At 38.6% G+C, this 144,179-nt stretch overlaps 4 protein-coding genes across 7 annotated transcripts; 3 read left to right on the forward strand and 1 right to left on the reverse strand.

Moving 5' to 3' along the window:
- Positions 1 to 2,922: 2,922 nt before the first annotated feature.
- Positions 2,923 to 42,123, forward strand: HSH2D (hematopoietic SH2 domain containing). Of its 4 annotated transcripts, XR_007949581.1 has the most exons (7): positions 2,923 to 3,286; positions 14,184 to 14,310; positions 16,564 to 16,653; positions 20,589 to 20,754; positions 29,709 to 29,831; positions 32,116 to 32,241; positions 33,354 to 33,450. XR_007949581.1 is itself a non-coding variant. In XM_051972070.1 (6 exons), the coding sequence occupies exons 2-6, from the start codon at positions 14,216 to 14,218 to the stop codon at positions 40,865 to 40,867; spliced, it is 504 nt and encodes a 167-aa protein (XP_051828030.1). In that variant the 5' UTR covers positions 2,923 to 3,286; positions 14,184 to 14,215; the 3' UTR covers positions 40,868 to 42,123. The 4 variants fall into 4 exon arrangements, 3 of the variants coding, with proteins under 3 accessions (XP_051828030.1, XP_051828028.1, XP_051828029.1); XM_051972070.1 differs by lacking the exons at positions 32,116 to 32,241; positions 33,354 to 33,450 and adding an exon at positions 40,838 to 42,123; XM_051972068.1 differs by lacking the exon at positions 32,116 to 32,241 and having other exon boundaries at positions 2,926 to 3,286; positions 33,354 to 34,517.
- A 6,382-nt stretch (positions 42,124 to 48,505) lies between these two features.
- On the reverse strand, positions 48,506 to 65,424 carry CIB3 (calcium and integrin binding family member 3). Its single transcript, XM_051975731.1, has 6 exons — positions 65,374 to 65,424; positions 64,400 to 64,434; positions 54,578 to 54,689; positions 51,925 to 52,072; positions 51,142 to 51,337; positions 48,506 to 49,245 (listed from the first exon to the last, which is right to left on the reverse strand). Exons 1-6 carry the CDS (start codon positions 65,422 to 65,424, stop codon positions 49,224 to 49,226), a joined length of 564 nt encoding a protein of 187 aa, XP_051831691.1. The 3' UTR covers positions 48,506 to 49,223.
- Positions 65,425 to 78,998: 13,574 nt separating this feature from the next.
- Positions 78,999 to 83,677, forward strand: FAM32A (family with sequence similarity 32 member A). Its single transcript, XM_051972071.1, has 4 exons — positions 78,999 to 79,146; positions 79,308 to 79,446; positions 82,408 to 82,461; positions 83,124 to 83,677. Exons 1-4 carry the CDS (start codon positions 79,073 to 79,075, stop codon positions 83,190 to 83,192), a joined length of 336 nt encoding a protein of 111 aa, XP_051828031.1. The 5' UTR covers positions 78,999 to 79,072; the 3' UTR covers positions 83,193 to 83,677.
- Positions 83,678 to 89,024: 5,347 nt separating this feature from the next.
- AP1M1 (adaptor related protein complex 1 subunit mu 1) lies at positions 89,025 to 116,351 on the forward strand. The gene is made up of 12 exons (XM_051972072.1): positions 89,025 to 89,510; positions 96,689 to 96,845; positions 98,500 to 98,567; positions 99,668 to 99,798; positions 100,564 to 100,711; positions 103,311 to 103,437; positions 106,250 to 106,392; positions 107,819 to 107,890; positions 109,294 to 109,452; positions 110,973 to 111,098; positions 111,933 to 112,008; positions 114,831 to 116,351. Exons 1-12 carry the CDS (start codon positions 89,469 to 89,471, stop codon positions 114,851 to 114,853), a joined length of 1,272 nt encoding a protein of 423 aa, XP_051828032.1. The 5' UTR covers positions 89,025 to 89,468; the 3' UTR covers positions 114,854 to 116,351.
- Positions 116,352 to 144,179: the final 27,828 nt, after the last annotated feature.

Consider the following 144,179-nt stretch of genomic DNA (forward strand, 5'->3'; position numbering starts at 1 on the left):
AATCAAGGAGGAAGCCATTTCATGCAGGAAAAAAACAAATTCATGCAATACAAAATTGAGGCTAGTTACTGACAGAAAACCCCTGAGGTCTACTGGAAGATCACAACTTTCCTAGTTCAGAGGAAATGCCAGTGAATAAGTAGAGCAACTTGGGAGTTGCAACTTCAAAGAGGTGAGAACCTGATGAAGGGTTAGGACAAATTTTCTGACCCCTTTCAGTTCCTGGCAAATATAGCTGATCCCTTTCCATTTATCCAAGTAGCCAAATAAACATATCTTCCTTGTCTTTTATTTTTAATAATTTATTTACTTAACCATATAAAAAATCTGTTGACGAGCATAAATCTCCCCAACTATATGTGCAAAAAAATTTTAACATTCTTTAAAAAAAGTTTTATTTCCGAATTCTCATCTTTCACTCTCATTGACAAAGCAAACAATTGGATATAGGCTATAATGATATTTTAGTTAATTGTAATGTAACAGGAGGTTGGTGTATGGTGTCTATAGTTGGTGTATAGTGTATAGTGTGCTTAGTTAATCCAATTCCTACATGAAGGCGTTTAGGGAGCCTGCTTCCAGAAAGATATGATAATGTAAATGGAAAGACCTTGTGGCCTGATTTGGAGCCTACACAAGCACTGGATAACTGCTTCTACTTCACTGATCCTGTGGAGAGAAAAAACCTTTCTTATTGGTTGTGAATCCTGAATTGGAATGCATTCAAAAAGCACTAACCAGTCAGAGTAATTCTCTTGGCCACTATTTAGAAAAAAAAGGCAGGGCTAGGAAAAGTAAAGCTTCTGGCCCTCCCCATCTTAAACTGTAATGCAGAGAAACTGAGCAAGATAGAGAATAGGGAACAACTTAATAATTTATTTAATGGAGAGATTTACTGGGACCAAATGGATCCATGGTTTGGTCCCAGGGCTGAATGAGATTATCGTCTCAAAGATTCCAGCCCTGAATTTCAGATACAAGATTCTTTTATAGGATAATAAGAACAATGACATAATGGGGGAGGTACCTGGATGGGGATGACCTAATGGGGGAAGGCACCTAGGATGACATAATGGGAGGTACTGGAGAGGATCCTGATATTCTAATGATGTCTAAAATGGATAAAGACCTTTATCCCACCAAACTTTAAGAGGGAACAAGTATAGCCTAAGGTCTAAGATATAAGACCTTTATCCTATCAAACATTAAGAGGGAATGGTTATAATCTGAAGCAGAGTAACTGAATAGGACAATTAGGGAAATTGGGTCAGTCATTAAAAGGGAACTGTGGCACAACAAAACTAACATGTGATTTGTAAATTCAGCTCTCTTTTCTTTGCTTCTTTGTATTGCTTTTTCTTGCTCTCACATAAAGAAACATGAAAAAACAGCTATAACCTAGTGAGCGTCAAAAAAAAAAAAAATTTCAGAATGGACCAGATGCTAGGAACGACAGTCCATGCTCAGTTTTTCTGTCAGCCCACCCAGAACTGAAACCATGAGAAGCTCAGTAGCAAGACCCTGAAAAATTAACTAAACAATCCAGAAGCAACAACAGCTGAGACAAAGATGTATCCAGTGGCTCTGCCATATTTGACAGAAACTTGATGGGATGTGTGCTACGTAAAAACTACTTTAATTTTTTGAGTCTACACTCGCTAGGGACTAAGGTAGTACAGATGTTAGAGGGAAATATTTGTAATTCTGGAATTGCTTTATCTTCACAATAAATATTCTTTTTAAAAATCTTATTGGCATTAATTGGTTAAATGAAAATTAACTAATTATTTATGGCTAGCATTAAGAGCATATGTTAGAGTGGGAGCTAAAACTGATAGCATTAGAGAAAAGCTACCCTTTTTCTAGGCAAGTCTGATTACATTGTCCCCTCAAGGTACTCTTGGAAGCCTAGGTGAATTATGTAGTCAGACTTGCTCTGAAAGAGGGAGTCCAGAGTCTTGCAACAATTATAACAAATTGCAATAAATAAAAGATAAAGAAGAGAGAAAGGTGGAATCTTTTTTCTAGAGAAAGCATCCCTTGTTTAAGATACAAGGGACCAGAGCTGTTAAGGAAAACTGGGGACTCTGGTAATAAATTTACAAACTTGGTCCAAAAATTTATAACTGATAATTAGTTTTTTAAATATGATTTCTGACAGAAGAAATATAATGAGGCATTCATTTTTTTTAAGTACTCTGTATTTGAAAAGACAGTCACATCTCCTGAAAGAAAAGCCAAAGAAGCTCCACTCATGCACTGAGAGTAGCAACACATTCCTGGAGCATGATCATACAGGCAATTTGGTTTAGGGCATGATTGACAATTCAGCCTACCTTTCTTATCAGTGCCACCTAGTGGCCATGTTTGTATGTTACAACTATTAAACTTTTGAAATATTTTATCAATAACTCTCTGTTGTATTTTTATTATATTTTCATGTGTTGTTAAAATTACAATTTTTTTGCTCTAATTTCTGTTTTTTATTTTGTTCTGATAAAATACTTTTTACATTTTTATTTTATTATTATATTATTTTATTAAAAGTATGAAGTGGGCCCAATCTTTTTTTCTTTTTTCATAAAAAGAAAACATTAGCTATATAAAATTTGAAAACTACTGGGTTAGTGACTTTCAGTTTGACTCTATGAAATAAGATCCATGGCTCAAGTTGTCTGCCCCCACTAGAAACTCTGACCTTCTTTCTATTTCTTCAGTATTTTAATTAAAACGAATCACAAAAGTAAACTGTGTGTAGCTGTTAAATCATAACACTGAAAAGAATAAAACCAGATATATTAAGGCAACTAGAACTGGCATATCCTTGAAAACCAAATAAAGATAAGAAGAAGGTAAATGATAAGGGATTGAACAAGGATAAATTTCTTACCTTCAAGTAAGGGGAGATAATACATATTCTTTCTGATCCCTAACATCATCATAGAGTCCAATTAGAAAAGACTTGGAAAGGGTTCTGTTATGTCCTGATCATCTTAAGAGAAGAATAGAAAAATAGAGCAAGATGAACATACTTTAGTGGGGGATAGGGAGAAAAGAAGAAGAAGGAAAAGAATATTAAAGAGAAATTTATCTCTCATAATTAGTGTACACAAGTAGACATCCATACAAATGAGAGGAAGGAAGGAGTGGTTGATGATTGAACTTTACTCTTTTCTGCACTGGCAAAAGAAGGAAGAAAAAGAGAGACAGAAAGAGACAGAGAAGAAAACACAGAAGTATATTTTACTCTACAAGGGAAAGGAAGAAAAGGGAATAAAAGAAAAGGGTAAGTCATGGGGAAAAAAAAACACTTTTTACTATATATACTACATATAACCTATATATATATAAGTACTTATATACTATATATAAGGAAAAGGAAGGAGTAGGGAAAAGTGAGGAGGGTAGATTAAGGGAGGAATAATTCTAAACAAAACAAATAATAAGGATTTATCCAAAAAAATTTATAGGTCTTTTTGAGATAGCAAAGAATGGGAATCTGAGGGAATACCCATAAATTTGGGAATGGATGAAGAAATTATGATGTATAAACATGATACAATATTATTGAGCTGAAACATTATCAGTGTAATGACCAAGCAAAATTCCAGAAAATTAGCGATGCATCATATTACCTGCCTCCTGACAGAGGTGAAGGATCTAGGATATTTTAAGACATGATCAGTGTGGAAATTTGTTTTGATGGACTATTCATGTTTGTCATAGGTTTTGTTTTCCTTGTGTTCTCAATGGGAGAAAGGGATAGGCATGAGGAAAGTGAGAAGGCAGAGTTTGATTGATTCCAACAGAAACAGACAGACACATACATACATACATCTGTGTGTATATACACATATATATATGAAAGAAAACTTGGTAACTCTAATCAACACAATGACCAATCATAATTCCTGATGACTCATTGCCCACCCCTTGACAGAGAAGAGATGGATGCCAAATTCAGATAAAGACATTTTTTAAGATATGGCCAATGAGAAATTTTATTTTGCTTGTCTATACATGCTTTTAACAGGGGATTTGTTTTCCTTGCTTTTTCATGGTGGGGGTGGGGAGAAGGAAGAGAAATTAAAGGGAGAAAAGGCTGATCTTTTTTACAAATTTTTAAATAATTTAAAAAGAGGATTATTGAAGAGGGATCAATCTACAGAAGATGGAATGGAATAGGATTATTCAAGCATATAAAGAATATGGTTGGCAAGAAGAGTCATCTCACTAAAGAAGGGAAAGGGACCTGTATGTGCCAAAATGTTTGTGGCAGCCCTGTTTGTAGTGGCTAGAAACTGGAAAATGAATGGATGCCCATCAATTGGAGAATGGTTGGGTAAATTGTGGTATATGAATGTTATGGAATATTATTGCTCTGTAAGAAATGACCAGCAGGATGAATAAATACAGAGAAGCTTGGAGAGACTCACATGAACCGATGCTGAGTGAAATGAGCAGAACCAAGAGATCATTACATACTTCAACAATGGTATTGTTTGAAGATGTATTCTGATGGAAGTGGATTTCTTTGACAAAGAGAAGATCTAACTCAGTTTCAATTGATCAATGATGGACAGAAGCAGCTACACCCAAAGAAAGAATACTGGGAAATGAATATAAACTGTTTGCATTTTTGTTTTTCTTCCCGGGTTATTTATACCTTCTGAATCCAATTCTCCCTGTGCAACAAGAAAACTGTTTGGTTCTGCACACATATATTGTATCTAGATATACTGTGACCTATTTAACATGTATAGGACTGCTTGCCATCTGGGGGAAGGGATGGAGGGAGGGAGGGGAAAAATCGGAACAGAAGTGAGTGCAAGGGATAATGTTGTAAAAAATTACCCTGGCATGGGTTCTGTCAATAAAAAGTTATAATTATTTAAAAAGAAGAAGAAGAAGAAGAAGAAGAAGAAGAAGAAGAAGAAGAAGTCATCTCTTCTTGTGAGACAGGAGTGAAAGAGACAGTGAAGGAAGGCACCTGAGTAATGTGATCTGAGAAGGGAATAAGAGGGTGTTACAGCCTTAATATTTTCAATAAAACATGAATCCAGGTATAACATCAATGCGTTGAGAATCAAGGGGTGACCTTCAGGATCCCAGGGCAGCAGTAGCTGAGACAAGATTCATCAATAAAAGATGCTGTTTTGGGAAATGAACTAAATGGAACCAATGCTAAATTATGAGCCTACACTACCCCAGAGACAGAGGTGTTATAGGAGAGAAAATAACCACAAGGCACTGAGGAAATTTGTTTGTCTTTTGTTCTTTTTATATCTTCAAAGTAAACACCCTTTTAGAAAAGCTCATCAATGTCAAATGGTTAAATGGATTGGGATACTAGTGACCCCCCTCTAACAGTGGAAGAAACATGCTTGGAGCTTGAGCCAGTGAAAGAGAAAAGACACCCTTTCTTCAGGATTATTTCCTTGAAATTACTCCAGTGTCTACCAAGAAAACCCCAAAATGAAGGTACAGAGAGTTGAAAAGCTATTTGTCAAAGATTATACAACCTGTCAGTGGCAAAGGTAGAGTCTGCACCCAGGATTCAGAATCTAGACTTTTGTGGCTTAAATCCAGATCTTGTTTCACCATGTTAGCCGCACAAGCTGCAGGCGGGTCAATGGTCCTGGCACTTCAGATAGATGATGTCCGTGGAAGATTTCATCCTCTGTTGCACCCCTGGCTCAGGGCCCAAACCACCTTTTCCTGCAGCTATGGGTAAAAAGTGTGGCCACAGCTACTTCCTGGACCACTGGTCTTAGAGAGAGCAAAAAAAAGGACTTTATTTCCTCCTCCATACACACATACCCATGTATCAATTACCCCCATTCCTACCCAGCCCACACAGACTCACAGGAAGATGATGGGGGAGGAACTGTCAAATGCCCATGGCACCAAATCTGGTGACCCCTCCTTACCTGTCAGAGAGTATCAGGAACAGAAAGACATCCATCCAGCCAAGTCCTAAAGCAAGAACCAAGTCAACCTCTCCTCCCTCCCAGAGTTTTCCACAATTTGGTTCCTAAGAGTGGAGGATTAGCCCAGGAGGAGAATGTATGGGCTACAACTCTCACTTGTGCTATAAGTTTTTAAGACCAAGTTCTACAAGTTGTATCAGAGGTATCTCTCCCCTTATTTTTTATTGTGAATACAATAAAAAGAGTTGACTACAGATGACATATTTCAGCTTGATGGATGTGAAGGTAGGAGCCTGTTGAAGGGAGGCAAATTCTAATAGTTAATACCATTTGAAAGTAGAATATATGATTTGCCTTATGAGGAAGGAGTTTCCCCCACACTAAAGGTTTTAAAGCAAAGACTTGATAATTATTTTTCAGGAATATTTGAGAGATTCATGGAAATACTGTTTGATACTTTGCCACTTAGACCTAGGTTGGAATACTAACCCTGACACTTCTGTAATGTTTGCCCATGAGCAAGTCAGTTTTCTTATCTGCCAAATGAGAATAATAATAATTGTACTACATATGTCATTGGATTTTTGTGGGGGAAGAACTCTGGAAACCTTAAATTGTTTAAGAAATGAAAATGTTATTGTTATTTCTATGACAATAGCCTCTAGAGTTTCTAGTAGTTACAATAATTGAGAATCAGAAAGAATACAGAAAGGCCCTTAGAAATCATCTCTTCTAGCCTTCTCCATTTCAGATGAGGAAACTGAGACCCAGGGAAGTTAAATGAACTCCCTCAGGTCACAAAAGAGCTACTAGGTAGCCTATTCCAACTACCTTAATTCTCAATCAAGGGTCTTTCCTGCCATACCACTGCAGATATAGGCGTAACATTTGGTGCTATTGAGTCGAGATGGGAGGGGAATGTGGAGGGTTCAGGGTTTTCTGTGGGTTTCATAATAGTGATGTTTGTGAAATGAAAGAGAAAGAGAAATGATCAATGGCAATTACTTTTTAATGGCAAAACCAAAAAAGTGGCGGGGTAGAGGAGGAAACTATCTAGGTCCTACAAACAACACACAAATAGTACTACATATCCTTGTATGCAACAGATGCACTTTTGAAATGATTTTGGACAAAGAAAGTTTTTGCAATTGATTCATAATTTAAAAGCACTTTTGGGAACCTTCTGATGAAGCCCCTTCTAAAGTCCAAGAGTCATTTGCAAAGAGAAGAATCACATCATTAATCCCAAAGTATCTAAATTTTAAGCTGTTTCTAGTATTTATTTTGTAGATCCATCTGTATGATGTTTCCTTAAAAATCTGCCTGTCAGGCAGACTTAGTATGTAGTTAAAATTGTGATAAAGCAGAAAAATTACTAGATTAGTCAGGTCCAGCACTCCCTTAATTTCCTGTTTGAATTTTGCCAGAATCAGCATTTATTAGGTGCTTGTTAGGGAGGTTGACACTATGGGATACAAAAACAAAACTAAAACATTCAAAGAGCTCACATTCTGGGGCTGTCTTTATATCATTCTTGATCCCAGTTTCCTCATCTATAAAATTAGAGACTGGGCTCTAACATCTTTTCAGTTCTGCCATTGTGTATTCTAAATTTCCTCCCAGTTCTGGCATCCTGTGATCTGAGGTGCTTTCCAGCTCTGTAATTCTGAATTCTAAAGCCCTTTCCAGCTCACACACTGTTCTAAATTTTATTTCTTCCGTCTTGTGATCCTGGGAAGGGCCATTTGCAGCCATACATTATCCCCATACTTGCTGTTCCACTTACTCTGAATTATAACTGGTCCGTTTAGTAATTTTTAGATTTAACAGTACCATTTTGTCCTCATTCACTTCCTGAACCTCAAAAAACCTTCTCCCAGGCAATCATCATCAATTCTTTCTTGATAACCTTATAGACAAAAATATTTCCCTATCTTTCCAGGCCCTTTTAGAATATGAGAAGAATGATTGTTTTTCATTTTGTTTTTCTATAACCTTCGCATTCCTGTAGTCCAGGGTATTTAATAAATGCTTATTGAATTGGATTGTAGTGAAAGACAGAAAGATTTAAAGTGATCCATAGTACATTTAAGCGGATTCAGAACTGATTAAATAATCAAATCCAAAGAATATCGGCTAATGGATTGGTAGGGGGGTTGGACTAGATTTCCTCTTAGGTCCCTTCCAGTTCTAAATCTATGGTACTATGATTAATCAAAGTAGGAATATCTAATGGAATGTTCCTTGGTTCACGGTGGCATAGGACATAGTACATTGGACTTGGAGTCCTGAACACTTCAGTTCAAATCCAGCATTAGGCACTTAATAGCTATTCAAGCAGACTGTGTCACTGGACTTCTATCAACTTCAGTTTCCTTATCTGCAAAATGAAGATAACAGTACATATCAGAGTTACTGTGAGGAACAAATTAAATGATACACATAAAGCACTTAGCAAATCTTAAAGTGATATAAAAATGCTAGCTAGGACCAAATGAGGTAATATTTGTAAAACGCTTAGCTCAGCATCTGGTACATCGTAGGTTTTTAATACCTGCTTTTTCCCTTTCCCTCACCTTTCCTCTAGGTATCATTATTATATCCACCTTTAGTCCTCTTCTGCTTAACATTAATATCAATGACGTGGATAAAGGCATAGAGTTATATTTACCAAATTTGAAAATTAAAAAGCTTGGAGGGATAGATATGTTAGCTAATAATCCATTCTTGTCAACCCCTAGCAAAAAGGACAAAAAAGGAAAGTAATTGTTGAAGGGACTTTGGAGAAATTGGAACTATATTTCCAAAGTCAGTAAACTGGGAATATCCTTTGATCCAGTGATACCAATACTAGGCCTATAGCCAGAAAAAATCAAAGAAAGCATCATATGTAGGAAAATATTACTATCAAAATTTTTTTATGGCCAAGACTTGTAAATTGAGGAGGTATCCATCAATTATGGCACGGCTGAATAAGTTGTGGTATGAATATAAAGGAATGTCATTTTGTCATAAGAAATGACAAAAATATAGATTCAGAGATAGATATCTGGGATTTCTAGGAACTGATGCTAAGTGAAGTAAGCAGAACCAGGAGAACAATTAAATAAAAATAATAATAATGTAAAGGAAAACCTCGAAAGACTTGAATAAATAAATGAAAAGGCATTTCTTAAATTCTTTACTATATGCAAAGCACTGGGAATACAAATAGAAAAGCAAGACTGTTCCTGCTCTCAAAGAATTTATATTCTATTCTAATAAGGTGAGATAACACATATAGGTTTCAGCCACAAATCAGATAGATTCCTTAATCCTTAGGGCACAGCAGAGCAAAGCAGATGGAAATGCATCTTCTTTAATGTTCTATAGATAAAACCGTTTTTATTTCTGATATTCAACTATTTGACATTGTCAAAGACTTAGTGTTTGAGAATTTTTTTTCTAGGCTTTAATAGCAGCTGCCAGGGGCTGGACCCAGGGTTCTGGGCTGTTTCCTTCCAAATGTGAAAGGAAGAGATGATTTGACCTGCCTGACGCATGTTGCTTCCTGTTTCTCCCACAGCCCTATGGCTTCAACTAAACTGAAGCTAAGCTTGCCCAGTGGGTTGAAATTATTCAGCAATTATAATAGGACTGGTTTTTCCCTTCTCCAAAGGGGTTGCTCCCCTAGAAGGGGCAATCTGGAAATAGGCAGGTGGACCTAGGTGGTCCTATTATTTCTTGGGCTCTTGGGCTTTTTCTCACCATCAATGGCAGTTGGTCAGGTAATCAGTGATTGGTATAGATTGTATTGAAGATAGTAAAGCCATTATTCACAGAGTTTATTCCTCTTATTATTGGTTGGTTGGGGGCCAGGTTGGAAGCAGAGAAGAGGTCTAGAAGTTACAGTTATCCCTGGGACTTTTGGATTCATCTCCATGAATGTGTAAGGGGAGATGGAGGCAGTGACTTACTTGGTACACACTTCTTCCTGTCTTTCTCATATAGTATCTTGCTTCTATTTGCGAGAAATTGCTTTGAGATTTCTGCTATTTACAATAACCAAACAGAACTTCAGAAGACTGATGAGGAAGCATATTTCTTGTCCCTTTGGAGATGACTGATGAACTAGAAATGCAAAAAGAAGCATAGTTTTAGAGATGATATCGTATGAATCTGTTTTGCTTAACTTTGAATATACTTGTCTCTATTGTCCATTATAATCCACACTATATATAGCTGCCAAAATAATTTTCCTTCAGTGTTGATATGAACACATGACTCCCCAATTCAAGTGGCTTCCTATTGCCCACATTTCCCTTCAGCTACACTGCTTTTGAATGTCATCATTTCTTCCTTCCCCAGGAAACTCATCATTGGGAAGTCTTTATTTTCTAATCCATCACCCATACAGTACAAAGAGTAATCTGAATCAACTCACAAGAAAAAAATGCTCTAGTATCACTGTAGAGAAGTGCAAATTAAAACAACTCTGAGGTACCATCTCATACCTCAGATTGACTGATATGAAAGAAAAAGGAAAATGACAAATGTTGGAAGGTGTGTGGAAAAACAGGGACACTAATGTATGGTTGGTGGAATTGTGAACTGACCCAATCATTCTGGAAAGCAACTTATAACTCTGCCCAAAGGGCTATAAAACTGGACATATGCCCATCAAATGGGGCATTGATAAAGAAATTATGCTACATGATTTTGATGGAATACTATCATGCTATTAAAAAAATTGGTTTCCGAAAAAACTGGGAAGATCTTTGTGAATTGCTGTAAAATAAAGTGAGCAGATCAAAAGATCAAACAATATTTTAACAGTGATCAACTGTGAAAGATTTAGCTATTCTGATGAAAACAATGATTCAAGGCAATTCCAAAGGCCCCATGATGGAAAATGTTATCTATCTCCAGAGAAAGAATCGATAAACTAAATCCAGAATGAAACATATTTCTTTTTTTTTCTTTACTTTTCTTTTCTTTTCTTTTTATTTCTTTATTTTATTTTTCTTTCTGGTCTGTCAGTTTTCCTTTGCAACATGGCTAATATGAAAATTTTTATTTGAGTCTTCTTGTATAAAATGTTAATATGGAAATGTTTACATGATTGCACATGTATTGTAGATTGCTTACCATCTCAGGGAGTGAGTGGGAAGAAAGGGAGGAAGGATAGAATTTGGAACTTAAAATTTGAAATAAAAATGTTAAAGAAAAATTTTAATAAATATTTGTGAACTAAAAAGATGAATGTTAATTTTTTTATATGCAATTGGTAAATATTTGATCAAATAAATAAAAATATATTGGGAAAAACATTTTTTTAAAAGAGTGAGCTGAACAGGAAATGAAATAAGAGCATGTCTAGGGAATTAAGATATTCAAATCTTCCACCCTTTTTAGGGTGGGGAATGTCTGGTATTTGAAGGCTTTCAACTTTTAGTCTTTTATCTTTTATCCACTGCAGACCTTCAGTTAACATTTGCATATTTTGCACACATTGGTATGTATTTACTTTATGCTTTCTGCATTTTTATAAATGATTATCATTTCCCCTATTAGAATGTAAATTCCTTGTGAATAGGGATCATTTCACTCTCTATACTGTCTCCCAGTAAGTGCTTTAATTGATTTATTTGTTATAAACAAAGACTTTCATTTTTCTTTTCTTCTTCTTTTTTTTTTTTTTTTTTGATTGAAGGAGAAGAAAAAAAGAGAAACTCATTTTTTTAAAATAACTTTTTATTGATAGAACTCATGCCAGGGTAATTTTTTACAGCATTATCCCTTGCATTCACTTCTGTTCCGATTTTTCCCCTCCCTCCCTCTGTAATGCCGGAGAAACTGAGGCAGGAGAGAGATTAGAGAGTTTTTAATATTTTATTAATGGGAGAGTAAGATTGACTGGACAGGACTCTCGTCTCAGATTATCCAGTCAGACAGAAATAAGTATACTGGGACCAAGGAATCCATATTGGTCCCAGGGCTGGAGGACCCAAAGAATCCAGCGTCCAGCATACAGCTGCCAGCCGCCATTCTCCAGCAATGAATGGAGGAACAACAACTTCTTAAATACCTTTTTGGAGACAAAGAAGAGAAAGGGAGGGAAAGTTTTTTTATCAGGGAGGGGAAGCCATAAAACCTAAAAATTCCAGAGACAAAGAAGTAAAGATATCATGGGTTGGTCTTGGAATATTCTAAAGGAATATTGTAAATCCATAAAAGAATCAGGAGATCTACTCTTTTATCTTGCTAATTCATAACCCGAGAGCGAATAATCCTTAGTTTTACTGGGTCAGAGACAGAACAATTAAGGTAACTGAGACAGGGAAACTGAGTCAGGACAGTTAAAGAAAACTGTGGCATAACACCTCCACCCTCTCCCCCAGATGGCAAGCAATCCTTTACATGTTGAATAGGTTACAGTATATCCTGGATACAATATATGTGTGCAGAACCGAACAGTTTTCTTGTTGCACAGGGAGAATTGGATTCAGAAGGTAAAAATAACCCGGGAAGAAAAACAAAAATGCAAGCAGTTTATATTCATTTCCCAGTGTTCTTTCTTTGGGTGTAGCTGCTTCTGCCCATCTTTGATCAATTGAAACTGAATTAGTTCTAAAAGAGAAACTCATAATAATAATACACAGAAGAGCAAAAAGAAATATAGAAGGGGACACAGACAAGCATACCCGTGTTAAAACTACTATGATAAATTTAATATAAGCTTTATTTTTTTAAATAGACTTTTAAAAATGAGTTGTATAATAGAGATCCACAGTGTCATGTACAGTTCTCTTTTTCTGTTCAGTATATAAGGAAACATTTATCTTTGTTAATGTTTGTCAAGAATAGATGTAGTTGATGGTAGTAGTGATGATGATGATGATGTTTATTCTGATGGTGATGGTGATGATTATTTTGAAAGAGAAAAGTAGGAAGCAAGAGAAAAGGAGAGAACCAGAGCAAAGAAGTGTTGATAAGGAAGAGACTTCACAGAGAGACTTGTCCAAGATTCCTTGGGCTTCTCCAGGGAAACTCCCAGGAAAAGAGGGATCCATATCTCCCCAGTAAAGGCAGAGGTTCATAGCAGTGGGACAGAGAATCCCTGGACTAGCTCAAAGCCTTAGGAACATGAGCTGGCCAGAATGAATTGTCAGTGGTGAAGCATTGGAAGCTGACAGGGGAATTCTGGGACAAGCTACCTGTATGCTAAGGAGGAATTTCTGAATAATACTAAATGCTTGGACCAAGTCACCTGGAAGGAAGAGCAAGAGTCTCTGGACAATGCCCAGTTCTTGCATTCAAAGTCCTGGAGAGAAATAGTTAATAGGCAATGGTAAGTTCTTGGACTAAAGAGAAACATTTGGGTCCAAAAAGGAGCTAAAGTGGAGGAGCTACAATGGACCTTACTCTGTACTTGCTCTGTGACTGCATATTTGAAAGGGTTCGATTCTTTGGCAAGCCCACGACTGAACAGGTCACATTTGACTATCTAGTAATATTTAGTAATTTCCCTTTGTAATGAGCCCTCAGTCTTGAGGTAAATATTATAAGTCTAGAGGACTATATACTTCTCTGCAAAAAGGAAAGGCCCATTAGAGAAGAAAAGAGGTTCATGAAGTTGGGCGTAAATCCTTTGTTTTGTGTTTCTGTTGAATTAAATCAAATCTGTCCTCTATTCAACAACCTTTTTGGGGCCTGCGTGTTTTCATGGGAGTTTTACCTTTTTTGTAGAGGGCTGGACATAAGCTAACTTCTGATATTCCCAAAATCAATCGATCAATAAGCATTTATTTAGCATTCACTTAGTGCCAAGTATTGTCCTTATTGAGAATCCAAGTCAAAGGGTATTTTGTCAGAAGCTGATTTATGGAACCCAGTGCCTTCAGTTCTGGGCCAATGACCTGGCTCTTTACTATTTATCCATTTGCTTTGTCAAACAGGCAAACCCCTTAATAACCCTTAACACCATATACTCTTAACAGAATGTGACCTCCATGACTAAAGGGATCATGACTTGTTTAACTTTATTTCTCCTATAGAGTCCTGAATCTACTGGGCTTTTCATAAAATGTATATTGATTGAATGTATGAGCAAAAACCAGTTTGTAATCTTATATTCCCAGATGCCTGAGATCAATATTTATATATTCACCAGTGACTCCAAAGGATTCCTGGCTGGAAGGAGCATACCCTGAAGCAGAGGAGGATCCTGGAACTGAGCTAATCAGACTTTCATGTTCATTTCCCTTATAATAGGTGGACTCTAGAGAGCTAACACAGAAGACAGAATGCAGATGCCATCACTTGCCTCTGGAGGGATTCAGAACAGGGGGCTGGTACAAGATGGGATCCCCACATGGTACCACGGAGCCATTTCTAGAGAGTGAGTTTACCTCCCCTTGTCTCAGCAGAATGGGGAAAGAGAAGCATCCTCTCCATCTTGGCCAGTCAGAGTGGCAAGTAGCTGGGAATTCAGGGCGCCCATAACCCAGATGTTAGAGAGAAAATCTCATGGCATCTGTGCAGGGACAAAGCAATCCATCTCTCAGCCTCAGCAATGGATGATACTGCAAATGTGGAGGAGTGCAGAAGCAGATGGCCACTTGCTGTGCTACTCCCAGCTCCAGTGATTCTGCTAGCTTCCTATTGAACTTCTCCCTTTCCATGCATAGAGCAAAGCCCCAGGAAGAATTATTAATAATAATGATAATAGCTGGTATTTCTATAGCACTTTTAAGGTTCCCAAAGTACTTAATTTATAAATAAACACAAGGCTTGGAGTCAGTAAGCCCTGAGTTCAAATGCTGCCTCTGATACTAGCTGAGTAGAAAGCAATTTAATCTCTCCGTCTCAGTTTCCCCATATGTAAAATGGGAATAATAATAGCACTTATAAAGTTGTTGGGAGTCCCAAATGAGTTAACATAGAGAAAGTGCTTTCTATGCCCTATAGCGTCATATAAACACTAGCTCTCATTATTATTATCATTATTATTTGATCCTTACAATAATCCTTTGAGGTAGGGTTATTATCTCCATTCTGCCGATGAGATAACTGAAACACAGAAAAGTTAATTGGCTTGTCAACAAGGCTAGCAAGTAACTGAAGCAGAATTTAAACTCAATTTTTTTGACCCTAAGTCTAATGCTCTATCCATTGTGAAATCTCCATAAATTGAACTTGCAGAATGAAGATACGAAATGGTTTTGAAAACAAACATTTCAAAATGCTTACCTTTTATGTCATGTATATCCATTGTACAAAGAAGGGCCCACATCTGTCCTATCTCATTCCAAAACTTGTACTGAAAAATTATATAATCATAACAGATGTTTAGGACCATCAAACCAACAGCTGCTATAGAACATTATATAGGCAGAGCTTCAAAAAGGGAAGAAGATCCCCAGAAGCAGCAGCTGGTCCAGCACCAGCATCCCAGTCAAGTCATTCCCAGCCGAAGGCAATCATGCTTATGATGAGGTCTTCAGTGTTAGGTGTGATTAGCAGAAGAATTGATAAAAATGAGTCCCTAAGGCAGGCTGGGAAAAGGCAGCCTGCCTTAGGGACTTATTTTTATCCACTCATTTCCAGTGGGAAAAGGCACTGGTAGTGATCAGTTTAGTTCTGTGGTCCTACCCTCTCTAGGGGTCTTGAGCAGTCTCACCTTGCAATGTCCTGTCAGAAATCCCAAACATAGCCCTGAAGTTAAATTTTCCCTACAAAATCTACTTATAGGCCATCTCATAGCTGCTGCCTTCCTTGGGGTCAGTCAGCCATTGGCACTCAGCCTTGTGCTGTCTTTCTCCTTCCCCTTCTTCCATGTCTCTCCTTCCTCCTCGTTCCCCTTCTCCCCTAACTCCACTCTGCTTCCCAACCCCACTTCTTCTCCTTACAGCTATCTCTTTTAGGATATTAAGTCCATTTTAGGATTTAGCCTGCCAGCTAAGGGCCTGCCCCAACCTCATGGGGGACTCCCTTTCCACTGGATAATTGTGAGTTCCACTAAGGAACTTGTCTTTCATAAGCTCTCCCACTCTATTTCATACTGACCATTCATGATATCTATTGTATCCCTTTATTTTGTCTGTAATCTCTTCCCTAAATAAATCTATTTTTTGTCAAAGAGAATGGCCACTGTGAATTCTTCACATCATTTAGACTGAAGAACTAACAAACTAATAAACTGCCTCCAAATTAGCTTGCTTCTTTGAGGGTATGCGTTAGGGGAAGTTGACAATTGACAGATGTCTGATCAAAGAACTTCCTAGCAATTAAAACTTGCCAGCAATTCAATAAAGTAGTGAGTCCTCAGTTATTAGAGTTCTTGCAACAGAGGCAGCTTGATCAGATTTTTTTTTTTTTTTGCATGTTGGGAAGGGGATTCCAGCACTGGCAGAGGTTGAACCTTTGAAGTCCTTTCTACCTCTATAATTGAAGTGGGGGCAGGAACGGGGATTTGCAAGTAACCTGAGCTTACAAGATTTTATTTTTTAATGGGGGGTGGAGATGGGGAGATGCTGTCTTTGGTGGGAATTATTTGGGTGAGGGAGTGGGAGGTGGGCTTTAAATGAGTAGATAGAGGTTGATTGAATCCTGGGATCTGGCCTGGTTCATTTCAGGCTTGTATATATTTTAGATCTGCTGAAAGTTTGCTCCAGAAGAAACCTGTAGGATGTTTCCTAGTACGAGTAAGTGAAAGTCACGTGGGCTACACTCTGTCTTACAGGTAAGGAGACAAAACCAAAAGGAACAGATCCCTCCCTTCCAGACCCAATGTAGACTATAACAAGTTCACAGTATCTAGCTAAAATCCTAAAACTTGAAATGAAATCCCAGTTTTTTCCTTTATAATGTGTATGATGTTGGCAAAGCCATTTAATTTCCATGGACCTTCGTCTCCCTGTTTGTAAAATGAAGTTTGACTAAATAATTTCTAAGACTTCCCAGCTTTAAATTTATGATCTCTGATCCTGCAATATTTTCAATCATGTACTTCATGACTACATTTAAGGTTTTCTTGGCAAAGATACAGGAGTGATTCCTATTTCTTTCTCCAAAGCATTTTAAGAGGAGGAAACTGAGGCAGATAGTCTTAAATGACTTGCCCAGGGTCATACAGTACTAAGAGTCTAAGGCTGGATCTGAGTTCATGAAGAGTCTCCCAGATTTCAAACCCAGTTCTCTATCCACTACACCACCAAGCTGCCCTTATTAATTCATAATACTAGAAAGGTCTAAGTTTGACTTATTCTCCCAATTAACAGGTAGAGGGAGAGAATGGGGTGGGGGACAAACTCCTTCTAATTTCTCATATTTGCATATGAGAGCCTAATCTGAATTAGTTATAAAATTAAAACTTTGAATAAGTTGTGTAAATTTTAGGAGCTGTTTAAGTGAAGAAAGGCTCATCAAAGTTCATGTGGCTCACTTTTTAAACAATGCAGAAATTTTGCCTCTTTTTGAATTTCTTGCACTTAAAACAATGGGTGCTTAATAAATGTTTAATAACTGAGTAATTGAAATTAACATTCTTCCCTGAGAGTCCATGTCTATAGAGATTATTCTCACCTCCAAATACATGCTTCCACAATTTAACATAGACATAATATTTTTCATGCGTTTCTACCTGTCTGAGTACTTACAAAAGTCTTCTTAAATACAAAGACAATAAAGCAGAGAAAATAGGGGGGTGAGGGGGAAATCAAGCTTTCCCTCTCAGAGGGAAAATATTTTCCCAAGGTCTCAAACAGCACTAGAGGATTTGAAGTTGCCTGGAGGTTATCCCCTTATTTTAAGAATCAAATTGTTGAGGTTGGGAAAGGGGAATCCCAAAAGTGTGGGGTCCCAGACCAGTCTCGAGAGATGTTTCAAAAGAATTTGCAGGCTTGAACCCATCTCCTTAGCCAAGCTTTATTATAATAGTAACCCACCACTATGCTTCTCTAGAAGGCATATCATATCAAAATAACATTATATAACTAAAATGCTTAATACAGTATATGGTAAGTGTAATGCTGAAGAAACTGAGCAAGACAAGAGATAGTTTATTAAATGGAGAGAAATACTGGGACCAATGGAGGGCTAGATGAGACTATCATCTCAAAGAGTTTAGCCCCGACTATTGGGACAGCAAGCTTTTTATAGAATAACAAGAACAATGACATAGTGGAGGTACTTAGGTGGGGATACCTAATGGAGGGAGGTTACTGATATTCTAATGACATCTAAAATGGATAAATCTTTATCTTGTCAAACATTAAGAAGGAATGTCTATTCAATCTTTATCTCAAACATTAAGAGGGAAAGGTTATAACCTAAGGCAGAATAACTAAATAGGACACCAAGTGGAGAAACTGGGTCACAACATTAAAAGGGAACTATGGCATAACAGTAAGCATTTAATAAATACTTGTTCCCTTCTCCCCTTCAAGTAAGAAACAAAATTGTTCTGAATGAAAATTCTTCTGGGTTTTTGCAGTATAAAGAACATGGGGAATTTTTTCAGAGAATTCTGCAATATACAAGGAATTCTAACTAAATATCTGAATAACATTTTCAATAAATGAACAAAGATTTAAACAATTACTGCATGCCAAGTTCTGTGCTAAGTAATACAAATACAAAAACAATCCCTGCCCTCAAGTGACTTATATTCTTTGTTATTTTTTTTTTTTTGGTGGGGGCTTTTTAACTTAATTTTATTTTTTTCCAACTACTTTCTCTCTTTCCCACTTCCCTCTCCCATTTAAACAAAAACAAAAACAAATTCTTTATAATAAATATGGATAGTCAAACAAACAAATCCATATATTGGCTATGTCCAAAAAATATTTCCTCCCACCCCCTCTCAATTCTGTACCCTAGGTCTATCACCTTTCTTCCAAAAGCAAGGTAAACTTACAGACTAACAATGGAGTGGCAATATCTATAAGAGATTGATAGTGGCAGGGGAAATGGGGAACGGATAGTTTGGTTTATAAAGTTATATGGATAACTAATAGAGTCATTGTTCAATCATATCAATTGTGCCCAACTCCCTGAGATCCCATCTGGAGTTTTCTTGGCAGAGATACTGTAGTGGTTTGCTATTTCCTTCTCCAAGGATCTGCTTTAGTGAATAGATAAGAACACATATTTCAAATCTTATTTATATACAAGTACTTGACAGTCTTGTTTTCCCTGGAGTTTATGCTAACAATTGTTTCAAAAAAACCCTTCTCCACAGGAATGATACCTAGGCCCAGCTTTGGAGGAATTATTATTATTAAATAATAGCTTTTTATTTTTTAAAATAATGCAAAGATAGTTTTCAGTATTTACCCTTGCAAAACTTGGGTTCTAAATGTTTTTCCCTCTCTCCTTCCCTCCCCCTCCCATAGACAGCAAGTAATCCAATATATGTTAAACATATGCAATTCTTCTATTTATATTTCCACAATTATCATGCTGCACAAGAACAATCAGATCAAAAAGGGGAAAAAATGAGAAAGAAAAAAAAATCAAGCAAACAACAATAAAAAAGATGAAAATACTATATTGTAATCCACATTCAGTCCCTATAGTCCTCTCTCTGGATGCAGATGACTCTCTCCATCACAAGTCTATTGGAATTAACCTGAATCACCTCATTATTGAAAAGAGCCACATCTGTCTTGTTGTTGCTGTGTACAATGTCCTTTTGTTTCTACTCACTCTGCTTGTTATGCCACAGTTCTCTTTAACTGTCCTGACTCAGTTTCCCTGTCTCAGTTTCCTTAACTGTTCTGTCTCTGACCCAGTAAAACTAAGGATTATTCGCTCTCAGGTTATAAATTAGCAAGATAAAAGAGTAGATCTCCTGATTCTTTTATGGATTTACAATATTCCTTTAGAATATTCCAAGATTAACCCATGATATCTTTACTTCTTTGTCTCTGGAATTTTTAGGTTTTATGGCTTCCCCTCCCTGATAAAAAACTTCCCCTCCCTTTCTCTTCTTTGTCTCCAAAAAGGTATTTAAGAAGTTGGGGTTCCTCCATTCATGGCTGGAGAATGGCGTCTGGCAGCTGTATGCTGGACGCTGGATTCTTTGGGTCCTCCAGCCCTGGGACCAATATGGATTCCTTGGTCTCAGTATACTTATCTCTGTCTGACTGGATAATCTGAGACGAGAGTCCTGTCCAGTCAATCTTACTCTCCCATTAATAAAATATTAAAAACTCTCTAATCTCTCTCTTGCCTCAGTTTCTCCGGCATTACATGCTTAGTATCAGTTCATATAAGTCTCTCTGGAGGAATTATTAACAAATAGAAATGGGTACTGATTCAGAGAGCTGTCACAGATTGTAATTAATTAACAAAACAGCCTTTTTCATTAGGAAATCTGCTTTCCCAGACCTTTCTTCTTCCTTCCCCACTTTTCCCTTAATCTTTTCCTTCCTTTCTTTATCTTTTCTCTCTACCTCCGCATAAAATGATACCTGGTCCTTGGTCAAGAACTGAGGCATGATAATTTTGACACATTCCCTTGGAGAAAGAGGACCAATCCTCTCTCATCCCTCAGACTGGGATTTTGGAGAATCTAGTTTCCATTCTTATCCCCAACCCTAAACTTTAAGAGTTCTCCTCCCCAACTATCCCCTCCCCCCAAGACAAATTTGATTCGTGGTCTCTTCCCCTCAGAGCCAGGGACTGCTACCGTCACTACATGATCAAGTGTTTGCCTGATGGCAACCTGGTGATCCCTGGAGAAATGGAAGTCCACCCAACATTAGTGGAACTAGTGAGCTTCCACCAGGAAACTCCCCTCCATCCTCACAAAGAACTGCTAACTCTGCCATGTGACCAGGTGAGAGGGAGGGGGCTTTGGGTGGGAGGGTCTTTGCTGGGAGCCTCTGCACCATATGGACAGGAGGCGGCTGGAGTCAACCTTTCCCAGCAACCAGAAGCCTGAGCAATAGCCTACAAATAGAGTTAAATAGCTAGTAGAATTGCTCCTTTTCCTGGCAAGATATCTGAAGATCCCATGAGGAAGAACTCCTTATAGGTCTAGCCATATGTCCCAATTCTGCTGGTCACCTCTAAACATATGTAGAACAACCAGCTAGAGGGATTCCTCTAGCTGACTAATAAAGAGTTCTATTGTAGTAACAGCTAACATTTATAGAGTTCTTTAATGTGGGCAAAACACTCCACATATGTCATGTCATTTGATCTTCACAACAGCCCTGAGAAGTAGGTGCTAGTATTGTTCCTATTTTACAGATGAGAAAAATGAGGTTGGGGGTTAAATGACTTAGTGGGATCACACAACCAGTAATTGGCTAGGAGCTTGGGTGATTGAAGGTTGGCAGGGCTTAAACTCAGACCTTCCTAATGTCAAGTCCAATACACTGCCCATTGCCACACCTTCTTTCTTCTGTAATTCTAAGGTGTTATGATCCTAGAGTGTAATAATTCTTGTTGTTGTGGTGGCAAGTAAGAAAGGTTTAAGGGTTGTCATTTGGGGGTAATTTAATTATTTTACTAATAATACCAGCATTTAATAAAAGCATGGCATTTGGCCATCTCTCTCTTAGACTAAAGATCATTATTGTGGGGAGGGTTCATGATTTATATGTTCTTTTTGGACATTTTGGAAGAAATATGTTCAAAAGGATGACAATCAACTCTGATTGATTGACAAATAATAAGAAAATGAATATTATAATGAGGGAGTAGACCTGAACTCTGATTTGCAATTCTCCCCAGCCTTGAGCAATCTATTCAAAGAATTTATGCTCCACCCAAGTTGGAACAGAACACAATGGCTGCCACACCTGCATGGGGTTTGAAAAAGAGAGCTTCATTCTCATTATCTTCAATATCCTTCAAGAGACTAAACTTTTAAAATCAGGATTTTAGAAAAAGGGAGGGACTCTGGATCTTCCCAAATCATTGGTTATTAAGTCATTTCTCTCATTGTTTTTTGACTATTTGGTTATGTCTAATTCTTCATAACTTCATTTGGGGTTTTATTGAGAGATAGTGTCTGAGGTCACATTAGAATTCAGGTCTTCTTGACTCCAAGCCTGGTTTTTAATCCACTGTACTATCTAATTATCTGAAATAATTCTACGACATTATAATTAATGTTCATATAATTAATCAATATAATGTAATATAATATAACTAATGTAATTATAAATTATTTTAGACATACTATTCTGGAGTTCTACAATTCTAGGATCCTATAATTCTCAGGTTATATGATTACAGATTCTGTCATGTTAGAATTGACAATTGAATCATTCAATTGATTCTAGATTAGTATGGTATTTTTAATTCTGTCAATCTAAACTTCTATAATTCTTATACCTCTGATGCTAATGATATCTGATTTAGATATTCTATATTCACAATATCTATTGTTCTTGTGATGATCACTACACAGGAACTCCTCCTAGGTATTTGCTAAACTCACCACACCTCTCCCATACTCACATATGCTAACGTACCTTCCAACTAAAGAATCTTAATCATAACCACTGAGCATGAGTGTCCCCCAAGGAATAGTCCTGAGCCCTTTTCTTTCTCTCTAAATTACTTGGTGATACCATCAGCTCCCTTGATGCATTTGCATATGATTCTCAGGTATATATATCCTCTCTCCTGAGTTTCTTTCCCATAAATATGATGATTGTTGAGCCATTTCATTTGCATCCTGTAGAGGGCTGGAACTCTGAAAAGGTGTATTGAATCTAAGACAGCATCTAAGACAGTTCTATAAGCATATCTTAGATGATACGGTGATGTGAAAGCTCTCCTCAGGAATGGCACTTGCTGAATGTGTGGTAGAGGGCTGAGGGAGAGAGATCAGAGTCTTCTCTGCCACAGCAGGCTGAAGAGAGAAGATTTTAGGCTCCAAACTCGAGAGTATAGGATTCATCTTTAATGAGCCCAGTGGCAGCTTGCCTGCCTCCTTCACTTCTCCTCCTAAAGACCAAGGACTTTGACTGATCCTGATTCTGACTGATCCTGAGGCCCTCCAAAGAGCTAGCGTGACATTATAGCATTCAACTGTTGGTAACCCCATTTAGGGTTTTCTCAGCAAAGCTACTGGAGCACTTTGCCATTTCTTTCTCCAGCTCATTTTACGGATAAGGAAACTGAGGCAAACAGGCTTACATTGCCCAGGGTCACACAGCTAAGAAGTCTCTGAGGCTAGATTTGCCCTCATGAAGACAAGTCTTCTTGATTCCTAGCCCAGTGTTCTATTCACTTCCAGAGATCCTCAAACTATGGCCCCACGGGCCAGATGTGGCAGCTGAGGATGTTTATCCCCCTCACTCAGGGCTATGAAGTTTCTTTATTTAAAGGCCCACAAAACAAAGTTTTTGTTTTTACTATAGTCCGGCCTCCAACAGTCTGAGGGACAGTGAACTGGCCCCCTATTTAAAAAGTTTGAGGACCCCTGAGACATTCAAATTGGCTATCTCATAAACATCTCAAACTTAACATGTCCAAAACAGAACTCACCATTTTCCTACTAAATCCTCCATTTTTCTGAATTTTTCTAATACTATTGAGGATACCATCTTCCCTTCAATCACTCAGACTCATAGCTTCATTGCCATCTTCAATTCCTCACTTTACTCACTCCAATTCTTCCACTCTATTACCAAATCTTACTGCTTTCTACTTTCATCACATCATAAATATATATCCTTTCCACTCACTCTTTCATGCCTTCATCTTACATTTGGACTTCTACAATAGCTTTGTGGTTGGTTTCTCTGCCTTGTTTTCATCCTCTCCTCAGGGGCCAAAATGATTTCTCCTAAGTGTAGGTCAGCAAACATCAGTAGCTCCTTATTACTTCCAGAATCAAGTATAAGATCCTCAATTTGGCATGTAAAGCCCTCCATAGTCTGGCTTTTTCTACTTTTCCAGTCTTCTTACACTCTTCTTCCTTTTATACATTCCACAATTTAGTTACTCTAGCTTTCTCGCTATTCCTAGAACTCAATACTATATCTCCTATCTCTATATTTGTTGCATAAAGACATGCTATCTTTGTGTGTGAAATGCCCCACTCCCTCATCTCTATCTCCTGGATTCGCTGGCTTTCTTCAAGACTCAGTTCAAATCCCACATTACCTAAATTGTCTATTCCTTCCCCTCTGAGATTACCCTCCATATATACTATACAATTTGTATGTACCTAGTTATTTACATATTTTCTCTTCCATTAGAAAGTGAACTCCTTGAGGGCAGGGAATAGCTTTTGCCTTCCTTTGTATGCTCAGTTTTAGCACAGTGCCTGGCACATAGGAAGTTTTTGGTAAATTATTATTGACTGTGAAGTTGATTTCTCAAATCCAAGTATAAGACTTTATATTTATCCCTAAAAATTACACCTCAATGAAATTCAGCCCAATGCTGTAGCCTGTCAAGAGCTCCTTGACTCTACCATAAAATGCTATAATTCTCCTTCCCAAATTTGAGCTAGCTTCAAATTTGATTAATTTTTATTTTTTGTAAATTATTGAGAAAACTGTTCAACACCAAGTACATATGCCTGAGCCACTCAGCTGGAGTTCTTCCAAGTTGGTAGGAAATCATTAGTTTCTTTTTTTAGTTTCTTTGAGTCTAGCCCTTCAACCAGCTCTGAATCCATCTAATTTTATCATAGTCTAGTCTACTTCTCTCTATTTTATTCACAAGAATAGCTCAAGATACTTCATTAAACATTTTGATAAAATACAAATAAACTTTATCATCTAAATTAAAAGCTCTTCATAGCATTCCCTTGGTGGATCAGATTAGTGTTCCTGTCCAAGAAAGACATAAAGTTAGGTACTATTGATCTGTGGGGGTTTTTTGTTTGTTTATTTGATTGGTTGGCTTTTTCCAGCATAGGGTATTTTATTTTTTTTAGCTTTTTATTTTCAAAATATGTGCATAATATATTTAACATATATTGAATTACTTGCTATATAGAGAAGGAGATGGGAGGGAAAGGAGAAAAAATTTGGAACATAAGATTTTGCAAGAGTGAATGTTGAAAATTATCTATGCATGTGTTTTGAAAATAAAAAGCTTCAATTAATAAAAAAAATATGCATAGTTTTTAACAGTCACCCTTGCAAAACCTTGTATTCTCCTTCTTCTCCCTTCCTTAGATGGCAAGTAATTCAATATATGCTAAACATGTGCAATTCTTCTATACATATTTCCAGTGTTTATTTTTTAAGATGTCCTTTTCCTGTGTTTTGTTTTTAGTTTCATTTTCTCCAATTCATAAAAATCTATATTTCCTCCTGGAGCAGGTAAGTGGCACAGTAGGTAGAGTGCCAAATATAGAGTCAGTAAGACTCATTCTTCTGAGTTCAAAACCATTCTCAAGACACTTTGCTGTTGTTTCTGGACAAGTCACTTCATCTGTTTGCCTCTGATTCATCACCTGTAAAATTAAATGGAGAAGGAAATGGAAAATCAGTCCAGTAGCTTTGCCAAGAAAACTCCAAATGGGATCAAGAAAAATCAAACACAAGTGAAAATGAATGAACAATAAATTTTCTCTCCCTTCTCCCCACACATTGGAAAAACAACAACAACAACAAAAACAATCTTGTAACAAATGTGCGCAGTCAAGCAAAATAGATTCCTTTATTAGATGTGTGTAAAAATTAAGTCATTCTGCACCCTGAATTCATCATCTCTCTGTTTAGCTATGGATTTAACATGCTAGCATCATGGTTAGTCAATGAATTGATTAGTTCTTAAATCATTCAAAATTATTTGTCTTTACATTATTGTTGTTATTGTATAAATTGTACTTGTGGTTCTGTTTATTTCCCTCTTTTTCAATTCATATTAGAATTCCCACATTTCCACCATTTTTGTGGCCCAATAACATTCCATTACATTTGTAATGCCGGAGAAACTGAGGCAGGAGAGAGATTAGAAAGTTTTAATATTTTTATTAATGGGAGAGTAAGATTGACTGGATAGGACTCTCATCTCAGATTATCCAGTCAGACAGAGATAAGTATACTGGGACCAAGGAATCCATATTGGTCCCAGGGCTGGAGGACCCAAAGAATCCAGCGTCCAGCATACAGCTGCCAGACGCCATTCTCCAGCAATGAATGGAAGAACCCCAACTTCTTAAATATCTTTTTGGAGACAAAGAAGAGAAAGGGAGGGAAAGTTTTTATCAGGGAGGGGAAGCCATAAAACCCTAAAAAATCAGGAGACAAAGAAGTAAAGATATTGTGGGTTATCTTGGAATATTCTAAAGGAATATTGTAAATCCATAAAAGAGTCAGGAGATCTACTCTTTTATCTTGCTAATTTATAAGAGATTGAGACAGAACAGTTAAGACAGGGAAACTGTAAAGAGAACTGTGGCGTAACACATTCATATAGCAGAATTTATTCAGGCATTCCTCAATTGATGGGTATCTCCTCCCTGAGTGTCATCATGACCTGTTCTTGATGAAGACATTTTTTTCCTTTAAGATTTAAGATCCTTTAAAATTCTTGTGTTTTAAATATTCATTAGCTATCTCTTGAATAACATCAAAGAATTTTATCAAGATTTGAAGTCAAGGTCACTGACATGTAGTTTGCGGAATATAGTCTCTTTCCATTGAATAGATATTTTGATAGTTTTTTTTTTTTTTCCCTCTCCTGTAGTCTTCTTTCAATAGTCATTTTTCCCTAGATGATTCCATCTCTGGCAGCTCATAGCTAATTGGCTGTTTTCCTCTTTTAAGTCTAATAGGGGATACTTGTAGCTCCTTGCCATCAAGCAGTCCAGAGCTTACTAGGGAGATTTTAATAGCACCAACCTTCTCTGGCCTCATTGTTCCATTGACTATTAATCTTTGGACAATCCATTCACATGCTACTAACTGTGAGGGTTTTTTCCCTTCATACTAAAATGTCTCATCTCTATGGACTCAGTCCTAGCAAACACTTCTCCAATCTTTGCAAATAAATATTCCAAAATTGTGATATCAGAATCCTGTGATTTCAGACTATATTTGAGATTAGATGCAGGTCATTTGAATCTTTCCAATGGTCTCTTGTTTCCATCAACACCATCCGCTGCCTTAATATTTCTAATGTACGCCCTCCAATTCAGAATTCCAACAGTTTCTCTTCAAATTGTTTGGTGCCTCTCTTAAGAAACTTTCTAACTTGCTACTCTGCCCAACCTCCTCTCAAATTCCATGGAAGACTTTCCAGGTTCCTTTTTTTCCCTAAGATCATCCTGCTCATCATTTCCCAGAGAACAATAATATTCCATCAGAGAAACTTACCTCAAAATTTCTTTTACAATTACTGTCGCTAATTGTATTCCCCCCATTTAGTCTCTCTCTTCTTTCACCCTGTCCCTCTTTAAAAATGTTTTGCTATTGACCACTCCATCCCCAATATGCCTTCTCTTTTATCAATCACCCCACTCCTTCCCATATCCCATTCTTCTTCTATTTTCCTACAGGGTAAGATAGATTTCTATACCCCTATTGAGTATGTATGTTATTTTTTTATTTGAGCTAATTCTGATAAGAGTAAAGTTTACTCACTTCCCCTTTTTCCCCCTCTTTCTCTTCATTTAAAAGCTTTTTCTTGCCTCTTTTTTTTAATGGCAGATAATTTGCACCATTCTACATCTCCATTTCCCTTTCTTTCAGTACATTTCTCTTTTACCCCTTAATTTCATCATTAAAAAAGATATTATTTCTTAATATCCAATTCAGACATGTTCCTCTGTCTATATATACTCCTAACTACCATAATAATGAAAACATTCTATTGAGTTACAAGTATCATCCTCCCATGTAGGAATGTGAACAGGTAAACCTTATTAAGTCCCTTATGATATCACTTTCCAATTACCTCTTTATGCTTCTCCAGAGTCCTGTGTTTGAAAATCAGATTTTCTATTTAGTTCTGTTCTTTTCATCATGAATGCTTGAAAACCCTCTGTTTCCTTGAATGACCATCTTTTCCTCTGAAGGATAATACTCACTTTTCCTGGGTAGGTGATTCTTGGTTGCAATCCTAGTTCTATTGTTCTCTGGAATATCATATTCTAAGCCTTTCAGTCCTCTAATGTAGAAATTGCTAGATCTTCACGCCAACATTTTAAAGATTTAATAGCCATTCTCCTTATTTTATCTAAAATCATAATCGTAATTTACACAAAAGGATGATAAATGATACATACTTAAGCCCATAACCTTTCCTTCTAATTGGTCTCTCCATCTCACCTCCCTCCCCACTAATCCATCCTTCAATCCCTACCAAAGAGATTTTCCCAAAGGATAGAACTGACCGTGTCATGCCTAGGAAATAATATAAGGTTGTATCATTTCAATCATGTCTGACTTTTCATGACCCCATCTGGAGTTTTCTTGGCAAAAATATTAGAATGGTTTGCCATTTCTTTTCTCCAGTTCATTTTTTTTTCTACAGGTGAAGAAACTGAGACAAATAAAATTAAGTGAGTTGCCCAGGATTACACAGCTAATAAATGTCTTAGATCAGATTTGAACTCAGGTCTTCTGACTCCAGGTTCAGTGCTCCATCCACTGTACCATCTAGCTACTCTATAATATAAATTGCTCTGGCATTTAAATCCCTCAAAAGCTAGATTTTTTTCCTATCTTTCCAGTCTTCGTATACTCTTCTCCTTCCCATTTACTTTATCATCTAGTGACACTGGCCTTCTTGTTGAGGCTCAAACATAACACTCTTATTTTCCCAACTCAGTATTTTTGTCTAGAATGCACTTCCTCCTCCCCTCGTCATCCTTCAAGATTCAGTTCAAATTCCCCCTTCTTCTAGATCCCTTCCACACCTCCTAGTCTTTCCTCTCTGAGATTACTTTGCACTTATTCTATTTATCTGGGAGTTACTTTTATTTTTATTTCTTCCATTGGAATATGAGATCCTTAAGAACAGAGGCCTTTTTTAGGGGGGAGGAGGGAGCATCCATGGTGCTTATCCCCTGGTATAGAATAAGAACTTAATAAAGGCTTATTAATGAGCTAACTGGGATCTTAAGATTCTATTATCTGGGTTCATCTGACCTTAAGACTCAGAGTAGAACAATTCTATGACTTTGGATTCTAAGATGCTGCAGTTCTATATTCCAGAGTCATTAATTATTCCAGCTTTACTTACCTTACATACAAAACTCCTTTAGATTTGTGCCATGAGTTCTGTACTAGGTTCCTGCCTTCTCTGCTAACTTTCATTATGGACTTCAGGAAGACCTGAATTTGAATTCTATCTCAGACATTCATTGACTGTGAATCACTGAGTAAATCACTTTATCTCTCCTGGCCTCAGTTTCTTCATCTGTAAAAAACAGGTAATAAGTTTATCAATATCATAGAGGATCAAATAAGATGATCTACATAAAGTGTTTTGGAAACCTCAAAGTGCTATATAAATGTTAATAATTATCATTATTTATTTGGTCCCCATTAATATGCTTGCTTGGTAGACACTGCAGGCCAAGAACATGGTTTTTTTTTTTTTTTTGCATTACTATCTCCAGTGCCTTTGGGGTACTCCAGTACAGTGTCTGGGGCATAATAATTCATCAATAGAGATTCAATAATCATTTGGCCTTTATTTAGCACCTGCTGTATACCAAGCACTCTGCTAATCACTGTAAAACAAACACAAAACCAAAACTGTCCCTACTTTCAAGGACCTTACATCTCTCACACAGTAGGCACTTGATAAAGGCTGATTGAATGAATGGAAAGAAATGACTAATTTTTTTTTTCTTTTCAGGAGAATGAAAACAATGAATACTATGAAGAGATCTCCCCTTACTCCAACGTACCAGTGAATAGTAAAATCAGACCAGTGGACAGCTCATCTGCTCATCTGCCCAAGCAGAGCTCATTTTCTCATGTAAGTCATCTTTCCTCATGTGAATGTAATCTAAACGATAAACAGTAGGAAGTCGTAATCAGTGAACCAACATCAACCTGGAGGGAGGTCCGTAATGAATGAAAAAATCACAGGATTTTAGAGCTGAAAGGACTTTTAGAGGCTATCTCATCTGACCTGACAAGCAATCTTCCCTACAAAACCTCCAGCAAGTGGTCATCCAGCCTTTCTTCAAACATCTCTAGGAAAGAAAAACCCATTACTTCAGGAGTTATCCTATTCCACCTTTGGATTATGTTCATTGTTATGAAGCTCTTCCTCCTATCTAAGCTAAATCTGCCTCTGCAATTCTTACCTTCTGTTCTTGGTTCCTACTTCCATCATCTGTCTTTGGCCCTGTTCCAGTCAATGGAACATTGGAAAGAGTAGTAGAGGCAGAAAATATAGATTAAAATAGTTTCTCTGTCACTTACCACTTTGGGGGTAAGTCACTGTAGACTCAGTTTTCTCATCTGCATCATATAAGTGTTGCGGTAGATGTACTCTGAAGTTCCTACAAATTCTCATCTATGATCCTATGAACATTCTTATCAATGATTTGGAAGAAGGTATAGGTGACATATTTGGTCAATTTGCAAAAGATATAAAATTAGAAGAGATCCCTAATACATTGGATGACAGTATCAAAAGCCAAAAAATAATAGCAGTAGCTATTTGAGGTTTTATGAAGTGCCTAAAAACATTTGGGCAGCTAGATAAATGGTGCAATAGATAAAGTGTGGTCTTGGAGTCAGGAACCAGGAAAACTTCAGCCTAAGATACTTCCTAGCTGAGTGAGCCTGGGCAAGTCATTTGATTCTGTCTGCCTTAGTTTCCTCTTCTGTAAAATATGTAGAGAAGGAAATGACAAATCACTCCAATATCTTTGCTGAGAAAACCCCAAATGGTCACAGAGTCAGACATGACTGAAAATGACTGAAAACAAATACAAATGTTATCTCATTTGATCCTCACAACAACCTTGAAAGCTGTTACTATCCTCTTGGTTTCAGTTGAGAAGATTGAGGTAAAGAGAAATTAAAGGACATACCCAAGATCACAAGCCTACTAAGTGTCTGAGGTAGGATTCAAACTCAATTCTTTCAGAAAGGACATACTTGATCCACTATGCCACCTGAAACATTCTGTGGTTATTTCAAGAACACATCACAATATGTATGGACCATTTTGTATTTAGTGCTCAATATCTCAGTTTCTTAGAACTGACTCAGTATCTTAATTCCCTATGATTACTTGATTTATAACAAAATAAAATGAAAGAAAATCACAAAATGGAAAGAACCAAACAAAATGGAATTAGTTTTGGATTTCATATTATATAGACATATTGTTGTTCAATCAGTTCAAATTTTTTTGTGACTCCATTTGGGGTTTTCTTAGCAAAGATACAGGCGTAGTTTGTCATTTCCTTCTCCAGCTCATTTTATAGATGAGGAAACTGAGGTAGACAGTTAGGTGATTTGTCCAAAGTCACGTGCTATCTGAAGCTGCATTTGAATTGACTAACTCCAGACCCAGAAATCTTTCCACTATGACATCTAGCTGCCCCTATATAGATATAGACACAGACATGGACACAGACACAGACATAAACATAGACATACATATCATTAAAGTTTCAAAACAATTCTGTGAGGTGAATGCTAAAGCAATTATTTATCCCCATTTCACAAGTGAGGAAACTGAGACTTCAGGAGTTTCTAAATCATGAATTCTTAACCTTTTATATATCATAAACTCCCTTGGTAGTCTAGTGAAACCTATGGACTCTATCTCAGAATAAATTTTTTTGTATTAGTATTTGATTAACTTATTTACTATTTCCCCCAATTATACTCAAAACAATTTTTTTTATATATTTTTTGAAATTTCTGAGTTTTAGGGTCTCTCTTTTATCCCCATCCACAATTAAGAAACCACATCTAAAGTTAAGAATAATGGTTTAAATGCAGGAAATCAATTCTATTAAAATATAATTATCTGTGGTGTAGGTTTCTTGGGGAGGTTCTGGAGGCAGCCTTTGTTTTGGTTCAAAGTAATAATCATCTCAGATACAGCCAGGAGTTAAAATCCAATCTTTTATTGTCTCTTCCAAAATAACCCAGTTAGCTTTCTTTGGTTCCAAGAGCTCTCGTTGCTAGTCTTTTGCCTCTGCCAGCCTTAGCCTCTAGCTCAACTTCGACTCCTGGCAATCTTCTGAACTGAACTGACTCCACTGACTCAGCTCCTTTTTATGCTCTTTTAGAGATGTAAACACAAAGGTTGACTCCTCCTCCAAGAGTGGGATTATGGGAAGTGTAAACTCGTGAATCTCATACTGAATACTGAAATCTCCCAACTTGTGAACTCCAATGTGTGAACTCTCAAAGGTGTAAGCATTGTTTCTATCCATTCTAGTGACTTAACACCATGTAAGGATTCACTCTAATGTGTGAACCAATAAGCATTGTTTCTATCAATTCCATTGAGTTAACACTAGGATTCTAAGAGTTATCAACAGAAAAGATTTTGGTTTTTGGTTTTTTTTAAGAAACTTATGGTTCCCAGGTGAAGAACCCATTCTAAATGACTTGCCCAAGATCACACAGCTAGTAAAAATCAGGTGTAGGGCAGAAGGTTGAGGAACAAATTTAGGGTCACTCTTCCTGGACTTTTAATAATCTTTTGGTTAAGATCAAGTTCCCTCTCTGCCTTGGCCTTTCTGTATAAGAATACCAGTGTCTATTCTTGCTCTTGCCTTTATAAAAACTCACTTTCTACTTTTATACCCCTCTTGCTAACTCAGTGCTTTGGTTTAAATCTTCAAGTCTTTAAGGTACCCTTATTAAATTGTATTACTTGGCTACTGGATTTCTTTAAAATATCATATTAGAATAGCTAGGTGGTACAATGGCCAAAGTATTGGCCATGGAATCAAGAGGATCTGAGTGCATATCCACCCTTCGATACTAGCTGTGTGACCCTGAGCAAGTCACTTAACTTTGCCTCCAAAAAAATAAAATATCATATCATAGGGCATTCTTTCATCAGACTGAACAATGGAATTTTTATATCTAGAAGAGAACATAGAACATAGACCAGAGAATTCAGAGCTGGAAGAAATCTTAGAATCTAACACTTAGAATGTCAAACCTTTGAGGAAGCATTAGAGAAAATTTAGTCTAAACCCCACTTTTTACAGTTGAAGAAATAGTCCCAGAGAATAGAAAATTACTTCCTAAGATCATAAAGCTAATTAGTGGGGGGAATGGCTCTAGAACTTGGGTTTCCTGATTTCTAGCTCCGTGCATTTTTTAGAAAAGGTCTAGGAAGGATCATTTCAAAGAGCTACCCTAACGAAGAATACTGGGTTTGTCCTTCCCTGTGTCAGGGAGGATGTTTAAAAGGGGAGGGAGGAGTGGAAAGATACAAAGACCAACTTTCCAATATTTCCAAGGTCTAGGTCAGAGTGATATGGCCACTCACACTGAGCTCTGTTTACAGAAACCCCTGAAAATGCTTCGGAAAAAATTGGCAAAGAAGTCCAAAGCTGACAGATCACATGTGTCATCCCAGCCAGGGATCAAACCTGAAAAGCCACTCCCAGCCCCAGGCCAAACCCAGAGGTCTGAGAAGGCCTTGGTGAATGACGCGCCACAAGAAATCTGCAATAATCTTAAGAAATTACCCCAGAATGAGAAGAGAACAGAGCAAGTAGTTTCTGAAGTTAATTTCTTCTTCCCTTCTTCAGCAGTACCTGGGAGCCCTATAGAGAACCAACCCAGAGGGGCCCCAGACTTAGTGGGAGATGAATCTGCCCCCCAGGTGGACTATTCAGCACAGGACCTTCCTAATGATATCAATATATATACCTAAAAATCTATATCTACATGTGTCAATGAGCTTCATTTCCAAAATATACCTCTCCCCACAAGCCTCCAGGACATCAGCTACCCCCATTTCAACTTCTAAGGAAACCATCTTTCCTGGCCTTAGAAGGGGGTAGTAATCTCCCAGAGGAATACTAGCTATTATCAGACATAACCAATTCCCAGACTATTCTGTTTGTATAGAGTGATTGTAAGGAAGATACTCTTTACCTCCAGCCTCTGTGCATCTCTTAATAATCTTTGAGATATTGATTAACATTATGCTTAGACAGGTTTGGGACCTGGTCTGCCAGGTATTTCATTTGGCTCCCCTGAGATCTCTGGCACTTCCCCTCCATCTTGATCCCTCCCCCTGAGTTCCCGCTTTTACTTCCTTGGTTTCCCTGAGATACACTCAAGATTATATTTCCATTATAAAAGATCTGCTTATGATGAAGATCTTTGCTAAGTCCTTTTCAGAACTAAGCCCATCATAAGGTACTATCTCTCTCTCTCTCTCTCTTTTCTTCCTCATCGTGTCTTCCCTTTAATGTCATCTTTCTCTTTACTCTAGCTAAATCTGGTTAGTCTGCTAAACTCTGTGGATCTAACCCGCCAGTCAATGACATACCCAGGTCTTACGGCATATTCCTTTAATGGCTTCTCCCAAATTCCCTTCCTTGGTAATTCTATTTCTCTCCCAATTCTATTTCATATTTGCCACTCCTGGTGCTTATTTTACTTCTTATTTTGTCTGTAACCTCTTCCCCTAAATAAACTTACCTTTTGCCGAAGAGAATGACCATTGTGAATTTATCATATTTATTTCAAAACATGAACTGCTATCCTCCACCCTTTGCCCCGGGATACTGAGGGCCCTGGAGAAAACAGGGGATGACTCACGATAGGTGCTCTGTACTCCAGGTGTTCCATTCTGGGCATCCCATTGTAAGAGACATTAACAAGCTCAAAAGAATCGGAAGGGGAATAATTAGTTGATAATGAAACCAGAAATTCATCCATACAAGTTGAAGGACTAAATGAAGAATTTTATCCTGGAAAAGAAACTTTCCTGGGGATATCAAATTTTTGTCTTTACATGTTGAAAAGACCATTATAGTAAAGAGAGAATAATCATTTGCTTGGCCCAAAGAGCAGAACTTTGACTAGTGGCAGAAAAGAACAGAAAGGCAGGTTTGGGTTCCTTATGAAAAAGACCTAATTTTAAGAAAAAAATTTGACACAGCCTTAGTATATGACCTTGAGCCAGTCAGAATCTCTAAGCACTAAAACCATCAGTGGCAGAAAAGGTGCAAACCTGCATGAGTAGCTGGAATTTCCTCACCAATACCAATGAAATTGCAGGTTCTGTCTCTATCCCCATAAAAGAAGACATTTTTAACTATAGAATAAGCTATTTTGGGTAAGTAGAGATCACAGTCTTCAAAGAGAACTGGATAACCGAGTAGTTGGGAATGTTGGATTTACCTAGCTACGTACATATTATTTTCCCCCAATAGATCAATTGTAAATTCCCTGGGGGCGGGAACTATTTCCTTTCTAGGTGCTGCAGTAGATTGGGTTCTGGACCCAAAGTCAGGAAGAGCTGAGTATTAAGGATAATAATGATACCTACCTCACTGGGTTGTTGTGAGTAGTAAAAAAGATAATATTTGTAAAGTGCTTCACATAGTGGAGGCACATAGTAGGAACTTCATAAATACTTATTTCCTTCCTTTCTCTCTTTGTATCCCCAGCAATGTTTTTATAGGAGAAGTTTTGAAATTGAATTAAAAAGTGAATTAATGCATGAGATAGGAGTTTAAACCACATGATCTCCAAAGTATCTTCAAGCTATTGGAGTTTGTGATTTCATAGTCTTAGGGGTGGGGGAAGTATAAAAAAATAGAATCCTGAGTGTGGTGATTCCCTGCAGCTCCCTACCCCAACATTAAGAAATTTAAGCATATAAGCTAAAGCTACCTAAGAACTGGAAAAAATTCAAATACAAAATTCAAAAAATCAACTTATATTCTGGTATTTTTACTCACTCAGGTAAAGTGATTTTTTTGTTTTGAGGAAAAATTTTTCCCCTTGGAGCTACAAACTAGTCTCTTTATTCTGCTTCAGCAGAATTCATTCATCAGACTCCTCAATCAACTGGAACTGCTTTAACACTCTTTTATTAGGAGAATAGAACATGTAACAGGCCTGGGATATTAGCGAAGACAAGTGACCAATGTTGTCTACCCCACTGAAGCAGAGGAGACTGGGTTCATGGCTGTGCTCTCAACAGGCAGGGCTGTAATTAGTAAGAAAGAGTGACAAATTGGTACTGATGCATCTTGAGTTTAGCTTATGACAAATGAAAAAGGAAGGAAAGGTTGGAAAAGCTGTCTCACATCCCCTAGGCACAATGCTCCTTCCTGATTCAGTAAATTGGGATAGTGGAAAGCAGGATGGATTCAGTCTGAAAAAGGAGATTCAAATCTTTAGTACTCATGTGATATTGGGGGTCATTTTATGTTTTTAGTTCTTAGTTTCCTCATGGCTTTTTATGAATTAATCCATGAATTTTATAATCTTATCATTATGAATTAAGTGGTAATTCCCAAATCAGGGATTGAAGTATCTGTTTAAAGTGGCCCAATCAATTTTTAAAGTAAGTTCTTTGAATATTGTATGGAAGGCAACAGTGACTCCTCAGGGAACGATTAAGTAATGAACTATACTTTTAACATGTTATCTGAGAAGGGTATACAAGGGATCAGGATAGAGAAAGTATACTGTGTGGTTCAGACAACATTTAATAAAAAAAGCTAGAGAGATCTCTAGAAGCAAAGCAAAGTTTATTATATGTTCTTGATAGAATTGCGTGTCCCACCTATCGAGCAGACAATCAAGGGAGGAAGCACCGTAGGGGGCAGGGTCAACATTTTTAATCCCTAAAGCAAATACACCCTCCCACCACTGACCCTCATCCTTATTGGCTGAGGATCTTACATTCTAAACGCAGAAACTACCCAACAAATTAAACTTGACCAATAAGTACATAGTTGCCCATATTTGACCTAAACAGAAAGACACTAATGTCATAGGAGGATAACAAGGGGACTTAAGTATGCCCTTAGAAGGATAGCAGGGAGAGGATTTAAGTATGCCCTTGACTTAATGCTCAAAGTCCTTCAGGCCTACTCAAATTTTGAAATAGATGAAACCTTACTCGATTTTCACAGCTGTCTTAAAAGATCTTACCTCATCTCGTTCAATACCATGCTATGTAAGAACCAATTGATACAATCAAAAATGTTTAGCCTAAAGATTTCCAGCAGGGGGTTTTAACCTGATGAACCTGCTTTTAAAATACACACACACATATTTTGATCATTTTATTCCAGTACTCTTGATTTCCTTTGTAATCTTATGCATTTTATTTATCTATTTAAAAGCATCTTTCTGAGAAAAGTCCATGGATTTCACCAGACTGACACAGTCACAGGGAGCCATGACATGAACACGAACCCCTTATTCTCTCTAGATGCATATGATAACTATCATGAGGCAGAGGAGTTACACAGGTTCTTCTTGGAACCAGTGGGGCAGCACAAGGAACAATGGGCAAGAGATATATAGAGAAAGATTGAAGGTCAATGTGAATGTTGACCCTTTCCCTCCCTGCCTTTTCACCCTGAAACGTTGCCCTGGAGACTTGGTAAGCCTAGAAGATGTCTGCACAATTGGTTACATACATTTTTCTAAAGGTCCTTAAGTTTTGGAGGGCTTTTGACTTTGGGTGAAAATTCCTTCCCTGAGAAACCATAGGACCAAGACATAGAGAAATCAAAGGAAAAGATAGGAGAGATGGCTTATGAGCCTCAGTGGAATGGACCTCCATGTTTCTTCTGATAAGGTGTCAGACAGTGGAGGAATTTGTCACTGTCTCTGTGGGAGAAGGAAAATTTGTAGTGTGACAGAGCACAATAGAAAGCAGGAAGAGAAGCAGTCAATCAGATTGGTTAGTACCAACAAACTAGAACAGAAACCAGACTATGGTTGATGAGACTATGTATGGGATTTCAGTTTAGATCATTCTTCTCCTTTGCTTCCCTGGAACTGGAGAAATCCCAGAGATGTAGGAGTAGTGAGCTGCTTAGAGAATTTCTTCTGTGTTAGTAATCTCTTAAATATTCATAATGCAGACTGCTTTGAATGCAGAGATTTATTAAGGAAAAGAGCCAGTAGCAGTGAGAGGTAGAAGTTAGTATATTTATTTAGATAAATACCCACAAGTCATTGCACTAGGACAAGCCCTCCCTGACTCCATGAGGAGAAAACTTTTCAGCTATTGGAGCTGTCCATAAGAATGGGCTGCTTTGACAAGATTAGAAAGGAAGCAATAAACTGGGAAAACATTTTACATTCAAAGGTTCTGATAAAGGCCTCATTTCTGAAATATATATATATATATGGAGAGAGAGAGAGAGAGAGATTGAGAGGTGGGGTGGAGAGGGGGGAGAATTAACTCAAACTTATAAGAATTCAAGCCATAATCTAATTGATAAATGGTCAAAGGATGTGAACAGACAATTTTCAGATTAAGAAATTGAAATCATTTCTAGTCAAAGGAAAAAATGCTCTAAATCACTATTGATAAGAGAAATGCAAATTAAAACAATTCCAAAGTACCACTACATACCTATCAGATTGGCTAAGATGACAGCAAAAGATAATGATGAATGTTGAAGGAATGTGGGAAAACTGGGACACTAATACATCATTGGTGGAATTATGAACTGATCCAACCATTCTGGAGAGCAATTTGGAATTATGCTCAAAGGGCTATGAAACTGTGCATACCTTTTGATCCAGCAGTGTTTCTACTGAGCTTATATCCTAAAGAGATCACAAATGAGGGAAAAGGACCCACTCATGCAAAAATGTTTGTGGCAGCCCTTTTTGTAGTGGCAAGACACAGGAAACTGAGTGGATGCCCATCAGTTGGAGAATGGCTGAATTAGTTATGGTATATGAATGGTATGTAATATTATTGTTCTGTAAGAAATGACCAGCAGGATGATTTCAGAGAGGCCTGAAGAGATTTACATGAATTGATATTAAACGAAGTGAGTAGAACCAGGAGATCATTGGACATAGCAACAACAAGATTATATGATGATCAATTCTGGTGAATGGATATCTTTTCAAGAATGAGATGATTGAGAGCAGTTCCAATAATCTTGTGATGAAGAGAATCATTTACACCCAGAGAGAGGACTGTGGGAACTGAGTATGGATCACAATATAGCATTTTCACTCTTTTTCGTTGTTGTTTACTTGCGTTTTGTTTTCTTTCTCATTTTTCTCTTTTTTGATCTGATTTTTCTTGTGCAGCACAATAATTGTATAAACATGTATACATATATTGGATTTAATATATATATATATTTAACATGTTTAACATACATTGGATTACTTGCCATCTAGGGGAGGGAGGGAGTGGAAAGGGAAAAATTGATATACAAGGTTTTGCAAGGGTCAATGTTAAAAAATTATCCATGTATATGTTTTGAAAATAAAAAGCTTTAATTAAAATAAATAAATAAGTAAATAAAAGAATGGGCTGCTTCAGAAGGTAGTAGAGTTCCCCTTATTATTAGACTTCAAGTAAAGATCATGGTCTATATGGGTTGTAAAAGAGATTTCTATACAAATATGATTTGAATTAAATGACCTTTGAGTTCTCCTTCCAATTTTGTAAAATTATAAATAAGAATAGCTTTGTTATTCATCCCCTCCCCCCTCCTGTTCAAGCAATACTTATGTTAATGGTAATATTGTTCTGTTATACCCAACCCTTCATGATCCTGTGGACAAAAGCATGTCAGGGCTGTATATAGGATCCTGGAATGGCTTGCCATTTCCATCTCCAGTTAATTAAGATAAACAGCTCAAGATCACAGTGTTAGTAACTATCTGTGGCCAGATTTCACTCAGGTCTTCCAAACTCTGGGCCCAGGGCTCTATCCACTGATCCAACCAGCTGCCTCTTGTTGTTATTTTTTGTTTAAATTCACAACTCTTAGCCCCTACCAACGTACATCTTTATACCAAAACAAATCTGAGAACAGAATAATTAAAAGCAAAAATAGTTAATTATGCAACCTATAGCCCAGGGTTTCCCAAGATTTTGGGCTCACATGAATTGGGTTTAGTCCTAGAGAGTGACCTTAACAGGTCATCCTTTTTATTTTTTCTTTTTGGCCAATAGTATTTTATTTTCCAAACACATGTAAAGATAATTTTCAACATTCATTTTTGTAAGATTTCATGTTTCAAATTTTTCTCCTCTCCCTTAGCTCCCACCTCCTAAAGATAGCAAGCATTCTGATATAAGTTAAACATGCAATCCTTTTAAACATATTTCCATATTTGTCATGTGCAGATCAATATTTTTCATGGGCTCATTGTCCTTATCGGGAAATTTCCCACAAAATCTCCAAATATGCTTCTAGAGGTCATCTCTAAGTTACTTGGATTGTGAATAAAAGGGGTTCTTAGATCTTCTACAAGAACTTAAGGAATCTCAGGTACTGGAAAATCTCTTGTACCCCAGATAAAATTAAAACAAGATATAAAGAATAAGAATCCATAAATGGAAACAAAAGTATATAAAACACTCAAAAACTCAAACCTCTTCAGAGCGAAGCTAAGCAGTGGAGGAGGGGAGGCAAGAATTGTTTTTAGGGAGACCCTTTAATGTTTTGGTGACTTATTCTTTCACAGAGAATCTACTACACAATTTGCTCAAGCACTGTAGCACCATCTTGGGTTTAAATCCTCTCTAGAAGGCAAATGTCCTTTGGGGGCTGTTAAGCAATCTCTCCTTCCCATCAGACCTGACTTGTCCAGTAACTCTAGTTTTTATCTCCAAGGACACTGTGCAGAAATTTGATGATTCTCTTCTTTCTCCAAAGAGATCGGTACATCAGAAAGTCTCTTCTCTTTAGGAAGTCTCATCCTCAAACTCATAAAATGGGGATTACCCATAAAGTAATTCCCAAAGTTGATACTAACTGGGAAATCTCCTTAAGAACTAAAAACCATTTTTCCTCCACACAGGAGCTGGGGATTCACAAACATTGTCCATGAACTCTGCTTTCAAGCACATACTTACCTACCTACCACGCACTTCTACTGCCAGTTACCATCCATCACCCCTGAGTAAAAGGAAATATGGATGAGCACAGGTTCTCTTTCCACATCACTCCCAGTCCTTAAACACAAATCTGCTCTGCTTTATATTGATCTGTCTTCCCAGAGTTCAAGAAAGCAAGAAAGGCAACAAATTGACCTTAAAATGTTCTTTTATACAATCAAGATGAAGAGTCCATCACTCTGATCCAAATATCTTGAAGCCAGCCCCAGTCTCAAAACCCTGAAGATTAAGGTGTCAGTGTTCATGCCTATCTGTCCATTGGAAAGAGCCCTGAAAATGTCTCCAAAATTTCAAACACTAGAATCTCACCTAGACGAGTAACAAACTCTTCAAATTAATGTAATTAACCACTCTTGCAGTTAAGACAGAAAAAGTATATGATAACAGGGGATTGAATTAGGTTTTAAGCACTTTTGGCCACCCAATCCCAAAAGATTACTCCACAGGCGTGTCTCCTGAGAGTGCTAATTGACTCCTGCTTCCCCCATACAGCAGGAGAGGATACATCAATTTATTTGGAGAAAAATGATAAGGCAAGGTGATAAAAAGTAATAAGACAAGATGAGAGGATTGTAGAAATGGTGATTTATTTCTCTTAATGCAACAGCAACAGCAACCTGATGGGTGCTGACCTCTCTCAGGACTTCAACCATTTCTGCTAGCCATGCTAATCCCAGGAAAGAAGAGTCCAGATATAGCTGCCATTTTTTCTTATCTCTCATCTTCATTACTTTAGTCTCCTTGTTTCATAAGATTTCCTAACTTTTTGAACTGTGCACACCAGAAGTGTGTTTACTCAAGCTAAATCTGTGTGAGGTGATATCACCAGGCTATCAAGCCTACACACAAGGTTTTGGATTATGTATTCCAAAGAGAATGTCCTTCAATGAACAAGACTGATTCAGCCCCAAACACTGTGAGAATATGTATCCTGTACATGTATCCACTCCCTTACATCAGGAAAAATTTCAAAATAATTAGAGCTATTCAGAGATAGAACCAGTTTTTTTTAAAGGGTAATGAGTTCCCCATCCTTGATGCTCAGGTGGAAACTGGATGACCACTTATCTTAAGTTGTGAAGAAGACTTTAATTATTTACATTCAGGTAGAGCTAAAAAAACTTGTGAAGTCCCCTCCAATTTTATGTCTATCAGTCTATGCAATTTTGAGAATAAAGATTTGTTTCATTCTTTTGTGATTGTATCCCCAGTGCTTCATGCAGAGCCTGACACATTGTTGTTGCTCAGTTGTTTCCAATTCTTCACGATCCACTGAACCATACTGTCCTTGAGATTTTCTTGACAAAGATACCAGAGTGGTTTGCCATTTCCTTCTCCAGTATATTAAGGCAAGCAGAGGTTATGTGACTTGAGCAGTCACAAGACTAGTAAATGTCTGAGCTCAAATTTGAACTCAGGGTTTCCTGACTTTAAACCTAGCACTCTAACCACTGAGCCACCAAGTTGACACATAGTAAGCACTTAATAAACACTTGTTAAGTGATTGATTGATTGAAATCAATCAGTGGCAACTGTATTGCACTGTATATAGCTGGTACACTGAACTGGGAATCATGAAGATCTAAATTCAAATCCAGCCTCAGATCTTTGCTAATTATATGATCTTAGGCAAATCACTTAAACTGCCTCAGTTTCTTCATCTGTAAAAGGAAGTTGTAAAAACCAACTTAGGCTTGTTATGAGAATCAAATGAAATAATGTTTGTAAAGCCCTTTGCACATAGTAGGTGTTATATAAATATTATCTATTGCTGTGATTATTGAAATCTATATTATAAAGTCAGAATTCCTTGATTTATGGAGGCAAGCCCTGTGTAGAATGAATGATCTTAGAAAGTGTGGCAAAATGAGTTTGGAGCATCAGATCATCAAAGACCCAGCTAATTTCTCATTGGTGTCTGCAATCCCCCAGCCAGGCTAGAAGGACCAAATTAATCCAGTTGAAGGGATGGCACATACATACCATTGAGCAGAGCTGCATAGACTGAGATGATAAACTGTAACTGGTTCCACCCAAGAAAATGGAAGCTTCTTGTTGTCTGTATTATAAAGATTTTGGTTGCAGAAGATGACCAAATGACGAAACTTACCTTGACAAAAGAGATGCTTTTGAGTGCAGCAAGGGATGAGAAAGCAATCCAGTGATGGAGAGGAAAGCCCAGGGGAAAAGAGCAGTTTTCAGGGGACGGAAGCTTGTCCATAATGTTTTCAGAAGACTAAGGTTGATTTTTCTCAAATCTAATCAGATTCCCAAGAGTATACAATTGCATCTCTGTGTACCCCTCTACTCTCTTCCCAATGTGGAGAGTGATAATTAGAAGTCTTGTTTCTCTGGGGCAATAGATATTGTCAACTCAGAGGAATGGAGCAATACTCATTCACTGAGGGAATTTGCCTTTGATTTAAAAGGAGCCCCAACTTCCATTTGAAAGACTTCTGTTTATATATATATTAAATGAATCCTTCCCACCCTTAGGGCAGCTACCAGAGTAGACACCACAGACACCTAATAGAGAGTGTTCTCCAAGTTGGAACTTCCAGGAAGTCACAGCCTCCTACTAGACATATCTCAGGGGACACTAATAAGACATGTTCTCCAGGGAGGGAAGGCAAAACACATATAGACAGAAAAAAAAAAAAAAAAAAACACATGTTCATTCAAATCCCTGAGACATGACAGTCATGCCTTTCTCTCTTTATCTGTGTCTCTCTCACCCTCACACATTCTCAGATCACAGAGTTACGGCTTGCCTGAGGGATCAGAAGCCAGCAAAATCCTTTGATTGTTTTCCATGATTTAAACATACCAGCTGTTTGTAACTTCTGGCAAAACAGAATCCCCAGAGGAAAGAGAGCAAAGAGTTCTGTACTCCTGGTATCCCTCTGTGTACCCCTCTACTCTCTTCCCAATGTGGAGAGTGATAATTAGAAGTCTTGTTTCTGTACTTGGAGTCAGAAGTTGTTGGTTCAAATCCTGATGTTTACTAAAAATATGATTTTACCCAAGTCATTTCCCATCCCTGTGTTAATTTAGTAATACTGTGATCATAGAACTGGGAAGGATTTCAGAAGTCATCAAATCCAACAGTTGGGCCAACTGAGGCCAAGAAGAGAAGGCCCATGTCCATGAGTCACCTTTCTCAGAAAGAGCAGAATCAGGATTCTCCCTTTCCCTTTCCTCTGACTCCAAATTTCACACTTTTTTCACTCTACAATGCTATCCTGGCACACCAATTTTGGGGGGTTATTGTGAGTCAAGTGCTCCATAAAACTCATTACCGTAATCATCATTATTCTTGGCACTCAGGCTGTAGTTACTTTTCCTGATCTGCCTAGCTCAGCTATACTACTTACCCAATTATGCTAAAAGCAAATCTCTAGATGGGTTAAGTAGGGTCAAGAAGATTGGCAAAAATTATCTCTGTCAGGAGGTCAAGGAAGGACAGCAGAGCCAGGTAGGTTGATGAAGTGGATACAGATGCTTATGGCTAATACATGTCAAATGAAGATCAGCTGAAAAAAAGAAGATTCAGAGGAAATAGGGAGAAAAAAGGAGAGGAATATCTGGCATCCTGTTTTTGATGAAGGGTTTAAATTTGTTCTATTTAACCTCAAAGGGAAAAAACAGCAACAGTGGGTGAAAATTGAAAAGAAGTCAATTTCAGATTTAATTCAGGAAAAACAAGTTAACAATGAGAGCAGCCCCAAAATGGAATAGGATGTCGGGAGAGGTGATGGGTTTTCCCTCCTTGGAAATTTTCAAGCAGAAGCAGATGACTATTGATCTGGTATGTCATAGTGGGGATTTCTTCCTATACAGGCTGGACTAGGTCGCAGTGGAGGTCTCTTCCAACTCTCAAATTCCATAATCTCATTTCAAAATTGATGGCCTCTACTAGGTAAGTAAATAAGGTGGCTTCCACCACTTCATGAACAACATAAATTGATGCAGAACCTGGAAGGTACAGAAACCTGTAATGGGTCATAGGGAAGATATAAGGGATAGAGATTACATAATCCCTACCATCATGGAGTTCACATAATAATAGAGGGACAAGACACCACTTATGGAATGAGGAAGCTGGACAAGATGGATTCTGAGGTCCTTCCTATCCCTAAATCTGTGATCTTATGAACTTATAACCAATATGGATAACTAGAATACATAATGATTCTTTGTAAGTACATGAGAGAAGCATAAAGAGCTTTTGGAAGAGGATAGAGAAAGATCTCTGAAGAGATGGAATTTCCAGGAACTGGTGGAGAAAAAAATAGAAGCATTTTATATATGGAAAACACATAAATCAAAGCACTGAGAAACAGAATCTTAAATAAATTTGACTAGGGCAAGGGAAAACAGGAATCTGAGTAATACAAAGTATACTCTGGGATATCCCAGGTTTCTACCTTCCTAAAAGTATAGAAGTGAAAGTGGCTACTGAGGAGAAGGCTGCCAGGGCCCAAGAAGAAGCTGGGCAACTGACAAAAGTACAAGACAAGCAGAGGAACAGAGGCTCCAGAGCAGGAGGGATAGAAAAGGGATGTACCACTGTTCTAGGGAGCAAGTGTAAGGAAGAGAAGAAAGAGATGGAGGAGAAAGAATGCAGGGAGATTAGGATGGGAAAGAAGGAAGAACCTCCAGAAAGATGGTATCAGCCCCTGCCACCTCATTTCCCCTCAAGTATAGCTCTGAATGGCATACCCTCACTATGGTTTCATTGAGAAGAGAAAACAGTGACATAATTCTACAAAAGACTGATAGTCAAAGGTTATGAATCAGCCATTTTCAAAAGAAGAAATTCAACTTATCAACAACCATATGAAAAAATGCTCCAAATCCTTAATAATAAGAGAAAAGAAAATTAAAACAACTCTAAAGTTCTATGTCACATCAATCAGATTAGTAAAGATGATGAAAGATGAAAGTGGCAATTGTTGGTAAGGCAATTTGCAAATTGGAGGATAGGCACATTAATACACTCTTGGTAGAACTGAGCATTGGTTTAAACATTTTGGAAAGCAAGTTGAAATTTTAGCTTAAACTCTCACTAAACTTTGAGGACACTTTGACTCAATGATAATTCAACTAAGCTTATGCACGTAAGGAAATCAAGGACAGAGGAAAAAAAATATTTTTAGCAGTCTGTTGTATTGGAGCAAAGAAACAGAAACAAAGTAGGTACCACTCCATTGGGAAATGAATGAACAAGTGATGATATATAAATGCAACTGAATACTATTGAACTGTAAGAAATTACAAAATCTGAGGGGAAACTATCAACTGATAAGGCTTGAAGTGAGCAGAACTAGGAGAACAATTCACATGCTGATTATAATAATGCAAAGAAGAACAAACAAAGAAGAGTTCTGATTGATATAATGACCAATCATGATTTCAGAAGACTAATGATGAAGGAATAATAATAATAACCACATAACATTTTAAGGTTCATAAAGTGCTTCACAAATATTATCTCATTTGATATTCAAACAACCCTAAAAAGTAGGTGCTATAAATATTCCTATTCTACTGATGAAGAAACTAATAGTAAGAGACTTGCCCAAGTTCACATGATTTGATTTGCAGTATTCTATCCATTGTATCACATAGCTGTTGGAGCATCCCTTGGCAGAAAGTTGGTAAAGACTGAGATGAAGAAGGAAATATATATTTTATAGACAGAACCAATGTGTTCATTGGTTTTGCTTGAAATATTTATTGACTGAAAGAGTCCTTTTTCTGGAGACAGAGAATGAGCATAGGAATAGTTCAAAAAGAACTACTGGAGAAAAAAGAAAAAGAAAAGAAAAGAACATAGTGAAACATTTGAAAACATATAAAAGAAAGCAGAAGAAAATTGAGAAAGGGACACAGATATGTCCAGCAACATTTTGACTTTTATACTATTGCATTATAGACATATTGAAAAATGGATGTACCAGAAATTCCAGATGCCATATAAACTTTTCTTTCATGTCCTTTGTTGTAACATTAAAATGTTTTTGTCTGTTGTGGTTGAAGTTCATAAAATAGAAGACAATAACCCCGCCCCCCAAAAAAGGAAATTGGGGGAAGAGAGCATATATTCAGGGGAAATGAGTTGTCTATTTGCCTAAAGCATAGAGTAAGGGGGAGGAGTAAAGTAAGATAAGGCTTGAGAAGAAGGGTAATGATAGATAGTGAAGGTCCTTGACCTGTTTGGAGTTTATTAAATGATAGTTAATAGGTTTCCTTACTATATTGCTTTACAAAATACTTTCCTCATAGCAACACTGAGAGGCATGCATTCATCTCTATTTTACAGATGAACTAAGGCTCCACAGAGTTAAGGGATTCATCCAATTTTATAAAGCTAACTTCTACCATTCATGATTATTAAAGTGTGATCCAAAGTGAGACTCCAGGCTTCTAGGAGACCCTTTCAAGGGGTCCATGAAATCCAATTCATGATTTTTATTTCAAATTTAAATCACTTAATCATAATATTCCTAATTATACTAAGGCATTTTAATGCCAAATAGGGTAAATATTAATAGATATAATCCACAAAAACAAAATCTCTTTGGGTTCCTCAAAAAATTTTAAGGGGTTCTGAGACCAAAAGAACTACTAACTATATGATGATGTTTCTCAGTAGGCAATAGTGAACCACAAAGGTGCTTTGAACAGGGGAACAACTGTAAAACCAACAGTAACTAAACAGGATGCACTTAACACCCAGACAGGAAAGAACCCTGCTTTTCCTGTATCCAAAGAAGGCTTGAAGGAAACCACTATTTCTAGCTTTAAAGGGTAGAAGTACATGTGGTCCAGCCAGAATAAGTGACACTGGTAGAGTACAGGCCCACAAGAAGGAAGAAATAGTCCAACTGGGGAAGACACCAAAGAATACCCATTTATAACAGAACCAGGGAAATTGAACGAGGGGAACTTCTTTAGATATGGGGGCCAGACTGTACTGCTGAGGAAAATCTTACAAAAAGCTGCTGTTTAAAAAAAAAAAATCTGTATTTTTGTTTTAGAGAAGTTAGAAGGCATTAACTCTCAAAATAAAATGGTATAAATAGTAGTTATGTTTCAAGGACAGACCACAAAAACCACTTGACCCAGGGTATAGCTAAATTCTATTATTAGTCCAACTTCTGAATTCTGGGAGCAGAGGTCAGATTGCATAGAAGGAAGGAGGAAATTCCCTTCAGGGTCAACTATAAGCAAAATTTCAAAGTAGGTCAAGTTTGTCTTTGGCCCTTTCCCACCTCCCTTTTGAGTCCTTCTCTCACCTCCCAAAAGGAGACATTGTCCTGATCCCTCCTCACTTAGTCCCTGAAAAATGTAGTCCTTAATGACTTCTTCTGCACTTACAGGACAGATGAGAGAGGCATTGGGGAAGAAAGAAAAAAGGAATGGAACACTAAAAACATAGTCTGTCAAGGTAGAGCTAAGTATTGACAAGGCACCTTGGAGTCATGGGAAATGAAACTACAGAAACAAAGAGCTGACTCAAAAAAAGTCAACCCAATTCAACAATCATTTATTAATTAAATGCTTACCATGTACTATACACTGTGTTAGGTGCTAAGGATATAAAAGCAAAAATTATAAAAATAGCCCTTGTCCTCTGGGTTTACATTCTAATGAGATAGTGGCTTCATATCTGGGCCAGAAGGATGTCATGGGAAAGAATGGGAAATTAAGGTCATGATTAGACCAAGAAAGAATAGCTGGAGGGATGGATAGGACAATGGGCTAGATCAAGCTGGTCACAGGGAAGAATGGAGATCTAGAGCCATGACCGGGTTAACCAGATCACTGAAATAAATAGGACATTGGGACAAGCTAAATCAGGACAAGTTGGTTAGGGGAAAGCATGGCAAGCTGAGATCACATCTAGGCTGAGCAGGGATAATTATAGGGGATAGATGGGCAGAGTTCTGGCCTCATGGTTAATCTGGAATATTGACTAAATCAGGCAAGGTTAGTTATATCATTATATATATTAAATTATATAAATATAAATATTAAATATATAAATAATTCTAGGGTCAAAGAGTACTAGATCACAAGCAGTCTGACTGAGTAGATATTGGGAATGGATAGGACACTGAAACCATGGCTGAGTCGAGCCTAGCTGGTTATATAGAAGAATGGGGCACCAGGATCATGACTGGGGTGAACAGATCCAGTTGTAGGGACAGAGAGATGGGGGCTGATACTGGAAATACAGTAGACCAGGGAGGGCCAAGCTGGGCCAGGCTTGCCAGCTACACTTCAGATTCGGATGTGAAAGGTACTGTAGGAGAGAACAAAACATTTAAGTGAGACTTTGTGGGATGTCCCCCTCCCCCATCCCATATAAAGCTCATACTATTTCACGATCTTTATTGGGAAGCCCTATATTTCACTCTCTTCTTGCCTTCACCTCCTAGAATGCCTGGTTTCCTCCAAGATGCAGATCAGTGCTTCCCTCTGCAGGAAACTGTTTCTATTTCCCTCCTCATCTTCCAGTTCCTAAAACCTTGTCACATTCTCACATGTCTGAAATGCTCTTCCTCTTCACCTCCATCTCTTGAAATTCTTGGTTTCTTTCAAGATTCAGATACCTTCTGTTCAAGGGCTTCTTTTTCTATGAAGTCTTTCTCAAACCCATTGACTGCTGGTATCCTAACTTTAAAACCTACCCCGATACTCCTTTTCTTTATACAATTTATGTTCTTTTTTTTTTTCTTTTAAATCACTTTTTATTGACAGAACCCATGCCAGGGTAATTTTTTACAGCATTATACCTTGCACTCACTTCTGTTTTGATTTTTCCCCTCCCTCCCGCCACCCCCTTCCCCAGATGGCAAGCAGTCCTATACATGTTACAATTTATGTTCTTATATATCTACATATTTTCTTTCCTTTTAGAGCAGGAGTGGGAAACATCCAGCCCACAGGCCACATAAGGCCCTTGAAATTATTTCTAAAGCAACTGCAGGAGGTGGTGAGATGAAAACTAGCTACAACAACCTCCCACTGCTTGAGTCTTGTAAGTTGATAATTTTGTATGGCCTAAGAATGATGTTATAAATACCCAAATATCCTTTGACAGAAAAAGAGTTCCCACTTCTGTTTTAGACTATAAAATCTTCTGAGAGCAGAAATTGCTGATTTTTTTGTTTTTGTAGTAATACATTTTGAATAGTACTTGGCAGATAGCAAACATTAATAAATGTTGGTTGATTGATAAATGAATGAATGAGTGGAATGAATACAAGAATTAACAAATGAATGAAGAATGAATATATATATATATTGATGGTTAGATGACTAAGGAGGGAAATCAACGGATTAATGAACATGTAAATATGTATATTATGGATGAGTCAGTGGCTTCAGGTAGGTAAATAAATGGATGGATAAAAGAATAAAAGATTGAAAAAAATGAATGGATATATGGATATTTAGGTGAAGGAAAGGAATAAATGAATAAGTGAATAGAAAGATGAATAAATTAATAAGTGGTAGATAGGCAAATAAACAGATAGGCAGACAGATAAATTATTGAGAATATTAATAAGTGAATAGATTAAATGAGCAAGGAGATGAACAGATACTTGAACAAATTTAGAGGCATAGGCAGATGAATTGATAGATAAGCAAATGAATGGATTGAGGAAGATACAAATAAGTGCACAGATAAAGGGATGAATGAGCAAATGAGAGATTAGATGAATGAATAGATAAATGGATATTTGAACATAGTTGAGTAAGTGGATGGATGAGTTGATAAATGAGAAAGTGGGTGGATAAATGGATAGCTGAATGAATGGGTGAGTAGAAAAACAGATAAATAACTATATGAATAAATTAAGGAATTCATGGATATATGAAGAATGCGGGGATAGGCAAATAAACAAATAGATGGAGGAATGAATAAATGGGTGAGTAGAAAATATGGATGGATGGATGGTGGACAAAATGTTAAGCAAGTTTGCACTCAGTGATTCTAGTTTCCTTATTATTCACAAGCTTTTGGTGTCCTTTGAAGCTTTCCCTCTACACTACATCTTTTCTCAGGAAAGGATGAGAAATCATTTACACTAAATTACAAATGATTAATAAGAATTTAAAGCACAGTCTGCCTAAGGATAGAAGTGAAAAATACATTTTAATAGGGAGCAGAGCCCTGATTAAAGGCAATCACCTGAGGAAGTCTGGTGCATGTAGAATCATGTTTTGAAAGTCATCCAGAGAGAGTTTGCCATCGTTGTCCACATCAGCTTCATTAATCACCTTCTCACATACAAGGCCAACTTCCTCAGGAGTCAGCTCACCTCGAGTAAGCTTGTTCACTGTCATCTCCAGGTCCGATGGGCAGATATAGTCATCGTTGTTAAAATCTGGGCCAAATAGTATCACTGACTTTCACCATGGACTTAGTGCAAAGATCAAAATGGAGAAGGGTACTCTGAGGTTGAGGGATTGTGAGAAGCAGGCATTGCTGGGGACGAGGAATTTAGAGACAAGCAATGTCCAGGAATCGAGTGAGGTTCAAGGGAGATGTTCTCAGGAGTAAGGATGATAGAGATAGGCTTTATTTGGATAAAGGAATAAAGTGGGCAGTGCTTGGGGACACCAGTATTAGAGTTGAGGATTGGCCCACAATGGATCTATTAAAGGCAGCCAGTGATGGTTGTGATTTTAAATCTATTAGAACTGGAAAGTCCTTAAAGATATTCTATTCTCACTTTGCCATTCCCAGTTCCATTTATCTGTGAGGAAACTAAGGAATAGATTGGCAAAGTTACTTGCCAAGATAATGAAGTGAGTTAGTGCAAAAGCTGGGACTCGAACCTAGTTCTCAACTGTTTTCTCACTATTTGGAGTTGGCAGAACTGATACCACATTCTAGATTGAAAAAAAAAATACCTGACTTCAGAGTTCCTAACTTCCCCTAGTACCCCATGGCCAGATCCCTTTCACTTACCATAAATTTTAAATGCATAATATGCTTTTAGATCTCTAGGAGCCATTTCACTCATCACAGAAAACATGTCCAGAAAATCATCCAAGGTCATGTTCCCATCCCCATCCTGAGAAAAGACTTGAGCAATCCTCTCACGGAATGGGTTATCCTAAAAAGGAAAGAGTTAAAAGCACCATTAGGTAAATGCAAATCTTTTTCGAAGGTCAAACCCAAACAAAAGGGAGTAATGGATCCAGTAGAATGTAAACTCCTTGAGGAGAGGACCTGTTTTCTGTTTTGTTATTGCATTCCCAGTACCAAGCTGAGAATTTCACCAATGAAGACTTTCCCAATTCTCTCAGCAGTAAGCTGCGTATACCTGGAATACCAGGTATTCATTTTGAATATATCATTTTATTTTCACTTATCTATAAGTTTTCTCTCCTATTAGATTATAAGATCCTTTGAGGGCAGAGACTGTTGAATTTTTGTCTTTAAAGTGATTACTGGATTGAATTAAATGGATTGATTATCTATTTGGAAGAAGATCTCTAAGGTGAAGGGATGTGTCCTTAATCCAGTTCTGTTAGATGTTTTATTTTTATTCATAACTTGGATGAAACTATAGATGATGAACTTGCCAAATTTGCTGATAGCCAGGCACATCCCTGTTACTGGGGAATGCTCAAGCTGGTGAATCATTTGGGTATAGAAGTTCTGAGCTGCAGTAGGGCTAAAACCTATCTAGTGTCTACACTAAGTGTATCACGACTATGTTGAGCCCCAGGAAGAGAGGACTACCAGACTAGCTAAGGATAGGTAAGCTGTCCAAGAAATTTAAAAAAAAAAAAATGGAACAAGTTAATCATAATAATCAGCATTGGAATCAGACCTGTAAGTGGCCACTGTACTTCTAGCCTGGGAAACTGATAAACTAGGATACTGATGAAGATGGAAGATTCTGAAGATCACCTGGCAGGATAAGATGCCAGATACTGAGGTCCTTTTTTTGAATTAAACTGCCAAACATCGCAATTCTGCTGCAAAGAGCACAACTCCACTGGACTGGCCATATTGTTCAAATGCCAAATGTACATTTACCAAAAAAAAATTATTTTATGGAGAACTCACACATGATAACCCTCCAAAGGTGGTCAGAAAAAGTGATATAAGGATACTCTCAAAGTCTCTCTTAAAAACTTTAGAATTGATTATATGACATGGGAGAGACTGACACAGGATTAACTAGCATGACATTTCCCTCATCAGAGAAGTAGAATTGAATTAGTCAGAAAGAAATGTGAGATGTGCAAAATTAGAGAAGCCACCCCAAATGTTCATATGGACTATTTGTGTTCAACCTGTAAAATCATGTTGGTTTGATCAATCACAGTTGGACACACTGTAACTCAACTCTAACGTAGTGATGTCATTTTGATTCTCTTCCAGTATGAAAGACAACAACAAATCAAGGAGAGATAAATAAAATTTTGAGTAACAGAATTAGGGTCCAAAAATATTTCAGTGGATGAGTACAGGCCAAATCTAAGAAGATGAATTTAAATAAAGACAAATGGAAAATGCTATTGTTTGAGCTCAAAAAGTTAACTGAACAAAGGAAGAATAAAGGCAAATTAATATCAATTTGAAAAAATCTGAAGATTTAAATGGATCATAAGATCAATATGAGTCAACACAGCAGGCAAAAAAAAAAAGCCAACAAAATCTTAGATTGTATAAATAGCAATGAGAGAGAATTGGGGTTAGAGTATGAAAATAGTCTTCAAGTATTTGAAGGATTGTCACATATAGGAGGGATTGGATTTGTTTCGTTTAGTTTCAGAGGGCAGAATGGGAAGAAATGGGTAGAAGCTGCAAAAGGGCAAATCAAAGCTTTATGTGAGGGAAAATTTTTCTCATGATTAGAACTATCCAAAAGTAGAATAGGCTGCCTACAAAGATGAGAGATTCCCCTTTCTTAGAGGTTTTCAGGAATAGGCTGGATGGTATTTTATACTTTCTTCACATTTGAATTGGACTAGATGATAGATCAAGGTCTCTTTCAGCTTTTAAATTCCGTGACTCTATGAAAAAGTTAAGGAACATTTCTGATAGGATGAGGTCTGGGATATTGGCAACCGGAGTCCTAAAGGCACTGAAAACTCCTGGGTTTTGAAATTGCTAAGACTAGTCAACTACCTTAAGGCTGCTAAAATGGCATTAGAATTCTCCCAGCACCAAATACAGACTGCACAAAAGTTTGTAAACAATATCGTTATATGGACTGTCCTTATTCCTTTCAAACAATAGCTGATTGCTATTTTTAAGGAGCAAGGAAGAGGAAGGGTCTGTGCAAACTCCTCCTCCCTCTTTATAGGTTAGACTGCAATAAGGGGTACCTCATGGGAATAGATTGAACAGCATTTTGAACTGTCAGATGGACTGGCTGTCACTAAACCTTGGTAAGAAGGAGAGGCTGGGTGAAGGGGCTCCGGGAGCAGGAGGAGAGGAATTCCAAAGTAGTGAAAGAAGGGAAAATGGAAGGCTCCAAGATGCCCCAGGGAAGGAAAATCTTGTAAGTAGAGAGGCTAACTGACTATCAGTATCATCTCATAGTTGTGCCGAGGGCTGCCTCTGCCATGAATTTTCACAGACTCTCCCTCCTAGCTTGTACCTTTAGCTCAGGCATGCTGCTGATGACTTCATATGGCACCTTCACATCAGGATTGGTATTGTAGTCAAGAGGAACCAGCTGAGGAGCAAGATCCTGAAAACGATAAAACAGCCTAGGATACAGAAAAAGAAAAACAACTGTTTAGGACGTTAATCTTGAGGACTCTGTGAGAGAATTGTGGGAATTGTTTGACTCCATATTGCGAATCTGCTGTAGATTTAGTCCGATTTACTTTCTGTTCAATTGTGAGTCTAATCCAATTTTTGTCTTGGGAGAAAATTTGATTCAATTATAAAGAGACTGTGGGGAAAGTTTGTTATATTGTTTAAGGCTAGCCTTACATGGCTAGGAAGCTGGACCACTTCTACCTGTAACTTTGTTGTTCAGTTGTTTAAATCATATCTGACTTGCCTTGACCGTATTGGGAGTTTTCTCAGCAAAGATACTAAAGTATTCTGCCATTTCCTTTTTCAGCTCATTTTACAGATGAGAAAATGGAGGCAAACAAGGTTAAGTGACTACTTGTTGCTTAGAGATCTTTAATTTTAAGGACCTAGGTTTTGATGACCAAAAATCAATCAAATCTGAAGATTGAAAAAAGAAGGTTTTTTTTTAATTATACATCTCAAGCAACCCATATATCATCTGAAAACTGAACCCACTAGAAAGTGCCAAAGGCATCCAGAGAGAGAATAATAGAAACTGAATGTGGATATTTTCACCTATTTTTGTGTTTATAATGGTTGTTTGCTTGCTTGTTTTTTTTCTTTCTCATGTTTTCTTCTCCCTTTTGATCTTACTTTTCTTGCACAGTATGACAGATATAGAAATAAGTTTAGAAGACTATCACATGTTTAATCTCTATCGGATTCCTTGCTGTTTTAGGGAGAGGAGACAGGAAGAAAGAGGGAAAAAAATTTGGAACACCAGGTTTTGCAAAGGTAAATGTTGCATATTTTTCCATGAATTTAGAAAAATAAAATACTATTAAAAATTTAAAAAGAAAACTGAGCCCACACTGTTCAATCAGTTACTGTCTCCTTGTTAAATACTAAATACAGGCACTGAGTGGGAGGGATACCTTTTTTTTTTTTTGGATTTCAAGGAATTGCACTTGTTCACCCTCCCCCTCCTAAATTGGAAGGTCCCTAACGTTTTCCACAATTACAAATCAGATTACCTAATTTTGTATCCTGTTTTATATCCTGTTTATTTTCTTTTAATCCATAAAAATTCATCTACCCCTATATTTGGAGTCTAGTGCCAAGCTGAGGAAGCCCAATTTGTTATACATTTGGCATGCATTGCTTAATAAATCAATATGGTCAGAAGCTCAAACCTTTGTTATTTCAAATTTCACCCATCACATCTGCCATAAATGAATAATTTTAACATATTTCTTTATTTCTTCTCAGTGATCTGCCTCTGGATCTGGTTAACACAGTTTACTGCACTGAGAGATTAAATGACTAGCCCAGGCTGAAACAGCTAATATAGGTCAAAGGGAATGGGGACATAAGTCTTAGCTTCAAAGCAGGCTCTCTAACCTCTCTACACTGCACTGGTTCTCATCTAGCAAATATGATGAATGCTTATTGGTTGATTATGTAATGTTACTAATTGTGTGATCTGGAGCAAGATACTTTAGTTCTCCAGGTCTCAGTTTCCTTATTTGTAAAATGAGAGGACTGGATGAGATGATCTTTAATTCCATTTCATCTCTAGAGTTATATTTCAATGACTTTATGAGCCTTAGTACAAGTTATAGACAATGTGCTCTCTTGCAGAAAGTGATTTTTCCTCTTTGAGACTTAGTTTCTGCTCCTGGGTAATGGGGCTAATAAGACATGCCATTAAAAGGATCAAAAATCTATGTTGCATTAGCCTATGAACTCCTTCAAAATAAGGACCATTTTTTTCTACTTTTCTTTGTACCTCTAACACTTAATAAATAATACTTAATACTCCAACACAGCATGTGGTACATAGTAAGCCCTTAACAAATGTTTATTGACTGACTTGTGACTAAAATATGCTATGATTATAAAGTATTCCATAAATGTAAGATATTATTATTAAAATCGTATCTAGAGGATTCATGTGACATATGACTCTGACTTTCCCTTCTGTATGAGTGTCTCTTTCTGAGATGAAGCCCACAAGCCCCAGTTAAAGCTGTCATCATTGGACATGCCTGGGAACAATAGAGCAGTATTTTGAAAAGGATTTCACATCAATAATAAATGCCTTATTCCTGACACAATTATGGGGTTGGCCTCCAATCAATACATGATCAAACATCAACCCAGGCTTGGGTTTCAGGTATGACAGACTTCCCGACCCGGGCAGTCTGGGCTTCAGGTAAAGAATACAATAGAATGAGGGTCTTGCAAAGGGCAGATGAATTATATAACTAGTGACATGGCCCAGCCCAGGCCTTCTGAAGACTCCATGATTTCTCGAATGTCCTGAGAACAATTTGTGCTGAAAGTATCCTGCAAGAGAGAACCATTTCCCTCCCACCTATCTGGACTAATGTCTAGGGTCACAAAATCACAGGATCTTGGATTTGGAAGAGACCTCAGAGCTATCTAGTCTAAATCTTGCCTAAAAAAAAAAAAAAAAAAAAAAAAAAAATCCCATCTACAACCTTTTTATCTAGCTTCAAAGACACACTTTCAGTATAAGGGAAACCCAGAATTTCCAAAAGCACTCCATTCTACTTTTGAATAGTTCTAATTGTTAAGGTACTGTTGCTGGATTTTCCCTCTGAAAGGCCAAGCAAAGCAACTAATTTTTCTAAGTGACACATAAAGTAAATATATGTCTTTTTTCATAGACACATGAAACAAACATACAAAATAGTTATGTATCTACTTCATATACATAAAACAAATATGAAATGGACACATATCTGCTTCATAGACAAATGACAGAAAACCATTTGAAACAGCCATGTTTCTGCTTCATACATATGAAATAAAGGTGTCTGTTTCATAGACAAATGAAAGAAACAAGTTAAATGGTTGTGTGTCAGCTTCATAGACAGCTATGAAATCATAAGTCTTTTCTTCTCTAGTTTAAATATCTTCTCTGGTTTCAGTATCCCTAATTTAAACATCTTCTCTAGTTCAAACTATTCCTTCAATTGATCCTTTAATGGCATGAACTCAAGAACTACCATTCTGTTGTTTGTCCTTTTAGGTTGCTCTCCAGGTCTTTTCTTAAATCTATCATGCAAAACTGATTACTGCTACTTCAACATATAGATTGACCAGGACAGAGACCAAGAGGACCATCAGCTTCGGATAACTGGAAGCTGTAGCTTTTTAAAAGTCGACTAAGACCACAATAGCTTCTAAGGTTGCATTGAGCTTGAGGTCTACTAAGTACTTGTCACAAACTGCTTGCTGTCTATGCCATTTCTCTTCTTGGACTTGGGAAATAGATTTTTACAATCATGCATAAAACTTTTCCTCAAGCCCTTATTCATTTCATTAAGATGGGTTTTGCTCTATTTGAGAAAAAATAGAATTTAATATTCTAGTCCATTAAAATCTTCTTCAGACTTCTGAATCAGTGAATGAGATATCTACCCCGGATTGGGAGCAATCTAAGTCTCTGTAGCCAAAAAGAAATTATTTCTGATATAGTGGCACCTACATTAGTATTTAAAATATTTTTTTATCTGCAATCATGGAATTATATCATAGAGGGATGGGACTTTAGAGGGTTTCTAGTTCAACAAAAATTCCCTCTACAATTTAGAATCCCTATCAAGTGGTCAAGCAAACTGCTTGGAAACAGTGCCAGGAACTCACTGGCTCTGGAGGCAGTTCATTCCATTTTAGGAAAGAAACAAGCATTTATTAAGTGCCTACTATATATCAGGCACAGCGCTAAGCACTCAAATATTATTTCATTTGATCCTCACAACAACCCTGTGAGGTAGGTGGTATTGTTATCCCCATTCTACACTTGAGGAAACTGAAGCAGTTAGAAGCTAAGTGACTTGCCCAAGATCACATAGCTAGTAAGTATCTGAGGCCAGATTTAAATTCAGGTCTTCCTGACTTCAGGACTAGAACTTTATTTGCCATGCTACTTAATTATCTGCTTTTCTTCCTTCATTTCTCACTTTCCTTCCTTTCTTCTTGTCTTCCTTCCTTCCTTCCTTCCCTCCTTCCATGTAGTTTTCAATGTTGGACTATTTATCTATGATTCTTTCTGAACTTCCTTCTATTCTCTTCACCTTTAGGGGTACAGAGGAAGATATCTCTATCTTCTCTTTCTCACCTCTCCATAATTGAAAAAAAAAAAAAAAAAAAACTCAAGGCTCTTATAACAAATATAAACAGTGCAAACAAATTTACACTTGGCCACACTGGAAAATATATCTCTATACTTTGAGTCCATTACCTCTCTTTCATCATTTTTTGTTGTTTACATTTTATTTTTCCCCGATTACATGTGAAAACAATGTTTATCACTCATTTTTAAAATTTTGAGATCCAAATTCTCTCCCTTCCTCTCTCACCCCCACTCCCCACCCCTTTTGTTAAGAAAGCAAGCAATTTGATTTAGATTAACATTTATAGTCATGCAAAACATATATCCATAATAGTCATGTTGTGAAAGAAAACAGACAAAATACTCAAGAAAAATAAAGTTTTGGGTTTTTTTTAAGTATGCTTCAATCTGTATTCAGACACTATCAGTTCTTTCTCTGGGGACGGATAATATTTTTCATCATAGGTCCTTCAGAGTTGTTTTAGACCCCTGTATTGCTGAGGATAGCTAAACCATTCACAGCTCAAAATCTTACAATATTGCTGTTACTTTGTATAAAGTACATGTCACTTTGAATCAGCTTCTATAAGTCTTTCCAGGTTTTTCTGAATGTATCCTGCTCATCATTTCTTATAGCACAATCATATTTCACCACAGTCACATTACACAATTTCTTCAGCAATTCCCCAGTTAATGGAAATCCCTTCAACTTCCAATTCTTTGACACCAGAAAAGAGCTGCTATAAATCTTTTTGTACATATAAGTCCTTTTCCTTTTTGGTTTTTATCTCTTTATAGATATCTTGTAGTGATATTGCTAGGTAAAAAGGTATGTTTGGGCATAATTCCAAATTGCTCCAGTGAATGCTTAAATCAGGTCCCAACTCCATCAACAGTATGTTAATATCTCATTTTTTTCCACATCCCCTCAAACATTTGTCATTTTCATTTTCTGTCCTATTAGCTTAATCTAATAGGTATGAAGTAATATCTTAGGTTATATTATTTTATATTATATTAATTTGCATTTCTTCAATCAATAGTAATTTAGAGCATTTTTTCATATGACATAGATAGCTTTGATTACTTCACCTGAAAATTGTTCATATCTTTTGATCCCTTATTAACTGGGGAATGTCTCTTATTTTTTATAAACTTCACTCAGTTTTCTATATGTTTGAGAAATGAGGCTTTTATCAGAGATACTTGCTTCAAAATTTTTTCACAGTTACCATTGTTTATTCTATTCTCTCTGTCTTTTCACTCTGTCCTTCCTCAAAAGTATCACCTTCTCTAATCTGCTCTCCCTTCTAGTACCTTGACATCTAATTCCGTTCCTCTCCTAGATTGCTGTAGGGTAAGAAAGATTTCTATACCCATTTGAGAGTGTATGTTATTCCCTCTTGCTTCATCATAAATTTAGAGGAGAGCTACCTAATCTTTTTTTGTATTCTCAGTCCCTTCAGCAGTCAGTTTGGTAACTATGGATCCCTTCTCAGAATCAATTTGTTATACATGCATAAAATAAAATGCATAAGACTACAGTGGACACCAATCATTTAGCAAAAGTTATCCAGATTTTTTTTTTATTTCATAGACCATAGCTGAGCCTTGTACCAATAAAATAAATGGCCCAGTCCCTATTCCTCTCTACTGAACTAAAAGTTGATTCCATGTATTCTTTCCAATTCTGCCCTCTAGAGCCAAGTAGACTAAGTCTTCCACACAATGATCCTTCAATTATTGGAAAAAAACTATCACAGTCCCTTAAATCTTCTCAACTCCAGGACAAACACCCCCAATTTCTTCATCTCATTCTCATATGGCATGGTTTTGGGTTTCTTCATCATCCTAGTTGCCTTCTCATGGAAACAGTACAGTTTTCCACAAATTATGAAGTCCAGAACTAGACACAAACTCTAGATGTATTCAAAACAGGGTAGATACAGTGGGATTCTAGAATGGCAGCATTAAATGGTGGAACAAGGATATAAGTCTCAGACACTTACTGTGACCCTTGGCAAGTCATTTGCCTCAGTTTCTTCAACTGTAAAATAAAGATAATAATGGAACCTATCTTTCAAGGCTATTTTGAGAATCAAATGAGAAAATATTTGAGTGCTGAGGACAGTGCCTGGCAAATGTTTGGCATTCAAGAAATTCTTCACCCTGAATCACCAATGATGATAAAAGGAGATGGGATTTAAGACTCTTCATAATTTGATTCCTACCCATTTCTCCAGGCTGATAAAGTGAATAATGTACTAGATTTGGAAAAGGAGAAAATCTGGATTCAAATCCTGCATTCTAGATGTATAATCCTGGACAAGTAATTTAACCTTTCTCAATTTCAAACTTCTCATCTATAAAATGAGAGTAATCATATATGTGATACCTATCTCAAGGGGTTATCAAATATCAAATGTGATCATGTAGATAAAATGTTTTGTAAATTTTTAAGTTTTAAATGTGTTCCAGGCTAATATGATTATTATTTAGAATGGAGACAATCCAGACTTTAAAGGTCCTTCCAAAAATGTGGTGCTCAGAACTTGGCACAATAGTGTAAATGAGGCATCTGACAAAGGTAAAGAGTATGGGAGCATTCCAGAATGGGTAGCATGAAAGGCAAACCATTGAGACAAATCCTAATATGGAAGCAAGTGAAACACCCCCATTCATGCAGTCCATATTCCTACCTAATTTAAGTAACATCCCCAAACTTAGCATGCCATCTCAACTTCTATGCATTTATACAAATCATGCCCCATGTTCAGAAATCCATCCTTCATTTCTGCCTTTCAGAATCTTTCTTTTTCGGCAAGCTATAGCCCAACTGCTTTTCATGGTTCTCCAAACTGAAAGTGTATCTTCTTTCCCAAATTTTCTTAGAGCTCTTTGTCTTCTCACCTTTGCATCTATCACACATTACTTTGTGTTAAATTAAGCTGTGCTGATATCACATTTCCCTTAATAACAGAGTAGGTCCTAGAAAATACATAATTGTTTTCTTCATAATCTCCACACCAAACCTAACCCAGTGTTATACATATAATAGCCTTCTAATAATTGCTTGTTGTTGAATGAAAAAATTATGAACCTGGAGCTAAAGTCAATGAAAAAGTTGGAAGAATGACCTAAAGATAAGTAATAGCAACAAAAATGTAAAGGATATTGGATGGAATCCAAAGGAAGAAAGGTCATTGAGAGATCATGGTAGCCTACAGAATTGCTGGCATTTAATTTTCTCTTGCAAACTCTAAGTCATATCTCTTTTTCCTCCTCTCCACCTCTCAACTCCACAAAGTCCAAGATCCTAATAAGCCTAAGATTCCAAGTTCAAATCTCTTTCTACTAAACTACTCTGCCTATGCTGAGCACAAACTCCACAAACCCTTCACTCTCTCTCTCTCTCTCTCTTTTTTTTTTAATAACTTTTTATTGATAGAAGCCATACCAGGGTAATTTTTTACAGCATTATCCCTTGCATTCACTTCTGTTCCGATTTTCTCCCTCCCTCAACCCCTCCCCCAGATGGCAAGCAGTCCTTTACATGTTGAATAGGTTACAGTATATCCTAGATACAATATATATGTGCAGAATGGAACAGTTTTCTTGTTGCACAGGGAGAATTGAATTCAGAAGGTATAAATAACCCAAAACCCTTCACTCTCAACCATTAACTAGTTAAGGTCTACACCTCACTGAGCCCCAGTTTCTCCATCATTAAGATGAGAAAGTTGAAGCAGATAGGGGTTCTTGATCTTTTTTTTGTGTGTTATAGATTCCTTCTGCAATCTGGCAAAGCCTATGGGACCCTTTTTGGAATAATAAAAGACAGGATTACAAAAAAAAAAGTCAATTAGAGAGTGTAGCTAGAGTTTTAGTTTTCAATTTTGATAGCTTAAAACTGTGTAATTTTTATCAGTTTTAAGCTATTATTATTTAAAGCTAAGACTTGGAAGGACAGGGGTCACTGTTTTGAAATAGTTACCCAAGGTTTTACAGATACCAAGATAAGAACCTTTGGATTAGATAATTCTTAAGTTCCCTCCTAGCTCTAAATTTTGCTATCTATTCTTTAAACTGCATTCCTTTAACTTAAAACTTTGATCTCGGTTACAATCCACCACTCCTTTTCCCAGTGTCCTGCCAGGGCTCATCCTTAAAGATATCAGTTAAAGAATCACATATTTTGACAGTTAGAAGGGAACTCCCCAGTCACCTAGTTTAACCTAAACATGAAGGAACGCCCACTGTAACCTATCCAAGAAGAAGTTATCCAGTAGCCTCTGCCTGCAGACCTTCAATGAAGAGACCCAGAGCTTCTTAGGCAGCTCACTACTCTTTGGGATAACTCTAATTGTTTTTAAGCTTTTCCTGACGTCCAACCTAAATTTGCCTCTTTATAGTTTCCACTTGCTGTCCCTGGTTCTCTTCCTGGGGCCACACAGAACAAATCTAATCCCAGTCGTGTCGCAGGGGTCCTCAAACTTTTTAAATAGGGGGCCAGTTCACTGTTCCTCAGACTGTTGGAGGCCGGACTATAGTAAAAACAAAAACTTTGTTTTGTGGGCCATTAAATAAAGAAACTTCAAAGCCCTGGGTGAGGGGGATAATAGTCCTCAGCTGCCGCATCTGGCCCGCAGGCCATAGTTTAAGGAATAACTAGTCCTTTATACTTCAGTTTGAGGGAAGGCTTTGAAAGACAGGTTTTGACAGGAGTGAAGAAGAGAGAAGATAACGTACTTCCCACTGTAAGGGATTATCTGTTGAATTAATACACAGGTAAGGGGGGAGGAGAAGGTTAGAATAAAAATTCTTTTGTCACTGGCTGAATGAATTGTCAATCAACAACAAACCAAATTAGCAATAGCATGAAAATCAGTTACAATCCTTACTGACAATTCAGCTCACTAATGACTGATTAGGAATTTGTAGAGAGTATATTCTATTCCTCCTCCATTTCTCCGTTCTATCTCTCTTTTGAGAAAGTATGACAAAATCATTCCAAACCTCCCTGCCCTGAAGACAAACTGTCAGCTTTATAGTTTTGCTATCTGATAGCCTTACCCAGATACATTGTTCTGAGCAATACAAACAGAAGTAAACTGAATTTGAAGTTAAAGTATCTGGATTCAAATCCCAGCCCGGCTATTTGCTGCATGTATGGACATAGGCAAATTACTTAAATATTGACAACAGTCTCCTCATTTGTAAAATGATGAAGTTGGACTAGATTAGGGGTTCTTAATCTTTTGGAGAGATCATGAGCTCCTTTGGCAGCCTGATAAAACCTTGGATCCCTTCTCAGAATAATTTTATTAAAGGCGTAAGATAAAATCCAGATTAAAAAAATTAAATAAAGAAGAATCTTTTCCAGATTCACAGGCACCCAGAAATCCTAGGTTAAGAACTGAAATATTTGATCTCTGAGATCCTTTAAACTTAAAAATCCTATGATTCTATAACCATCTATCCTCAGCTTGAACCTTCCCAGTGATTGTAGGGTGGGTCACAGAAGAGACTTACCTCAGAATTTCTTTTCTTGTAAAGAAGGTACAATCCTGCGAAGTAAGTAGAATAGAGAATGTTAGGTTTTCAAAACTTGCCGCTCCCCATTTTCAGAGAGCAGGGAATTAGCAAAGATCCTCCCATTTGTGCCACAAATATGCCTTTTTATAAGGGTGATAAAATCCCCTTTGGACTTCATGAACATAGCTGTCTATGGTCCTGAAAATGATAATACAAATCAATCATTTTGACTAGTATTTTTCCTCAATCAGCTGAATTTCTGGTGGCATTGTTTCAGGACCATAAAGATATAGTCTAGGTCAGTGAACATAATAACTATAATCCAAGATGCAGCAGTATGAATCACATGGTCAAAGTAAAAGTCACCCATCTCAGATCCCAAGAATTCTCCCTTTTCCACTCTGTCCTTCACATGCTTCCAGAATAATCTTTCCATCCAATTACTCAAAACCTTTCAATGGCTCCCTGCCTGCAAAAGAAAAGCCAAACTCCCTGATTTGGTATTCAAGGCCCTTCATAATACGATTGTAATGGCAATTTACCCCCTTTCACTCCAGCCGAACTACAGAATTCAACATCCTTCAGTTTCATATTTCCCTATCTCGATGTATTTGTACAAGCCATCCTCTATAACTGGAAGAGATGCCCTTTACCCACTTCTACTGATAGAAATGCTTCCCTTTCTTAAAATAAAAAATAAATGTCTTTGAAGCCTTTTCTGAAGTGATTCTAGCTGACTCAAAGTTCTCACCTTTTTTATTTAATCTTGTATATGTCTTTATCACATTTTAATTTATCTTGTAGTTATTCCTGTTTATCCCCCTATTAGACTGTAAGATCCTTGAGGGAAATAGAAGTTTCTCATCTTTTTTTTCTCCAGGATCAAGCATTTAGTTTGTTGGACACTTAGTATGCTGAACTAAACTAGGTAAAAATGACAGACTCTGGTTTCTCCCTCTCAGAGCTCTTACCTGATATGCTTCGAGCTGTTCCGGAGTGAAAACTGTCTGCTTATTGCCCATGTCTTAATTCAGGATCAGTTCTATTGGTTTTCTTCTTAAACCCAGTGTTCACTTGATTTAAAAAGTAGGGGTAAGAGTCTCACATAGAGGAGTCAGCTTCCTGCCAGCTGTGAAGATTTCTAAATCACCCGGGAGAGTATTTAAGCAAAATCCCTGTCTGGCATCAGCAACTTATGCCCTCCCTTTGCTCCCCCACCTTCAATAGGACTCATATTACAGTCTCTCGTGGAGAAGGGCCCAAAGCTGCTCGCTGCCCATCTTGTCCAGTTCCACCCTCTGTATATGGTATATGGTAGGCAAAAGAATGGGTTGGAACCTGGATTGGGAAGTAGATTCTCATCCTGGTTCTACAAATTATGCTCCCTCTCTGGGCCTTAGTTTTCTAATCTGTAAATAGTGGGTGTTAGACTGGATCAATTTTGTATATGTCCTGGATCCTTTTGCTAGTCAGTAAAGCCCAAAGGATTCATCAGAATGAGAATGATGTTTTTAAATGAATAAAATAAAGTATATAGGATTAGAAAATAAACTAATTATATTCAAATGCATTTAGCAAGATATTTTTAAAAAATAAATTCACTGCTGCCAGACTAAGAATCTCTGGATTAGAAGATCTCTAAGGTTACTCACAGCTCTGGCATTCTATGATCTATGATCTAAAGGCCCTCCCAGATTTGGCATTCTATGTTGTTTGGTCTAAGGTCCCCTTCAGCGCTATAACATTTATATGCTGCTTTTATACACTTGTCATGAATTTCTGTTTCTTTTTATCCTTGAGGTCAATAAATCTCTGGATTATCTATGCTTAAGACTAAATAAATTATCATATACAGCAATACACAACATAATTTTTCTCCAAATGGTTCTTCCCAAACCCCCCAGCTCTGGATCCATGCAAACAGACTGGATTCAGTTGTAGGGGAACCTAACTCTTAAAAAGAAGGATAAAGCTCCTTTTCTGATCCATTCTGCCTCTATTCACTGACATCCTACAGCTCTAGGAAAAATTGTTTATAGCTTAAATTTGGTACATGTCAGAGATATGCTCCAAAAAGAGAAATAGAAAAGTATTCTGTACAATGAAGATCAGGTATAGGACAGCTATTTATTTCATCCACTCAAAAGAAATACTTAAAACATAAAACTCATAAACCAGAAGAATTGGCGACATCAAACACAAAGTTTCAATTTATTATTACTATTATGTTCTTCCAGGAGACTGATACTTACAATGTTAAGATAAGGAATATTTGGTGGTTCTGTTGAATAGGCAGTTTACCTTCATTTGACTCTGCACTATACAAACAAATAGCTCCCTCCACATCGATGTTTTCTTGGAAACTCATCCTCATGCTGGAAATTAACTTCGCTGAAAAACAATACAGTAGCTGCTGGGGGAATCCTCCTGAAATGCAACCAACACCAACTAAAGAACCCAAGAACTCCCAAACTCTCAGGCTTGCCACTCCAAAAGTTTCTCAATCATTGGTCACCTATACTCGGGACAGGCGGAAAAAATAAAACAAGAAAAGCAACCAGGAACCCAAAGTCCAAGTCTAAAATACACGAGACCATCACCATGTAAGAGCAGTAGGTTCCACAGTGGGTAGGGGACACCCCACCTTTTACACACAAGTAAATTCCTGAAGGCAAAAATACTTTGGGCTACTGGATATGTAACCACTTTCCCATTAGACCTGAACTGTCTGAATTATTTTAATAGTAGGGAGGCAAAGTTCTAATCTCTTGCTCTCTTTTGTTGAGATTTTAACCCTTATGGCTCTTCCAACTATAGGACTCACTTGGGAAATCCTCTTTTCTTTCTCAAAATCTGTTTGCTTCTCTGGGTGTCTGTGACTCTGTCTCTCTGTGTCTTTGTATCTGTCTCTCTCTCTCTCTCTCTCTCTCTCTCTCTCTCTCTCTCTCTCTCTCTGTGTGTGTGTGTGTGTGTGTGTGTGTGTGCACACGCGTCTCATCCTAAAGCTGAAACTGCCCAAAAAATCTCCTATCTTTTCTGGAAAGCTAGATTCAGATATCATACTCCTTAGGAAATCAAGATTCTTCCTTCTCCTTTGCACTGAACTTGGGTTTAAGAATATAAACCCCTTCCTTCTTGGGTCAAATGGGAAAAAAAAAAAATGTATCTATTTCTGCTCTGTGTGTTGCAGAAACTCTTACTATCCCTTTCCAGCCGGGAGGCTATAATCGCTTGGATTTAAATGATCACTGAGTAATCTTCTGCACTAAGAAAGTCATTCCAGGCTAGAAAAGAGTGCATACATGTACATATATCCCACTGGCTGCCCCTTTCCCCTACTCAGGTCCACTCTGTTGAGTTCAAAACCAGCCTTAGACTCATATAAGTTATGTGAACTTCAGCAAGTCACTTAAAAAAAAATATTTCAATTTCCTCAAGGGCAAAATGAAGACAATTTGACTTATCTCTCAGAGTTGTGAGGATCCAATAAGATTAATATTTGTAAAGCACTTAAAATGTATGTCACATAGAAAGTGCCATATAATGCTTATTCCTTTCTTTTCTGTGAGTGAGCTTAGGTGAGTTGACTTTGTTTTACAGATTTTCACCAAGTATTCACCAGATTTCTTTTGAGTGGATGAAATAAATAGCTGTCCTATACCTGATCTTCATTGTACAGAATACTTTTCTATTTCTCTTTTTTGAGGATATCTCTGACATGCACCAAGGATGATTCTTCTGACAAGACTTTATCCTGAAGTGGAAGACATCTCTCCCAAGTGTCAGGGAGAAAAGGTATTAAGGCATGTAGTCACTGTATCTGCCATCTTATCCAAATTTCTACCTCCACAACTGAAATCATACCTGTATCTCTTGGCATAAAGAGCTAGAGAAGGAGCTCCAGTAGAAAGAAATATCTGCTAATACCTGCTGGCTTTTCTGAAAGAGCTTTGCAGGAAGTTCAGTGCAAACAGTAGCTCCTGACATCACCTGCTGGTAATAACCAGCAACTGTAGGATGGCAGAATGGTGTCTTTCACTATGAGCATTTAAGATTTACAGGGAGATAACATATGAAATCACTTAAATCACTTAAAGCATGGGAATTTCTATAGATTTTCCCCCTAGGGCTGCTCATTGGAAAATCTGTACCTTTTCCAAGGGTTTCCTTTGATCAATAAAACTTACTTTCTTCCTTTGTAAACTCTGAGCACTAATAAGTAAGAAATAAATGTTAGCATACTAGGAGTACTATGTATACATTTCTCTAGTTTTCCTAGATTGAGATTGTTTTCCAAGATAATTTTTTTTTTAAATTCCTCAGTATAACCAAGCCCTTCATTCTAATAAAACTTCTGATACAATAGAATCAGAGTCCATCAGTGTGGTGTTCTCTTCTTTTGTATAATATGATTGTTCTCTCTGGGAGCAGGTTTCTTGGGGAGGTTTTCTGGAGGCAGCCTTAGTATCAGTTCAGATCAATAATCACCCCAAATGCAGCCAGATGTTAAAAGTTCAGATCGTTTATTGCTTCCTCCAAAATAGCCCGGTTAGTTTTCTTGGTGGCCTATCTCTCTGCTTGGTTCCAAGAGCTCTTGCAGCTTGGCCCCTGCCCCTGCCCCCTGCCCCTGCCCCTGCCCCTGCCCCTGCCCCTGCCCCTGCCCCTGCCCCTGCCCCTGCCCCTGCCCCTGCCCGTGGCTTTCAATCTTCCATCCTGACTGAGCATCTGTCAGCTTCTTATATATGATCTCCCAAAGGTTGACTCCTCCTCTGAGAGAGTGGGATTATGGGCTCTGAGAGTGGGATTATGGGTTTCTGACTTGTGAATCTCATACTGAATACTAACTTGTGAATCTCCCAAAAATGTGAACTCCAATGAGTACTTAAATAGATTAGTGAGCTAGAGGATTTGCTAAGTACCATGCTAAATTAGGCAACTGACTTATCACTTTGTAAGGATTCGCTCTAAGGTGTGAACCAATAAGCATTGTATCAGTCAATTCCATTGAGTTAACACTAGGATTCTAACACCTGCCTTGAGTTATCACCTTGTTTCAGGGTTTTTTTTTTTTTTAAATAACTTTTTATTGACAGAACCCATGCCAAGGTAATTTTTTACAACATTATCCCTTGCACTCATTTCTGTTCTGATTTTTCCCCTCCCTCCCTCCATCCCTTCCCCCAGATGGCAAGCAGTCCTATACATGTTAAATAGGTTACAGTATATCCTAGATACAATATATGTGTGCAAAACGGAACAAGGAGAATTGGATTCAGAAGGTAGAAATAACCCGGGAACATCTTGTTTCAAGTTGAGTTAACACTAGGATTCTAACACATCAGAATGTGAAGGGACCTCAGAGAGCTTCCATTCTTACCTGTACCTTACCAATGCTATGCCACAGTTCTCTTTTAATTGTCCTGATTCAATTTCCCTGATTGGTCCTGCCTCAGTTTCTTTAATTGTCTGTCTCAATCCTCTTAATTGCAAACCCCACCTCTGTTCATGAAGACTGATATAATTCAGCTCTATTTGCTCTAAGGTTATAAATTGTCAATGTGTAAATTCAGAAAGAGGAACTCCAGACATTGTGTCTGGAGTTGGACACTTTCTTAACTCCTAGTTTGTTAGAATTTATGGTCCTACCTGTCAGAGCCGAATTGATGGTTCCTGCCTAGAGATTCCAGATCATCAGAGTTTGGACTCCACCCCCCTGCCTTTGTTTAGCTATTGTGTATAAATATGTCATGGAGAACTCGAATTGGCGGCTGGATGCTGGCTGGATGCTGGATTCTTGGAGATGATAGTCTCATTCAGCCCTGGGACCAAACCATGGATCCTAATTTGGTCCCATCATATCTCTCCTATTCAAATAAAATATTAAAAACTCTCTAATCTCTATCTTGCCTCTGGCATTACACCAGAAATCCCTTCTTGCCTTACAGGTGATCATTTGGCTTCTATTTCAACACCTCTAATGGTAGAAAAGTCACTCCTGACATGGGATATTTTACTTCTGAAGAGTTCTAACTGTAAGGATATTTTCCTTATACGAAACTGAAATCTGTCTTTCTGCAGCTTCTCCCATCACTCCTACCTCATTCAGCTTTCTGGGATGAAGTAAAGCAAGTCAAATCAACAAGCATTTATTAAGTGCTTACTATGTAGCAGGCACTATGCCAAGTGCTGAGAATACAACAAAAAGCAAAAACAGTACCTGTTTTCATAGGGCTCACAGTCTAAGGAGAATATAATTTTTGTTCCACATGATGGCTTTTAAATACTTTCTTTTTCAAATACTTTTCAAATAAATACTTTCTTGTTCTTCCTTCCCAACTCACTTCAGTACTTTGAAGTAAAATATAAATTCCCTGAGGTTAAAGACTTTTTTGTTTATATCTTTGTGTCTCTAACTTTTCTCTTTTATCTGGCACTAAATAATTGTTCATTGAATTGAATTAAATCAAATCCTATATTCCATAGATTTAACTTTACACTTACCATTCTGGTTGCCCTCCACCAACCAAGGGCTACTTTGTCAAGCGCCTTCCTAAAGTGTGGTGCCCAGAACTGAACACAATACTCAAGATGAGATCTGCCCAAGAAGCAGTTGATTATGCAGCTCTGCACAAATATTATTTGACCTACATTTATTAAGCATCTACTATCTACAAGGTCATGTTCAATATTAGGCATATTTAGAAAAATAAAACATAGTTTTCCTTAAAGAGTTTACAAACCAACAAAAAAAACTATTTCATAAATACATACACATAAATATGTATATTCAAGAGAGAATGTCTTGACTACCAATGAGATATTTATAATAAGTTTGATGACTCAAGATTACTTCTATCTGAGGGAATTATTGAATGGCTCAAATAGGGAATAAAAAACATTTAAGTGCTTACTATGTGAAGAGAATTGTACTAAGCAGTGGGGAAATAAAACAATCCCAATCAACCAAAATTGATTAAGCACCTAGCAAGTTTCAAGAATGGTAGTGCTAAGCACTGGGGATAAACATGCAAACAAAAAGATGAGTTCTGGCCTTAAAGGCCATCTGTTAGATACATTTCCACTGAATATACCTGGGAGAGGAATAAAGGAGAGCTGGCCTTGGACCTTTTCTCAAAATGGAGATTTTGGAAGGAGCTAAACAATGAGCATATATAATGTCGTGTATAATGATTTCCTGGTTCTGCTCATTTCACTTAGCATCAGTTGTTTGACATTTCCTTCTCCAATTTACAACCTACCTCCAATATATCCCTAACCCCAGTAAATTGCAAGCCCTTTAAGGGCAAGACTAGTGATTTTTCCCCTTATTCCTTATATTTTCTCAAGGTCTAGTCTGCAATAAGCACCTATTGAACTGAATTTGTAAAATATGTATTAGCTGTATGATCCTGGGCAAATCATTTAAATACCTTGAATTTCATCCTTCTCATATATAAAAGAAAACTAAGTTTTATTGCATTTCCTACTTTATAAGGTTGTTGTGAAGAAAGAACTTTGTCTTCCACAAGGGACTAGAGAAATATAAGTTATTATTTCACAATTTATCTTAGAATCCTGAAATTCCATGATCTTCCCAAGGTTCACTTGGGATATAGCATATGGAGTTAAGGAGGAATGTCTGCCATTTCACTTGGGAATCACAGAGCTCCTACTACAGGTATATAGTTTTACCTCTATAGTTGGCCCTTTTCATAGGACATGTAAATCCTAGGAAAAAATGGTGGGAGATGGAAAAACAATCACTTAATTATTTTATTTGTGAAACAAATGATTTTTTTGAGGCCAAATTGGCTTCATGATTCAGCTATATAAGAGACCAAATTGCTTCAGATGCAAACTAGCTGTTAAGGGCTCCTCAAAGTATCTTAACTGATTGGCTAGCTGAGTGAACCAAAAGTGGGTCTGGACAACTCTAAAGCCTTTCAGAATGTAATTCTGAGGAACTAAATTCCTTTAACCTCGTGTGTAGGCTTTGCCTGGAGACTCTTAAGAGGTAAGGAGAAAAGCCATGAAATTTACCTTCAGAAAACCTTGATTTGAGTCTTGATTCTGTCAATTATTGGGTGTGGGGTTTTTGGTTTGTTTGTTTTTGTTTTTTTAGCAAATCAACTCCCCTCTGGGAGCCTCAGTTTTATCTAGAAAATCAAAGGGCTGAGCTAGATGATCTGGTGACAAAATATTAGAGACACCCTGTTTCCAGAGTTAAATTCCAACATGCAAGCTGTACTCTGATTATATAACCACAATCCTTTGCGCTTCATCTCTGGATGGTCTCACCCTCTAGAAAAATCACATATAAATTATATTACTTTGACCATCACCAGATATTTTCTGAGTTCAGACAAGCATCAGAAAAGCTTGGATAAGTTCTAGTCATGAAGCTTTACTATGAATTAAGCTTGTTATATTGTTGTTACTAACCCTTATAATCAAATTGTAGCTCACTGGCTAGCCATTGGTATAGGGTATCAAGGTTTAAACTCACTAATTTGAATCGCCCAAGATGAGTAAGGTCCCAGCACATGTGTCTAGTTTGCCTCCTCACTTGTGAGCTGTTTCTCTCACTTTGAAATTAAACTTGTTTGATTCCTGCTCTGGGCAATCCCTACCATCCACAGATTAGATGCCAGTTCTGTCCAATTGATATTGGAAAGTCCATTCAGCAACTATAATGACTTAGGATAATGGTCCCTATCATGTGCCAGGCACTTATGTGCTGGGCAGCCAGTGGGTAGAATACCAAACCTGGAATCAAAAAGACACAACTTCTTGAGTTCATGTTTCATCTCTGACAATTCTAGCTGTGTGTCTATGGCCAAGTCACTTCATCCTATTTGCCTCATTTTTACATCTATAAAATGAGCTGGAAAAAGAAATGATACCTTTCACTCTGATACCTTTGCCATAAAAATCCCAAATGGGTCACAGAGAGTTGGATACCACCAAAAATAATTAAACAAGAAGATGTGCTAGGCACTGTGCTAAGTGCTGGGGATACAAAAAAGGCAAAGGCAATCCCTTCCTTCAAGGAGCTTACAATATGATAGAGGAGACAATATGCAAATAGACATATGCAAAACAAGCAATGGAATTTGTTTTAGTTTATTTTTAATACACATTGTTTTATGAATTATGTTGGGAGAGAAAAATCAGAACAAATGGGGAAAAACCATGGGAGAGATTAAAAAAAAAAAAAAAAACAGAAAAAGGAAGTAAACATAGCATATGTTGATTTACATTCAGTCTCTTTAGTTCTTTTTCTGGTTGCAGATAGCATTTTCTGTCCAAAGTCTATTGGGATTCCTTTGGATCACTGAACTATTGAGAAGAACCAAGTTTTTCATAGCAGATCATTGTACATTCTTGCTGTTATTGTATATAATGTATTCCTGGTTCTACTTGTTTCGCTAAGCATTAGTTTGTGTAAATCTTTCTAGGCCTTTCTATAATCAGCTTGTTCATTTTTTTATAGAACAATAATATTCCATTATCCTCATGTATCACAATTTGTTCAGTCATTCCCAATTGACGAGCATCCACCCTTTTTCAATTCTTTGCTACCACAAAAAGAGATGATACAAACATTTTTGTACATGTGGGTCTTTTCCCCTCCTTTATGATTTTGCAAAGAAATATTTAACAGAGTAAAGGCACTAAAGTTGAGGGGTTTGAAAAGGCTTCCCTGTAAAACTATCTTATGGGTTTCCTCTGGTTTCTCAGCTGAAGTGTTATTTCAACTCAGAGCTCAGAGAAGAAAGGACTTGGCCATCTCTTTTGTATTTTAGTCCTAGAACCTTTTACTCCATTAAAACTGAGAATAGCTGGAGCCACATAAAGTGGGCCTAGAGACAGGTTTTTAGAGATCAAGTAATGGTTTAATTAATCACTTTCAGAAAGAGAAATGTGATTTGCTAACCAGAAACTCTCCTAGGAAGGAAACCTGGAGCAGTAAAGATAAGAGATTTTTTTTTTCAAAACATATGTGTAGCAATTCTTCAACATTAGCCCTTACAAAACCACCTGTTCCAATTTCCCCCCTTCTTCCTCTACACCCTCCCCTAGATGGCAAGTAGTCTAATATATGTTAAATATGGTAGAAATATATGTTAGATTCAATATATGCATACATATTTATACAATTATCATGCTGCACAAGAAAAAAAAAAAGCAAAATAAAATGTAAGCAAACAACAATAAAAAGAGTGAAAATACTGTGTTTTGACCCACACTCAGTTCCCACAGTCCTCTCTCTGGGTGTAGATAGCTCTTTTCATCACTGAACAATTGGAAGTGGTTTGAATTATCTCATTGTTGAAGAGAGTCACGTCCATCAGAATTGATCATTGTATAATCTTGCTGTTGCTGTGTATAATGATCTCCTGGTCCTGTTCATTTCACTCAGCATCAGTTCATGTAAATCTCTCCAGGCCTCTCTGAAATCATCCTGCTGGTCATTTCTTACAGAACAATAATATTCCATAACATTCATATACCACAATTTACCCAACCATTCTCCAATTGATGGGCATCCATTCATTTTCCAGTTTCTTGCCACTACAAAGAGGGCTGCCACAAACATTTTTGCACATGTGGGTAAAAGATAGAGATTTTACACATAAAACATAAATGGGAAGGAATGGAGGTGGATTACAAATCATTTTCAGTGGTTTCCCATGACAGGACAATATTGGTGTTCTCCTATGGGAACCTATGGGAACAATTCTTAAATGATTGTTTTAAATTTTAGATTTTTGGATCTTTGATTCAGGTCAATTAACATACACAGGAAAACCATGTCAAGAATTGATTGCTCATTTCAAGCTACATTGTGGGATAAGTCAGAATTTCCCAGGGAATGTTAGCACTGAAAAATCTAAATTATTAGTAAATTCATTACACATATCATATTTTTGAAGCACAGGGGTTAATGGGATCCCCAAAATATATTTGAGTTCTAGACCAGTATCGCCAATGTCCCAGAAGAATTTGGAAGCTTACATAATTTCTAAGTCAAGAAGAAAAGTTTCATTATAATTGTAACCAATTGAAATGAGCAAAATTCCAAGACAAAATTATAGCAAAGAGCAGGAGGCAAACAGGTAAATTTATAGAGATCTGGGGAGTACAGAACAAAGAATAGAGCAGGGTAAAGTAAATCATAGGATTGGGGTTCACAGAAAGTTTGGTAATGAATGCTAACAATAACCCCTTCTTCTCTCATGAAATTAAAAATTATTCATTGCCTGAGTCCAGGTTTGAGATAGCAGCCCAGACTTTTGGATGAGAAACCAGACATCCTTGAAGGATAGCTTAGTGGAATAAAGATATCAGGCCCAACTCCCTTTCTTTCACAAACATTCTCCAAGACTGTGCCACATCATTCCCAATTAGCTACATTCCTAAGGTGACTACATCATTCCCAAGGCCAGGGGTTTCTTGAAAAGTATTGGGTCCTCTACCAGTACTAGAGTTTCCACAACATCATTCCTATATTTGGGTAGCATACAATGTTCCTAAGGGCTGCACCACATCAATATCAATTAGTATAAAAATCATAATTTTCTTCACACCATATGTAAAAAGAGAGGGAGTATTCATTCAGTTGCCAGTCTCCACTTTGAGAAGCTAAGAAACCTTACAAACCTATAATACAAAATTTGTAATAAATGCATAACTAATATATCAAGAAAATAATACAAAAGGTCTGAAAGGGCAAGTTATTGTTGATGGAGGAGGTGGTTTTTGAATTAAATTCAACAGACAAACACGGAGGAGGAAATATTCCAGGTATGAGTAATAGCAAAAGGAAAAATCTAATAGTGGAAAAGTACAGGGCACAGTCAACTTGGCTGTAAATTAAGGTATACAAATATTAGTTATGGTACAATTAACAAGCGTTTACTTATTAGGTGTGTTTTATGGGCCACATGCTATACTAGATTTTTTTTAAAAAGTATTCAAAGAGCTTAGATATTCTATCAGGGAAACACAATGGAAAGAGAACTGAGTTTGAATCCCAATTCTGCCACTTACTTGCTATTACATTTTGTTTTGGGTTTTTTTTTTTTTTTTTTGAGGTATTCTAGATTAAGTGACTTTCCTAGAATCACACATCCAGTAAATGTCTGAAGCCAGATTCAAATTTAGGTCCTCCTATTCTATCTACTGTGCCACCTGGCTGACTATTGATTTAATTTAAAGTAAGTCAACTAATTTCAATTTCTTTATCTGTAAAAGGATTATACTGAATCCTCTATGAGGTCGCTTCCAACTCCAGGTCTATGATCTATAGAAGGAAAGCAGCTAAGCTTTCCTTCCTAATCCAAAGGATTTTTCCAGGCCCAAATCTATCCTCCTAGTTGGATCTTAAGGATCCTTAATTGGGTTCAAATGGACTGAATCCAATCCAGAAAGATTGACCCCCCCCCAAAGGGTCAATTATCTTTGACTTGTTGCCCTCACTCAGAGTTTACTCAAGGAATATCAAAATATGCTTATATCTAGGTTTCCACAAATGTAAATAACAAAGTCACCAGCTCCATTATAAGCACTCAAGGTAACAAATACATATCTGGTAGAAGATAGTGTTTATCCAACAGTGAACCTCTCCAACAGGTTTCAGCACAGGCCCTGTCTGACTGTCATTGTTTTGGATTTCCTTCAGAAAGCAAATAAACTGGGGATACTGTGCTTTTCCTTTCCTATCAAACTTGTACTGTTCAAATTGAGTGGACTCATTTCCTGGTGGTCTAGAGATTAATGGCAATAAGATAATTATTAAGAATCCCATTTAAATCGGCTGTAGGTTTTAGGAGTAAATTCACTCATTCCCGAATTATTAGTTGCAAAATGAAAGTTTATTGTTGGATAGAAATCAGCTTTCTCAGTGGACAAAAGGGTCCTGACAGCTGAATGAGCTATCTAGGTCCATCTGCAAGGACTTTCGGTGAAGGAAGCTGTTATATCGGGTCTTACTGGGGGGCTGGGACAGGCTGAGCAGGTCAGAGCTGGTGGGGGGGCTGGGATAGCCCAGATCTCCAGTTGGAATTAAAAATACTTCAAAGGGATGCTTTTGGACCAGGATTTCTAATTGAATCAAAGGCCCTGGCAATCTGGAAAGATAACTTATCTAGGAGGTATGCCTTCCCCAGGAGGAGCTGAGAATCTGAAAGGGATCACAGATCAAAAGGAAACACAGTTTCTTAGAGGGACCACGACCTGCTTCAAAATAATTCATAGTAATAGTGAGTGGCAAGATTCCAACTTCTTATTCTCCCACAAAACAGCTTTAAATCACTTGAAGCTGTTGGAATCACACCGGAAATCCCTGGTTTCTCCAATAGATTCACTACTCACAAATTTCTGCTTCTCTCTAGAAGACAAGATCCCTTCACTTTCAAATTTGGGCTTATTCTGGCAACAACCCCAAAGAAATCTTTTCCTCTTAGCTGGCTCAATTCCAGAATTATGTGGCTTGGAAGATTTAGATTCTCTTATCTACAAGACATCTCTTATAAGACTATAAATTGCAGATCTGCATTTTTCCTCCTTGGGAGCTTCTTACATCGATGAAATTGCAATTAATAAGCATTTATTAAGCAACTATTGAATCCATGGCTTTACCTTAAGAGCTGGGAATACAAAAACAGCAAAAAAATTTTTCAAAAATTGTGAGACAGAGAGAACAGGTTTATGGAGAGACAAAGAAGGACAAAATAGTGAGTTCGACGAGTAGATCAGTGTGGATGGAAGTTCACCACAAGAGAGGGCCTCTATTTTTCTAGTGAATATAAAGTGAGGTCCTTCTGCTTGGAGGAAGGAGGGGTTACAGGAATTAGAACAAGGAAAAGCCTGCATGACCATCCAAGGGGAAAAGTATAAATCGTCCTCGTGTGAACTCCGGAAATCCTAGCTTCAGGCAGCAAGTAGGTTCTGGTATCACACAGTCTAAGTAAGCCTTCCAGGATAGCCGGGTCTCCCTCCCCCAAATGTTAGTGGTCCCTCTTCCCCCCCTCCCCCAAATAGACGTGTCTGGGTGAAAGCCCGATTCCCCAGAAAGCGTTAAGCGTCTGTTTCTGTGTCCTGAGCTCAGTGCCTGTCAAACAAGCGCTTTGGAGCTCCACAATTACTCTCAGTAGATGCTGTTATCTCCATTTCACAGAGGATGTAACCGAGGCAATTTACGCGTCCGAGGACGGGAGGGATCATTTTACTGAGGGGAGACTGGTGATCTGAGGGAGCGTGCTTGACGTCACACAGTCAGTAGTAAGGGACGAACAGCAACCCAAACAGTTGAGGTAGTTTCACAAACGCAGTTACGCCCCCTGCTTAGGACTCAGTTTTTCCGTCTCTCTCCAGAGGGAATAAAAACAAGTCGGTTCTCCCACCCTCTAGCGGTCGGCACTTTACGCAGGCGCACTATCTATTTTAGGTCCGCCGGGGCCACTAAATTCCGTCGACAATGACGCTGCGCAGGCGCACTGCTTAACTTCCGGACGTGCTCCGCCTCTCTGAACAGCCTTTCTTCTTCGTCCAGGCGCCGGTACACATAAAGGACCCCACCCAAAGCGCGGTTCGCGTCTTTCCCGTCGTGCCTCGCGTGACCCTAAACAGGAAGTGAGGTAGGAGCAGTGCCGGGCGGAAGTTGTTATGGCGGAGTACGAGCAGGTACAGAGGAGCGCCCTGAAACTTAAAGGGGTATCGGAACTAGGTGTAACGAAGCGGTAAGTGCGATGGCAGTGACAGCCCTGTCAGGGCCGCTGGAGAGACGGGGAGAGGGGAGGGCGGGAGACGGGGGGCAGGGACAGAGGGGATCAGGGACTGGACGGGCGGCTGAAGAAGGCCTCGTCTCTCCATCTGCCCCCCTGCCTGTCCGTCCTCGCAGGAAGAAGAGGAAGGACAAGGACAAGAGCAAGGTCCTGGAGCAGATCGTGACGAGCAAGAAGAACGAGGAAGAGAAGCGGAGGGGGCTGGACAAGCGGACCCCAGCGCAGATCGCCTACGAGAAGATGCAGGAGAAGAGGGTGAGCGACGGGGGCATTATGTAAACTTCCGAGGAGGGGGCCGCGGGCGTTCCTTTGGAGCCTTTGTTATGTTCTGAGGGCCACCCTTTAAGAAGTTGGTGAGCAGCAGGAGATCGTGGAGAAAAACGGAAGGAAGATTGAGGGGGGGAGGGAGACATGGGAAAGAAGAGGCAAGAAAGAAAGAAGGCAGACCAGCTGGAAGAGAGGTTTTATGTATTCTGCCTCGGAAGGTAGGAATATAAGCAGAGGAGGCTGCGGGAGCGATGACAGAGGCAGAATTAGGCTTCATTTCTAAGAAAATACTTGGTTCAGATTCTGCCTCTGACATGTGTTGTGATTGCAGTTGACAGCCTCAGTTTCCTTATCTGTAAAAAATGGGGGTCATTTGTATGTAATACTTAATAGTTGTGTACATGTCTTATAGAGTTGGGAGAACCAAGTAAGATATTACATGCCAAGGCCCTTGCTTGAAAGCACTATGTATGCTTCAGTTGCTATTAAGCATGGAACGTTGGTCTGCCTTACAATATATAATTCTCCATTAGTAGAGGGATGGATTAATACATGTCCAAGATAATTTTGGGATTTTTCATAAATTGTTTGGTTTTAGAAATAGTTTGGTAATTAAAAAAAAACTTCCTTATTTTGAAATTGAGATTATTTGATGTATATTCTGAGCATTTTCAGATTGTAAACTATTAAGTGAAGGCCTGAGCAGGCACTGTAGAAAACCAGGATTCCCTAGTTTTGTTTTTTTACCTACAACCATGAAAATAATTCCTCAAACATTGAGTAAGAATAATGGAACCATGATTTTACTCTGAAGCTCCACAGTGGTGAAGAACTGAACATGATTTTTCGAGAGCAATGACAGTTGTTGAACCTCTGTCCCTTTCCATATCACAACATCCCAGTTTCTTGATGATGACAATAGCAGCAGCAAAAGAAGGCATCCACATTTTATCATAAGTGAAATAGTTAATTGTTGAGGAAAATGTGGCATAAAGCTATGGTCATTGCAGGGCCAGAATCAAGAAGGGCTAGACTTTCGGGGCATCAGCTTTATTTTAAAGTAAGAGAATTAGACTAGTGAACATCTGAGATCCCATCCACTTCCCAGAATGTGACTCTTGTGTTCTTTCAGTTCTTGTGGAAATCACTGCAGTGCACTTGAGGTTTGGTCCTCATGGTTTTGTATGTACTTTGACTTTTGAAAGATCCTGACAGGAATATGAATCACAAATTAGAACAACAATTCAGTAATTCAGCAAGTATTGATATGTAGTGCCTACTCTAGAAATTATTGTTTTGGGTTCTACAAGAGATAGAAAATTGTTTCATTAGATGTCCATGGAACAATGTGCCCATCACTAGAGGAAGAATGAAGTTTGGATAAACTCCTTATGAGATCATAGGATTTAGTTCTGGAAAGGACCTAGTCTCTTGATTTTACAGATGAGAAAATTAAGGCCAGCACATTATCACACAGAATTAGGCTTGTTGCTTCTGTTGTCAAAACATTCCATTTTTGTACTATACCACACTATCAGGAATTCGTGGAATCTAACACAAAGTGGAAGGTTAGAGCATAGACAAAGGTAATTATAATACAAATTGAATTACTAATTTTGCTCAGTTATAACAGGAGGGCTCAACCAGGTGGTCTCTAAGGATTCGTCTAATTCTGGAATCTTTTTTTCAGTTCACCTACTTGCATTCAAGTCAAGTCATCTAGGTTTTAAAAATACCTCCTCTGTGCAGAACACTGTGCTCACTGATGGGGAAAAGGAGTTTCCATTAGACAGGATTCCATGCTCAGGAGGGTTTGTTTTTATTTTTGTTTTAACCTTGATGTCATAGATGGAAAAGTTATAGAGATTGAGCTTCCTCCATAGGTCATGAAAGCTTTCAGCTTGTAAGATTACAGATACATAAGGTTCTAGGAAAAACATCCAGGCAGGACTGTTCAGAGCAGAGGCACCCTACAAAGAGAGGCAAAATTTTTTTTGGATTACCACAGGAGGTAGTATTGAAACCATGAAAATCTTAAAGCAAAAAGTATCAAGTATTTATGGGGCACATTAATGTTTGCAAATATATTACCTATAGTATCTCATTTGAATCTCACAACAATCCTGAAAGGTACGTCCAGTTGTTAGAAGGGGTTACCCTTCTGATAGGTAAGGAAACTGAGACAAAAAGAAATCCTAATGCTTTACCTTGTAAAAATAACTAGTAAGTATCAAGGGAGCATTTAAAGTCCAAACTTTTCTTTCTCCCGAGTCCACTGCTTTTTCCACTGTGCCACCCAGTGCAGACAAGATCTATGCGTGAGAAAGTTTTATTTATCCATGTTTGAAGGACATATTTAGAAGCCAAAAAGTAGAAAGAGGCGAGCTGTAATCGTGGCAAAGGGTGTGGGGGAAACACCCTCGCAAGTAACTAGTTCCCTGAGCAGCTTTGGACTTAATGTGGCCTTCAGTTAACTCATATGGAAATTAAGGAGTGCAACTAAATGATCTGTGAAGTCTCTTACATATAATGTTCTTTAAGAAAAGAAGAATATGGAGCAGTTTGTTTATGACAGTGGGAGTTTCTCAGAATGTGGAGAGTGGTAGAATGAGGAGATTGAAGTCATGCTTTATGATTTTGTCTATTGTCCAAAAACAGTTTAATATATTATAACTACAATTGTTAAAAATCCTTCAAAACTCTTCTGCCAGTTGTCCATGTATTTTCTCCATCAATTTATAGACTCCAATGAATGCTTTGAATCTGACAGTGGCACATGAAATTGTCTAACCATGGAACTAGCTGCTCTGTTACATTTTAAGAAACCACTCAAAATGTTACTGAGGACAGTTAGCTCCAATTGAAGTACACCTTCTTGCTTTAAAGTGGGCCCAAGTTGTGGTTAATATGTATGAATTTTTAACCTTTCTTTGTTTTCCCCTCTTTTAGCAAATGGAAAGAATCTTAAAGAAAGCATCCAAAACTCATAAGCAGAGGGTGGAGGTAAGAATTACCAAGCAGTAAAAAACTGTGATTAAAACTCTAGGTTTAGCAGACATTTTGGGTTCTATACTTTGCAGCATCTTTAGTGGTTAGTAGGGTCAGGAAGTAGTGATGAAAGGCAGAATTTGAGAAGAGGCATTTATCTTTGATGGCTTATATAGCTTGTTTGGTTGACAATTCTCGTAAACCAACATGTTATAAATGTTATAAATGCCCATCACATATGTAACTCTGGGAGATACTGACTGGTGAAAGGAATTTTCAGCGAAGTATAACTGATAAACTCTTACTTTTATCACATGCTTTGGGGTTTATTTATAAAAGCACTTTAGTCACACAATAGCCAGGTTTGACAGATGTTGGAATTATTTCCCTTTAAGAGAAGAAAAGAGACTCATTCAGGGTGATATAAGACCCAGAATTAGGATTTGAACCCATTTTCTGACTCCAAAGCCTATGTTCTTTCCATTGTGCTACTACCCCTTTGTAGATTTATGTTAGTAAAAAGGAAGATCTTTCAGTCTATGTTGGGATGGATTGGATTGAGGGGGAGTACATTAATTGGAAAGGGGGACACCATGGGAAGTAGGAGCAGAGACAGGGAATTTGTGTGACTTTTCTGGACTTGTGGTGAAACATTTTCTTTTCTTCCTCCCCTCTAGGATTTCAACAGACACTTAGATACTCTCACTGAACATTATGACATCCCCAAAGTCAGCTGGACAAAATAGACTCCTGTCACATTGAGTGGTGTGGCCCTGAAGAAGAGGAATCAGTTGTGTTCTGGATAACTGTGGCATGTTGTATAAATGCTTCCACCCTTCTCTATCCTCCCGCTTCCCCTCCCCCTTTTCTGAATGTTTCTCAATAAGACTATTTTTAAAGGTTCTGTAATCAAGTTAGTAACTTGTCACACTTTATTAAAGTGAGACTTGTGGTAATTTAAATTTCTTTGTGACACAAAATTTCTAATCTTTAGATTTAAAAATATCAGTTATTTATACAAGGTCATTGACACTTATTTACAAATAAGGATGTCCAACTAGGAGAGTGATAATTCAGCCTTTGAGCTTACAATTACTTTTATTCCACTGTCTGTAGGGGGAAAAAAAAAACTTGCTGCACCAGTACCAACAGACTCTAAGGTGCTAATTATTGTCAGTTATCATTTCATTACTTTCCTAGTTGAAAATAATAAAACTGTTTCAATGTTTAAGAGATGATTTCATGAGTACATTTTCATTCTCCACCCAGCCTTGGCTCTGGTGATCACTTGATAGGTGGTCACTTGATGACTAACCTAGTAATGAAGCTACCAGCTTATCAGAGCTGGATATTCATCAGACAACAGGCTCACACTGGGACTTGTTTTCAAAGCCTTCCTGGTTTGGTAGGTTGCCAGAATTTGTGTGCCAGGGCCCTAGAGATTGGAAGCTTTCATAGTGGCTTCCATGTTTTTTGATAAGGGATTAGGAAGGACATGGGAGAAGCAAGGTTGCTTGTAGCCTGCTGTATTTGGCATGTGTGGTCACATATATTATGGTGTCTGTTGCCTCACCCCACCCTCTCTCAAGCTAATTGGACTCAGCCACTATCAGCCATCTGGGAAGCTCTGCAGGTTCAACATGACAACTATAGGTTCCCTTTTGGCCTGGTAATTCTGTTCTGGTTTTTCCTTTGTAGACTTCAAACTGGGCTAAAAGCTGGAATGGAACTAAAATCCTGTTCTAGGGATCAGAAGCTGCAGCTGCTGCTTCTGAAATTGATCCTTGAGACAGCCCAGAACTAGTGACCACTCAACCACTCTCTATCCTGGAAAACCACCTCAAACACAATTTTCCTCATTCTGAATTGGATCTGTGACTTGAAAGTAGAAAGTGGGTGACAAAGCTGCTAGGTACCTCAACCTGCAGCTTTGTACTTGGCACCCACTATATGAATTCACAATTGTTCCTTAGGTGCTAAAATTCTCCCCCTCCCCTTCATTCGACCATACCCTGCCCCATGCCTCATTCAGTCTGCCTCATTACTGCAACTTTTGGTATTCTTCATTAGGATTCAGTCTGGTGCATTCTCCAAATCTCCAAAGAAGTTTGGGACCTCACTATATTGATTTCTGCTACCTTGCCATCGTTGTTCCATCTCCTTTTACACAGCCATTTAACTTCACGATAAACATGCACATGCACACCATGGTCTGTCACCCCACCAGGAATTAAGCCACGTTTTCCGATAAAGTGACTAATTAACAGAACTATTTCTCATTGATTGTTAAACTTTCTTTTTTTTTTTAATTTTATTTTATTTAATAATAACTTTGTATTGACAGAATCCATGCCAGGATAATTTTTTTACAACATTATCCCTTGCACTCGCTTATGTTTCGTTTTTTTTCCCCTCCCTCCCTCCCCCCCCCCCCCCAAGATGGCAAGCAGTCCTATATATGTTAAATATGTTGCAGTATATCCTAGATACAATACATATTTGCAGAACCGAACAGTTCTCCTGTTGCACAGGGAGAATTGGATTCAGAAGGTAAAAATAACTCAGAAAGAAAATCAAAAATGCAAATAGTTCACATTTATTTCCCAGTGTTCCTTCTTTGGGTGTAGCTGTCTCTGTCCATCATTTATCCATTGAAACTCAGTTAGGTCTCTTTGTCATAGAAATCCACTTCCATCAGAATACATCCTCATACAATATCGTTGTCGAAGTGTATAATGATCTCCTGGTTCTGCTCATCTCACTTAGCATCAGTCCATGTAGGTCTCTCCATTCATCTCTGTATTCATCCTGCTGGTCATTCCTTACAGAGCAATAATATTCCATAGATTGTTAAACTTTTTTAACAAAGAATATGGACTTGTGTTTTAACTTCAACTATCCAGAACAATAATGGCCTTAGAAAGCTTCCTCTTTTATCAGGGAGATTACATGTACATGCAGAAGTATAAACACAAAAAACAACAACCAGGTAACTTCTGAGAGGAAGAGACTAACAGCTGCAGGGAGCAGAAAAGGCTTCATGTAAGAAATGGCTCTTGAGTTGAATTTTTAAGGAAGAAAGGGATTGAGAAACTTAAGAAAAGGGTATGCAATCCCAATGTGGAGATAAACTAGTGAAAAAGGAAAGGGAAGGGGGGAAGGAGGACAAACATTTAAGTATCTACCAGGGCCCAGACACTGTACTAAGGGCTTTTATTAAATAGTGGAGTCTCACAACCTTGGGAGATAGATGTGATAATTACCCTTATTTTTTAGTTGAGGAAACTGAGGCAGATTTAGTGTCTTGCCCAAGGTTTAAAGTCACTTCTGCTTCTAGAGATGATGGTGGTGGGTCTGGGCAGGAATCACCTCAGGTCCAAGGATGCAAAACATAGTCATGTATATCCTGCCTTGTGGTCTCAAGGCATGGGTTCCCTCCCCAACTTTCTCTGGTGAGGAATAAGGCAACATTTAAGATAGTGATTATTTGACTGGTGAAGAAAGGAAAAATAGCCTGGAATAAAGAAAAGAACAAAAGTGCCTGCTTATTTGAGTTGACATATAGATAAATGAGCTTTGCTGGAAGTTTGCCCTGGTATGGAGCAGGAGTCCAGGATTCTCTGACAGCCTGGTGAAATCTGCGTACCCCTTCTCAGAATCATAATTTTATCAAAGTGCAGTTTCATGGGCCATTCCTCCCTGGTTCTGGGACGGCTAAGGCTGGTAGATTGCTTTAGCTCAGGAATTCTGAGCTTGCAATAGGGCTAAAGTTGATCAGGATATCTGCATCACATTGATTACCAAGATGAGAGCCAAGTTGTGGAGGAGAATGAGGAAAGACCCCACACCACCTAAGGAGGGGTACTTGGCCCTCCGCAGAAATAGAGCAAGGCGAAGCCTCCCACAGGTCAGCAGTGGCCATTGCCTGGACAAGACAGGAGACCTAATCCCAATAATAAAATAAAAATGTTCTCAAATGCATACAATAAGACATGTAAGATTACAAAAGAAATGAAATAAAAAATGTGATTTTTTTTTCTTATCATGGACCCTGTATTAAGGATCCCTGTTGCAAAAGAGAAGAAGAGGTTAAATGACTTGCCCTGTTTCATACTAGAATTTGAGACCATTTGAATTCAGGTCCTCCTGACTCCAAGCTTGGGCTCTCCCTACTTCCCCCATTCCTATTGCACTATCTGCCTCAAATGATGGTGGTCTCAGATATAGAGCTAGTTTGTGGATATGTCACATTCTAGTTCTAAAATTCTATGTTCTTTAAACAAATATTGTGTAAAGTCATAATGCACAGACTACTAGGCCTGGAGTCAGGAAAACCAGAGCTCAAATTCAACTTCAGACACTTAACTGAATGACCCTGGGCAAGTCACAATCCCCATTTCCCTTAGGTTCCTCATTGGTAAAATGGGGATAATAATAGGACCTGCTTCCCAATCACATGAGGTACTAATTATAGAGTGCTTAGCACAATTCCTGAGAACTTTAAGTATTATGTCAATATTAGCTGTTGTTTTTCCTTCAATACAGAGGAGCATTGTTTCTGGGCGATGGAGAAAATACAAAGTTTAGGTAAAAAGTCCCCTGCCTTCATAGAGCTTAAAGCCTAGTAGGGGGATAAAAGAAATTCAGAGAAGCATATTGGAAGGAAAGCTTCCTAGAAGGGCATGTGAGCTCAATAAAGGTTAAAGAAAGGAACTCAAATTAAGAGAGCAGTGGGATGTAGCTGATGGGATAAAAGACATAATAAACCAGGAAAACCTGGTTCCATTTTCACCTTTGACATAGGCCCTGTGGGTCTGTGCAAGTTTAAGGGCCCTCCCAGTTGTGACATCTTGGATTCTAAGGATCCTCCCAGCTCTGACATCCCCTGTTATAGAATTAATCTAGGTTTGAGGACAAGATACAACATATTATCACCACTTTGAGAAAGCACAACAGCTGGGAGAACCTGGGTCACAGCTATCCAGAGTCCCGGGTGGGAAATAGTGTTAGGCAAGTGGTACCAATCCTACTAACTGAATTCTCAAAGTCCTTGTCCACTAAGGGGTTTTTATAAGCTGAGGACAAAGAAGGCACTATGCTAAATATTTCCATTTGATAGGTGACCTTGGAGATAGAACAGCCTCCCTTAGGCACAGTGATTTTATTGCAAGAGGTCCATTAAAAAGAATATTTGTTTATTCCTTTAGGAAGATTTTCATTACTCCAGGAACTGGCCAGGTTTCTGGAGTAAATAAGCCTACCATAAAGCACGTTCATTAGTCAAGTTATCAGGAAGATGGCCAAGCTTCTTAATGCTTCCTGAGATCTATTAGATAATTGAGAATATGTTACAAAGTTCTTAGCAACCAAGTTTACATATAGATATGCCCGAGACTCACTCAGTTTCTTCACTAAGATTCCCTACCTATGTCCTAAGGGCCCTCCCAGCTCTGACCTCCCGGGTTCTAAGGGCCCTCCCAGCTCTGACATCCCCTGTTCTAGGGCCCTTCCCAGCTCTGACATCCCCTGTCCTAAGGGCCCTCCCAGCTCTGACCTCCTGGGTTCTAAGGGCCCTCCCAGCTCTGACATCCCAGGTTCTAAGGCCCCTCCCAGCTCTGACATCCCCTGTCCTAAGGCCCCTCCCAGCTCTGACATCCCGGGTTCTAAGGGCCCTCCCAGCTCTGACATCCCCTGTTCTAAGGCCCCTCCCAGCTCTGACATCCCGGGTTCTAAGGGCCCTCCCAGCTCTGACATCCCCTGTCCTAAGGGCCCTCCCAGCTCTGACATCCCCTGTTCTAAGGCCCCTCCCAGCCCTGACATCCGGGGTTCTAAGGGCCCTCCCAGCTCTGACATCCCCTGTTCTAAGGCCCCTCCCAGCCCTGACATCCGGGGTTCTAAGGGCCCTCCCAGCTCTGATATCCTGGGTTCTAAGGGCCCTCCCAGCTCTGACATCCCCTGTTCTAAGGCCCCTCCCAGCCCTGACATCCGGGGTTCTAAGGCCCCTCCCAGCTCTGACATCCCCTGTTCTAAGGCCCCTCCCAGCCCTGACATCCGGGGTTCTAAGGGCCCTCCCAGCTCTGACATCCCCTGTCCTAAGGCCCCTCCCAGCTCTGACATCCCCTGTCCTAAGGCCCCTCCCAGCTCTGACATCCCCTGTCCTAAGGCCCCTCCCAGCTCTGACATCTCATGTCCTAAGGCCCCTCCCAGCTCTGACATCCTCTGTCCTAAGGGCCCTCCCAGCCCTGACATCCCCTGTTCTAAGGGCCCTCCAGACTCTGACATCCCGGGTTCTAAGGCCCCTCCCAGCTCTGACATCCCCTGTCCTAAGGCCCCTCCCAGCTCTGACATCTCATGTCCTAAGGCCCCTCCCAGCTCTGACATCCCCTGTCCTAAGGCCCCTCCCAGCTCTGACATCTCATGTCCTAAGCCCCTCCCAGCTCTGACATCCCCTGTCCTAAGGCCCTTCCCAGCTCTGACATCTCATGTCCTAAGGCCCCTCCCAGCTCTGACATCCTCTGTCCTAAGGCCCCTCCCAGCCTGACATCCCCTGTTCTAGGGCCCTCCCAGCTTTGACATCCTATGTTCTAACGGCTCTCCCGGATCTGACATTCAAGGCTCTAAGCTTCTCCAGCTTCCAGTGCTGACAAGTTTATTCTAAGCTGCCATCAAACTCCAACATCCTGGACACTATGACTATGTGCTGGGCCTGTCAGGCCTCGTCACTCTCCTCCTCCAACTTAAGGTCGGCTGCCGCCAGAACTCCAGCGGGATAAATGGCTTCTTCGGCCCTCAGTGCGCCTGCGCCAGTGAGGCGCGCGCCCATGTCTTCCCTCCTATGCGCATGCTCCAGAGGACGAAAGCCGTTCTCCTAGGCCGGACATAACGGTTCCAGGGCGGAAGTGGAAGTGAGGTGCCGCGGTCGGGTGCGCCCGCCTGCTCGCCCCGGTGCCGCCGCCTCTCTCGCTGCCGCGTCTCGCCCTAGACTTCGATCTCTCCCCGCCGCCGCCGCCGCCGCCGCCGCCATGTCGGCTAGCGCCGTGTATGTGCTAGATCTAAAGGGCAAGGTAGGGAAACCCGGCCTCGGCCAGCGCCGCTTCCCCCCTCCTCGTTGCCTGGTAACGGCCCCTCCCCAAGGCGGGGGCGGGGACTTCCCCCACCCTGTTGTCTAACCCTGTCACCCTGTCACGGTTCCCAGGGAAAGAGTTTGACCCCCACCCTTCGATCAGAAGATCGAAGCCCCTCGTCCCAGGGCAGCCAGTCATATCCAGGAGCCCTTAGGCAACACCTGCAGTGTGCAGTCAGTCTGGAGGCATTTATTGAGCGCCTGCTGTGGGCTAGGCATGGGCTGAACTCTGGGGGTACAAAGGCAAGAGTCTCATCTCTGTGGCGGGACCCCTGAGGTGGAGGTGGAAGGGCCGTCATGCTTGCAAGGAGCAAACTGGCCCGGGGAGCGTGGAGAAGGGACTTCCCACGCCCCAGGCAGGCTGCCTCTGGGCTCCGCTAGCCGTGTCAGCGGGGAGCTGAGTCAGGTGAGGAGGAAGAGGAGACGCCGTGGCTGTTAGCCGTGCCCCCAGGGCCCCTCCCCCAGCCAGCCTTTAGGGAGATTGCACGGATCCCTGGGGAAGCGAAGCGCTCCATGTGCAGCCAAGGAAGGCTCCGGCTAGAAAGCCAGGGGCCATGGGACCGCAGGGAACTGTCCAGTTTGGCTGGGGCAGGACTGAGAAGTCTGGTGGCAGCCCCCAAGCTTTCTGCTGGTCACAGGTCCTCGGAGTTTCTAGAGGCCATCTATCTAACCCAGTCCTGACCTGAATTTAAATCTCAGTATCATCCCAGGTAAATTGATCAGCCAGTCTTTGCTTGAAGACCTTTCTTAAAGGGAAACCACCTTTGCCTCACTTAGAGTATCCCATGGCACTGTTGGCTAGTTCTCATTGTTAGGATGTTTTTCTTTGACATCAGGCCTAAAATTTCTTCTTTGCAGCTTCCACATTGTTCTTAGGTCCATTCCCTGGGCCTAAACAGCCCAAATATAATCCCTCTTTCCAAATAATTACCAGTCAAATAATGGAGTATATTTCTCCTAAGCTTCTTCTCCAAACTAAAGATCCCCAATTCCTCCAACAAGTTATCACAGGATGTGAATTTAAGGTTCTCCCCGGGGCATTCTCCAACTTGTTAAAATCCTCCTTAACCAAACACTCTGCTCTTAAATGTGGCCTGACCAAAACAGAATAAACTCAGCAGAGAATATGTGCTCTCCTTTCTGCACTCTTGTGCCCCTTAATGCAGCTTAAAATCATGCGGCTGTCATGTCATACTGTTGCCTCATATTCAGCTTGCCACTCACTAAATTGCAAGAACTTTTTTGCATGAATTGTTTAGCCATGCTTCCTCCAGCTTGAATAGTTGATTTTTTTAAACCCAAGTGGAAGACTTTCCATTGATTTATTAAATTTGGTTCAGTATCTTAGACTGTCAAGTATTTGGGAGTCCTGGCTCTTCTATTAAAGCTTAGGAGGAATATACTCCATTATTTGACTGATAATTATTTGGAAAGAGGGATTATATTTGTGCTGTTTAGGCGCAGGGAATGGACCTAAGAACAATGTGGAAGCTGCAAAGAGGAAATGAAGTTAGTCTGGCACACTGTTCTGTTGAAAGTCTGGCATTTTGTGATCACTACTCTCTTTTCTAAATGTTCACGAGCATTGAGATAGATCCCTTTCAATAACACAGCTCTAAAATTTTGCCAGGAAACAAAGTCAAGTTTATTGGTCTATGAATTTCATATTCTACTTTTTTCCCATTTATAAAAACAGAGATAACATCTCCTTTCTCTAGCTCCAGCACCTTTTTTCTGCATAATAATCCTGTAAAGATGACAAAGGGTCAGAAATATCATCCAGAAGTTCTTTCAGTATCCTGGAATGCAGTTTGCCTGGGCCTTTATTTTTTAACGCATTAAGGGCAACTAGGTGCTTTTTTAGTGCTTCTCTATCCATTCTGTCCTTTCCAGTCCAAAGACCATTTTCCTTAGCAGAAAAACAGAAGTAAAGACATAGTTGAATAATTTCCTTCACTCCAGTCGTATCATTGTCCTATTTAAACTGAATATTTCGTCACTCTTTTCTCCAGTATACCTTTTAAAAATCCCTTTTGTTGTCCATAACTTTCCTTGACAGTCTTAGTTCATTCTGAGTTTTAGTGTTTCTAATGCTATTATTGCAGGACTTAAATAAATTGTATTTGTTACATTTTGTTTTGATGCCACATATACTTTCCAATAAATGCCCAACAAATCCTTTTACAAAATACGTTCCTTGGAAAAGAAAAATAAGTTTATTGATTACAATGTATCCTGGGCAGTATGACATTGAACATTATTTTTAACCAGAATTTTACTGCTTCTCCAGTGTCAAGTTGTATTTACTTACTCTCATTGTATATATTCTTCTTTTGGCTCTGCTTCCTTCACTTGGTATAAATAACTTCATAATATTTGTATTTGGCATTCTTTGTGGCCTAATAATTTTCCTTTATGTTGATATACCATTATTTGTTCAGCTAGCCAATTATTAGACATATAGTTTATTATTAAAATAAAGCTCATTTTTGTTATTTACAAATAATGTTAACAGTTTGGGGAGAGTTCTTGTCAATTGCCCTTTATTAATAATAATATAAAGCTGACATTCATATAACATTTTAAAGTATTAATATTATACTTTACATGCATATTTAATTTGAGCTTTTCAACAACCCTGTGAATGATAATGACAAATCACACAGTTTAATTGTGTGATATACATTTTTATACATAGGGGTCTTCTTAATAGTAATCTCCTTGAGATCCAGTCCCAATGATGGAATTATAGACATTACTGGGTTATAGGATCATAGCTCATTAGATCATACATTTAAAGACCAGTGGTACAGGCTAGAAAGCCAGTGGTTATTTACTGACTGATCAGTTGACCCATCTCATCAAAATTCTCCCATCTTTTAGAGAAATTCAGGATATTTGCTTTTTTGGTTTTTATTTTAATTGCTACTGAGATTCTGGGGGAATTAAGAAGATAAAGAAGTAAGGGACTTGTTTGATAGGGCTGAGGGGGAGGGGATTGTTCTCTTTCCTTCTAACACTTTTCATTCTTGGTAGAAAAACAGCATGACTAGCACTGTTGCAATGTTGCAAAGCCTGTTGAGTGATCCGATCTGTAACATCAACATTGGACATTGACCAAAGCCAACATCCAATGTGTAATCCATTGTTGAGCTTCCTTTCCCTGGAATTTCTTTTAAATAAGTGCCCAGACCACAGTGAGGAGGTGATTAAAGTATTTCATGCAAACACTGAACGTGTATTTGTCCAAATTTCCTTTACAAAAAGTTCTTTTCCCTTTGGACACTTAGCATGCAGCTAGCACTTAATGTGTTCCAAGCACTCTACTAAGCACTGTGGATACAAATATAAGCAAAAAAGATACTTCTTAACCTTGCCTTCAAGTTCTACATTCTAATGGAAGAAAGAAACACATGCAGGGGTTCTGGAATTTAAGGGGTTGCAGTAACTAAGAGGTGAAATCTAGAGTGAAAAATGAACAAGAGGGAAGGTATACCTGGATACCAGAAATGGTAAAATAGTGGTTCAGGCCAGGGACACTCCAATCAAGAGAAAGGGCCCCATAGCAGAGACATTTCTGGGGCAAGAAGCCAGTGATGAGAAAGTAAAGGCCAGAGTGTGGGGAGTGCAGTTGGAAGTAGAATTTCAGAATTTGACTCTCATTATCTAAAAATAATTATTCATTCAGTGAGCTGAATTCCAAATTACTTTTGTCTTGTCTTTTCCAAGCCTGCCCACAGTAGAAGTGTCCATGCACATTTGGGACCTGGGAGTTCCAAGGAAGAAGGACTAAAAGAATTTAGATATGAAGAGACAAAAAGACAGGCAGCAGTGTTTATCATGTGGCAGTAAGAGCCCATCATAGCACTTCACCTGTCCAGTCATCTTACACCTTACTCAATCCCACTATGTACTCTGCAGTCAAGTGGCACTGCTCTCCTTGTGGTCCATCAAATGAGAGATTCGATCTTCTATCTCTGGCCATTTTTTTAGGCTGTCCCTCTTCACCTCCTCCTCCTAGCTTCCCTGGCTTCCTTTATGTCTCGCCAACATTTTTCTTCTGTGAGAAGCCTTTCCTAGTTCCCCTTAATGGTAGTGCTTTCCCTCTATTGATTATCTTTAGTTTGTCCTGTATTTAGGTTGTTCGTGCATGGTTGTTTATGTGTGGACTTCTCCATGGGACTAGAAGCTCCTTGAGAACAGGGTCTATTTTTTTTTTTTTTTTTTTGTATCCCCAGAGCTTATCCCTGTGCCCAGCCTGCAGTGTTTTAATAAATGCTTATTGACTGATAGAAAACTAGTTCCCCGGGGAACCATTTTCCCAAACTGTTCAATGTGGTCTAGGGTGCAGAAAGACAATAACCTTACCTAGATTAAAACATTCCCACTCTTAGACTGGTTACCATCCTTAATTTACCTTAGAATTTTTTTTCTTTTTTTCTTTTTCTTTCAAGGTGGCAGTATTACATTTTGCCATGAGCTTCAGAGGGAGAACATAGAAGAGTAGAGGGATTATAGTATTGATACCTGACCTTAAGAATCACAATTTCTACTCCCTCCTTTTACAAGGGAGGGAACCAAGGCCCAGAAAGACTAAGTTACATACTAGAAAGTAATAGAGCCAGTTTTTCTGGGGGTATCTGGGGTGTCTCCGGTCTTGACTCCAGTTCAGTTCTTGGAATATAATCAATGGTGGGTGTCTCAGGAGAAGCAAAAGATGTGTCAGGAAGTGTGCTGGACAGGCACTGCTGGAGTTCATCCCCAGAGTAGTGGATGTTAGCAGTTTTTGTTCTGTACTATCGGCGTTGAAGATTAGGCCTGATCCTCTGATAAATATCCACCAAGAGAGCGTGGTAAATGGTGTCAAATGGAGAGGGAAGGGGTCAAGGAGAGCAGCTTGATAGTGATAGAAGACCAGCCTTTGAAATCAGGAGGATTTGAATTCAAAAGTGGTCTCAGACACTTAATACTTCATAGCTATGTGATCTTAGCCAAGTCATTTAACCCCATTTGCCTCCCTCCCCCCCCCCCCAAAAAAAAAGACTGAAAAGAAAACATATATTTAAAAATTTTTTTTATTATAGCTTTTTATTGACAGAACATATGCATGGATAGTTTTTCTTTTCTTTTTTTCTTTTTCTTTCAAGGTGGCAGTATTACATTTTGCCATGAGCTTCAGAGGGAGAACATAGAAGAGTAGAGGGATTATAGTATTGATACCTGACCTTAAGAATCACAATTTCTACTCCCTCCTTTTACAAGGGAGGGAACCAAGGCCCAGAAAGACTAAAAGTTACATACTAGAAAGTAATAGAGCCAGTTTTTCTGGGGGTATCTGGGGTGTCTCCGGTCTTGACTCCAGTTCAGTTCTTGGAATATAATCAATGGTGGGTGTCTCAGGAGAAGCAAAAGATGTGTCAGGAAGTGTGCTGGACAGGCACTGCTGGAGTTCATCCCCAGAGTAGTGGATGTTAGCAGTTTTTGTTCTGTACTATCGGCGTTGAAGATTAGGCCTGATCCTCTGATAAATATCCACCAAGAGAGCGTGGTAAATGGTGTCAAATGGAGAGGGAAGGGGTCAAGGAGAGCAGCTTGATAGTGATAGAAGACCAGCCTTTGAAATCAGGAGGATTTGAATTCAAAAGTGGTCTCAGACACTTAATACTTCATAGCTATGTGATCTTAGCCAAGTCATTTAACCCCATTTGCCTCCCTCCCCCCCCCCAAAAAAAAAAGACTGAAAAGAAAACATATATTTAAAAAAATTTTTTTATTATAGCTTTTTATTGACATAACATATGCATGGATAGTTTTTCTTTTCTTTTTTTCTTTTGAAAAAGGTTAGAAGATGAAATTTTATTTTTAATTTTTTTATTTGTCCAACTCTTTTTTTTTTTTTTTTAAATAATTATAACTTTTTATTGACAGAATCCATGCCTGGGTAATTTTTTACAACATTATCCCTTGCACTCACTTCTGTTCTGACTTTTCCCCTCTACCCCCTCCCCCAGATGGCAAGCAGTCCTATACATGTTAAATATGTCACAGTATATCCTAGATACAATATATGTGTGCAGAACCAAACAGTTCTCTTGTTGCACAGGAAGCATGGTAATTTTTCAACATTGACCCTTGCAAACACTTTTGTTCCAACTTTTCCTTTCCTTCCCTCCATCCCTTCCCCTAGATGGCAGGCAGTCTCGTACATGTTAAACATGTTAAAGTATATCTTAAATACAATACATGCACATATATTTATACAGTTCTCTTGTTGCACAAGAAAAATTGGATTTAGAAAGGTAAAAATAACCTGGGAAGAAAAAAAATGCAAGCAGTCCACACTCATTTTCCAGTGTTCTTTCACTGGGTATAGCTGGTTCTGGAGAAAATCGTATTTGACAATTAAAAGATTGTTAATATATATTATATTAATGTCTAGGGGAGGGAATGGAAGGAAGGAGAGAGAAAAAGTTGGAACACAAAGTTTTGCAAGGGTGAATGTTAAAAACTGTCTTCTCACATATTTTGAAAATAAAAAGCTATTATTTAAAAAATAAACAAGTAAAAAGATTGTTGATAGCTTTGGAAAGAGCAGTTTCAGTTGAGTGATTAAGTTAGAAATCAAATATAAAGGGTTGAAGTGTGAGTGAGAAGGAAAAGAGTAGAGGCAATAAATGATAGCTTTTTTTTAGGAGTTTAAAAACTGGTGAAAGAGAAGAAAGATCTAGGACAGTGCTCGAGGATATGGTGGATCTAATGAATGTGAAGCTAGGTTCTGAAAATGGCAGTGGGGGTCTTCCTGATGCTGTTAAGTCTTCAGTTGACAGGCATTTAGTCTATGCCAGGTAATGTGCTTCAGGTGTGAGAAAAAAGAACATCCATCACTGAAGAACATAGAGACAGGTTTGGTGTCTTTAAAAGAAAGTCAGGTCTCATTGGACATTAGAGAAAAATATCTAGCATGAAAGAGTTCAGGAGTAGAAATAGTTTAAGATAGAGCTGAAGGAAGGAAGAGGCCCTCCTGGTAAAGTCTCAAGAGAAAACATACATAATGATTCTTTGAAATTCGGAAGATTGAACTGGAAATTCAATCAAATACTTTTTTCATTTTATTTGTAGGTGCTTATCTGTCGGAATTACCGAGGAGATGTGGACATGTCAGAGGTGGAGCATTTCATGCCAATCCTGATGGAAAAGGAAGAAGAAGGGATGCTATCTCCTATCTTGGCCCATGGAGGAGTTCGTTTTATGTGGATTAAACACAACAATTTGTATTGTATCCTTTTGGGGAATGCCCCTAGTGACCCCAAGTTATTTCCAAAGAAAGCTCCTTGGTATGTTACTAGAGTTAGGAGACCTAGATTTTATCCTCATTATCGATATCATCAATTGGCAGTGTAAGCTTGGGCAGATTCCTTCCCTTCTCTTTGCCTTAATTTCCTTACCCTATAAAATGAAAAAAAAAATTGGATTAGATGACCTTGGAAGTTTTTTTCTCTGACTTTCTATAGTTTGTGTATTCTCCCAGCCTCCTTTCTGTAAACATGTGCACGTACGCACGCACATGCATGTGTACCTACCCATGGTCTTTTTTTTTTTCGGGTCCATGTCAGTGCTGCTTTATTTCCTAAATTCGCTTGTTCTTTTTTATACTTCCTCTTTACTCCTCTCTGAGCCAGGGTCCCTCTTCTTAATCTCGGTAAATGCCCTGTTTTGAAGCATCTGATCATATTAAAGGCTAACTTTATTTTATGATTCCAATTCTAGCTCAGCTTATGGTTTTTCTTGGGCTTATTCCATTTTTGTCTCTTCTTTACGGACATCACTTGAAATGGCCCTAATCAAGAAGGGACTAATGATAGCAGATTGATGAGCCTTCTTTCCCCGACAGATCAAGAGTATGACATTATTAGGGAATAAGGTTTAGGATTCTGCTATCAATTCTGTTCCATTCCCTCCTTGAAAGATATTTTTTGTGCTGCAGTCAGGCATTGGCTTTACTCCCTGAAGCCACTTCACAGCCAGATCCTATTTTTGCCTCTAAAATGCCCATCTATTTAAATGGCCTGCCCCTGGGCTGTCCATGGGCAATTAGAATTAAATTCTAGACATCTGTCTTGCACAGAGGTTCTTAATTTTTTGTGTGTTATGAGCCCTTTCTCAGAATCATGTTTTTACTTGGCATGAAATAAAATACATACAATTATTAAGTAAATCAATTATACTGAATTAATATTATGAAAAATTTTTTGAAAGAAAATTCACAAACTGGTTCATGTTCGGGTCCAGACCCAAGGTCTGGAATGACCAGAATAACGATTTAGACATTTATATAGCACATAAAGGTTTATAAAGTACTTTTCTCATGATGATTAAGTTTAGATTTTTGTCACCCTTCTAACCTACCCAGTGAAGTATTATAATCCCATTTTAGAGATAAGGAAATTGAGGCTCAGAAAAGTAGTGGCTCACCCAAGTCTCCATGGAGTGAGTAACAGTCCCAGAGTACAGACCTCAGGCTTCTCCTACTACACTGCCTTTCATTTTTAAGCTCTCAGAAGTAGCCACAAATCCCTAAGTATAAAATAGCAGGCCACAACCTGAACATAAGTGCTTTAGTACTTGTATATAGGGACATAAAAGGAAAGACATAGACAGACTGGGAGGGAGAGGGAATAAATTCTGGAGGGCATTGTGATGGACATGAGGCTTGAATCAGGCCTTAGAGGTTAGGGACAGAGTTTCATGTGATCGGTGCCCTTCTCTTAGATGCATTTAAGGGCCACTGCCACTGTTGATGATTGACCTATAGTGTGATCTGAGTTACCACAACTATTCCATCAGGTTTTTTGGTCTGTGGCAGAGAAAATAATTATCAGATCTTTACAAATATACTCCCTTTGAAAGCTCCTTAATGGGTTTTCTGTCAGTGGTTGCAACATCTAAGAAGAATGCCTGTGTGTCTCTGGTGTTTGCCTTTCTTTATAAGGTAGTACAGGTAAGTGCCAAACTTGGAAATTAACTTTTCATTTCCCTAAAAATATAGCTTCTTTCATCCTGCACAACTAATCTTAACATGACCCTTGTCATATGCCCTTTGTCCCCCAGAGGGCAGCACATTACAGATGTTGTACCTTGGATCTTGATAAGATTCCCACTGTGGAGTAGATAGTAATAAGGAACAGTTTGAACTGGAAGATTATAGTGGTGTGGGGGTGTGAGTGAAAATACTCTTTGGCAGGCTCCCTGAGAGATCATATCCAGGTAGAGGAAGATAAAAGAGGACTTCTTGGAACACAGAGGTGGGGATGAGAAGTAGGTTGCTATTCTAGGAGTAAGGAATACCTGCAAGAGTGAACAGAGGCAAGAGAAGGCAGAATGAATTCAGGGGAGCCTGGAATGTATAATAAAAATAAGAACAACAACAATATGAGCAAGAGAGCACCGGAAAATAAGACTATCAAAGTAGAGTAGAACTAGAAAGCTTTGAATACCAGGTTTGGTTATTGATTTTTTGTTTGATAAGCAAAGACACATTGCTTGTTCAAAAACAAGGTTGAAGAAGTTTGATCATATCTGAGCATTAATTAGATACATTCCTATAGAAAACAAGACACTAGAAATGGGAAAGCCTGAATCAAGAAATAAGTGGCAGACTGTTACAGTAATCTGGATTATAAGGGCTTGAGTAAGAATTAGGAAAAGTGATCAGAAAGGAACAACACATTAGAGAGATGATACATTTGCCAGAGGTATAGATTGTGAGTGTCATAGACTCTCCTAAATGTGATAGAAAAGAGAAAGCATCCAGAAAGAAGAGAACACAGGTAGCTGCAAGAGACTGCTGCTGACCAAGTTTTAGACCAGTCAACTCTCTGTCTTCTAGTGTGGGTTGAACTTCTCATCCTGCTTGTAAGTACTTGATTGTTCTATCATCAACGTAGAACTGAGGAAATTAAATGTTTCATCATCTCAGGACAAATAATTGAAGAGTGATGCACAGGCCAGACTGCCAAGTACTTTTCTAAGCAGGAGAGTTAGAAATATGTAGGAATCAGCTGTGAAGTTTTCATGTGTTTTCTCTCTCTTAAATTTTAGGTATTTTCTGAATATTTTAAAGAGTTGGAAGAAGAGAGCATTCGTGATAATTTTGTTATAATATATGAATTACTAGATGAATTAATGGATTTTGGATACCCTCAAACTACTGACAGCAAAATTTTGCAAGAGTGAGTATCAGTAGCCAGGTGTACCTAACCTCTTCAATTTCTTCTTGTAGCATGGAAATAATCTTTCCATGGCAGGTCCTCACAAGTAAGGCTTAGGAGGTGATGGACTTTGTGTCTGTCAGGCTAGTCCTAGCCTTTGTGTAGAGAGGGACCTTTTCAGTCATGGCAATTCACAAACAAACGTGTTTGGAGGCAGTCCTTGATCTGGATCAGCCCCTGTGTCACCAAATGACAGCTCCTCAAAATCCTGAAGCAATGTATATTGTTATCCCAGTGTTACTGATATAGCCTTAGAAACATTCTTTCTGGGTAGATATGCTGTCCTTGAAAGATTTGAATGGCCTTATAATGGGGTTCTTTGGGTTCATTTTGGGTGCAGTGGATTTGATCCCTGAAAGGGCCATGCTGTTTTATTCCATCAGACTGTATTTGTTACGGCTTATCTTGTTCTCTTGAATCTCTCTATACCAGATTAAGTCATGGGTTATGTGGCTTCTTTTGATTTGGAAGCACTAGAAATGAAGCTTCTTCTTAGAACTTAGGTAGATTGAGAGAAGAGAGTGGTACCTATCTGGACTAAATATCTATAAACCCCATTCCAACTTTAAGGTTCTATTTTATTATTCTGTGCCTTAGGATATTATTTCTAGGCTTCTAAGAGCTTTCTTTGTTCATTTTTTGAAATATAGCATTAAGTCAATGACTGAAGTTACACTGTTTCTATGTTACTCATATTTCCTTAACATTAATCATCTGGTTGTAAAGATATATCACTCAGGAAGGCCACAAACTAGAAACTGGAGCTCCCCGTCCACCAGCCACTGTCACCAATGCTGTGTCTTGGAGATCTGAGGGAATCAAGTATAGAAAGAATGAAGTGTTCCTGGATGTCATAGAATCTGTTAATCTCTTGGTAAGTCTGTTGATTTACTTTTTTTTTAAATGAAAATAAAAGCTACTAAACTTTGTAAACTAGCAGATCTGTAGATACCTAAGATATCCCCAGGTCCGTGTAGTAAAAAGATTGCTAAAATTTGTTTTGTTTGGTTATTCAATTTTAATTTTATAGTTAACAAAAATAGATTTCCTCTTCCTTTCACCTTTGAAAACAAAAAGAAAACTAAAATCTTTGTAACAAATATACATAGTCAAAACAAATTCCTTCATTGGCCATGTCCAAAATAAAAAAAAGTTTCTTCTGCACCTAGAATTCATACCTTCCTATCAGGAGGGGTAGCATTTCATTATTTGTCTTCTGAAATCATGATTGGTCATTGGTCATCAGAGTTTTTGTATTGCAGTGTTGTTTGTATAAATTTGTTCACTTCATTCAGATCATACAGATCTTCCCAGCTTTTACTGAAACTATCACATTTCATTTCTTCTGGCACATGGTATTCTCTTGCATTCATATCCCATAATTTGTTCAGCCATTCCCCAAATGAAGAACTTCTCCTTAGTATGCAGTTTTTTGTTATTATAAAAAGAGATGCTATAAGTATTTTTTCCTCTTTCTTTGATTTCTTTTGGAGTATCAGTATAGATATTGCTGGATCAAATACAGTTTAACAACTTCTGCAACATAGTTCCAACTTGTTTTCCAGAGTGGCTGTACCTATTCTTAGATCCACCATTAGTGCATTAATGTTCATCCTTTCCTGCAATTTTTCCAACATTTGTCATTTTCCTTTTCTGTCAGTTTTCATCTGATAGGTATGTGTAGAACCTCAAGAAGTTACTTTAATTGGCATTTTTCTATATGCTAATTTTTTTATATGACTCTTGATTGCTTAGATTTCCTTCTTTGAAAATCCTTTAATCATTTGCCTATTAGGGAATGACTCTTGCATCTTTTAAATTTAAGTCAGGACCTTATATACCTTGGAAATGAGATTTTTATTAAAGAAACCAGATGAAGAGATTTTTTTTCCCCAATTACCTATTTCTCTTCTAATCTTAGTTGCATCGGTTTTATTTGTGCAAAATCTTTTAAATTGTACACTATCAAAATTGTCCATTTTCTTATCTATGATCCTCTCCATCTCTGTTTGATTGAGATGCAGAACTAAAGATCTGAACCTAGATCTGAACCCTTGTTCTGTTGCTTGCTAGCTGTGTACCTGAGCCATGTGCCTTTTTTCTTTTTCTGGTCCACTATCTATCAGAGGAGGGGCTAGCATATTATTTCCAAGAAATTCTTTAGTTCTTGTGGTCTGTGAAACCACATCTAGATGATAAAGGCCTAGATTAGTCCTGCCTCACTCGGAGTCAATACCGGTGTGGCATAAGAAAAAAAAAGTTTTAAATTTGAGAAACAAGCAAAGGATCTAAATAATCTCTGCTCTTTTTAAAAAATTATTTAAATATTTTATTTTTATTTTATAATAACTTTATATTGACAGAATCCATGCCAGGGTAATTTAATCTCTGCTCTTTACCCAACTATTCCATCTGAACTTATTCTTTCTGCCTCAATACCTAGCTGATACAGTTCTTTCTTAAACTGACTTTTATCCAGCGTAAAGAAGATGGGTGCTTTGGAACATCTGGAAGATTTCTTTATTTCTTTTTTTATTATAGTTTTTTAATTTACAAAACATTTGCATGGGTAACTTTTCAACATTGACCATGCAAAACTGGAAGATTTATTTCTACATAAAACTAGGCAAGGCTAATTTTACATATTTGTCAAAGTTTGGTTGAATGGCTCATTTTTGACAAAAAAAAAAAAAAAAAAAAAAAGAAAAAGATTATCCTTTTTTATTTTCCTGAAACAGAAATGGAAAAAATATAAGACTTGGGGTCAAAAGGCTTGGGTTGGAATCTTACCTTTGATACTCATTTGTCTCTTTACTTCTCCATGCTTCCATTTCCTCCAGTGTAAATAAGGAAAAATTCATTTTGGAGGTAGAATAGACAATACTTGGCAGTCATTTGGATGTTGGGAGAGTGAGTGGAGAATCAAAGATTCTTGAACCTGAGTGATGAGAAATGTGGTGTTTCTCAGCAGAAATAGTGAAGTTGGGAGAAGGGAAGGAATTTAGAAGGAAAGCCTAATGAATTAATTCTGTTTTGGACTATTAAGTTTGAGATGCCCATGAGACATCCAGGTGGAGTATCTAGCAGACAGTTGATGATATGGGGCCAGAGCTCAGAGAGAGAGATGAAGGATGGATTGATACATTTGGGGATCATCTGAATAGAAATGATAGTATCTTAAGATACTGTATATCATCTTAAGAGTTGTTCCCCCCCACACCTTATTGCTGGTGTCTTCTCTCTGAGATACTTTCCATTTATGCTTTTTATATATTGTCTTTCCCCATGAGAATGTTTGCTTCTTGAGAACAACGGCCATCTTTTTATCTTTCTTTGAATCTTCAGCACTTATCATAGTACGTAACACACAGTAATAACTTAAATGCTTATTGATTGATTAATTTAATTTCATTTTATTAATGGAAAAAGGCTCTCTGTGATCCGTTGTCTCACTTGCTTGATTCTTCACATAGGTCAGTGCCAATGGGAACGTCCTTCGTAGTGAAATTGTGGGCTCCATTAAAATGAGGGTGTTTCTCTCAGGGATGCCAGAATTGCGCCTAGGTCTCAATGACAAAGTTCTCTTTGACAATACAGGGCGTAAGTATACACACCAATAGTCTCTTTATGAGCTCTTTGTCTGTTTCCTTCTGCTATATGATGCTGTATAGCCTTTTCTTTGATAGGAGAGCGAGTCTCTGATTCTTAAGAGTTGAGTGTGAAATCCTGTTCACTGTTCCAGGAAAGCAATGAATGGGAGAAAAAAACATCTTTCTATCCTGGAAAGAAGAATTTGCTAATAAAATAAATGATATGAATACTTTTGAAGTATTAATTGTTCGGGATGTTACGTTATGTAAATTATTTTTTATTTTTTCTTTAAAACTGGGCCTTTGCTATTTTGTCTGTTTCAGACTAGCTTTACCAATAAGTCTAAATAAGTGAAATTTAACATATTTAAAATGGCTTACTCCATAACCATATAGAATATCAGAGCTTGAAGAGTCCTCAGAGATCATCAAGTCCAGGTACTCCCTTTTTCAGGTGCGAGAAATGAGGCTCACAAAAGGGATAAACATGTCAAGGTCACAGCTAATCAGCAATTCAGCCAGGATGGGGACTCAGGTCACAGTCCAGTGTTTTTCTCAGACAGTAAATGTATTAGGTGTTTACTATGCACCAGACATAATCCTGAGCTCTGGCAGATGCAAAGGCAAAAGAAGTCCCTGCTCTTGAGGAGTTCCACCAAATGGTGCAGGCCACACATACAAATAGATTGTAGACAGGATAAATCCTATTGGAAATAATAAGGAAAAGCATTCCAAGCATGGGGGATAACCAAAGAAAATGCACAGTCAGAAGATGGAGTATCTTGTTTGAGGAACAGAAAGAAAGCCAAAATGGATCACAGGGTATTTTCTAAGACTGGAAAAGCAGTAGATGAGCCAAGGTAGGAACTAGGGCTTTGGATGCCAAACAGAATTTTATATTTGATCCTGGAGCATCTAGGAAGCTGTTGGAATTTATTGAGTTAAGAAGGAGATGACATAGTCAGAACTTTAGGAAAATTGCTTTGATGGTTGCATAGAGAGGGTTGGAATAGGGAGAAACTTGAGGCAGGTAGTTCCACCCAGACTGTTGCAGTAGTCCAGGCATGAGATGAGGAGGTGAACCATGTGGTGGCAATATCAGAAAAGAAAAAGAAGAGGGGGTATGTATACGAAAGATGCTGCAAAGGTGAAAGCCTGGGCAATAGATGGAACAAGACAGGACAAATGAGAGAGAGTGAGGGGTCAAAATGAATCCTAGGTTGTAAGCCCAGGTTGGGAGGATAGGGATGCCTTCAGCAGCAGAACAGAAAGTAAGAAGAGGGAAAGGTTTGGAGAGAGAGGAAATAAGTTCAGTTTTGAACATGTGGAGTTTAAGATGTTGACAAGGTATCCAGTTTGAGCTGTCCAGGAGGCAGTTGGAGATGCCAGAGGTCCTCAGAGGGGTTTGGGTAAGTAGATTGAGAATTATAAGCATAGAGGTAATCATTGAACTCAAGGGAATTGATGAGACCACCAGGAGAAGTAGGATCAAGGGAGAAGAAAGAAGGACTGGGACAAAGCCTTGAGGGATAGCCAAGGTTAGCAGGAAGAAGATCTACTAAAGGAAGCTGAGAAGGATCAGTTCAGTAGATAAAAGAAGACCCAGAAGAGAACAATGCCAATCAGTAGTACAAAGAAACCTGGAGAGTTCCCTTCCTGCCTCCAACACAACTGCCATGTGACCCCAAACAAATCATTGAACTTCTCTGTGAAATTCCTTCTCTGGAAAATGAGGAGTCCCCTTCTCACATTATTGTCACCATCAGATGAGATAATAGCATCATGGATTTTACAGAGTTCCAAGTCTTATATAAATGTGAGCTACTGTTAACATTATTATTAACCCAGCCTCCATTCAGCTATCACAGTGATCTTTCTAAAACTCACATCTGACATTACCCCTTTCCCTATTGAATAAACTCCAGTAGTTCCTTTTGACCTTCAGGATCAAATAGCAAATCCTGTTTGAAGGGTTTTCAAAGTCCTTTATACCCTGACCCCTCCTACCTTTTTAGCCTTTTACACTTTCCTCTCCCTTTTCCCCATGCAGTTCTGCTATGATCTTCTCTGTTCCTGGAAAAGTTCTTTGGACAAAGGCGATACATCTCTCTGTTTTCAATATTTTCTCTGGTTGTCCTCCCTGCCTGGAATGATCTCCCTCCTCACCTCCACCTCTCAGTAGCCTTGGCATCCTACCAATTCCAACTAAGATCCCAACCTTTTCTGTTTCATAATTCTAGTAATTTACCTCTGTTAATTATTTCCTCTTTGTCCTTTCTATAACTTATTTGTACCCAGCTATTTGCATGTTGTTCCTCTGTTAGCCTGTGAGCTTCTTGAGAGCAGAGATTTTTTTTCTTCTTTTTATATCTCTAGAGTTTATGTACCTGACACAAAGTAGGGGCTTCCTTAAATGTTTATTGACTGACTATAATCAGTATAATTTTATTGCTATAATGCTTTAGTTTTAAAAGGCTTTTCTATCCAATATTTAATTTGATCCTCACATTTCATTAGTCAGGGAGATATCATTCTGAAGCCAGGAAAACCAAAGCTCAGGTTGCCATGTGCCCAACATCCCATAGCTAGCAAAGAGTGGAACTTGCTGAAAAGGCAAGGGGAAAAGCCTGTTTCTTTATCGATTTTTATTTAGTTAATAATCACTTTTTGAGGTGCTTTATAATTTACAAAGTATTTTCTACACACAACCCTGTGAGGCAGGTCTTCTGACTTGTGTTTTGTCCTCTAAGATAATTTATTATCTTCTCTTCTGTCCTCTTGGTTGTTTCTTTTCCACCCATTCTCTCCTTGCTTCCCTCCAGGTGGAAAAAGTAAGTCAGTGGAGCTGGAAGATGTGAAATTCCATCAGTGTGTACGTCTTTCCCGCTTTGAAAATGACCGGACAATTTCTTTCATTCCCCCCGATGGAGAGTTTGAACTGATGTCTTATCGCCTCAATACCCATGTAAGTGCTCCTGGACTTGGGTGTGGTGGCAGTGGTGGTGAGTGTTAGACAGTTAAAAATATAAGCACCTGGTGGTACCTCAGCAAGGACTAAACAAAAAGTGTCCTCTTAGAGAGAAAGGAAGTAAGGAACAGTCTCCCAGTTATTGGCCAAGATGACCTAGGTATCCATGTCTGCAAGGAGTGCTCTAGGTATGTTATCTCCTGATCAGGAGGCAGCCACACATCTCTACCAGAGGGGTTTGCTTGGCTTTCCGGGGAAGCCATTTAATTACTAGATAAGAATGGTTTGTAATTAATGTATTAAAGTACCAACCTAAGCAGATATCAAATAGATAGTAACAAACCTGGAACTCTGGCTGTGAGCCTTGGCTGCAAGCTAAGCCTAGCAGGTTCAGAAACTCCAGTCATCCTAGAGATAATCAGGTATAGGTAAATCGAGTCATACTACACCTATACATTTGCAAGACACCAGTTTTTTGGTCCAGTATTCATCCATCTGAAATATTAATATTCCTTACTCTGGAAAAACATGATATAAAAGTAAAATAGAGCAAGATGCAAATCAGCATATCTCATATACATGATTTTTCTTAGGAATATAATAACTTATCACATAAAAATATGGGATAAAACCTCCCAATAAAAATCATCAAATCCAAATGATTTACATTTTTAATTAAAAAAAAAAGCAGGGAAAATAGTACTGTACATTTGAATAAAATAACAGTAGTTTCCTTGCTCAATATTCCAATATCTTTTCTGCCAGTAAACTGTTTTGTTGCTAGTGAGTTTTTTTTAGCATAGCCACAATTAATTTGTTTATATTTTTCTTTTTTCATTTTCTGTATCCCGTTGTTATAAGTTTCCATATTTCTGTATATATGTTTGTTATATTTTATATTATAATAATAGTATGTAGCAAAGCTAGTTTAGCTGTAACTCAGTTATTGAACATTCTAGCCCTTGGGTTGTTACTGTAAACAGGGAAGCTTTAAATGTGGCTCTAAAAGTAGAATTTGTGGGTAATGGGGGAAGCAGTACATTCTCCCTTCACATGCTAAATTGAGTGGTCCAGACATTATTTTCTAAAACAGCAACATTTCTTCTCATACCCTAAAGGAAGATGTTGGGCAAGGTGAGAGGAAGATGAAGAAAGCCATGAGGTATGGAAGTAGATATTCTAGGCTTAATATTCAGAGAGGAGGAAACCAAAGGTGCCGCTTTCCCAGCAAGGGCAACTGGCTTCTACAGAGGGTGCCTTTCTAGACAAACTGAGTTTAACCTGTCTTATATCAGCTTGCCAGAAACATACATAAAATATACTGCCTTGGGTTGGAAAGTTGTGAAGTATCTGATTATGGCAAGGGTTAAATTGTTACTAAAGTCAGATTTAACACTTTCTTCATTTTTGTGTCTCCTCCCAGGTAAAGCCCTTGATATGGATCGAATCTGTAATTGAAAAACATTCCCACAGCCGCATCGAGTACATGATTAAGGTGGGTTGCCCCTTCAGAAGCCTGTTCAGTTTCAAGTGGATCCCGTCCACCAGACAAAGCACAGATTTCATTTTTCAATCATTCTATTATTCGTTATAATGGTAGTTAACAGTAACAGCCTCCATCTCTGACTGTTGAAGGTTTACAAAGTACTTTGCTCACAGAAGTCCTGAGGTAGGGGACAGTTTGCTTTGAAAATACTAGGCTTATTCTCCCAAGGGAGAATTTTAACTTATGACTTATTTCACTTGTGTAAATTTATTTATGAATTGTAATTAGTATAGCAATGGCATTTATCATTATTATTACCACTACTGTGAATAATTCACATTTCTGTAGTTCAGAGGTATCATTAGCCTTGTTTTACTAATAAATGGAGACTCTGTGGAGTTTTTGATTTGCCCAAAATCTCATGGCTGTTGTCAGAGCCTATCCAGTCACTTATCCAGTACTGTTTTTGCTCAGCCATTTAATGAATCCCTGATGAATGACAAGAAGTGAACCATACCAGGATGGAGAGGGGCCTCAAAACCAGATTTGGTCCAAGGAAAAGGGGATGTTTAGCCTGGCAGGAAGAAGCCTGGGAAAGCAGGGCTTCCTAAGGGCCTCTTGAAAGACAAAGTGAACTTGTCCTGGGTAGAACACTACTACAGAGATGAAAGTTAGAGGGAGAGGCAACTTGTCAGCCCAGTATTGGGAGGCATTTTGTGATCAGTTAGAACCATGCAAAAACACATGGGCTGCCTTGTGGGCACAAGGCTCCCATTAATAATGGAGTTGAGGACAGGTCTCAGCCCCTGGCAGGATTGTTAGAGAAAAGATTGTCTGAGAAGTGCCAACTAAAGAAGAGAGGAAGAAGGAGTCAGATGTGGCTGCGAGCTGGGCTTCCCAAAGGGGAGCCTCCTGGAGATGGGAGCCAACTACTTTTTCCTGCAGGGCAGATCTCGGTTTCCTTTCTTTATACAAGTGAAACAGCTCTTATTCATCATTAACATACAACCAGTAAATGCCTAGCCTAGACCAGGGTCACACAGTTGATATGAGTTGAAGTGAGGACTTAGAGGCAAGTCTTTTAGTCACATGAAAATAACACTACAGACCCAGTTTAGTTTTTTAAATCCACAGAGGCTTGAATAGAAGCCAAACATGTAGGGGTTGAATTTCACTTTTCTGACAAATGTTTACTAAATATTTCTCCCTCTGCCCCACAACATTCTACTATAGTTTTTCAAAATATTACTCAGAAATAAACTTCCCTCCTTGCCCAATTTCCTGACCACAGCTGCAGTCATGTCCCTTCACAGTTTGCAAACAATTAGTTGCAATAAACTAGTGGGGGTGATGGGTCTTACTTTTATCCTGTGCTAAGAAAGAAAGCTCAACTTGTTTGTGGCCTTTTTTAGGCAAAGAGCCAGTTCAAGCGTCGATCTACTGCTAACAATGTGGAGATCCACATTCCCGTGCCTAACGATGCTGACTCACCTAAGTTCAAAACCACGGTGGGAAACGTCAAGTGGGTCCCAGAGAACAGTGAAATTGTTTGGTCAATCAAATCCTTCCCGGTGAGTGAGCCCCTCAGCCCCCAATTGGTGGCACGTCTTTTCAATCTAAAAACTGAGAATTCAGCCCTATTCCTCACCCTCATGTGTTTCCCTTTTTAAAGGCTCTCAAAGAATTTTTCAAATGCACCAAGAAAATGGCTGATTTGTTAGCCTAACTTATCTATTTGTCACCTTGGTCAATGATTGCTGTATATACCCAGAAATTGGTGTCTGAATTGAAAATACAGACTTTTCACTAATCCCTTCCCCTTCAAACTGAACAAGATCAGCACATTTATCCAGTTTCTGCTAAATGTAGAGTTTCAGTACTAAAGAAAACCAGAGGTTTAGGTGTTTGAACAAATGAAATTTATTGAGCACTTCCTGAGTTCCAGGCTCTTTGCTAAGCACCAGGAATATTTTGTAAAAGTACAAAAGCAAAGCCCATCCCTGCCCTCCAGCTGCTTACATTCTAATGGGAAAACGTATATGGAGGTTGAAGCCCTTGATTTCTAGAAGTTTCTAGTTAAGTAGGAAAAGTTAAGAATGGAAGGTAAGTATAATGAAAAAAAATTAATCCCAATTGCCATCAAAACAGCATGTAAAAGTTTATCGAGAGCTTTTTTCTAGAAGTATGTTGTGGAGCTCTTGTCCCTATTTTACAGATGTAAAACTGAAGCCCAGAGAGGCTCAGTGTCTTGCTAGGTAGCACACTTTCTGAGTGCAAAGCTGGGACTAGGGAAACAGTAAAGATCCCAAAGGCCCAAGGAAGGCAATTTATGATCAGGAAAGGCAGTTGAGCTTCACATTTGAATTGAGAGAGCATGGGATTCCCACAGGTCAGGCTGGGTTTATGGAGAAGGAATTCTAAGTATAGAGAAGCTTGTTGGCCATATCTGGGAGGGGAAACACAAGTTTCCCGTTAGTCAGAGCAAGGGCGATGCCAGGTGTGGCTTCAAGAGTGTAGCCAGAGAATCCAGACTTCTCTTGTTAGATCTTAGGGAACCACAGCAAGGTTTTGGCAGAGGGGCTTTGAGGATCACAAAGGAAGGTTTTGTTCTTTTCCTGGCTTTTCTATTTGTCTCTACCTGGAGTCGTCTGGAACTTTGAAGAGAGTTTAACTCAATCAGGCTGGAAACCTTAACAGTTAGTGCAGATTTCACCAAACCAAGGAGATCTAAATCCAACTGGTTGACTTCCATTTAGTGGTCCCTTTAGAAGATTATTCCTACATCTTTAGTCTAATGTGCCTGCATGTATATACCACTCATCTTCAGCTTTTGTGTTTTCCTCTATCAGGTGCCAGCTATTTTTGGCAGAAAATTTGAAAGCAAGCATGGTACATGAGAGTCATTGGCTGTCATGCAGCCATTGCAACTGAAAAATGGTGTGCTTGTTCTTGGACTTTTTTCCAGTGAATTTATTACTCTAAACCAATACTTAGGCCAGCCAAAAATGTGGTCAAAGTTTGAGGTGAGACTCTTGACTAAATTTGCTTCTATTTTAGTATTTACTCTTTCATCTCTCTCCTCTCTGCACAGGGAGGGAAAGAGTATCTGATGAGAGCTCATTTTGGCCTACCCAGCGTTGAAGCTGAGGACAAAGAAGGAAAACCACCCATAAGTGTCAAGTTTGAAATTCCATACTTCACCACCTCAGGGATACAGGTCTTTATTGTGATGATGTAAAGTCGTTGAAAGTAATGTCCAAGGCTGGGGTGGGGTGGGGAAAGAAAAGGTAAGGGTGGGGTGGGGTGGGAATTCATATTGTTACTTGCTGGTATTGCAAGTTCTTTTGCAAAGGAAAAGGGCAGATCTAGTTGGAAAAGAGAGACAGGAATGTAGAAGTGAGAAGGCTAAAAGCTGTTTCAAGTAAGAACTTCTGAAACAAGTTAGTAATTTAAGCCCTGAAAACATCAAAGCACAAAATGCCACAATGAGAGGAACATAGAAGGTCAGAGCTAAGAAGACCCTTAGAACCCAGAACATGAGGGTTGGGAACAGTAAGCACTACCCTTAGAGCATGAAATTTCAAAGCTGACAATGACTTTAGAACAGAACTAGGAGGATTCTTAGAGATCATTTAGTCTCACTTTCTCATTTTATAATTGAGGAAACAGACACAGAGAGGTGGAGTCACTTGTTGAAAGTTCCATACAAGAGAGCTAACTGATGGTCAAGCCAGACTAGAGTATTTGTTACCTGATTACCAGTCAAGGACTCTCTCCTAACACTACTTTAGTACAAGGTCATCATGGTTCTGTCCTATGCTACTTAGTGAAGCAGGTTATCTTTGAGTTATCTCTGTTTTAAAAATAAAGGAGAAGCATGTGCTTGGCTGCTGTGCCTTGTTCGGCATTTGTTTGCAGTGAAACATTTGCTTAGCATTTCCAAATTCTGGACTTAACAGATTCTTAGGAAGAAAGTAGGCTATTACCAAGAAGGTAGTGCTTTATTCTTCTGAGGACAAACATGTTGATTGTTTGGTCTTGGGCCTTGCAGGTGCGTTACTTGAAGATCATTGAGAAGAGTGGTTACCAGGCATTGCCTTGGGTTCGGTATATCACCCAGAATGGAGGTAGGTTGGCTGATCATATCTTATATCCTTTGATATTAGGATCACTCTCTCCCCCATCCCCATGATCATAGCTCACATTTGTTAGCATTTGTGGTTCCCACAAAGCACTTTGTACACATTAATCTCATGTGAGCGTTACAAATCCTTTTAGGGAAGCTAAGCAGAGATTATTGTCCTCATTTTAAGAAATAGGTTTACAGAGGAAAGGCGACTTGTCTACAGCCTTTAAGTGTTGGAGCTGGGATCCAAACCCAGACCTGTTTTCTGCCCTGTCTAAGGCTCTTCTCATTCATCAGGCTGCCATATTTAATGGTATGTCAGTTTCCCACACCAGGTTCCAGATAGAGAGATTCATTGTAATCATACTTCACAAGCAGTATGATCCAAAATTTTTTTTTTCTGTAATCTGACTTTTAGTGTAGTGTGACTTATAATGAAAGTGTATCTTTTTATTTTTCCTTTCAGAAGGATCATATTTTAAGGATGTTGTTCAAACTTTTGGGTCACATTATATATTTGTGACTGATGATTTAACTAAAATCCGGAAAATAATTGTCTTTAAGCTATTTGTATGCAATTCAGAAGGGAACCATCTCAATATTGACATTACTCATCATAAATGAAAACACATGTGTACAAGGAAGGTACATAAAAATGAAATAATCACACATTCTCCTTTGAGAGGTGAATAAAGGAGTTGGTAAAATTGGTTTTATTTTGTATCTGAAGGAAAAAAAAACCATAATTTCATGAGATATTTAGTTATCTCACCTTGAAGTCTTCATGATACACACACACACACACACACACACACACACACACACCCCTCTCTCTCACTGACATTCTGTTATTTCATTGTAAAGATGGGCATGGGAAACCTGGACAAACAGTATGGTTCAAGATTCAGAAATAAAACAGTTGAAGGCTTTTCAGAAACCTCTTGCCTATATACATATATATATATGCGCACACACACACACACACACATTTTTTCCCCCTTCTAGAAAATTATTAGAAGGTGCTGGATGTGACAATACTAAATGTCACAAAATTTGAAATCAATTCTCTTGACAAACAGAAAATAACTGATGGGAAAGAGGGGAGGTCATTCCTAATCAGCTATTAGTGTGCATTCAGAATAACTAGTTAGACTAACAGTTAAGATCAATATAAACAAGAAGAATAAATATGATAAGACATTGCAAACCTTTACAACAACTTCAGTTCACAGAAGTTATTGATGCTGGGAAATAGATAAAGGAAAACATTTTCTACAGAAATGTTAACTGATACACCAACACAACAAAGAGGCCCAAAGAGCCCAAAACTTCCTCAGCCTATCAACATTTGATCTTCTTGCCAAGAAAAAACATGACAGCCAGATGTAACATTGGTTATAATAATATAAACTCATGCAAAATATTGCAAAAAATACAGTAGAAGATTATGAGCTGTATTGCCTCTTTAAAAAGCTAAGACTGGTAGAAGGTAGTAAAGAGATTGCATAAGGCTTGGCATAAGACCTAAATAAGAAAAATCAGCCTAGGAGCATTTGTAGATGAAACTAGACAGAAAAAAAGAAATAGGCAAAAAAAGTGTATCTATCAATATGTTTTATCTATTTTAGTCATCATTAATGGTGGAACTTTGCATTTTTGGACTCAATAACATTCCTTGAAGTTACATGAAGAAATAACATTTAAGAAAATAAGGTTCTGAATATACACAAGTACACACAGAAGAATTCTGTGTTATAGATCACACAAATGTAAAAGCATTTGGAGATGGCTTATCAAAATATTAAAAAGGGAAAGAAGATAACATGGTTGAAAAACAGGTTATTGCAGGTAGAAAGTGAGCTGAGTTTGGAACTAAAGAGAAGGAAGAATATATAGCAGTATATTTGGGAAATTAATTATCCCAAGCTGCTTCCTCATCTTTTAAAACCAATATTTTTCTGTTCATTCTCTACGACTGAAAATCAGCAAATCAGAGACTGTAGCTTAGAACTTTGGTTGACACAAAAGGGCAGTGGAAAGATGAATAGTGGGCAGAAATAGGCTATATTGCCAAACATGACATGCCCAAGAAATTGTGAAAAATATATCATGAAGGAGATGTATTACTAGAAAAAGATGTGAGTTAGTCATGTTGGAAAAGCAAGAAATAACAAACAGCAGAAAGGGTATAGTTGTGCCCATGTTGTGTTAACAAACCTAGAGAGAAAGCTTCCATAGCAATTAGTGAATCTCTCAAAGGATTTGTGGCAGATTATGAACAAGAATTTCACAGGATTAGAAGGAAAAATCTGGTCAAGATCCATATCATTAAAGGAGCAACTATATCAAGAAAATCATTGATTCATCAAAGTCTTTCTCCAGTTCACTCCTGGTTTTTCCATATCCTAGTATAGAGCTTGGAGATACATATCTGTCAGTAGACATTAGTCTGTGTTTCTTCTGTTTGATTCTATCATTCAGGTTTCCCACCCATCCTGGCTTTGTCTTTTTTAAGATAAAGACTTATATTGACACAAGTTCCCAAATGTCATTAATTACCTGCAGAAAATTTGAAAATAGGCAGAACAAGATTACAAGGAGTTCTTGGTGACTGAGTGACTTGGTGACTGGAGAGCTCTTACAAGTAGAAAGATGTCAAGAGTTGCTCAGGAGGACTAAACTTTAGCATTTAGTCATAATTTTATTTTAAAACACGTTGTTTGGAAATGTCTATATTTATTAACCTATTGATTAAAAGGAGATAAGCAGTTGTCAGTGAAATCGGAAGCTCTTCTCATTTGTTCTCAATTATCTCTCTTGTAGACTATCAACTCCGAACACAATGAGGTTTCTCTGCCAGCCCAGATGACACACATCTTCAGGCCTAGAATGTGTTTGTAAGAATTTCTCGTGGTACTGAAGACTGTCAACGTCTTGCCTTCAGTGGCAACTTTGGTAAATCTGAACAAACTGAGAAGAGAGAATTAAATAGCTATTTATTGACTTTGTCACCCAGCATTATATGCCCTTACCATGACTATGTGGATATTTTTTCATCATTTGTACACATTGTTTCTGCTGTTACCAGCTGTTCAAATTAAGTGTCACACTTTGTCCCAAATAAGCAGGAACACAGGAATAATCTTAGAATTAATTCCCCTTTTCATTCCAGCCCAAACCAATTTTGGAAGGAGACAAAAGCCCCATTTTAGATAAAATGCTCTTTTCTGATGTGATATGAGCTTGGTGCTAATCCAAAAGAATGATGTTAGCTTTGCCAAAATAACTTCTAGGGCCGTCACTCCTCCTTACTGGAAATTTGGTATCAGCACCAGTGAAGGAGCACCAAGCAGAAATTTAGGGAAAAAATATGTTCCGAAAGTTTGTCCTTGGAAATCTAGCCCATGATGGAGGGCATCATCGGGCAAAGCTTTGGAGGCATGTGCACAGATATCCCCCCCCTCACTACACACATCTGCTTCCAAAATGCCTCAGAGCTGGGAGTCTAGAGTATAAGGAGTGAGGGAGAGAGAAGGCCAGCACTGAATGTTTACAGAGCACGTGCTGCCTGCTTTCAGGCTGCCAGAACTCATTTTACCAGGACATTGTCAGGGTAATGAAGTGACTCTTGGTCACACTACCCACCATCCTCCCCGTCCCTACCCCAAAACAACACATAGAGCTCTTAAGGATGAACTTAGAGAGAAAATGAGATTGTACCTGAGACTAGAGTTACTGATTCCATGTAGTCTTGCCAGAGAAGCCAAATAAAGAAGCTTGTTCATTTACCCTTTTTTAGTTCAGGTGAAACTTTTAGGTCCTTCTGACCCTTTCAGAATCCATTGCCCCTTTTGGTCACAGCCACGCCAAAAGGTTCACAGGCTGTGTGTGCCTTCAGTCCAGGGGCTCCACTGAGTCTTGCATTTCGCATGTATCGAAGCAAGGCTGGGGCCCTGACTCTGGGTCCCTTACACACCATGTGCCATTCTTAGTTTTACAGACCAGAACAGTATTTTTCTAGCTCTGCTGGGGGCTGATGAGTGTGATGAAGATGGGCTGTGTGTGGTGTTTGTTCCTGTTAGTGGCAGGGGTGTGAGAGTTGAGACGTCAGGTCCCTTCTCCCACCCACTCTGCTCTCATCTGTCCTTGTGAATCTGACATCGTGATGTTCTAGAGGAGGCTTTGGCCCAAGTGTCTCTGAAGATGCTCTGGACACTGGGAATAGAGCGTGTTCTGTAAATGAAAGTGCTGTATGTTTTGTTAATGCCAATTTAGTTACTGTTATTACCGCCCAATTGTAGAACATATTGGTCAATATTGCATTAAATGCAGATTTCAAATCTACTTTGTCTGCTGAAATTGACTGGATGGGGGCAGCTAGGTAGCGCAATGGGTAGAGCCCCAGCCCTGAAGTCAGGAGGACCCGAGTTCAACTCTGGCCTCAGACACTTAACACTTACTAGCTTTGTGATCCTGGGCAAGTTACTTAACCCAATTGCCTCAGCAAAAAGAAAAGAAAATGACTGCATGAATCTCACCTGTCCAAACAAAAAGGGTTAGTTTTGTTGAGAGCTGGAAATAGCCTGGCTTTAGGAGGGCATGACTGCTGACTTTGAAGCCAGCCAGTCCTAGTGCCAGAAGTGATCTTTGGTCACACATCCAGATCTGCCATCTAGTCCGAGCTGCCTTTGAAGCAGGGATGTCTGCAGCATCCGTGACAAGTAACGGACTCAGTTTTGTCGAAATGCCTCCAAAGAAGAAATTCTCAACCTCCTGAGCCCAGTCCGTTTCTGGATTCTGCTAAATTTTTAGGAAGTTTTTCTCTACATCAGTCTGTGAAACCTGAATTCTCTAGCTTCCTAACCGCTACCACACCCAAAATCTGAGTTCAGAACTTCTAATAACCCTTTCATCTTCTCCTGGCTTATCGGCCCTACTCTGGCCTCATTCTCCTCCCTTCATAATCCTGCCCTAGAATAAACTAGACTCTTGTAGAGTCCCTGGATCCGTTTTTGCTCATGCTTGCCAAGTCCTAGTCTTTGTTAACCCCCCACCATCTGATTTCTCTTCTCCTTGCTCATTGATTCTCAGCCCCGCCAAGTGAGTCCCTAGCAAATTGTTAGCTGATCTCACATGTTCCTTTATTACTGTGCAGTGACTTTTTGGCGCTAATGTAACTGATTTGCTAAATCTTATATTGGTTCCACCAGACCTCTTGATCAGCCCAACTACAAGCACTTCAGTGACATTACCAGAAGGCACACGCCTCTCTAGACTCACCTTTTCTTTATCCCTCCTCTAAAAGAAAGTAGAAGCCATCTGTTGTGGATTTCTCTCTCCTGTCCCTCTCTTCAGGACCCCTCAAAATCACTTCTCATTCTTTCCTCCTATGGTCTTATTTGCTGGAGAAGAGATGGGCCCCCTCACCTCCTCTGGCAGATTGCCCCTGAAATCCCCATATTTTCAGCTGCCCTCTACCTCTGTCATTCTATCTTTGTCTCTTTCCCCATCTCTTGCTCTTTCTCCCCTCCCTTTTCCTTCCTTCCCTGCTGCCAACAAATATGCCTAAGTTCTTCCCATCCTTGCCTTCCCTTGACTTTACTATGACCTCAAGCTATCATCTTATCTCTCTACCTTCCCTTTCACTGTTAGATTCCTAGAAGCTCTCTACACACATTGCCTTCACTTCCTCTACACACGTGGCCTCCCACTCACTTCTCACCCCCTTACAGTTTTGCTTCCAACCTCACCACACGACTAAATTTGCTTTCTCCAAAGTTACTAAGGGCCTAACCTTGCTAAAGGAGATGACCTATTTTCAGTCTTTAGTATTATTTACCTCTCTGCAACATTTCATCTTTGATCATTCCCCTCCTCCCAGTTACTCTCTCCTCCTTGGGCTTGTGATTCTGCTTTCTTCTCCTACCTGTATTTGTATACCACACTCCACGGGTGACCAATAAGGTTCTTTCTTGGGCCCTCCTCTCTCTCTCCCTTTTTTCTCAATGATGTCAGCCCCTATGGGGTCAATTATTATTTCTTTGCAGATCTATATTTCCAGTTCAAATCTCTCTTCATCTTCATTCCCACATCAGTAACCATCATTTCCACCTGGAACGTACCATAGCCATGTCAAATTCATATCCAAAACAGAGCTGTCCTCATTGATTAATGCTTACACTCCCCCAGCCTTTCATCTTTTTTGTTGAGGCCCATCATCCTCCCATTCACCAAGGGAGCTTTGGTGACCCAGGACCTTTCCCTCTCCTTCCCCATACCCATACCCAGTTAGTTTCTAGTCTTGTTAATTCTGTCTCCACATCTCTCCCTACTCTCCCTTCTTTTCATCTTCATGGCCACTGTCCATGGTCCTCTTCATTTGTGAATCATTTAACTTTATTGTCTTAGATTATTGAAAGACTCCTTATTGGATTCTCAACTTCTATTCATTCTTCTCCATTCTGCCTCCTGCAAAATTAACAATAATCTTCCAGTTCTATCCATGTCACGCCTTTGCTTTCAACCGCCTTCCATGGTTCCCTTTTTCCCCACATTGTACAAGCTCCTCAGCTTTACATTTAAAGTCCCTCATGGTCTGACTTCATCCTACCTTTCCTGGCTTATTCTGTACTCCCTACCCCACATTCTATGTTACAGCTAACAGCTGGATGGACAGCAAAGTGTGATAGAAAGAGACCCAGCTCGGGAGTCACAGGCCCTCCATTCAAATCCTACTTATGTTACTTTACTGTAGGATTTAAAGACCAACTTTCTGGGCCTCTGTTTCCTCATTTATAAATAAGGAAGAGGAAGTTTGATGAAATGACAGCTAAGGATCCTGTGATCCATCATCTCCCACACCATTGTCTGAGCAGTCCTCTTACTTGCAATGTGCCCCATCTTCATGTCTACCTCTGGGAACCCTGATCATCCTTCAGGACTCAGCTTATGTCATGTCCCATGGCTTAGAAGAATACCCTCAGTCATCAGTATGCCTTCTCTCGGGCAGGGAATGTTTTCACTTTGTTTCTCCATTGCTTAGCACAGATTCCCACACATAGTAGGTACTTGTTGGAATCTTTACAAACTGCTAACTCATTAGAGTTGATAATTATTGAGCTGATCTTACAAGAAGATGTTTTGGGTCAGAACCTGAAACAAGGTACTAAGTAGAACTAATTGATACAATGCTTGTGTTTGCACCTTTACTCATTGGAGTTCACATGTTTGGGAAATTTCAGGGTTTAGTATGAGATATCTGAATTCACACCTCCCTTGAAGCTCTTAGGGCCAGAGAGCACTATGGGAGAAAACCCATAATCCCATTCTCTCAGAAGAGTCATATATAAGTCAGTGAAGAGTGATTCATTGGAATATTTTCCACTTGGCTGGCTGGTGGCGGAAGAAGAGTATTCAGAGGAAGAAGCTATGAGTCGAGAGTTCAGTGAAGATTGAGAAGACTCTCTCAGAGGCAAGACAGATTCAACTTGGTGCTGGCTCTGAAGGCTGAAGAAAGCAGAGGCTGAAGGGCAAAACCTTTGGATTTGGAGACATTCAGAGGGAGCTCTTGGAACCAAGCAGAGAAAGAGGCCTCAACTAACCAGGCTACTTTGGAAGGAGAAAATAAACGGTTGTATTTTTACCAGCTGGCTGCATTTGGGGTAATTATTGATCTGAACTGATACTAAGGCTGCCTCCAAGAAAACCTCTCCTGAGAAACCTACCCTCTCCCCCAAAGAGAACTATTCTACTTATTTTAAAAGAAAAAACTCACCACAGGTGCTTAAGAAATGCTCATTGGACTGGAGACTTGAAGACAGCAATCAGGCCTCTGACAAAAATCTCATCTTCAGATTAAACATTTCTGGTTTTCTTGGCCAGTTGTCATATGACGTGATCTTCGTTCCCTTCTGTGTTGTGCTCATTTTGTACATTCTACATGCCTTTTCTACAATGAAACTTCTGGAAATGAACAAAACACCAGGCAGAGACTGGTCATGGCAGAGTACAATAGAATACAGTGCTTTCAGTGTCCTCCCTCCCCCAGCACCTATGCAATGGGTGCTGTTATTAACCTCACACAGTGAAGGGAAAAGGTCATTGTGCTCATTCACACAGCGAGGAGCTGGTAGAATGGGGACTCAGACCCAGGCCCAACGACTCTCCACTGGACCAGAGGAGTCTCTTAAGAATGACTCGCTGAGTTTGCAAAGACAACTTTGTTCTTTCTTTCACATGTGGTTTTCTCCATCCTAGACTTTTGCAGTTGATTCTTGTGAACTCAGGAACAAGATTTTACATTTACTCTAGTTAAATCTGATCATATTAGAGATGATCCCATCTAACATGTAAGCTCTTTTTGGAGCCTCCTTCCTACACGGCAGTTATACCTCCAGCTCTGTACTGAGCACAGACTTGAGAAGCATGCCATCCATGTCTTTATCCAAATTACTGATGAAAACATCAAGCAGAACAAGGCCAAGATCAAAGAACTGCCTGGAAAAGGCTCAACTCTTCAGAGGGAATTAGTTGGAATGGGTGGATGATCAACAGATTGGGGCTCAGGGTAGTCACTTTAAACCGTTTTTTTTTTTTTTTTTAAATAATAATAGCTTTTTATTTTTCAAAATACATACAAAGTTCTCAGCATTCACCCTTGCAAAATCTTGTGTTCCAAATTTTTCTCCTTTCCTCCCTCCCCCTCTCCTAAATAGCAAGTAACCCAATATAGATTAAACATGTGCAATTCTTCTAAAGATATTTCTACATTTGTCATACAGCACAAGAAAAAGCAGATCAAAAGGAAGGGAAAATGAGAAAGAAAAAAGCAAGCAAAAAACAATGTTGTGATCCACATTCAGTCTCCATAGTTTTCTTTCTGGATGCAGATGACTCTCTTCCAAATCTATTAGAATTAGCCTGAATCACTTATTGTTGAAAAGAGCCAAATCCATCACAGCTGTTGATCACATAGTTGTTCTTGTTGCTGTGTACAATGTTCTCTTGGTTCTACTCACTTCACTCAGCATCAGTTCATGTAAGTCTCTCCAAGCCTTTCTGAAATCAGCCCACTGCTAATTTCTTATAGAACAATAATATTCCATAACATACATATAGCATTACTTATTCAACCATTCCCCAACTGATGAGCATCCAGTTCCTTCCTACTTCAAAAAGGGCTGCCACAAACATTTTTACACATATGGGTCCTTTTCCCTTTTTTATGATCTCTTCAGGATACAAGCCCAGTAGAGACACTGCTGGATCAAGGAGTATGCACAGTTTGATAGCCCTTTGGGCACAGTTCTAACTTGCTCTCCAGAATGGCTGCATCCTTTCACAGTTCCACCAACAAACAATGCATCAGTGTCCCAGTTTTCCCACATCCCCTGAATATTCATTATTATCTTTTCCTATCATCTTAGCCAATCTGAGAGGTGTGAAATGGTACTTCAGAATTGTCTTAATTTGCATTTCTCTAATCAATAATTATCTCAAATTTTAAATAAAAAAGTCCAGAGACAGCAAATTCTGCTGAGGACAAGCTCTGCCCATGTCTCTTCTCTGATTTTTGACAGAATCCTAGATTTTCAATGTCAAAAAGGACCTTAGGAGTCAAGTTAGGTCACTTTGAATCCAAAGAACTGGAAGGGACTTTGAAGGCTTACCCAATGTGATCCCTTCTTCAGGGCCCCCTTCCATCCATGCTAAGTGATTGCCTGCCTGTACTGTGTGGCCATAGGCAAGTCCCAACCCCTGAATCTGTTTCCTCATTTTTAAGATTGGGGAAATTAGTATACTAACTAACTCACAGGAGTGAAGTAAAGGAAAGGGTTTTTTAATTATTAAAACTCCCATGAAATATGGGCTGCCATCTGCCAAGTAAGAGTCTGTTGATATTGTCCTTAGTGGCTTGTAGCTCACAGCCCTCCTGAGTGTACCAGAATTAGATTAAAATGTAATTAAATAAAAATACAATAAAATATGTGATTTTCAAAGTCAGTATATAGCCCACAGTTTAGTGGCCCCCGTTTCTTTTTTTTTTTAATTTTATTTTATTTAATAATAACTTTGTATTGACAGAATCCATGCCAGGATAATTTTTACACAACATTATCCCTTGCAATCACTTATGTTTCGTTTTTTCCCCTCCCTCCCTCCTCCCCCCCCCCCAAGATGGCAAGCAGTCCTATATATGTTAAATATGTTGCAGTATATCCTAGATACAAAACATATTTGCAGAACCGAACAGTTCTCCCGCTGCACAGGGAGAATTGGATTCAGAAGGTAAAAATAACTCGGGAAGAAAATCAAAAATGCAAATAGTTCACATTCATTTCCCAGTATTCCTTCTTTGGGTGTAGCTGTTTCTGTCCATCATTTATCCAATGAAACTCAGTTAAGTCTCTTTGTCAGAGAAATCCACTTCCATCAGAATACATCCTCATACAATATCGTTGTCGAAGTGTATAATGATCTCCTGGTTCTGCTCATTTCACTTAGCATCAGTCCATGTAGGTCTCTCCAAGCCTCTCTGTATTCATCCTGCTGGTCATTCCTTACAGAACAATAATATTCCATAACATTCATATACCACAATTTACCCAGCCATTCTCCAATTGATGGGCATCCATTCATTTTCCAGTTTCTAGCCACTACAAACAGGGCTGCTACAAACATTTTGGCACATACAGGTCCCTTTCCCTTCTTTAGTATCTCTTTGGGGTATAAGCCCAGTAGAAACACTGCTGGATCAAAAGGTATGCACAGTTTGATAACTTTTGGGGCATAATTCCAGATTGCTCTCCAGAATGGTTGGATTCGTTCACAACTCCACCAACAATGCATCAGTGTCCCCATTTTCCCGCATCCCCTCCAACATTCATCATTATTTTTTCCTGTCATCTTAGCCAATCTGACAGGTGTGTAGTGGTATCTCAGAGTTGTCTTAATTTGCATTTCTCTGATCAATAGTGATTTGGAACACTCTTTCATGTGAGTGGTAATAGTTTCAATTTCTTCATCTGAAAATTGTCTGTTCATATCCTTTGACCATTTATCAATTGGAGAATGGCTTGATTTTTTATAAATTTGAGTCAGTTCTCTATATATTTTGGAAATGAGGCCTTTATCAGAACCTTTAATTGTAAAGATGTTTTCCAGTTTGTTGCTTCCCTACTAATCTTGTTTGCATTCGTTCTGTTTGTACAAAGGCTTTTTAATTTGATATAATCAAAATTTTCTATTTTGTGATCGGTAATGGTCTCTAGTTCATCTTTGGTCACAAATTTCTTTCTCCTCCACAAGTCTGAGAGATAAACTATCCTATGTTCCTCTAATTTATTTATAATCTCGTTCTTTATGCCTAGGTCATGGACCCATTTTGATCTTATCTTGGTATGTGGTGTTAAGTGTGGGTCCTTGCCTAATTTCTGAGTGGCCCCCGTTTCTATCTGAGTGTGACACTCCTGCACTAGAAGACTTCATAGTTTCTTTCTAGCTCCAACATTTCTTTGATCCTAATCTTTTGAGTCGCTTATAGAAATGTGAGAAATGAAATTGTTTGGAGCAGCTGGGCTCTGCCCTGGGAATGAGAGTTAAAGTATTCTCAGTCTCAGGTGAAAAAGGGACCTCAGCAACCAGCTAGCCTGGCCCCTCCCAGAATATCCTGGAAAGGAGAACTGACCAATGGTCAGGAAACCCACTACCTTGTAAGGCAGCTTATTCTTCTCCTGGACAGTTATCAGTAGGAGTTCTTCCTGAAAAGAAGCCAACTTCTGCTGCTTTGAAATTTCTTCCTATCCTGAGCAAAAGAAACCAACTATTAACTTTTCTTTGGATTAATTTGGATTAATTATTTCTTTGGATGGTGACAGCAAGTGTTGGGTCCCAGGCTTTGAAGATATTCCCCTCAGCCCCCTTTTCAGTTAAATCAATCAATAAAACTATATATATACATACATATATATACACACTGTATATTATATACACTGTATATTATATATTATATATACACAGAGATACATGCAGTGTATAATACATACACAGGTACATATAACACATATGCAGCTTATATATAGTGTAATATTGAACGGTGATCTCATCTGGAAGGTACTAGAAAAGGGAAGAGATGGGGAAGGAACTGGAACGCTGCCTGCAAAACTGAACTGACTCTTCAGAGAAGCCAGGAGTCAAAGATAAGGAGGAGGAGCATTGTAGGACCTGGAGGCAGCTGGTACCAAGGTCTGGAGTCTGGAGATGAAATGTCACCAGGGTTTAGCAAAAAGACCAACAACTGCTGAAATGATGGAAGTGTGAGAAGATGGGACCCATAGGAAGTGAGCAGACAGTGAAGAGCTTTAAAAGCCACTTGGATCTCCAGTTAATAGAGTAGCACTTTGAGGCCTGAGATCTGGGAAGTCTCTTTGGCAGCTGGGTGGGGCAAGGATGGAAGCAGGCAGACCCACCAGAGGCCACTGCAATAGCCCGGTGTGAGGACCTGCCCCAGGGGCTCAGAAGTTTGAAGGGAGTAAGGGTACATGAGAGCGGTTGTAGGGTAAAAACAAAGCATGATAATAGGCTGCATGCGTGGGATGAATGCCGCGGAGCTTGTGAGACTGAGATGGTGGTACCCTCAGCGGTAGCAGGGACATTCGTCCTGGTCTGATTCCTTTGTCCTGACAAATGAGGAAACAGACCCAGAGAAAGGAAATGATTTACTTAAAGTTATGCAGTGAATTAAGAGCATTTAGGAGAAGAGCACCAGGCCTGGAGTCTGGAAGACTCATCTTCTTGAGATCAAATCCAGCTTCTGTGCGAGTCGGAGCAAGTCACTTAACTCCGAGTGCCTCAGGTTCTTAATCTGGAGAAAGAGAGCAAACCACTCGGCTATCTGCCAAGAAAACCTCAATGGGGTCATAAAGAATTGAACACAACCGAATAACGTACAATGAATTAATGAGTAAGAAACCAGAATTTGAATCCATGTCTCTTGATTCTTAAGTCTTGGGTCTATGACTACGTTAGTTAGTTATCCTTTCTGCAGAGGCAGTGGGTGTGTAGGAAAGACTAATGTCCACCCCTGTGTTCAGGAATCCTGGCCGTCATTCATGTGTACCATACTGCATGGGGATGGGGGGGGTGGAAGAGGGAGGGAGTGAGCCCCCCTCTTCTGGGCCTTCATTTCCCCATCTGTAAAGTGAGGGTCGTTGGGCTAGAGGTCCCCTCCCAGCAGGATTTCCCATTCAGCTCGGTTTCCTCCTCTATGAAAGCAAGAGGTCCTTCCCAGCTTCCCAGATTACCCTTGTCGGCCCAGTAGCCAGGCAAGTCCCAAGTTCAGAACGAGGCTCTCCTTGGCTAGTTCTGTCCGGATTTAAAGTGGAAAAAAGTGGTGCGGACTGTTCTTCCTGAGGCAGCAGCGCTAGAGGGCGCCAGGAGGAAAGGAATGGCTCTGCCTGTGGCTGTGGCCACTGCGGGAGAATGACTTCTGCTACCTTGTGCAGCAAGCACGGGCACAGCTCCTCTCTCTTCTCCTGCTGCTAACGGAGAACACAGCCCCCTGCCACTGGCAGCAAGAAAGACCCTCCCTTGGTAGGAAAGAGCCCTGCAGGTGGAGCGTTTGGGAAGGGTCGAATTCAAGCCCCCCTGGGGATCTCTGTGATCTTGGCTCTGCCATTTCCCTTCCCTGGCACTCAGATCCCCCCCACGATAAAATTATGAGGTTGAACTATATCTGGGATTCTTAATCTGAGGCCCATGTAATACTACGGCTTTTTAAAAAAACTGTCGATTGGTTTCCCTTGTCATCCCTTATATTTTATTTTATGCAATTAAAACCTATTCCAAGAAGAGGTCAGTTGGCTTCTTCGCCAGATTTGCAAAAGGTCCATCACACCCACACAAAAGTAAAGAACACTTTGATTAAAGGATCCCAAGGTCCCTTCCAGCTCTAATCTATACTTTTCTGCTGTTGCCTAGTATAGCAATGTCCACCAGTCAGGGAAAAAATATATAAGTTGCAGTGGGAAACATGCCTCCTTTCATAATCCCTAAGCACATGGTTCTAGTTAACTCCACTAAATTCATTTCAAAAGTATCTTCTATCCAAAATGCATGACCCTTCTAGGCACTAGACCCAAGGACAAAATTGAAATTGTCCCTGACCTCAAAGAATTTGTATTCTACGGGGAGCAGAGATACAACATAGATACAGATATATAAACATGAAGTAGATGCAAAATAAATGTAATATGTGGGGGTCTCTTTTGGGTTCCCCAGACACAATTTAACCCACTGTGCCCTAAACTATTCCCAGCGAGGGCAATTAATGTAATAATATTCCAAGAAAAGTAGTCACCCAGATCCCTTGACCTTGAGAATTCTAAGCTGCAGTGGCCTAAACCCACTGGCTGTCTGAACCAAATTCTGCATCTTTATGGTGAGTTCCCCCTAGCAAAGATTGAGGCAAGGATGGGGGAATGCTAGGTTACCTAAGGAGAAGTGAACTGGCCTAGGTCAGAAATAGAATAAGTTAAAGTACTTATACCCATCAATAATGGAATACTATCAGAGCCCTTGCACAGGAAGGAAGGAAGGAAGGAAAGAGGAAAGGAAGGAGGGAGGGAGGGAGGGAGAGAAGAGAGGAAGGAAAGGAAGAAAAAGAAAGAGGGAAAGAAAAAGAAGGAAAGGAAGGAAAAAATAGAAAAAAAGAAGGAAGAAATAAGGGAGGAAGGAAGAAAGGGAAGAAGGGAAAAAAGAAAAGAAAGGAGGGAGGGAGGGAAAAAAAGAAAGAAGGAAGATAGGATGGAAAGAAAAAAAGTCATAAAATGTTTCTTTCTCTCAAAAATCTGAGGTACAATTTCCTAGAAATATAAATCTAATCAGATTAGTGTGAAAGAATGAACACAGACAGGAAAGAGGCATAGAAGGGCATATATGCAAGGAATATATATGTAGCCAAGATGTCACACACAGAGAGAATTTGTGGCCAACATTCACATATAGGGAAAGGGAGGACAACTGATGCTTCATATTGCAGAGCCACTGATATCTTTTGATGAGAACTGTTCCTGCTGGCCTGATTTTCCCTGCTGTTCTCACCTAGAAAGGTTGAAAGGGGCCAGGTTATAAAGGCTTTGAACTCTAAACAGAGAATTTGATATTTGATCCTAAAATTGAGAAGAAGAATCTGGAGTTTATTGAATAGGACAATGATATAGAGATGGAGTCTGGGGCTCCTAGTTTATGTCCACCTAGGCATATGGAGAATGGCAAGTGGGTCAATTTGTCTGTGACACTGAGTGCACATAGGGGAATAATATGAAATCAGTCTACAAAAAGAAGCTGCAGTCATTTTGTGAAGGACTCTAATGTTAAAAAGGGGAAACTATATTTCATCCTGAAGCTTCATGAGAAGGAGAAGGACATGCCAGAGCTGTGCTTTCAGAATATTAATTTGATAACTATGTGCCTCTGAGTTAAAGACCCCTCACTTTCCCTTATTTTCTATATCCAACCAGTTGCTGAGTCTTGTCAATCCTGTATCTCCAGTATTCATTGCCGTCTCTCCATTTTTAATACTACTGCCTAAGCCAGGGCCCCACACCCTAACTATTGAAGTGACTTTCTAATTGGTCTTTTCACTTCCAGCCTCTCTTCAATCCCTCATTAAATTTAATTCAACAAACATTTGTTAAGTACCACCCAGATGCCAGCTGTATCACTAGACACTGGGGATCTAAAAATTGTGAATTTAAGAAATTGAAAGGATGGTGGTACACATCATAGAAAAAGAGAAATTAGGAGAAGGGATGAGGTTGAAGGAAAGATAATGAACTCTGGGATATGCTGAGTTTGAGATACCTACCAAACATCCAGTTTAGAGTATCCAAAAGGAACTCGGTGATGCAGGCTGGGAGTTTAGGAGAGAGACTATGACTAGAAATAGAGATCCAGAAGTCATCTGCACAAAGATGATAATAAAACCCATGGGAGTGTTCACTGACTATCTGTGTGATCTTGAGGAAATCACTTTTCCTTACTAGGTCTCAACTTCCACATCTGTTTAATGAGGGAATTGGATTATATGACCTTGTAAAGTCCCTTTCTTTAAATCTATGGTTCCTTCACCATCTTGATTTACCAAAGACTCTCCAGGTTGTAAATGATCTTCCTAAAATCCAACATGCTACCCCTCTCCCCCCCCCCAAGTATGTTTGGACCAGGGCAGAGGAGCAAGGGACCAGCATTTCATTAATCTTAATGTGACATTAGCCTTCTTAGCTGCCACCTCCCTCTGTTGACTCATATAAGCTGACAGTCAACTAATAACCTTAGATCTCTTTGAGATGAACCATTGCCCAGCCATACTGATGTCATCTCATATTTACAGAATTAAGTTTGTGGAACTCTAGTTTAAGACCAAATTTATTTCTGTTCATTTTCATTTCACTAGATTAGGCCTGATGTTCTAAACTGTTGAGATTATTTCAATCTTGGCTCTGTTGTTCAATGTGTCTGCTATCCTTCCTCATTTTGTAATATTTGCAAATTTGATATGCAAGCCATCTATGTTTTTGTACACAATTAGTGATACAAATATTAAATGATAGAGGACTAATTTCTGACCCCTGGGATTGTCCTCTAGGGATCTCCAAACATCTTCCCCACTCTTATCCCAAGTTTTTAAAGCCCTTTATAACTTGATCCTTTCCTATATTTCAGATATTCTTAAACCTCATTCCTCTCCACATCCTCTGTAATTCAGGAACACTGACATCCTCACTGTTCTTTAAACAGAAGACTCAACTTCCAGGTTCCCAGTATTTTTGCTGGCTATGTGCCAAGCCTAGAAGGATCTGCCTCATCTCAACCACTTTGCTTCCTCTAGGTTCATTCAGTACCACCTTCTGCACAGCTACTTTCCCAGTTCTCCTTAATCTTCTCTCTGAGAATATTTCCAATTTATCCAAATTTATTGTATATATTGTTGGTACCTATTATTTGTATTTTGTCTCCCCCATTTGACCAAGGACTTCTCAGAGATGATCTTTTTCTTTTCTTTTTATCCCCAACATTTAACCCAAAGTCTAACATAAAGTAAGCACTTAGTAAATGATTAATGAGTTTAGCTCTCTCCCCACACTTCTTTGACAATTATGAGAATGATTGAGCATCAACAGATTGCATTCTGATCAGGAAAGTCAAGAAGTGATAGTGAAGCATATTTTCCAAACCCAGGGTAGCTTAGGAAGAAGGATATGGACAATGGGGTTGGGAGCTAGGAACAGCAAGCTCTTGACTCTCTTAGTACATTCCAGCACTAAGGGACTAAGAAAGTGCTGAGGGACGGCATCCGATTAAGATCCCAGGGAATCCTTCAACAAGTGAGAGGGCCATCTAGTATCTCTCTTTTTCACTACCCAGTGCTAGAACGCAGATCTAAAGCAGAGAGCAAAGTAACCTAGCAGTATGACAAAGTTTAGGAAAGAGTCCAAACTTTGATAACTATATGGCTCTAATTTCAGAAGAAAGATACAGACCAAAAGAGAACCATCAGTTCAGTCCCTCTGAACTTGTAGAGCCTCCCAGCAGCTCAATAGCAGCTAAATCAAGTAGTAACCTGCTGAAACTCCCAAAGAGAAACAAGTCAGTGGACTCAAATGGGGACAGGAGTTTATAAGACTTAGACCAGGAAGACAGTGAACAGACCTCCCTCCAGATCACATCACTTTGTCTACATCAAAAGCTTGTAGGCCCCCAATTAGAGCTGTGAAAACAACGGAAGAATATAAAAGTATAGAACCTTAAATCAGACATTCCACCCCCAAAAAAGTGGAAAACAATAACATAAAATCCAAAATCAAGAAGGAAGCTGGATGAACAAAAAAGGAACCTGATCACAAAGAGCAAATATGGTGACAGGAAGCTCAAAATACAAACATGGAAGAAAAAGATGACTCAAAAAAAATACCACCTTACAAGCAAAACCTCAAAGACAAATTTAGCTTGAACCTAAGTCCAACAAGAATTCCTTTTTTATTTTAATTTAATTTAATTTATTTGAAAAAAAATAAAAGGAATACAACACAAAATAAAGCAAAACAAAAGAGAACATTGTCATGTGCCTAGCAAAACACCAGGGAGAATTCAAAATAGAAAACTACAAATTACTAAATCAAGAAATTGTATATATTAATAGAAATTATATTCAAGATTGTCAATTTTTTCTTGACTTCCTTGAAAATTGTTCTTTGGTTCTCTGCTGCACACCTTATTTACTTTATTCTTTTTTCCCCCTTTGCCTCCTCCACCATTCTTAAGCAACATATGCAAATATATACATACATACACATACATACACATACACACGTCTTTCCTATCTCTGCAGACTCTTTAATTAAATTCTGTTCCATAACTTGCCTTGCTATTACTTAATGCATCCCCACCCAAGGATCCCTTCCTTGTTTTCTTCCATTACCCTTTGCTTCCCCCTCTGCCCATCCTTCTCCACTTATTTCTTTCTAGATTTTGGAGTGTGATATATCTTTCACAATATATATGTAGTGTTTACACACCTGTCAGATTGGCTAAGATAACAGGAAAAAATAATGATGAATGTTGGAGGGGATGCGGGAAAACTGGGACACTGATGCATTGTTGGTGGAGTTGTGAACGAATCCAACCATTCTGGAGAGCAATCTGGAATTATGCCCAAAAAGTTATCAAACTGTGCATACCCTTTGCTCCAGCAGTGTTTCTACTGGGCTTATACCCCAAAGAAATACTAAAGAAGGGAAAGGGACCTATATGTGCCAAAATGTTTGTGGCAGCCCTGTTGTAGTGGCTAGAAGCTGGAAAATGAATGGATGCACATCAGTGGGAGAATGGCTGGGTAAATTGTGGTATATGAATGTTATGGAATATTATTGTTCTGTAAGAAATGACCAGCAGGATGAATACAGAGAGGCTTGGAGAGACTTACATGAACTGATGCTAAGTGAAATGAGCAGAACCAGGAGATCATTATATACACTTCGACAACGATATTGTATGAGGATGTATTCTGATGGAAGTGGATTTCTTTGACAAAGAGACCTAACTCAGTTTCAATGGATAAATGATGGACAGAAGCAGCTACACCCAAAGAAAGAACACTGGGAAACGAATGTGAACTATTTGCATTTTTGTTTTTCTTCCTGGGTTATTTTTACCTTCTGAATCCAATTCTCCCTGTGCAACAAGAGAACTGTTCAGTTCTGCACACATATATTGTATATAGGATATACTGTAACCTATTTAACATATAAAGGACTGCTTGCCATCTAGGGAAGGGAGTGGAGGGAGGGAGGGGAAAATTCAGAACACTAGTGAGTGCAAGGGATAATGTTGTAAAAAAAAAAAATTACCCTGGCATGGATTCTGTTAATATAAAGTTATTATTAAAAAAAAAAAGACATCTCAATATATATGTAGTGTTGCCTATTAAACCCATTCCTAATGTGAGTAGGTTTTCAAAACTATGAGCCCTCCTCCTCTCTCTAATGTCTCTGTGTTTATTTTTTCTCGGCATCTCATTTATATAACATGATTACTATTTTTACCTCAATTCTGCCAATCTTTCTTTTGAGCTACCCTATTGATGATGTAAATCTTAAACATATAATATACATTTCCCATGTAAAAAAAATCTGTAAATGTTTAAACAATGTGTCCACGTTGAATTCCTTAAAACTGATCTTTGATATTAGTTTTTATATGTTCAATTTTCTGTTAAGTTAGGATTTAGTTGATAGCCAACTAGAATTCCTAGACAAGTTAAATCAAGAGTTAAAGAGCTAAAAAATTATTTTAAAAATCAAATAAGTGCATTAGAGAAAAGGAAAAGAGGCAAAGAGCTAGAGAGGAAAGATATATAAGGAATTAATAGCTTGGAAAAGGTGGTACAAGACTTCACTGAAAAATATAACTCCTTGAAAAGATGGTTTTCAACATTCATTTTTGTAAAATTTTGAGTTCTAAATTTTTTTCTCCCTCCTTCCCTTACCTCCCCTTGACCCAAGACAGCAAGCAACCTGATAATAGATTATACAAAAAAATCATTTTTTAAAAAATAATTATAACTTTTTATTGACAGAACCCATGCCTGGGTAATTTTTTTTTTTTACAACATTATCCCTTGCACTCACTTCCATAACAGTCATTTTAAATATATTTCCATATGATCCATGTTGTAAAAGAAAAACCAGAACAAAAGGGAAAGAAAAAGCAAACAAACAAAAAGGTGAAAATGGTATGCTTTGATCTGTATTCAATCTCCATAGTTCTCTCTCTGGATGCAGTTGGCATTTTCTCTTCCAGTCTATTGGAACTGTCTTGGATCATTGTATTGTTGAGAAGAACTAAGTCTGTCATAGTTGATCATCACACAATGTTGCTGTTACTGTGTACAATGTTTTCCTGGTTCTGCTCACTTCACTCAACCTCAATTCATATAAGTCTTTCCAGGCTTTTCTGAGATCAGCCTGTTATCATTTCTTATAAAACAATAATATTCCATTCCATTAATATACCATTTAATTAATTTAGCCAAACCCAATTGATGAGCATCCACTCAATTTCCAATTTCTTGCCACCACAAAAAAGCTGCTACAAACATTTTTATTTTTATGGGTCCTTTTCCCTCTTTTATGAAGGTAATCAATTTTGAAAGACTTAGTAAGTCTGATAAATGCAATGACCTACCACAATTCCAAAGGACTTGTAATGAAACGTGCAACCTACCTCTAGTAGAGTGGTGATGGACTCAGAGCACAGACTAAAGCATAATTTTCTTCCCTTTCTATTCCTTAAAAAAAAAATAACTAATGTGAGAATTTGCTTTACCTAACTATATATATTTGTAATGGATTTTGTTTTTCTTGCTTTCTCAAGGGGTGGAGGAGGGAGAGAGGAAAGGAAAAGAATTGAATATTGAAAATAAAATTGAACTTAAAAAATAAATGCTTTTGATTCACTAACTAGCCACTATTTCCCTTCATGTTTCCCCCACCCCTTACAGTGTAAGCTAGAGGTGAAGCCAGGGACTCTCTTTGCTTTTTAAAATTTTTGCCACCAGTGCTTGGCACATAAGCTTGGCACGTGCTTTTTTTTTTTTTTTCATTCATTCATTAAAATTGACATTGAACTATTAATGATACACTTTGGTATAACTAGTATCCCCTTAACACTATACAATTTTCAAGTCTATGTCTCAGAATCCTTATTTTCAAAGTCCTCCTTAGATGACCTCTCTCCCCTAATTTTCCTTGAGCTTCCAAAACCATTAGTAGTTTTTCTCTCTTCTTTGAATTTATTTACTTTGCATTTGTCTGTATACATGTCGAGAAAGTCATATGAGAGGAAGAACAGAAGGACTTTGCCTGAAGAAAGATTTTTGATGGATATTTAGAGAGTTTTGGGAACTGCAAAGAAGGTAAAAAATTGAAAGGAACTTGAAAAGTTACCCAGAGTGCCTGCTCTACCTTCACCCTTTCCCTGCCCTACACCTATATCTGGAATATCCTCATTTAAGTATTTTTCCTCCAGCTCTTCCTCTTCCCCCAGTTTAAATTCATCAATCCAACAATTCTCTTCAATAAACATTTATTAAACACCTGCTGTATGTCAGATACTGGGAATACAAAACCAAAAATATTCCCTGAATATTTCAAGAAGCTTATATTCTACAAGAGAGAAAGAGATATAACACACATAAGTAAATTAAAAGTATATATAAAGTCATTTCAAGAGGTAGAGAAGAAGAACAACTGAAGGGATCAGGAAAGGTTCCACATAGGAGATGAATGGAGTCTTGAAGAGAGAGCTAAGGACTTTAAGAGACGGTGAAGAGCTGAAGGAAAAGGACTGGAGCAGAAGGATGTGAGAGGCAAAAGAAGGATGCAGAGAAGAGAAGATGGAGAAGCAAAAGGTAGAGGAGAAAGAGAAATTGAAGAAGAAGATGGAAAAGAAAGAGAAGGAGAAGGACAAGGAGGAAGAGAAGAAGTGAGAGCACATTTTTCCCATTCCTCCCTTTCCCTCTCTCAAGAATGAATCTGTAGATCCACAGGTGCTTCCAGGTCACCTCATTAAAGGTCAGATGAAAGAAAGATAGTGGATGGTGACTCCCAGCAGAGAGCTTAGGTCCTGAGTAGTTATTAGTTGACACAACAACAATAGAAAGATCAGCTCTCTTCCTGAGGCATGTAGCTAGGATATGACACACACTCTCCTGAGATTTCTCCAATCAGATAACTAATGCCCACTTCTATCAATTCATGTGAACTCAACAATACCAGAAGGAACCTAGAAAGCAATGGTAAAGACTGCAAAATCTTGGGAAAGAAACAAAAAAAAAAAAAAAAAAAAGAAAAAGCTGAGAAAGTGTTTCCAATACTGCTGACCTTTGAAGGCCTTGGTTCTGGAGAGAAAAAATTAGATTTGGAAAGTGGTCAAAAGTTGTTGTGTGACAGCACAGCAAGATTATATGATGATCAGTTCTGATAGATGTGGTTCTTTTCAATAATGAGATGATTCAGGCCACTTCCAGTGGTCTTGTGATGAAGAGGGCCCTCTGCACCTAGAGAGAGGACTATGAGGATTCATAATATTTTCACTTTTTGTTGCTATTATTTGCTTGTATTTTGTTTTCTTTCTTAATTTTTTCCCCTTTTGATCTGATTTTTCTTGTGATAATTGTGGCAATATGTATAGAAGAATTGTATATGTTTAACCTATATTGGATTACTTGCCCTAGGGGAGGGGGTAAAGAAGAGGAGGGGTTAGAGGAAGGGAGGGAGAAAAAAAATTGGAACAAGGTTTTGCAAGAGTGAATGTTGAAAATTATCTCTGCATATATTTTGAAAATAAAAAGCTTTAAAAATAAAAAAAAAATTTTAAAGTTGTGTGTGAGAACAAAATTTGGATTTCTGGACCATGAATTAAAATATGGAAATTACATGCCCCCAAATAGGAGTCCTCCAAATCTAATCACCTTAAAATTTGAAAAGGAAGGGGAAGAAGAGTATAAAATTGCTCACATTGACCAAGTTGGATGATTTTAGGAAGGCACTGATAAACTGGAGAGAGTCCAAGCCAGCCAATCTGGATGATGAAAGAAGGGTCTGGGTATGATGCCATGTAGGATCTGTTGAAAGATGTGAGAGTGGTCAGCTTGGAAAAGATTGAGGAAGGCATGATAGCGGTCTCCTAATTGAAAGACTGTGACTTGGAAGGAGAATTAGCTTTGTTCCACTTGGCCCCAGAAAACAGGATTAGGAACAATGGCTGGAAGCTACAGAAGAAGATTTAGGCTCCATTTAAGTGAAAATTTCCTAACAGTTGGAGCAGTCCAAGTGAAAGGGGTCATCTCCGGAGCTTATGGCTTCCCCAGGAGTTTCTCAAGCAAAGACTGGCTTACTGCTTCTCAAGAAGACTTCCTTGTGGAAGAGACTTCCTTTATACATACAATTTGGACTAGATGATCTCAGGCTCCTTTCCAACCCAAGATTCTGCACGACTCAAGATGGGTTAAGCTTTCCAGTGCTTTTCTTGAAATAAGGAATATGAAACTAGACAGAATTCTCCAAATGTGGGTTCCTTAAGGCAGGAGTGATGTAGGAGAGTGGAAACTCCAATGAACTGAATTTGGAGTCAGAGCATTTGGGAGTCTTTAATCCTTGCCCTGACACTCACTTGCTGAGTTACTGTAAGCAAATTAGGTTTTCTCTCTGGTTTTCTCATCTGGAAAATGGAAACAATACTCAAGTCATTGTTCTCCCAGTTTCTTACCCTGTGGTTCACATTCTTCATATGGGATGCCATATCTGAATGTTGAGATTGTGAAATTATGATTTATTATTATCAGTAAATATTTGGTTTATATACCCATTTTATATTATTTATATATCCAGCATCATGTAAAAATTTCTTCAGTGAAAAGGATTCTGAGTGGAAAAAGTTTAAGAAGCTCTAATCTATTTGATAGTTGATAAAAGTATAAAATTGTGAATAGATACTGGGATCCCTCAGCATTTGCCAAAAATGGGATGAAGTGACAAGGAAAATATATTTCACTCACCTTCATCCTATGAAGGGATAGGAGTTTTTTCTTTAAATTATAGGAATATCAAAATTATCTCTTTCATTGTCCTTCATTGATTTTTTATAGGTTCTCCCCCAACCTTTTTAATGGAGCTTCTCTTTTTAACTTCTTTGATGATTCTTCTTCATTTTCTGCCTCCTAATGCTGTCAAATTCTGATCTCAATCTTCTCTACAATCAATAAGCCATTAAGCATTTTGTTCTTGTTCATTTTTCAATCATATTTGGACTCTTCATGACCCCATTTGGAGTTTTCTCAGCAAAAATACTGCAATGGTTTGCCATTTCCTTCTCCAGATCATTTTACAAATGAGGAAACTGAGGAAAATAGGGTTAAATGACTTTCTCAGAATCACCCAGCTAATAAGTATCTGAGGCTAGATTTGAATTCAGGAAGATGTCTTCCTGACTCCAGGTCTGATGCTCTATCTACGGCATCACCTAGCTGCCCTGAATTGGTTGGTTATTGATTTTCATTCTCAAATCAAATCAAAAAATCAAAAAAAATTTAAAAAGGATCAAAACTATGTAACTACATTAGAATCAAGCAAAGAGTATGTGACTGATCTGTCCCAAGATAAACTTAGAATCCTCTACCACAGATTGTGCACAAACAATCCATGTGAACATTTGGGGAGGATTCTCTAAATTTGCTCATCCTGCAGTTCTCTTAAGCTACTTCAATCTGCTTTGCTCCTGGAGTACACCGCCTTCACTGATGAGGACATGCTATGCCAGGCAGTTTTATGCCAGTGTCTCCTATGTCACTCAATCAAATCCAAAGTTCTTCAGAGAAACTTCCTCTAATAAGCATTTTGAGTGCCTGCTATATGCCAATAGACACTATAGACAGTGCTAAACACTGTCTAAATCAACTCTGGCTTGGCAATCCTATTCACCCATAAAGTTTCGATCTTAAATTCCACAGATGACTCCCAGATATCCATCTTCAGCCCCAATCTCTTCCCTGAGCTCCACAACTACATTTCCAGTTACCTGCTATTCCACATGGATAATCCTGCATTTCCAACTCAATACATCCTAAATTGAATCATCTTCCTCCAAAAGTCTGCCTTTTCTTCCATCTATTGTAAATGGCAGCACCATACCTACAGTCATACAGGCTGGGATCCTTCAAGTTATCTTTGATTCTAGATGCTAGAGTTAGAGTAAAAGGGATCCTGCCTTGGAGTCAGAAAGACCTGAATTCAAATCCTGCCTTAGAAACTTACTAGTTATGTGACCCTAGGCAAATTACTTTATTTCTCATGTCTTTAGCTTCTTTTCTTCATTTGTAAGATGGGGGTTGAATTAGATGATCTTTAAGAGTCTTTTCAGACAGCTAAATGGCATCCTGAGCTCGAAATCAGGAAGATGAGCCTTCCTGAGGGCAAATATGGCCTCAGATACTACCTGGATGATCCTGGACATTTGCCTCAGTTTTCTCATCTGTAAAATAAGTTAGAGAAGGAAATGACAAACCACTCCAGTATCTCTGCCAAGAAAACTCATGCCTGGGACAGCTAGATGGTACAGGGGATAGAGCACCAGCCGGATAGAGCACCATTTGAACCTGAGTTCAAATCCAGCCTCAGATATTTAATACTTCCTAGCTGTGTGACTCTAGGCAAGTCACTTACCCCCAACTGCCTCAGCAAACAAACAAAAAAAACCTCATGACTGACAACAATAAAGGTCCTTTCTAGCTCTAAATTAAAAACCTTATGATCTTCCTTCTCTTCAAGCTTCACTCCCAATCCCAAATATCCAGTTCGAATCTTTTTCTCTGCCCCCACTACATCTCACACTTCATTTCTAAGTTCCCTTCTGAATAATGGTAATACAATCCTAAACCTCATTAGATTGTAAGTTCCTTGAAAGCAGATACCATCTTTTGCCTCTTTTTTCATCCCCACATTTAACGCAGTACATGGCACATAATAAGCACTTAATAAACGACTGATTGGTCTCCCCATTTCCAAGTTCCCTCCCTCCGATCCATATCGCCCAAGTTGCCCACTTTGATCGCCTTCCTCCTTACTCAAAACCCTTAAATGGCTTCCTATAGTTGATGACATTTCCAGACACCTTCCATACTGGTCCTTTCTCCTTGTGAATCCTGCTAATTGAATTGAGATGAAATTCAAGTCTTTTAAAAAGTTTAGAGAACACTGAAATTAACCCTGAAGAAAGCGATAAGGTCCCAAAGTATAGATGGATGTCTGAGCCAAAGGACCCTAAGACTAGTTCAGAGAGGGGATGGAGCTAGTTCAGCCTAAGGATTTTCTTTATCAGTGTCTGGGCATTTCCCGCTTCCAATCCCTTTTATGGTCCTCCCCCACCACATAGAGAGCAAATTTTCATATTAAGAGCTAATGGCTCTCTTTAGGTTGGAAATTGATACCCTTACATTTTTTTCAAGGTTATGAAACTATTTTAAAGGATAATTTAGAATCACAGAATCTCATTTAGAAGGAATCATCTAATATAAACTCTCTCAGTTGAGTCTCTGTGATAGTATCTGTGACTGATGATCATTGATCTGCTTGTGACAGGGACCTTACTACCTTATAAAGTTCCATAAAGTAAATTTCTATAAAGTAGAAAAGTTCTACTTGTTAGGAAAATCTTGTTTTTAGGCTGTGATCTTGTTTCCTTATAAATGTATACCCTTGGGTTCAAGCCTGGGTATTTGCATATGACTCTCATTGGTGGTGAAAATCAGCCCTCTGTACCTATGCAAGGGGCAGAGTTATCAAAAACTTGGGAAAAAATACAGCTTTCTTCTGGCTTCAGGCTTCAAGGGAAAACATATTATTCCAATCTTTGTTCATAGAGAGGTCCCTGAAAAGAAAGACCAAGAAAAAACCATCATGTAGAAGAGTTGGCATCCCAAGCATATCCCTATTTCCAGCTTACCACATTACACATATCAGGGAAATTTCCATTGGGTAGATCAGCTCATGCTCTATGTGTGTTTGTCCCTGTCTCTGTCTCTCTCTCTGTCTCTTTCTCTCTCTGTCTCTCTCTCTCTCTCTCCTCTTTGTCTCTGTCTCTCTCTCTCTGTCTCTCTCTCTCTCCTCTTTGTCTCTGTCTCTCTCTCTTTGTCTCTCTCTGTCTCTCTCTTTCTCTCTCTGTCTGTCTGTCTCTCTTTGTCTCTATCTCTCTGTCTGTCTCTGTCTGTCTGTCTGTCTGTTTCTCTCTCTCTCTCTCTCTCTGTCTCTCTCTCTCTCTGTCTCTCTCTCCTCTCTGTCTCTGTCTCTCTCTCTGTCTCTCTCTCCTCTGTCTCTCTCTCTCTCTCTGTTTGTCTGTCTGTCTGTCTCTCTCTGTCTCTATCTCTCTGTCTGTCTCTGTCTGTCTGTCTGTCTCTCTCTCTGTCTCTATCTCTCTGTCTGTCTCTGTCTGTCTGTCTGTCTGTGTGTGTGTGTGTGTGTGTTCTCTCCTTTCCCTCTCTGTTCTTTCTCTCATGCTATTTTTTCCTTTTTCCTATTTTGAATTTAAAAATTTTTATTTTCAATTCCAAATTTACTTTCCTCTCTTCAATCCCTCACTTAAACATTGAGAAGGCAAAAAATAATGAAAATGAGAAAAAAAATATGCTTCAGTCTGCACTCACACAGTTCATCAATTTGTTCTCTGGAGGTGGATAGCATTTTTCATCATGAGTCCTTTGGATTGTTATGGATTATTGTATTGATCAGAGTAGCTGAGTCTTTCATAGTTAACATTATTCCAATATTGCTGTTATTGTGTATAATGTTTCCCTATTCATTCCACTTTATATCACTCATCTAAGTCTTTCCAGATTTTTCTGAAACTATTTCCTTTATCATTTTATACAGCTTAATAGTATTCTATCACAATTACATGCCAAAGTTTGTTCAGCCATTCCCCAATTGATGGGCATCCCCTTACAGTTTCCAAATTTTTGGTCCACCACAAAAAGAGCTGCTATAGATATTTTTTATATATAGGCCTTTTCTTCTTTAATCTTTTTGTGTGTATAAACATAGTAGTAGTATTGCCAGATCAAAGTATATGCAGTTTTATAGCCCTTTGGGCATAGTTTCAAATTTTTATCCAGAATGCTTATACAAGTTCATAACCCCAAGAATGCATTAGCATTCCTATTTTTCTTTTTTTCTTTTTTAATATCCCTATTTTTCCACATTCTTTACAGCACCTGTCATTTTATTTTCTGTCATGTTAATCAATCTGATGGGTGTAAGGTGGTACTTCGATGTTTCTTTTTGTCTCTCTGTCTTTTTGTCTGTTTCTGTCTTTCTGTTTCTATCTCTATATCTCTGGTTGTCTCTATCTCTATTTGTCCATTTCTGGATGAAATATCTTACTCCCAGTGAGAACTCATTCCCTTTTTTATGTTCTAGTATAGTCTTATCTACATAATTTCTGATTTCTGTTGGCTATCATGTTGGATAAATGGATTTGTTTAATACTCAATATAGCTAGCATTTGGTATGAAGGGAGTCAAACTTTCCTGTTAAGAGATGGCATCAGGAAAGAGAAGCAACTTGAATCTAAAAATTATTTCCACTAGATGAGCAAGATTTGGGGGATGCAGATAGATGTAGTTCAGTATTTCCTCTCTGAAGAGAATAAAACAGACCAGCTTTGTTTCCCTATTTTCCTTCTCCCTTCCAGGCACAAATCCATTTCCCCTGATGAGGAGTGGGTGATATTCCAGAGAGTATCTATTCTTACCTCCTTCCAAGACATATTTAGACAAACACATGTAAATCCACACATAATCTATATAGGCAAAACATATATCTTATAAATGTGTGTGGACCAATATAAATGGGCCAATCCAAGAATGTGCAATCTGCCCAGCCTGGTACCAACCCACATTGGGGATTGGGAAGCCTGTTTCTGGGCTTGTGTAACAGAAGACTCTGTCCTAACCCTGTGCAGGCATCAATGGCTATTTCTTATCCACTTATTGGGTAATGATGAAAAGCCAAGAGAGCGCACAAAAGGCTCAAGGGGTGGGAGATTCATCTCTTTTCCCCCGATGGCCAGCAAGGCAAAAATAGTAGTGAGCCCCCAGGGTAGAGGAGAAATCTTAGGGTCTCTTGTTCTGTCCAAGCAGCTAGGTAGCTTAGCTTTCTGTTTCTGTTGTGTTTCATTTTCTCTTGGTCTTAGGTGAATGGATATAAAAAATGAATATAGAAAATGGCTAGGCTATGGCCTTATGGGTTTCAGAGTTCAGAAGGACTACAGAAGAGTTCTAGTCCAGGAACCAATTTTAGAAAAGAGACTGCCCTAAGGGGTGACGTGATTGAACCAGCGGGCAATGGTTCCACCTGGCAGCAGAGACATCACCTTCTACAAGAAAGAGAGCAACTCACCTATTAGTGATACTGCACTCAGGGATGGAGGGGAGGAAATTTTGGTAACAACAGTTCTCTGTTTGAGCCTCTTCCCCCCAGGAACCAAGCCAGTAGAGAGGAAAGTGTGCTTCCCCGATGAAAGGGGATATTTTGGAATCTCTAGTTTTACTATATGCCCTCAGTAAATTGCCCTTTGTAAATATTTTATGATGTTACTTCTTTATCAATGACATCAAAGAGAAATCAACTGATTAAATAATATTGGGGCTATATTGGCACTGGTATTTGATATTAAGAAAACATACCAGAATGGAAACTCAATTAGAACAATTCCATTGCCCTTCAGGATACCTCTAGAGCCCTGATCAGGGGCTGAGCTAGCAAATGCATGAGCTGGGAAAATAAGTCTATAGTCTTACTATATAAACTTCCCCCCAGTGCTCCTAACTCTGTCTCTTAGGGTCATGGCAGCAACCCTTTCAACCTATGAAGACAGTGATCATCCCCACCTTTAACAGCATTCTGAAGTCTTCAATAGTCCATAAATTCCAAGTTCTCTTTTTCTTTTCTCTGAGAAATAGAGAGAAACTACTCTACAGATGGCATGATTTGGGGTCCTCTCTCCATCCTTGTCCCCCATCTCTGGACACAGTAATTGTCAGAGACCTTCCTAAAAGCAAATGCCTAAGACCACTGGGTGCTCATCCATTCCCACTCTACAAATCCCCAAATACCAAGGTTTTTCAAGCTTGGGGCCTAGTAGATCCCATCCCTTCATTTCTCACTTTAGTCAGATCTCTGGCTAAAGCGTGATACATTCAGGGAGTGAAGACCCTGGCTGAAGTTCAAGGAGTTTGCTTCCCTCCCTTCCTGAGCCAGGGAATGTGGAAACTGTTTTCTGATCTCTCTCACTTTCACTTCAGCCATACTGCTGTTTGTGCTCCACACTGCTGATACATGTGGCACAGAGCCTGCTGCCCAGATGCCTTATGGGTATTACCAGGTGTAACCTGTTTCTCTTGGAAATGAGTGGAAATTGAAATTCCTCTGGGAACATTTTCCAGGATCTGACAGGCTTGCCCTTTCAGTAACAACAATGTATAATAAAGCCAATCTTTCAAAATAAACCCTTAAACTAAAGGATTTTTCTATTTTAAAAAAGAACATATCTCCCCACCCCCAAAATTCTAACTGCTGATTTCATTCAGTTTGGCAGACAGCAAACTCTGTCCAGAAAACCAAACTCTGATTCTAGAAGCCACATAGTACATATTTTTAAAAAATGCTTGTTCCCCTCTCTCTGTTCTCCCTTATTAAAACAGCGAAACAAAACTAACCAACATCCTACTGCACATGTTGTTTGCAATACTTGACTCTCTTGACCCCTTTCTCCCTCTCTAGCAAGAAAAGGGACATGAATTTCCAACATTTGTTCTCAGGGACAAATGTTGTTCATTACCATTAATCTGGATTTCAGTCACCTATCAGTTTTTCGGTTTCCATTACTACTGATATTTTGTATATTGCTTTCCTATCCTGCTTACATTACTCAGCATTGTCTCATACAAATCTTCCCATGTTTCTCTGAATTTCTTGCATTCATGGTTTCTTGTATAACAATAACATCTCATCACATTTATATAGAATTATTTGTTCAACCATTTCCCAATCAGTGGGCACCCATTCAGTTCTGCTACCACACAAGGTGCAGCTATGAATTTCTTTTTTTTCTTTGACTTCTTTGAGGTCTATGCCAAGTAGTGTGATTGTTTCATCAAAGGATATTAATGAATTAGAGATGTTTCTCTCAATCCCAACTTGTTTTTTCCAAAAATAGCTAGATCAATTTATAGCTTCATTAACAATATATTACTGTATTTGTCTTCCCACAACTCCTCCAAAATTGAAAATATGATTCATCATCTTTGCCAATTTAAAGGTCGTGAGAAAAAACCTTCAGAGTTATTTTAATTTCCATTTCTCTTATTATTAGTGATTTTTCCATATACCTGTTGATGGTTAATATTTCTTCTTTTTTTCTTTTTAATAATATTTTATTTTTCTCCAATCATATGCAAAGACAATTTTAACATCCATTTTTAAAAATTGAGTTTAAAATTTTTCTTACATTTCTGCTTTTGAAAACAGCACCTATCCTTTTGACTAGTTCATTTCAGTTTAGTCCAGAACTTCAACAAACATTCACCAAAGCCCAATCAGTGCAGAGGGCTAAGCTTTCATTCTGTTAGACAGAAAAAAATAGCCTTCTCAGAGCTTACACCTATCAGGGAAGCATGTACATATATATTTTTGACAAAAGCAATGTGGTATAAGGTAAGAGAGACATAAAATGTTCTAAAGTGAAGCAAGGAGGAATCACTGTCAGACCAGGTTGACAGGAAAGGCTTCATGGAAGAAATGGTATTTAAAAGTAGCTCCCCATCTCTGGGCCTCAGTGTCCTTATCTATTGAACTAGATGATTTTTTAAATTCCTTTTAAATCTCACATTATGTATTCTTTTCTAAAAACATTTTTTAACTTTTTAAACTTTTTTAAAATTTTGAGTTCCATTATGCCCAAAGGGCTATAAAATTGTGCATACCCTTTGAACCATCAGTGTCTCTAATGAGACTGTATCCCAAAGAGATCACTAAAAAAGGGGAAAGGACCCAACATGTGCAA

This window comes from Antechinus flavipes, chromosome 1 (genome assembly GCF_016432865.1).
Source record: "Antechinus flavipes isolate AdamAnt ecotype Samford, QLD, Australia chromosome 1, AdamAnt_v2, whole genome shotgun sequence".
NCBI classification, from domain to species: Eukaryota; Metazoa; Chordata; class Mammalia; order Dasyuromorphia; family Dasyuridae; genus Antechinus; species Antechinus flavipes.

Bases quoted from the DNA above. Each gene is read 5' to 3' on its own strand.
- AP1M1 (XM_051972072.1), top strand. From the start codon at position 89,469: ATGTCGGCTAGCGCCGTGTATGTGCTAGATCTAAAGGGCAAG. The intron at 98,568-99,667 runs GTAAGTGCCAAA...CTTAAATTTTAG, and splicing joins TTCTTTATAAGGTAGTACAG to GTATTTTCTGAATATTTTAA. The intron at 107,891-109,293 runs GTGGGTTGCCCC...GGCCTTTTTTAG, and splicing joins GCATCGAGTACATGATTAAG to GCAAAGAGCCAGTTCAAGCG.
- HSH2D (XM_051972068.1), top strand. From the start codon at position 14,216: ATGCAGATGCCATCACTTGCCTCTGGAGGGATTCAGAACAGGGGGCTG. The intron at 14,311-16,563 runs GTGAGTTTACCT...TATATATTTTAG, and splicing joins CACGGAGCCATTTCTAGAGA to ATCTGCTGAAAGTTTGCTCC. The intron at 16,654-20,588 runs GTAAGGAGACAA...TCTTCCCCTCAG, and splicing joins GGCTACACTCTGTCTTACAG to AGCCAGGGACTGCTACCGTC.
- FAM32A (XM_051972071.1), top strand. From the start codon at position 79,073: ATGGCGGAGTACGAGCAGGTACAGAGGAGCGCCCTGAAACTTAAAGGG. The intron at 79,147-79,307 runs GTAAGTGCGATG...CCGTCCTCGCAG, and splicing joins GAACTAGGTGTAACGAAGCG to GAAGAAGAGGAAGGACAAGG. The intron at 79,447-82,407 runs GTGAGCGACGGG...CCCCTCTTTTAG, and splicing joins AGAAGATGCAGGAGAAGAGG to CAAATGGAAAGAATCTTAAA.
- CIB3 (XM_051975731.1), bottom strand. From the start codon at position 65,424: ATGGGCAATAAGCAGACAGTTTTCACTCCGGAACAGCTCGAAGCATAT. The intron at 54,690-64,399 runs GTAAGTCTCTTC...TCTGTATCCTAG, and splicing joins ACAAGAAAAGAAATTCTGAG to GCTGTTTTATCGTTTTCAGG. The intron at 51,338-51,924 runs GTAAGTGAAAGG...TATTTGGCCCAG, and splicing joins TTATGCATTTAAAATTTATG to ATTTTAACAACGATGACTAT.